This window comes from Nycticebus coucang, chromosome 3, assembly GCF_027406575.1.
Source record: "Nycticebus coucang isolate mNycCou1 chromosome 3, mNycCou1.pri, whole genome shotgun sequence".
NCBI lineage: Eukaryota > Metazoa > Chordata > Mammalia > Primates > Lorisidae > Nycticebus > Nycticebus coucang.
The window spans coordinates 64,646,431-64,748,908 of record NC_069782.1 but is presented as its reverse complement, the minus strand read 5'-3'; the positions used below and the strand labels follow the sequence as shown (position 1 = coordinate 64,748,908).

The 102,478-nt window shown below is 50.0% G+C and overlaps 5 protein-coding genes across 15 annotated transcripts; 2 read left to right on the top strand and 3 right to left on the bottom strand.

Annotated features, from left to right (window-relative positions):
- Positions 1-725: 725 nt before the first annotated feature.
- LOC128580840 (heterogeneous nuclear ribonucleoprotein A1-like) lies at positions 726-2,004 on the top strand. Its single transcript, XM_053583306.1, has one exon. It carries the CDS (start codon positions 803-805, stop codon positions 1,754-1,756), a length of 954 nt encoding a protein of 317 aa, XP_053439281.1. The 5' UTR covers positions 726-802; the 3' UTR covers positions 1,757-2,004.
- Positions 2,005-3,221: 1,217 nt separating this feature from the next.
- TIMM29 (translocase of inner mitochondrial membrane 29) lies at positions 3,222-7,418 on the bottom strand. 2 transcript variants are annotated; one of them, XM_053583315.1, is made up of 3 exons: positions 7,287-7,418; positions 6,474-7,210; positions 3,222-3,571 (listed from the first exon to the last, which is right to left on the bottom strand). In XM_053583315.1, exons 1-2 carry the CDS (start codon positions 7,378-7,380, stop codon positions 6,522-6,524), a joined length of 783 nt encoding a protein of 260 aa, XP_053439290.1. In that variant the 5' UTR covers positions 7,381-7,418; the 3' UTR covers positions 3,222-3,571; positions 6,474-6,521. The 2 variants fall into 2 exon arrangements, with proteins under 2 accessions (XP_053439290.1, XP_053439289.1); XM_053583314.1 differs by lacking the exon at positions 3,222-3,571 and having other exon boundaries at positions 6,062-7,210.
- Positions 7,419-7,540: 122 nt separating this feature from the next.
- On the top strand, positions 7,541-12,493 carry YIPF2 (Yip1 domain family member 2). Of its 3 annotated transcripts, XM_053583307.1 has the most exons (9): positions 7,542-7,804; positions 8,172-8,332; positions 8,423-8,506; positions 9,997-10,084; positions 10,657-10,773; positions 10,844-11,010; positions 11,095-11,277; positions 11,358-11,493; positions 11,581-12,493. In XM_053583307.1, the coding sequence occupies exons 1-8, from the start codon at positions 7,774-7,776 to the stop codon at positions 11,472-11,474; spliced, it is 948 nt and encodes a 315-aa protein (XP_053439282.1). In that variant the 5' UTR covers positions 7,542-7,773; the 3' UTR covers positions 11,475-11,493; positions 11,581-12,493. The 3 variants fall into 3 exon arrangements, with proteins under 3 accessions (XP_053439283.1, XP_053439282.1, XP_053439284.1); XM_053583308.1 differs by lacking the exon at positions 8,423-8,506 and having other exon boundaries at positions 7,541-7,804; XM_053583309.1 differs by lacking the exon at positions 8,172-8,332 and having other exon boundaries at positions 7,543-7,804; positions 8,377-8,506.
- On the bottom strand, positions 11,961-68,803 carry CARM1 (coactivator associated arginine methyltransferase 1). 8 transcript variants are annotated; one of them, XM_053583274.1, is made up of 16 exons: positions 68,416-68,797; positions 36,507-36,632; positions 33,453-33,559; positions 32,427-32,531; positions 28,832-28,942; positions 25,943-26,120; positions 24,164-24,254; positions 23,878-23,959; positions 15,001-15,086; positions 14,745-14,834; positions 14,142-14,279; positions 13,967-14,056; positions 13,771-13,883; positions 13,551-13,628; positions 13,247-13,315; positions 12,808-13,134 (listed from the first exon to the last, which is right to left on the bottom strand). In XM_053583274.1, the coding sequence occupies exons 1-16, from the start codon at positions 68,636-68,638 to the stop codon at positions 12,920-12,922; spliced, it is 1,902 nt and encodes a 633-aa protein (XP_053439249.1). In that variant the 5' UTR covers positions 68,639-68,797; the 3' UTR covers positions 12,808-12,919. The 8 variants fall into 8 exon arrangements, with proteins under 8 accessions (XP_053439245.1, XP_053439247.1, XP_053439246.1 ...); XM_053583275.1 differs by having other exon boundaries at positions 12,808-13,085; positions 68,416-68,793; XM_053583270.1 differs by having other exon boundaries at positions 11,961-13,134; positions 13,247-13,628; positions 68,416-68,799.
- A 1,319-nt stretch (positions 68,804-70,122) lies between these two features.
- Positions 70,123-86,940, bottom strand: C3H19orf38 (chromosome 3 C19orf38 homolog). The gene is made up of 7 exons (XM_053583316.1): positions 86,806-86,940; positions 85,125-85,433; positions 81,084-81,176; positions 78,633-78,660; positions 76,614-76,657; positions 74,986-75,029; positions 70,123-70,695 (listed from the first exon to the last, which is right to left on the bottom strand). Exons 1-7 carry the CDS (start codon positions 86,834-86,836, stop codon positions 70,546-70,548), a joined length of 699 nt encoding a protein of 232 aa, XP_053439291.1. The 5' UTR covers positions 86,837-86,940; the 3' UTR covers positions 70,123-70,545.
- Between the last annotated feature and the right edge of the window lie 15,538 nt (positions 86,941-102,478).

Sequence of the window (102,478 nt, the reverse complement as noted above, 5' to 3'; positions counted from 1 at the left end):
AATGCCTGGCTATTTTTTGGTTGTAGTTGTCATTGTTGTTTGGTGGGCCCAGGGTGGATTAGAACCCGCCAGCTCAGGTGTATGTGGCTGGTACCTTAGCTGCTTGAGCTACAGGCACTGAGCCCGTTTTTTTTTTTCTTCTTTTTGGCTGGGACTGGGTTTGAACATGTCACCTCCAGTATATAGGGCTAGTGCCCTACTCCTTTGAGCCACAGGCACCACCCAGACCTGTATTTTTTATAAAATAATTTTATTTTTTTTCTGGTTTTTTTTTTGGCCGGGGCTGGGTTTGAACCCACCATCTCCGGCATATGAGACCGGCGCCCTACTCCTTGAGCCACAGGCGCCACCCAATTTTATTTTTTTTAATACAGTAAAGGAATGGTCTGAGGAAAATGTTAACTACTATGGCAGGATTTTTCAACATGGAGTCACATTCCACAACTCAAATTAAGAACCAGTGAAGAAAAGAGCATCTAAATTTGTAAAAACAGAAATCCTAAGAAAATAATTCAGTGTGTTTTTCATTTTAATTATCTACTTAGCCTTAAAGAGTTAAAACATTTGTTAAAACACAATGTTTCTGATAATCTTTTTTTTTTTTTGGCTTTTGGCCGGGGCTAGGTTTGAACCCGCCACCTCCAGCAAATGGGACCGGCGCCCTACTCCTTGAGCCACAGGTGCCGCCCGTTTCTGATAATCTTTAAAAAAATAAAAGTAAGATACGTTCGTTAGCTTACTCCTTTCTGCCTGTGGACGCTGCCGAGGAAGCATCGTTAAAGTCTCTCTTCTCACTGCCGTCATGTCTAAGTCAGAGTCTCCTAAAGAGCCCGAACAGCTGCGGAAGCTCTTCATTGGAGGGTTGAGCTTTGAAACGACTGATGAGAGTCTGAGGAGCCATTTTGAGCAATGGGGAACGCTCACAGACTGCGTGGTAATGAGAGATCCGAACACCAAGCGCTCCAGGGGCTTTGGGTTTGTCACATACGCCACCGTGGAGGAGGTGGATGCAGCAATGAATGCAAGGCCACACAAAGTGGATGGAAGAGTTGTGGAACTGAAGAGAGCTGTTTCCAGAGAGGATTCTCAAAGACCAGGTGCCCACTTAACTGTGAAAAAGATCTTTGTTGGTGGCATTAAAGAAGATACTGAAGAACATCACTTAAGAGACTATTTTGAACAGTATGGGAAAATTGAAGTGATTGAAATCATGACTGACCGAGGCAGTGGCAAGAAGAGGGGCTTTGCTTTTGTTACGTTTGATGACCATGATTCTGTGGATAAGATTGTCATTCAGAAATACCATACTGTGAATGGCCACAACTGTGAAGTAAGGAAAGCCCTGTCAAAGCAAGAGATGGCTAGTGCTTCGTCCAGCCAAAGAGGTCGAAGTGGTTCTGGAAACTTTGGTGGGGGTCGTGGAGGTGGTTTTGGTGGAAACGACAACTTTGGCCGTGGAGGAAACTTCAGTGGTCATGGTGGCTTTGGTGGCAGCCGTGGTGGTGGTGGATATGGTGGCAGTGGGGATGGCTACAATGGATTTGGTAACGATGGAAGCAATTTTGGAGGTGGTGGAAGTTACAATGATTTTGGCAATTACAACAATCAGTCATCAAATTTTGGACCTATGAAGGGAGGAAATTTTGGAGGCAGAAGCTCTGGCCCTTATGGTGGTGGCGGCCAATACTTTACCAAACCACGAAACCAAGGTGGTTATGGTGGTTGCAGTAGCTATGGCAGTGGCAGAAGGTTTTAATTATTCCCAGGAAACAAAGCTTAGCAGGAGAGGAGAGCCAGAGAAGTGACAGGGAAGCTGCAGGTTACAACAGATTTGTGAACTCAGCCAAGCACAGTGGTGGCAGGGCCTAGCTGCTACAAAGAAGACATGTTTTAGACAATACTCATGTGTATGGGCAAAAAACTCGAGGACTGTATTTGTGACTAATTGTATAACAGGTTATTTTAGTTTCTGTTCTGTGGAAAGTGTAAAGCATTCCAACAAAGGGTTTTTTTTTTTTTTTTTTGTAGAGACAGGGTCTCACTTTATGGCCCTCGGTAGAGTGCCGTGGCCTCACACACCAACAAAGGGTTTTAATGTACATTTTTTTTTTTTTTTTGCACCCATGCTGTTGATTGCTAAATATAATAGCCTGATCATGACGCTGAATAAATGTGTCTTTTTTTTTTTTAAATAAATAAAAAAAATAAAAGTAAACCACTGGGGCGGCGCCTGTGGCTCAAGGAGTAGGGCGCCGGTCCCATATGCCGGGCCCCGGCCAAAAAAAAAAAAACTAAACCACTGTTCCTTAAATTCTTCTTTTCTGGTAATATTATAGTTTCTTACTGGCCAGACTTGTATTTTTTTTTAATAAGGGAAAACTTGAAAATGTTCGTATTAACGTGTCTTGTAGCCCTGTGAGACAAATACATGTTGGCTCTACTGTTCCCCACACAGCCACACAATGGACTGTGGACACTTTGTGGCAAGTGCTTTAGTATAGTTCCTAATTTTCCTAACAACCCCAATTATAGGTAAGAAACCTTGGGCGGCACTTGTGGCTCAAAGGAGTAGGGCACCGGCCCCATATACCGAGGGTGGCAGGTTCAAACAGGCACTGGCCAAAATGCAAAAAATAGCTGGGCTTTGTGGCGGGCGCCTATAATCCCAGCTACTGGGAGGCTGAGGCAAGATAATGGCTGAAGCCCAGGAGTCGGAGGTTGCTGTGAGGTATGACGCCATTGCATTCTACCCAGGGCGACAGCTTAAGGCTCTGTCTCAAAAACAAAAAAAAGAGTTTGAATCTTGGGTCTGCCATAGCCTTGAAAAAATAACAAACTTTCTGAATCTTTTTTTTTTTTTTTTTTGAGACAGAGTCTCACTTTGTCACCCTTGGTAGAGTGTGAGACGTCACAGCTGACAGCAACCTCCAGCTCTTAGGCTTAGGTGATTCTCTTGCCTCAGCCTCCAGAGTAGCTGGGACCACAGGCGCCCGCCACAACACCTGGCTATTTTTTGTTGCAGTTTGGCCAGGGCCGGGTTTGAACCCGCCACCCTCGGTAGATGGGGTTGGCGCCCTACTCACTGAGCCACAGGCGCCACCCAAACTTCCCGAATCTTAAGGTTTTTCCTCTGGTAAAATGGAAATGCTGACTTAAAAGACACTCCCCTGCTCTTTTAAGAAATAACAGTATAAAAATTAACATGTGTGCAATGCTTTCATATTATGAATGGAAGGTCCAAGTGCCAGAACTGAAAAATGACAAAACACACAAACAGTAACATCACAATAAAGATGGTTGTTTCAATGCCTACTTTTATTAACTAGCCATAGAACACCAAGGTGGCAGATACTTTCATTCCCTTAATATTTCAGCTTTAAAAGTATAATTATCATAACCTCTTTAAGTACCAGCCATATATAATAACTTATTACTTTTCTTGGACTTCTGTGTTTTAGGGCTACTGAAGTATTAACATACCCAGAATCCATGATTCCACATAGATTATCAGAAAATGCTTTATCTGGGTGGTGCTGGAGGTGGTGGGTTCAAACCCAGCCCCGGCCAAAAACTGCAAAAAAAAAAAAAAAAAGAAAGAAAGAAAATGCTTTATCTTTCCAAGCCACTTCCAATCATTGTCAATAGACATAGTAAAATCAGGTTGTTTTTGCACAAAATTTCCCTGTAACAACGAAATAGTCGTATCAATGTCAATTCCCTCATTTAGTATTAGTTATTTCAGCTGTTCCCACTAGGGAAGATGGATGAAGGGTACCCAAAATATCTCTATTATTTTTCCAGCTTTCTGTGAAATTATAATTATTTCAAAATTAAAAGTTTTTTTTTTTTTTTTTTTTTAGAGAGACAGTCTCACTTTGTCGCCCTTGGTAGAGTGCCCTGGCACCACAGCTCAGAGCAACCTCCAACTTCTGGGCTTAGGTAATTCTCTTGCCTCAGACTCCCAAGTAGCTGGGGCCACAACGTCCGGCTATTTTTGTTGCAGTTTGGCTGGGGCTAGTGCCCTACTGAGCCACAGGCGCCGCCCATTTTTTTTTTTTTGAGATAGAGCCTCAAGCTGTCCACCCTGGGTAAAGTGAGGTGGCATCACAGCTCACAGCAACCTCCAGCTCCTGGGCTTAAGTGATTCTCTTGCCTCCGCCTCCCAAGTAGCTGGGACTAAAGGCGCCGGCCACAACGCCACAACAGGCGCCGGCCACAACGCCCAGTTATTTTTTGGTTTGCAGTTCAGCCTGGGCTGGGTTTGAACCCACCACCCTCAGCATATGGGGCTGGCGCCCTACCGACTGAGCCACAGGCGCCACCCAGGAACCTCAAACTCTTAGCCTTAAGTGATTCTCTTGCCTCAGCCTCCCAAGTAGCTGGGACTAAAGGCACCCACCACAACGCCCAGTTAGTTTTAGACACAGGTCTTACTCTGGCTCAGGCCAGTCTGGAACCTGTGAACTCAGGCGATCTACCCACCTTGGCTTCCCAGAGCGCTAGGATTATAGGTTGAGCCACTGCGCCAGGCCTCAAAATTAAAAGTAAAAAAAAAAAAAAAATCTCATCCTGGGCAGCACCTGTGGCTCAGTGAGTAGGGCGCCGGCCCCATACACCAAGGGTGGCGGGTTCAAACCCAGCCCCGGCCAAACTGCAACAAAACAAATAGCTGGGTGTTGTGGCGGGTGCCTGTAGTCCCAGCTGCTCGGGAGGCTGAGGCAAGAGAAACGCGTAAGCCCAAGAGTTAAAGGTTGCTGTGAGCCGTGTGACGCCACGGCACTCTACCCGAGGGCGTTACAATGAGACTCTGTCTCTACCAAAAAAAAAAAAAACAACTCATCCTTGCATCAATCCAGAGGGAAAAAATAAATAAATAAATAAAAGGTTAAAAAAGGGGCGGCGCCTGTGGCTCAGTTGGTGGGGCGCCGGCCCCATATACCGAGGGTGGTGGGTTCAAACCCGGCCCCGGCCAAACTGCAACCAAAAAATAGCCGGGCGTTGTGGCAGGTGCCTGTAGTCCCAGCTGCTTGGGAGGCTGAGGCAGGAGAATCGCTTAAGCCCAGGAGCTGGAGGTTGCTGTGAGCTGTCTGATGCCATGGCACTCTACCAAGGGCGATAAGGTGAAACTCTGTCCCTACAAAAAAAAAAAAAAAAAGGTTAAAAAAGAAATTAATACAAAGGCGTTATTTATTGTATTTTTTTGAAACAGGGTTTCACTATGTTACCTAGGCTAGTTCCAAACTCCTGGATTCAAGCAATCCTTCAGCCACATACACCCAGGCTGGCAGTGTTGAACCCAGCCTGGGCCAGCCAAACAACAACAATAACTGCAACAAAAAAATAGTGGGGCATGGGCGGCACCTGTGGCTCAGTAAGTAGGGTGGCTGTAGTCTCAGCTACTCAGGAGACTGAGGCAAGAGAATCGCCTAAGCCCAAGAACTGGAAGTTGCTATGAGCTGTGACACCATAGCACTTGGAGTGCCACAGAGTGAGACTCTGTCTCAAAAAAAAAAAAGAAGGGCGGCGCCTGTGGCTCAAAGGAATAGGGAGCCGGCCCTACATGCAGGAGGTGGCGGGTTCGAACCCTGCCCCAGCCAAAAGAAACCCCCAAAATTGCAGGGCATTGTGGAGGGCACCTGTAATCCCTACTTGGGAGGCTGAGGTAAGAGGTTTATCACTTAAACCCAACAGTTTAAGGTTGCTGTGAATTGTGACACCATAGCACTCTACGGAGGGCGACATAGTGAGACTCTGTCTCAAAAAATAGAACATTTCGGGCGGCGCCTGTGGCTCAGTCAGTAAGGCGCCGGCCCCATATACCGAGGGTGGCAGGTTCAAACCCGGCCCCGGCCAAACTGCAACCAAAAAAAAAAATAGCCGGGCGTTGTGGTGGGCGCCTGTAGTCCCAGCTACTCGGGAGGCTGAGGCAGGAGAATCGCTTAAGCCCAGGAGTTGGAGGTTGCTGTGAGCTGTGTGAGGCCACGGCACTCTACCGAGGGCCGTAAAGTGAGACTCTGTTTCTACAAAAAAAAAAAAAAAAAAAGAATAGAACATTTCAGATCAAATTTTAAAATATATGAAAGATTGTAAGAGAGTTTGGGAGTCACCTGACCAATGTCACAGGCACTGTGAGGCCCAATGGGAAAAATAAGAGGCTATGTAAAACGCTTATTACTAGCTCTGGCTGTGATAAACATTACAAGGTCATTCTGTTCTAACTCCCAAACCAAGAAAGCTCTGAATTAACTCCAGCAAACGAGGAAGAAAGAGAAAGATAAAGGCTTCCCAAACTAATAAAAACCTTCTACAAGAACACTATTTCAGATATCTTTTTTTTTGTTTTGCAGTTTTTGGCCAGGGCCGGGTTTGAACCTGCCACCTCCGGTATACGGGGCTGGTGCCCTACTCCTTTGAGCCACAGGCGCCGCCCTCTTTCGGATATCTTAGTGATTCTGCACGTGGGGCTCACTTACAACAACTGCACAATTCCAGGCAGTCTCCCAGAAATGGGAGCCGTGAACTCATCTCGGGACCTCCGATTGCACCTGGAAGTAGGCCTGGCTCAGGGCGAGCCTGTCCTTCTTTTCCTTTTGCAAGAACTGCTCCTCCCATAGAGCCTGATCCACCTGATCATCAGTGAGCACGACAGGCTTGTACTTCTCATCGAATAGCCGCTCATTGGTCTCTGAGCGCAGCTGGTGGGGCCTGACGACGCGTAAATGTGCTGGCAGGTGAAGGAACTCTTCATCGTTGATGTCGCAGTCACGCATCCGGGCCTCCAGCACCCACCAGCGACCCACGAAGCCCACATCCAAGATCCGGCCCGGGAAGTCGGTCCAACGGGGCTGCAGATGGCTGCAGCGGGCCTGATAGAGACTGGCCTGGGGGTCAAAGGGCGCCTGGTACACAAGCGAGTAGAGCCCCAGGTTCACGTGGCGCAGGCAGCCACGGCCCCGCAGCCAGAGCAGCCGCTGCACGTAGGTTTCCGAGCTGCGGTTTCGCGTGGCCGGCACCAGCAGCAAAAGGGTCCCGGACGCGTCGAGCAACGCCTCCTCGAAGGCACTCTCGCTCGGTGCCAGGGCGCAGCAGACCGCACCCCCGCCCAGCAGCCCCACATACACAACGGCGCGTCCCGGCCGGGCTCGAGCCGCCGCCGCCGTGTCCACACAGGCTTCGGCGTAATCCCGGAGCAGCGCGCGGGCCCAGGCGCCTGAAGGGAGAAAAGCGCAGTGAGAGCAGCCCGACCTCTGCGGCCACCCACCCCTACGCATTCCGCCACTACTCACCCAACCGAGCCCAGACGCCCGCTTTCACTACTGCTACGTAGTCCGCCTCTACGCGGCCTCGGAACCAAAATCTCTTTAGAGCAGCCGCCGCCATCCTCTTCCGGCTTGGAGTCCTTTCTCCGAGAAGAAACTTGCTACACGAAGTAAAAGGCCCGGAAACTTTTTTCGCGCGAGGTAACGTTGCCGGAAGTGGCTTCCCATCGGAAGACCATAGGAAAGGGACCAGCGCCGGATGTTGCTGTCCTGCTCTGGAGAGGTCTCCTCTGTCCGATAGGCGGGCCGCGCAGGCGCAGAGAGTCCCAGCCAGCTGGCTGAGGACCACCCAGGCGAGGGGACCCGAGTGCACCTCTATGGTTGGGGCGGCGAGTGTAAGACCCTTTGAGTGCAGTTAGCTACCACGTAGGGCTCAAGGTAAAGGGACAGACGCCGGAAGGGGTGCTGACTAATCGGCCTCGGTCCTCAGAGATGCGGTGACGCCCAAGCCACCATGGCAGCGGCCAACGAACTGACCTTCCACCGTGAGTGCGGCCCCAACGTGGTCAGAACCTCCCATGCAGTTTCCGACTCCTCTAACCTGCACCCCAGTGGGCTATGAACCTAGGAGTGACATCTATCCCTAACTCGAACCCGTTCCCGCTCTGAACTCAGACTTCAGATCTTAGCCTCTGGTTCCCAGACCTTGATTCCATCCCAGGACCAATTCTAAATTGCAGTCCCATGTTAGGGGAAGAGAACAGACATCATGTTCCCAAACTGAGCAAGTTGGGCCCTGGCTGGGGTAGAGCACTGAAATTGTTACAGCATCCCACACAGCAGGAGCAGTGGGCCAAGCCAAATTGTTTCCACCTGCAAAACATGCCTAAGTCCCATATTCCCACTCTATAGAATTTGAGGAAGCCAATGATCTTCTGGGTGAGACCCCGGATGCAGCCACCCTAAGCAGAAGTGATCAGCTGACCCTACAAGGACACGTGGCTGTGGCTGTGGGCTCAGGTGGCAGCTATGGAGCTGAGGAGGAGGTGAAGGAGGAGAGTGACAAGGCAGTGGTGAGTCACTTAAATTCCCTTGCCCTGCCTTTGTCCATCCCCAGCTAACTCAGGCTATCAGGGCAGGTACTGAAAGCCTGTGCCATGCAGCTCCTACAGAAGAAGCAGAAGCATCAGCCTGGATTCTGGACCTTTGGCTACTATCAGAGCTTCTTTGACGTGGACACCTCACAGGTCAGCTCTGGAAGTAGGAAGGCTGGGGCTCAGAGTCATGCAATGGGGTTCAGCCACGATTCAGCTGGGCATGGCTAGGTGTGTTAAAAGAGCTTTCACCAAATGGATAGAAAGGACTGGGGCTATCGTGGATCCAGGGCTGTGGGAAAATTGGAGACAAACAGGATCTGGTTGGTCAGGGAATGCCCTCTTGGAGGTGTTTAACAATTTGCCAAGACCTAGAGGAGAAGGAAGGAAAGCCATAGAGGTGTGAGGGTCTACCTCCCACAAGATGAAACAGAGGTCAAGAGTCATCCTGCCCCAAGGTCATATCTGAGCAGAATAGGGGGACCAGAATTATGCTTCAGGCACAGAGAATAGCATATGCAGAAGACCAAAGGTGAGAGGAGGCATGTGAAGTTTGACATAAGCTGCCTGGCACTGGATTTGTCTGAGACAGGCAAGCAGAAGCCAGATCACAAAGGGCCTTGTGACCTGTGTTAAGCTAGGGTTTGGACTTGGTGCCTATAGCACAGTGGTTACGGCGCCAGCCACATATGCCAAAGGTGGCAGGTTCAAACCTGGCCCAGGCCAGCTAAACAACAATGACAGCTGCAACAAAAAATAGCCGGGCATTGTGGCGGGCATCTGTAGTCCCAGCTACTTGGGAGGCTGAGGTAAGAGAATCACTTAAGCCCAAGAGTTTGAAGTTGCTGTGAACTGTGATGCCATGGCACTCTACCGAGGGCAACATAGTGAGACTCTGTCTCAAAAAAAAAAAAGGCTCGGTGCCTGTGGCTCAAGCGGCTAAGGCCCCAGCCACATACACCTGAGCTGGCGGGTTCGAATCCAGCCCCAACCCGCCAAACGACGACGGCTGCAACCAAAAAAAAAAAATAGCCGGGCTTTGTGGCAGGTGCCTGTAGTCCCAGCTACTTGGGAGGCGGAGATAGGACAATCACTTGAGCCCAGGAGTTAGAGGTTGCTGTGCTGTGAGCTGAGATCCCATGGCACTCTACCCAGGGTGACAGGTTGAGCTCTGTCTCAAAAAAACAAAAAACAAACAAAAAAAAACAACAGGGTTTGGGTTTTATCTTGATGGTGACGGGGAGTCATGGAAGGGTTTGGAGCAGGAGAGGATAGAGTAGGAGCAGATGTGCATGCAGAATGTGGATGGGAGGCCCTACCTGAGGGAGATCATAACCAGGGCTGCAGACTAGGGGACATACTGGAGAGAGATGGAGGAAGGAGAATGCGCCATATTTGTTAACTGCATTGGGCCCAGGAGGGAAGGCTGCAAAGAGGTCAGTCCAGGCAGCCAAGCGGAGGGGGAGGCAAGGAGGCCTGGAGGAGACCTTTTAGCATGGTGGGACCCTAGGGGAAGGGATTCTAGTCATGGGACAGCCCATTGAGAGCTGAGAGGAGGCTGGAGAACAGCCGGGAAGAACCCTCAGGACCAGGGAGGATCCCTGAGTGGGCTTCTATTCTGGAGCTCAGCCTTGCCCCCCCAGGTCCTGGACCGGATCAAAGGTACACTGCTGCCCCGGCCTGGCCACAATTTTGTCCGGCATCATCTGCGGAATCAGCCGGATCTGTACGGTGAGGTTGTGCGTTTGGATTATTCACTTTACAAATGTTGGTTAAGTGCCAGGCTCCAGTTCTCAGCTGAGAACACAGAGACCATGACACCTAACTTCTGTTCAGGGAGAGGGAGACAGATTGCAGAGGTGGTGGGCTAGAGAGCAGCAGGGCAAGTCAAAGGACCCATGGCCTTGCTGTTTTGCATAGAAGCTTCAGAGCAGGCCTCCCTGAGAAGTAGCATGAGGCCCCAGGGTTGGAGGAGGTCACCCAGGAGTGAGCACACACATGGAGAGGGCCCAGTGCTTCCTGTGGGGAAAGAGGTCACAGTAGTGGGGAAATCATAGAAGTGAGGGTCTACCTCCGACGAGGTGAGACTGAGGCTAAGAGCATGCTGCCCCAAAGACATGTTGTGAGTGTTTCTAGGAGACGATGATCAGTGGAGACCTGGCACTAGATTTGGCCTCTGGGATGTCACCAGTGACTTGCAAAGAGGCTGTGGTCCTAGCATAGGTAAGACAGAACACGTCCACCTGTCCTTGGAGTGCTGGACCTGGGAACCTGACTGCACCCATCATTTCCCACCCTGGCAGGCCCCTTTTGGATCTGTGCCACACTGGCCTTCGTCCTGGCCATCACCGGCAACCTGACACTAGTGCTGGCCCAGAGGAGAGACCCTTCTATCCACTATAGCCCCCAGTTCCACAAGGGTAAGCACACGGCAGGGCTGGGGGTGCTGGGGGCTCCTGGAGACAGAAGTGACTGTCTGGTTGCCTCTAGTGACTGTGGCTGGCATCACCATCTACTGCTATGCGTGGCTGGTGCCACTGGCGTTGTGGGGCTTCCTAAGGTGGCGCAAGGGCATCCGGGAGCACATGGGGACCTACACTTTCCTGGAGACCGTGTGTGTCTATGGCTACTCCCTCTTCGTCTTTATTCCCATGGTGGTAAGTATGGCCCAGCAAGGAGTGGGTCCAGGTGCTGTGGGAAACCCCCAGCATGGTCACCAGGTGCCTGTGTCCATCCTTCAGGTCCTATGGCTCATTCCCGTGCCATGGTTGCAGTGGCTGTTAGGGGCCCTGGCGCTAACCCTGTCAGCCACCTGGCTGGTATTCACCCTGTGGCCTATTGTCCGTGAGGACACCAGGCTGGTGGCTGCAGCACTGCTGTCTACTGTAGTACTGCTCCACGCCCTGCTGGCCTTGGGCTGTAAGGTGTGTGTCTAGGGAATCACAGGTGGGCCATGGGCTGGGGTGGGTGGGGTGGCCCTGCTGAGCCTGCAGGGCTTGTCCAGTTGTACTTCTTCCAGTCACTGCCTCCAGAGCACTTGGTACCTTCATCCCAAGCCCCATCTCTGCCCCCAAATGTACCACTACCACCTACCCTACCAAGGTCCATGGCCACCTCCTAGGAAGACCCAGGTCCCACAGGTAAGGAGCCATTTCCACCTATGTGAGGACACTGCCCTTCCCACTCCCAAGGTCCTGTACCCCTTACTGGGAGTTTCTCTTTTCTAGGCAAAACGTAAGAGGACACATCTGCTTGTCAGCCCCACCTCAACCACAAGTGAAGGCTCCTTCAACACCTAAAGATCACTCTGTTACTTTCCAGATTTTTCTTACAAAGCAAACACATTTATTTTCTATGCAAAGGTGATTCAGAGAATTTATATAAAGGCGGGGGAAGGGCAGGGAGCTTCCAGCCAGAACAGGGCTGGGGGGACTCCCACAACCCTACTGCCTGCTGGGTCCCTACTCTCCCTGACATGACTCAACTCACTGGCCACAAGAGGGAGGGCCAGGGGCAGGTCTGGGTACACACATGGCAGGCTAGGGGGCCTGGCCTGAGCTCCAGCATCTGAGTTTGGGGGAGGAGAAGAAAACTGCCTGTGCTGAAACAATGTTTCCTTGTCTCTTTATTTTTTTGAAGAGAAAGGTTTCTGTTAGGTCCCTTCTCAGTCTGGGGGTAGGGCCAAAATACCATCATAGTAGTAGGGACTGGAGCGTCTACAAGTATGGAAGGGAAATACACAGGCCTAATGCTAGCTACAAGGAAAAGGATGCCTTCCCAGACAGATCTTTGAGGTGTGTCTGTGTCTGCCCCAAGTGGCGATGGTGGCCTTTGTTTCAGGCCCAGCACCTGGGGCCACCTCTCCTCTTGATATAGGGTACAAGGGGCTCAGGGACAGAACAGCAGCAAGAGGCAGAGGCCAAGGACGGAAGCCTTCCCAACAGTGGGGCAGGTTGTACATTCAAGTGTGAGGTGAACCCTTTGGTGGGGAGGGAGCCTCAGCAGGGCCACCCCTCACCACTGAGCCTCTGAATCTGGGGAGCAGGGCTGCTGGCTCGGCCCAGCCGGCCTGGCTTCTCAGAGGGTCTGTAGATTGACACTGGTTCTTTTCGTAAAAAAATAAAATTAAAAAAAGCAGCATGTCACACCTGTTGTGACCAAGGCCTGGCCGCTGAAGGGAAGGCCTCACCTGGTCAGGCTGACTTTCTCCTTTGGAGCTAGACCAGGGGCAGGTGCTGAGGGACACACAGGGCAGCTGTTCCCCCATGGTCTGTCACCCTGACAGCTGGGAGGCCCTGACATGCCTGTTACACCAGATGTCAAACCCAGGTCAGGGTGGAGAGGATGGGAAGCGGGGATGAAGGCTCCCACGACATGATCTTGTGTAAAACATGGCAGCTCAGGGCTGGGATGTGGGGTTGGGGCGGCAGCAACATGTGTAAAAAAATGTCCAAGTTCCCATAGTAAAGAGGGCTGTGATCAGGTGTTGGGGCTCCTCCAGTACAAAGGGGGCAGCCGCCCAGTGGGGCGGGGCAGACAGGGGCATCATTTGGTTTCCTGGTGCTGTCAGTCTGTGAGGGGCAAGGCCCCTAGCTCCCATAGTGCATGGTGTTGGTCGGGATGGACATGGGTGAAGCCATGGAGATAGCGGGGCCGCCCATGGTGAACTGGCTGTTGACTGCATAGTGTGCGCTCGAGCCGCCGCCGCCGCTGCCCTGGGCGCCGGAGGACCCTGTGGGGTGGGCATTGGCACTGAGGGGCCAGCGCTGCCCCTGGCCCGCCTGGCCCCCAGCAGAGTCAGAGAGAGAGAGAAATAGGGCAGGCGGGTGCCTGGACAGACAGCGACACACTAGCTCAGGCCCCAAGGGACCCACCCCTGCTACCCACTGTTACCTTGGACAATCCCTGTACTCATTATGGAGCCCATCCGGGAGTGGGTGTGATTGACAATCCCTGTGTTGGCTGTGCAGCGAGGAAGGAAGGAAGGGAGACGACGTCACCGCCCCCAGCCACCCAGACCACTGGTGTAGGCAGCAGAGCAAGGCAGAGGATCTGGGGGCCTCAGCAGAGAGCCCCAGGAAAAGGAAAAGGTGAAAGGACCAAGCACAGGCCAAGATGGCTGTCCGCTGGCCCTTCGAGGCACACAGCAGCCCTGGGCAAGCCCCCACCCCTGCTACCCCCTTGGAGGGCCACTCACCTAAAGGAATTAGGTTGTTGTGGCCCACGCTGGAGCCGCTGGCAATAACACTGCTCAGGTCATAGGCAGTTGGCATCCCTATACCAGACGAAGAGATGTTAGGCCCTGTGTGAGGGTGCCAAAGGCACACTCTAGGGCAGAGGGGTAAGCCTGTCACCAAGGGCTGCTAGCTGTGTCCACCCCTGGTGTAGGCCTGGTGTCATGGTTGGGGCCCACTCACCAGCCACAGCCATTCCACTGCTGAGGTTGTAGGTGCTGCCTGTGTTCCACATGTTCTCAGAGGGAGATGTGTAGTGGGAGCCGGGTGGGGGCGATGGCGTTGTGCCTGTATATCTGTGGCAGAGACAGACCCATGGGCAGGGCTGGTGGGGCTGGAGGTGGGAGCAACACCGACGTGGGCTGAAGGCCCCTCCTACCTGAAGAAGGGGTTTTTCAGATCCAGGAGGTTACTTGATTTAGACCCCGTTTGGTCCACTTGGGCCACAATACTGATGTCATAGCTCTGTCTGCAGAGAGGGTGGGGAGGATGATATGAGCTGGGGTTGGGGGGAAGGGACCCCTGACTCCCCAGCACCAGGCAGCAGCCTGCACCTTTTGTTGGCAATAAGCAGACATGTCCCTGAGAGCGTGTCCCCAGCCTTGGCGAACAGTGGTGACTGAAACAGGCACCGGACCTGGTACCAGTGGGTCAGGGGCTCCGTCGGGGCAGTGGACAACCACACAGTCATTCTGTCAAGCGAGGATAGGAAGCATGTACTTGACTGGGTCAGTGATACCACTTGGGCCACCCACCACCTTGTATATAACTTGAGTTCTCCCCAAGTGCCTGCCCCTGTGACAAGTTCCCCTGGGGCCCTGGAGCTGAGACAAGCTGGTTCCCAGGCAGTCCTGGGTACGTATGTGTGCACACATGTACACAGGAATCTGCAGCCATTAGGTGCCTACTCACCCTGATGCATTGTACTAAGAGACACAGACAAGATCCCACAAGGGACAGCCACTCAGAACACAGTGGACACACACCCATGCTCCACTCACATCAGTCATTTGCTCAAAGACAAGCTCTTGACCCCTTTTGGAAGGAACAGCATTGTTGGGAAAAGTCAATGTCCCACCCTCCTAACCTCCAGCCTAGCCCAGGTCACAGCAGCAGGAAGCTCCTGGGAGCAGCATGGCCTGCTCTGCTACACTTACATGGAGCCGATGAAAGCAACGTCAAACCAGAAGGCCAGGCCGTGGACCAGCCCTGAATGCAGCATGTGGAATTTGAATGGGATTTCTATCCTGTAAGGCAAGAGCAGTGGCTGCTGGGAAAGAAGAAGGGTGCCCAGTGCAGAGGCCTGGGACCCTCCTCTCCTGCCCTAGTATGGCAGGATGCCAGGGGGAGCCAGGTTGGCCTTGACCTTCAGCTCAAGCTGGGCCCAGGAGGATGGGGCTTGGGTGCTGGTACCTGTGCAAATCTCCTTCTTTGGCTTCTAAGAAGTTCACTGTGTACTTCACAGACTTGGCCATCAGGATCCGGATGTCAAATGTGTCCTGGGAGAGACCACAGGTGTGACCTGGATTCTGATGCAGAGGCCAACGTGAAAACGAGAGTCCTACCCCTTCCCCAAGGTCTGGGTCTGGCTGTTGGGCTAAAATCACATTGCCCTTCTCAGACCTGGCACAGGGGGAAGGTGACCTGTGGTAAGGCACTCAGGTGATGGCTCATTCATCCTCATCAGAGACTTGGCAGTTGCAATTTTGGGATATGGCTAGATACTCCTGCACATGTACACCTCACATGTATACTTGCTGACTGTTTGTAGTAGTCATACACTGGAAACCATCCAGCGAAACCAATGACAGCTCAATCATAAAAGACCATATATGAGAAAGAATGAAGAGACCCTTTGTGAACGGATGGGGAGAAATCTCCAAGATAAACCACAAGAAAGCTAATAAAGTTAAAGAAGTGGGTGTGAGCCACACAGTGACACATGATTATCATCTCAGCTACTTGAGAGGCTAAGGGAGGAGGATCCCTTGAGGCCAAGTGTTTGAATCCAGCTTGGGCGACCTCATCTCTTTTTCTTTCTTTAAGAAATGGAGTACTGGGCGGCGCCTGTGGCTCAGTTGGTAAGGCACTGGCCCCATATACCGAGGGTGGCGGGTTCAAACCCGGCCCTGGCCAAACTGCAACCAAAAAATAGCCGGGCGTTGTGGCGGGCGCCTGTAGTCCCAGCTACTTGGGAGGCTGAGGCAAGAGAATCGCTTAAGCCCAGGAGTTGGAGGTTGCTGTGAGCTGTGTGAGGTCACGGCACTCTACCGAGGGCCATAAAGTGAGACTCTATCTCTACAGAAAAAAAAAAAGAAATGGAGTACTTGGCTGGGCACCTGTAGCTCAGTGAGCAGGGCACCGGCCACATACACCAAGGTTGGCGGGTTCGAGCCCAGCCTGGGCCTGCTAAAACAACTGCAACCAAAAAATAGCTGGGCGTTGTGGTGGGTGCCTGTAGTCCTAGCTACTTGGGAGGCTGAGGCAAGAGAATCACTTAAGCCCAAGAGCTGGAGGTTGCTGTGAGCTGAGACGCCACAGCACTCTACTCAGACTCTGTCTCAAAAAAAAAGTTGCTGTGAGCTTTGATGTCACAGCACCCTACTGAGGTGACAACTTAAGACTCTGTCTCAAAAAAAATAAATAAAATTTAAAAAAGGAGTACTTCCTCTGTTGCCCCAGCTGGAGAATCTCTAACTCCTTCTGCCTCAATCTCCCAAATAGCTGGGATTACAAGGGAACTACTCTACCTAGTGAGGTATCATCTCTTTAAAATACCACAAACAAGTGCTGCCTACCATGAATTATGTGAACTAAATAAAATACAAAGAAAAAAATAAACCAGTTGTTGGAAGTATGAGGAGGAACCAGGGCAGCCAGGACTTTGGAGGCCAAGATCTTAAGAGAGAAGGAGAAATGCATTGAAGGGACCCTTTTTTGGCCTCTAGCCTTTCCTTGCAGGGCAGAAAACAGCCCTTGGCCTTTTAGGGACCTCCTTGTGGGAATGAAGCAAAATGGGAGCTTGGGGCTACCAAGGCAGTTAGGACTTGAGGGATCACAAAACTTAAAGGGAAAAGCAGAGAAATGAAGTGGGTGGTGTGCACACAACTGCACTTCCAGCATGAGCCAATCTCTGAGCTGCATGGGGATAGGAGGTTAGAGGTCCCTCCCACCCCCCAAAAAACAGAAGCTTCTAAAAGACTCAAAAGCTGAGGAGAGGATCAGGTAGCATATTGGTGCTGGAGGGCTAGAAGGAGGGCCTCTTTAATCAGCAGGCATATATTAAGATGCTGTGTCTTAAAGCAGTGGTTCACAAATTGTGGTCCCCACCAAAGTACCCTCAAAGTCAAAACTGTTATCATGATAATACCAAGACGTTCATGACTTTTGTACTCCTTTGCTCCCCAGTGGTATCATGACAGATTGAATGAAGCAGAATCCAGCCATCTTCTATCAAGCAGGCATTAAAGACATGTGTACATTAAAAATGTATTAAGGGGGCGGCGCCTATGGCTCAGTCGGTAGGGCGCCGGCCCCATATACCGAGGGTAGCGGGTTCAAACCTGGCCCCGGCCAAACTGCAACCAAAAAATAGCCGGGCGTTGTGGCAGGCGCCTGTAGTTGGCTGAGCCAAGATAATCGCTTAAGCCCAGGAGTTGGAGGTTGCTGTGAGCTGTGTGAGGCCACGGCACTCTACCGAGGGCCATAAAGCGAGACTCTGTCTCTACAAAAAAAAAAAAAAAATGTATTAAGGGCCAAGCGTGGTGGTTCAACCTGTAATCCTAGCACTCTAGGAGGCCAAAGCAGGTGGACTGCTTGAGCTCACCAGTTTGAGACCAGCCTAAGCAAAAGTGAGACCCCATTTCTACTAAAAAAAAATTAAAAATTGAGGCAAGAGGATCGCTTGACCCTGAGTTGGAGGTTGGTATGAGATATGACACCACAGCACTCTTTCCAGGATGACAGCTTGAGACTATTGTCTCAAAAAAAAAAAAAAAGTATTAACGGAGGGCAGGGGTGGTGGTTCAACCTATAATCTTAGCACTCTGGAAGGCTGAGGTAGGAGGATTGCTTGAGGCTAGGCTAAGAGTTTGAGGTTGCTGTGACGCCACAGCACTCTACCAAGGGTAACAAAGTGAGACTTTGTCTCAAAAAAAAAAAAAAAAAAAAAAGAACAAAGAACAAAGCTACTATTTTCACTAAATTTTTTAAAATAAAAATGACAGTGTCCTGGCTTGGTGCCTATAGCTCAAGCAGCTAGGGCGCCAGCCACATACACTAGAGCTGGTGGGTTAGAATCCAGCCCAGGCCCACCAAACAATGACAACTACAACCAAAAAATAGGCATTGTGAAGGGCGCCTGTAGTCCCAGCTAATTGGGAGACTGAGGCAAGAGACTTGCTTAAACCCAAGAGTTTGAGGTTGCTGTGACACCATGGCACTCTACCCAGGGTGACTCTACAGCTTGAGTCTCTGTCTCAAAAAAAAAAAAACAGTGTCCCATATTAGCAGATACATGTAAACAAAAGCTCATTAGCATTTTCAAAAAAAATTTTTTTCAGACAAAGTCTCACTCTGTCACTCTTCAGTAGAATGCAGTGGCATCACCATAGCTCACTGGAACTTCAAACCCTTGGGGTCAAGACATTTTCCTGTTTCAGCCTCCCAAGTAGCTAGGACCCACCACAACACCCTGCTAGTTTTTCTGCTTTTAGCAGAGATGGGGTCTCTGCTCTCGCTCAGGCTGTTCTAAAACTCTTGACCTCAAGCAATCTTGATACCTAGGCCACTCAAGAGTATTAGGATTATGGGTGTGAACCACCACACCTGGCCAAGATCAAGGTTGTTTTGTTTTTGAGACAGAGTCTCACTGTGTTGCCCTTGGTAGAATGCTGTGGCATCATAGCTCACAGCAACCTCAAACTCCTGGGCTTAAGCGATTCTCTTGCCTAAGCCTCCCAAGTAGCTGGGACTACAGGTGCTCACCACAACACCAGCTATTTTTATGTTGCAGTTGTCATTGTTGTTTAGCTGGCCTGGGGCGGGTTCGAACCCACCAGCCTGGGTATCTGGGGCCAGCACCCCCTACCCACTTGAGCTATGGGTCCTGTCTTGCTCAGCTATTTTTGGAGATGGGATCTTGCTCTTGCTCAGGCTGTTCTCGAACCTGTGAGCTCAGGCAATCCACCAGCCTCAGCCTCCCAAACTGCTAGGATTACCTCGCCCAGCCCTAAGATCAATTTTCAAGACGGCAAAGGGGTCCTGAGAGCAAAATGTTAGAGAACTGCCACCCTATAGGGAAGCCAAGAAGTAGGCCAGCCAATCAGTCTGCAAAGCCACCTCTAAATATCTCAAATGCCTGACTGGTCCAAGGTGATCTGTCCATATGACTATGTGCCTGGGAAAAACAAATCCTTACAAGAAAAAACATAATCCAGACCCTCTGGAATTTTTCAATGTGGCATTCAATGACCAAGCATACCAAAAGATAAGACCAAAGGACCAGGACCCAAAACCAACACAATAAACAAACACAGAGTGGGTGGTACCTGTGGCTCAGTGGGCAGGGCACCAGCCCCATATGCCAAGGGTGATGGGTTCAAACCCGGCCCCGGCTGGGACTACAGGCACCTGGGTGTTCTGGCAGGTGCCTGTAGTCCCAGCTACTCAGGAGAATCACCTATGCCCAGGAGTTGGAGGTTGCTGTGAGCTGTGATGCCACCGCACCCTACCAAGAGCAACAAAGTGAGACTCTGTCTCTAAAAAAACAAAAAACAAAAACACAGGGTGGACATAAAGTTCATGTGCGATTTTAAAATAGCTCAACATAGTAAATTGTACACAAACTTTATGTCCACCCTGTACAAACACACCTACCACTTTTTTAGATACTGAAAGCTATCAGATACTTATAATTAATATTTACTAAAAAATGAAAAAAAAGTTAAAAAAAAAAAGAAGAATTTCAGAGAGAACTGGGATAACTAAACCTGGAAAATTATAGTAACCAAAATTAAGAGGTAGAAAAGCAGGCTGGGCCCAGTGGCTCATGCCTATAATCCTAGCACTCTGGGAGACTGAGGTGAGTGGATCCCTTGAGTTTAGGAGTTCGAGGCCAACCTGAGCAAGAGTGAGACCTTGTATCTACCAAAAATAGAAAAATTAGGAGGCATCATGGTAGGTGCTTGTAGTCCCAGCTACTCAGGAAGCTGAAGCAAAGAGAATCACCTGAGCCCAGAGTATAAAGTTGTCATGAGCTATGATGACCCACTGCACTCTATCCAAGATGACAGAGTGAGACTCCATCTCAAAGCAAGTAGCATATTAGATTCAAGATGGAACTGGACTGGAAGATGGAACAGTAAAAATATGATGGAAAATATGTGCAAGATCATATAAGATCTTTATAAGATCATAAAAATACCTTTTTTTTGCAGTTTTTGCTGGGGCTGGGTTTAAACCCACCACCTCCGGCATATGGGGCCGGCACCCTACCCCTTTGAGCCATAGGCACCGCCCACACTGCACTATCTTAAGACAAAAAAAACAATCATCTGAGACATGGTGAAAAGATCTACTATATATGTAATCAGAATTCCAGAAGGAGATATAGGATGGGGCAAAGATAGTATTTAAAGTTGCCCAAAACTAGTGAAAAATACGGTGTGAAGAGGGGGTGATAAAATAATAAAACATAAGTTATTTTTAAATAGGAAGGCAAGAAAAACATAAAGAACAGTCTGAGTAAATAGAAAAATAGTAAGATTATAGACTCATACAGATTAGTAATTAAATATAAATTGTCTAAATATTCTTTTTTTTTTTGGAGACTCAAGCTATCGCCCTGGGTATCACAACCATCTCAAACTCTAGGCTTAAGTGATTCTCTTGCCTCAGCCCTCCAAGTAGCTGGGACTACAGGCACCTGCCATAAGTCCCAGCTATATTTTAGTTGTAGTTGTCGTTGTTTGGCAGGTCTGGGATGGATTCAAACCTGCCAGCTCTGATGTATGTGGCTACCACTTTAGCCGCTGAGCTACAGGCATGGAGCCATTGGTCCGAATATTCTAATTAAAATATTTTAGTCTTAGCCGGGCGCAGTGGCTCACACCTGTAATCCCAGCACTGTGGGAGGCAGAAGAGGGAGGATTGCTTGAGCTCAGGAGTTGGAGGCTTGTCTGAGCGAGAGTGAGACCCTGACTCATGGAAAAAAAAAAAAAATGGAAAAACTCAGCTGGGCGCCGCGGCGAGGGCCTGTAATCCCAGTGGCTTCAGAGGCTGAGGCAGCAGGATGCCCACAGCCCAAGTCTGAGGTTGCAGTGAGCTACGATGCCACTGCCCTCTGATCAGGGCATAGGGTAGAACTCTGTCTCGACAAAAAAAAAAAAAAAAAAAATTTTAATCTTGGGCGGCGCTATGGCTCGGTGAGTAGGGCGCTGGCCCCATATACTGAGGGTGGAGGGTTTGAACCCAGACCCGGCTAAACTACAACAAAAAAATAGCCGGGCGTAGTGGCAGGCACCTGTAGTCCCAGCTACTCGGGAGGCTGACGCAAGAGAATCTCCTAAGCCCAGGAGTTGGAGGTTGCTGTGAGCTGTGACGCCATGGTACTCTACCGAGGGTGATAAAATGAGACTCTGTCTCTTAAAAAAAAAAAATAGGGAGGTGCCTGTGGCTCAGAGAGTAGGGTGCCAGCCCCATATACCAAGGGTGACAGGTACAAATCCAGCCCTAGCCAAACTACAACAAAAAAATAGCCGGGCGTTATAGTGGGCACCTGTAGTCCCAGCTACTCAGGAGGCTGAGGCAAGAGAATCACCTAAGCCCAGGAGTTGGGAGGTTGCTGTGAACTGTGACGCCATGGCACTCTACTGAGGGTGATAAAGTGAGACTCTGTTTCTATAGAAAAAAATAAATAAATAAATAAAAAATATAATAATAAATAAAATATTTCAGTCTGATTGATAAAACAAAACCCAATTTTGTATTGCTTACAAGAAATGTTTCTTGTGGCTCGGCGCCTGTAGCTCAAACGGCTAAGGCACCAGCCACATACACCTGAGCTGGTGCGTTCAAATCCAGTCCAGGCTTGCCAAACAACAATGACAACTACAACCAAAAATAGCTGGGCATGGACGGCGCCTGTGGCTCAGTCGGTAAGGCACCGGCCCCATATACCGAGGGTGGCAGGTTCAAGGCCCCATATACCGAGGGTGGCAGGTTCAAACCCAGCCTCGGCTGAACTGCAACCAAAAAATAGCTGGGCGTTGTGGCGGTCGCCTGTAGTCCCAGCTACTCGGGAGGCTGAGGCAAGAGAATCGCTTACGCCCAGGAGTTGGAGGTTGCTGTGAGCTGTGTGATGCCACGGCACTCTACCGAGGGCCATAAAGTGACACTCTGTCTCTACAAAAAAAAAAAAAAAAAAATAGCTGGGCATTACGGCAGGCACCAGTAATCCCAGCTACTTGGGAGACCGAGGCAAGAGAATTGCTTAAGCCCAAGAGTTGGAGGTTGCTCTGAGCTGTGACACCGCCACACTCTATCAAGGGCAACAAAGTGAGACTCTGTTTCAAAATAAATAAATAAAATGAAAAATTGATCTATCTAAGAGGATTAGTTGATACCAAGAGCTTGAAGCTGCTGTGAGCTATGACACTAGAGCACTCTCCCCAGGGCTATAAAGTGAGACTCTATATCCAAAAACAAACAAACAAACAAAAAAAAAAATTGTCATAATGGTAAGTCTATAATCGGTAATAGGAAAAACAGATTTAAAAAGGTAGAGATAGAGAAGATGTAACCAATGTGATTAACACACATAACCTAATTATTATACTCTCTGTTTAGTATATTTTTTTCAAGTACACACCACAGAACGTTAACCAAAAGAAAACACATACTAAACTTAAAGAAAAACTCATATAATCTTATATGAGTTTTATATATGCTGCATGACCACAAAGAAATTAAGACAGAATATTGTGCTGATTATGCTATATGTTGTGAGCAAACAAAAGGTTAACAGATTACATGTTTGAGCCAGGCACAGTGGCTCACACCTATAATCCTAGCATTCTGGAAGGCCAAGGCAAGTAGATTGTTTAAGCTCAGGAGTTCGAGACCAGCCTGAGCTACAGTGAGACCCTGTCTCTAAAAAACTGCCAAGCATTGTGGCTGGCACCTGTAGTCCCAACTACTCAAAACAAGACTTGAGCCCAACCTTTTGAGGTTGCTATAAGCTGTGGCGCCACTGCACTCTACTGAGGGGAACAAAGACTCTGTCTCAAAAAACAAAACAAAACATGTTTGTATATGTACGTTTCAATGTTAAGCCTCTATAAAGATAAATAATGTCTGCCTACAGGAAGGGAATCAGCAGGTGGGAACAGAAGTGGGAAGGCTTTTCTCTTTTATATATATATATTTGTTTTTTTGAGACAGAGCCTCAAGCTTTTGCCCTGGGTAGAGTGGCATCACAGCTCACAGCAACCTCTAACTCCTGAGCTGAAGCAATTCTTCTGCCTCCACCTCTGAAGTAGCTGGGACTACAGGCGCCTGCCACAAACCCGGCTATTTTTGGTTGCAGCCATCATTGTTGTTTGGTGGGCCAGGCTGGATTTGAACCCGCCAGCTCAGGTGTATGTGGCTGCCGCCTTAGCTGCTTGAGCCACAGGTGCCGAGCCACTCTTTTATATTCTTGATTTTTTTTTTTTTTTTTTTTGAGACAGAGTCTCTCTTGGTCACCCTCGGTAGAGTGGCATGGCGTCACAACTCACAGCAACCTCCAGCTCCTGGGCCCAGGCAATTCTCTTGCCTCAGCCTCCCGAGCAGCTGGGACTACAGGCGTGCGCCACAATGCCCGGCCATTCTTTTACTGCAGTTTGGCTGGGGCTAGGTTTGAACCCACCACCCTCGGCATATGGGGCCGGCACCCCACCCACTGAGCCACAGGCACCGCCTTATGTTCTTCATTTTTGAACTATGGATCTACATATCAATTAAAAAAAAAAATCTCAAGTAAAACTGATCAGCAAATTAGCTCACCAAGTTCATCTGTAATAGCTGTCAGACACTGTGTGCTGCGTGCTAAGCACTCTACATGCATTCCCAGTATCTTTGTGAGAGAGCACTGCACAGAGCAGAAGGGAGGTCTGAGAGGGGCAGTGGCTTCCCCAGGGCTGCACAGGTTAGACAACGCCTCAGCACCAATCAAGCCCATGTCTCCCTCCTGTCACGCAGGGCAGCCATGTTCAGTGAGAACTGTGATAGTGCCCTGGGTGCCCAACTCACCACCACAGGCTGCCGGAAATACTCGTCCACTGCAGCACCTCGTAGGGCCGACAAGTCCACTCCATGGAAGGATGGTTGGTACCTGCAGAAGTCCCCACCCCAATGGCAAGGTCACTAGCAGCAGGAGAGGCGGGCAGGGTAGCTCTGCCTTCTTTCCCAACTAGCCCTCATGCAGCCTAAGTTCTTTAGTCCTACTAAGGTTGAGAGAGTGGGAGAAGTAGGTGCTAGGGCAGTCCCCAAGAAGGTAGGCCAAGGGGCCAAGGCAGGACACCCAGGTCACACTCACCAGAAGTTGGCTTTGGTGAACTGCTCCATGTAGAGCTGTTCATCCGTGAAGGGTGCAAGGTGGACGTCACCAATGGTAGGGAACATGTTTCCTGGGAGCGGGGGGCAGGGAGGGGTGCTGGTGTCAGGTGGCACATCCTGCAGGGCCCGGCAGGGCTTAAAAAGGGCCCCAAGACCTCCAGTCCTAGGCTTCCCAGTCATTCACTCATTCGTTCATGCAATCACATGACACAGGGTGCTGAGTGTCACATCTGCCCTGATCCACACTCAAACTGTGCCACCTCAGTGAATCCCGCCAAGGTTTGGAGAGGTTGGTGGGATCATCTTATGTTGTATTACTAGGTCTGGGAGGCAAGAAAGGGACTTGCCAGGGCTTCCTGGATAAGCAAGTGTTGCCTCTCAGGTGCTATCACTCTGGCACATGCAGCTGGAGAGAGCAAAATTGCTCTGTATGGGGGGTAAGGGGCTGACCCCAGGATACACCATCACTGTTGGGGGCCGCAGTTGAGGCCATAGGCTGGGTGGAGGAAGCTGAATCCCCACCACTAGGATTGCCTGGGTTCTTACACAGACACCAGACCAGCAGGGTGGGCCACGTGACCACCCTTACGTGGGAACATGGCCTAAAAGGGGAGGAGGAACAGGGTCCTCCATCTGTGATTCAATAAGCAGAGAGATGAGTCAGGGCTCCAAGGCCCTGCCTGCCCCTGGGGAACATCTGGCCTCCAGATGAGGGCCTCCTCCTATCCTTCTGAGCTGGTGGAGGAAGGCCCTGAGGAGCCAGCGATGCTTTGCCTACACCTCGCTGCCTCCAGGCTGCAGCAGAGGCTAGAAATGCTCAGCTGTACATCTACACGCTGGGCTCTGGAGGCCCATGGGAACAGTGGGAAAGCATCTCTGGCCCAGAGACATGCAGCTGAGGGAAGGGCTGCCTTCAATCCTCAAAAGAGCTTCCCAGGTTGCACAGAAGTCACACCAATAGGGCAGATGGGAAGAGAGTGAGGCCCACAACCCCCAGCATGGCCCACACTCACACCTGGGACACAGGACACAGCTGTGAGATGTGGCAGCAACCACCCACCTCTGAGAGTGGAGCCCATGGCAGGTCCCTGAGGCCTGGATTGAGAAATAGCCAGAGGACCCAGTAAGAACTTCCCTCCAGACCAAGTGAGCTACTGCCTGCTGGAGCCCACCAGCCTGCTGCTATGCCCCACAGCTGTGGCCCTGGCTAGGGAACTCCTATGCCCATACAGAAACACTTGGACACAGACACACACTAGAACCAAGAAGAGAAACACATACTGAAAATGTTCAGGGCTGAGGATAGAGCCCCAGTGACAGATGGGCAGATGTAGGCAGTTATCCAGTGACTCACAGAGGCATGGACAGGAAGTGACAGATGGGCTCACCAGACAGCTGCTCCCAGCACTCACGTACACCTACACATATGGCACCATGCACACCCACCTCCCAGACTCTGAGAGCCAGGCCTGTCAGGAAACCACTTGCCACAGAAACTGTCCCAACCCCCACTCTCAGCCAGAGGCTGTTGGTGGCACCAGGATATGGGATATTGCCTCCCGGAGGCTCCCTGGGAGCCAAGCCACCACCAGCCTGGCTGAGCAGCAGCCTGAGGGCTTGGCCACGGGGCCCTGACCAGGCAGGGACAGAAAGACCCCCCCACTTGGCAGTGCCTCAGCCTGTCTTCTGAGAAGCTCAACCCCTACTGGCCCCTGGCCCAGAGGTCTCCCCGGCCCCACATGCCAGCAGGGACACTCACCGCTAGGCTTCAGGTACTTCTTGGCGTGGAGGTAGCTCTCAAGCATGCGCTCATTGAAAAGCATGTAGCCCATGGGCTCCGAGATGATGATGTCCACTTGCTCAGGGAGGGAGACCTCTTCCACCTTGCCAGGGATAACCACGATGCGGTCTGTCAGGTTGTTACTCTTCACCAAGACCTGTGGATGGGCCGGAGGGTCATATGGGCTCCCTGTGCCTACCTGCCACAGGGCCTTCTCCAGGCCCGCCTCTCAAGGGAGGGTCCTGTTCCCACCAAGTGCTCCTCTGCCTCCTTCACAAGTGTCCCAACCACAGGATCAGCAACAGCCTGTTCAGAGCTCACTGCGGCCCAGGTCTTAGAGCTGCCCCATGGTGGCATCCCAGGTCCCCCAAGACAAGGATACCTGCTGATGGCCACAGAGAGAGGATGAGCAGATCTGCAACAGCTACTGAAGCCACAGCCAGATGCACCCCAAGCAAATAGTCCCAGGGCTGATTTATCCTATAGATAGGACCGCACAAGGGATAGGGACAGAGCAAAGAGCAGAATGGACATGCCTCCACCACAGGGACAGAGGCACACTCACTTCTACAGACACAGGAAAGCTCTAGAATAGTGATTTTCAACCGGTGTGCCATGGCATATGGGTGTGCTGTGAGAAAATCTAGGCATGCTGCAAAAATTTTTAAAAATCATCAACTATTTGGGCGGCGCCTGTGGCTCAAGGAGTAGGGCGCCAGTCCCATATGCCAGAGGTGGCGGGTTCAAACCCAGCCCCGGCCATAAACACACACACACACACAAAAAAAAGTCAACTATTTTTGAAAGAAATTTAAGGTACAGCAAGTATCTCCTTTTTTTTCAGTCTTTGTTTTTTTTTTGAATTGAAGTGTGCCACAGTAGTTTAACTACAGCAGTGGTTCTCAACCTTCCTAATGCTGGGAGCCTTTAATACAACAGTTCCTCATGTTGTGGTGACCTCCAACATAAAACCATAAAACTATTTTTGTTGCTACTACATAACTGTAATTTTTCTACTGTTATGAATCGTAATGTAAATATCTGATATGCAGGATGTATTTTCTTTTCTTTTTGTAGAGACAGTGTCTCACTGTACGGCCCTCGGGTAGAGTGCCGTGGCGTCACAAGGCTCACCGCAACCTCTAATTCTTGGGCTTACGCGATTCTCTTGCCTCAGCCTCCCGAGCAGCTGGGACTACAGGCGCCCGCCACAACCCCCGGCTGGGTTTGAACCCGCCACCCTTGGCATATGGGGCCAGCGCCCTACTCACTGAGCCACAGGCGCCGCCTGCAGGATGTATTTTCATTGCTACAAAGGAGTCACGACCCACATGTTGAGAACCACTGAACTACAAGTTCAAATCGGTAAGGCACCAGCCCCATATACTGAGGGTGGCGGATTCAAACCCGGCCCCGGCCAAACTGCAACCAAAAAATAGCCGGGCGTTGTGGCGGGTGCCTGTAGTCCCAGCTGCTCGGGAGGCTGAGGCAAGAGAATCGCTTAAGCCCAGGAGTTGGAGGTTGCTGCGAGCTGTACGAGGCGACGGCACTCTACAGAGGGCCATAAAGTGAGACTCTGTCTCTACAAAAACAACAAAAAAAAAGTTGAAAAACAGGGAGGTGCCTGTGGCTCAGTGGGTAGGGCACCAACCCCATATACTGAGGATGGTGTGTTTGAACCCGCCCCGGCCAAACTGCAACAAAAAAATAGCCTGGGGCGGCGCCTGTGGCTCAAAGGAGTAGGGCGCTGGCCCCATATGCTGGAGGTGAGGGTTCAAACCCAGCCTTGGCAAAAACTGAAAAAAAAAAAAAAAAAAATAGCTGGGCATTGTGGTGGGCGCCTGTAGTCCCAGCTACTAGGGAGACTGAGGCAAGAGAATCACCTAAGCCCAGGAGTCGGAGGTTGCTGTGAACTGTGACACTAGGGCACTCTACCAAGGGTGATAAAAAAAAAAAAAAAAAAGTTGAAAAACAGGGGCTGGTGGCTCATACCTGTAATCCCAGCACTTGGGAGGCCCAGGTGAGTAGATTGCCTGAGCTCACAGGTTCAAGACCAGCCTGACCAAGAGAGAGACCTCCTCTCTAAAAAAGTCAGGCACTATGGCAAGCACCTGTAGTCCCAGCTACTTGGGAAGCTGACGCAAGGGAATCGCTTGAGCCCAAGAGTTGGAAGTTGCTGTGAGCTATGATGGCACAGCACTCTACAGAGGTTGACAAAGTGAGACGCTGTCACAAAAAAAAAAAAAAAAAGGCTCAGTGCCCATAGCTCAGTGAATAGGGTGCTGGCCACGTACACTAAGGCTGGCAGGTCTGAGCCTGGCCCAGACCTGCTAAACAACAATGACAACTGCAACCAAAAAACAGCCAGGTGTGGCGGGCGCCTGTAGTCCCAGCTACTTGGGAAGCTGAGGCAAGAGAATCGCTTAAGCCCAAGAGTTTGAGGTTGCTGTGAGCTGTGACACCACGACACTCTACTGAGGGTGACATAATGAGACTCTGTGTCTCAAAGAAAAAAAAGGTTGAAAAACAATATCCATAAGGATTTCTTGAATGTAGTTCTCACGGTGGGAGGTAGGGTACAGGGGAGCTCAGGTGGAGGAGGGGACCAGTTTTACTGTTTGCACACCTGTAGCTTTTATATTTAGAACCTTGAGAATGAAGGTTTCAGTGCAAAAAAAGGAAAAATGGAAAATGACAATTGCCCTGACCTCAAGGGTGACCAGCCAGCCACAGAGGGGACTCAAGCCCCATGAGTCCCTCCTTTCTTCGACTGATTGTTGGGACAGAAGAGGGAATAAAGCACAGAAGTGACTTCCTCAGGCCTCCCAGGGCCTAGCTAGGCTGGGGGTGGGCAAAGTGGACACTGACCTCAGCATGCTGGGCCATAGTGCTGGCCTCCACTGCATAGATCTTCCTTGCTCCAGCTTGGGCAGCGAAAAATGACAGGATCCCAGAGCCACAGCCAACATCAAGAACAATCTGAGGGAGGTAGAGCAAGATACTAGAAGGTGACCGTGATCATAAGGGATGTACATGTCATCAGGTGTCATAGCCAAGTTTGTCTTCAAACTTTCCAGGTCAAAATAATGGGAGAACTAAAGACAACTGAGCCATGGGCCAGTCTTCTGAGCTCCCACTCAGCTGGCAGCTGAGAGGTATCCTTGGGGGTATCTGTGGATCACCCAGAACTGCCAGGGGGCATGACCCAGGCACTAGACAAGGCAGATCCATGCAGACCCATGTAGAACGCCCCCAAGACATAATAAACACAAGCTCCCAAGAGATTCAAAAGGGAAAACTATACAATGTGCCAAGAAGGGAATCAATTTCTACTTTTGTACTGTTCTTTCTTTCTCCTTTTCTGTAATCATGAGTATGCATTATCTGGCAATATTAAAATGCCTTTATAAAAGAAACAAGGGAAATGAGGAGCTAGATTACAGTATATCCACATGACTTAATAGCATGTCCCAAGATATTCTGGGGACCTAATGTTCAGCATGGTGACTAGACGTAATATTACTATACTGTACTGTACACAGTCATGCATCTGTAACAACAGCATGAGGTTCTCAGAAAAGCATCTTTGGTGGTGGTGTCACTGAGCAATCGTCAGATTGTGCTATGCAAACCTACCACACACCTAGGCTGCATGATAAGGCCTATTGCTACTGGGCTGCAAAGCTGTAGAGCAGGTCAGCATACTGAATTGTGAGGGCAAACGTGATACAGTAGGAAGCATATTATCTAAACATATCTAAACATAGAAAAAGTACAATAGAAATATGGCGTTATGAGACTACAGGACCAACTGTTATAAATGCGGTCCACTGTTAACCAATGCTGTTAAGCAGTGCTTGGCTATACTTGAAATTCACTAAGAGAGAAGATCTTAAGTGTTCTCACCCCATACAGAAAAAGGAAACTATGTGAGGTAATGGAGGTTAACTTAACTGTGGTAATCATTTCACAAATATATATATGTGTGTGTACATATATATATATATATCTCCAAACATCACCACTGTCCACTTTAAATATGGACATTAGTTATTTGCTAATCATACCTCCTTAGGTCTGGGGAGGAAAAAAGTAGTATGTACTAGGATAATGCCCGTGGGAGATATAATATTATTTTTTCTGGTTGGGCTTGGTGGCTCACACCTATAATCCTAGCACTCTGGGAGGTTGAGGTGGGAGGATGGCTTGAGGTCAGAAGTTTGAGACCAGCCTGAAAAAGAATGAGACTCCGGGCGGTGCCCATAGCTCAGAGGGTAGGGTACCAGCCACATATACCGAGGCTGGTGGGTTGGAATCCACCTCGGGCCAGCTAAAACACAATGACAACTGCAACCAAAAATAGCTGGGTGTTGTGGCAGGCGCCAAAAATAACTAGGCATTGTGGTGGGTGCCTGTAGTCCCAGCTACTTGAGAGACTGAGGCAAGAGAATCGCTTAAGCCCAAGAGTTTGAGGTTGCTGTGAGCTGTGATGCTACAGCACTCTACCCAGGGCAACAGCTTGAGACTCTGTCTAAGAAAAAAAAAAAAAAAGAATGAGACTCCACTCTATTAAAAATAGAAAAACTGGCCAGGAGTGGTGGCTCACGCCTGTAGTCCCAGCGCTGTGGGAGGCCGAGGTGGGGGGATTGCCTGAGCTCAGAGGTTCAAGACCCATATGAGCAGCAGTGAGCCAGAGTAAGACCCCGTCTCTACTAAAAACATCAAAAACAGCCAGCACTGCAGGAGAAAGAAGAAAATCAACAAAAAAGGAGTACTTCAAACAAAGAAGAATGAAAAAGCACACTGAAATTAAAAATAAAAAATTAAAAAAATTAAAAAAAAAAAAAGTAGAAAAATTAGCCAGGTGTGTGGTGTGTTCCTGTAGTCCTACCTCCTCAGGGAGGCTGAGGCAGGAGGATCATTTGAGCTCAGGAGTTTGAGGTTGTAGCGAGCTATGATGCCCAGGAGACCGAGCAAGATTCTTGTCCAAAAAAAAAAAAAAAAGGTGGCTCCCAGAAGAGTATGTAAAATAAAATCGAATTTCATTTTGTAAATAAAAAGACTTAATAATAAAATTCTAAAATTTATGCTCATGTCTACATCAGGAAATCTGCAAGAGATCTCATACTGTGGGCAGTGGTTATCTTAAAAGGAAATGACAGAAGCTAGAGGCCTCTCATGTCTCTGTTGTACACGTGTTGTACACGATGTGTTGAATTTAAATGTTAAGTAGGTTTTACTTTTATAATCCATAAAAATTAAAGCTAAAATCAAATCAAAAATAAAATAAGACAGGCTCAGCGCCGATAGCACAGTGGTTACAGCGCCAGCCACATACACCCAGACTGGCGGGTTCAAACCCAACCTGGGCAGGCTAAACAACAATGACAACTGTAACAAAAAATAGCCGGGTGTTATGGCAGGTGCCTGTAGTCCCAGCTACTTGGGAGGCTAAGACAAGAGAATTGCTTGAGCCCAGGAGTTTGCTGAGTTTGAGGTTGCTACCAAGGGCAACATTGTGAGACTCTGTCTCAAAATAAATAAATTAATAAATTAAATTAAATTAAATTAAAAAATAAAATAGGCTCAGTGCCTGTACCTCAGCGGCTAGGGTGCCAGCCACATACAGCGGGGCTGGTGGGCTTGAACCTGGCCTGGGCCTGCCAAACAACAACAAAATAGCTAGGTATTGTGGCAGGCACTTGTAGTCCCAGCTACTTGGGAGGCTGAGGCAAGAGAATCGCTTAAACCCAAGAGTTTGAGGTTGCTGTGAGCTGTGACGCCACAGCACTCTACCCAGGGTGACACAATGAGACTCTGTCTAAAAATAAAATAAAATAGTTGGGTGTAGTGTCTCATGCCTGTAGAGGGAGGATTACTTGAGGCCAGAAGTTTGAGACCAGGCTTGGCAACAGAGCCACAGTTTGTCTCCACAAAAAAATTTAAAAATTAGCTGGGCTGATGGCCTACACCTGTAGTCCCAGCTACTTGTGAGGCCAAGGCAGGAGGATCGCTTGAGCCCTGATCTGTGATTATGCTCCAGCCTGGATGACATAGCAAGATACTGTCTCTTCAAAAAAAGGAAAAGAGGCCAGGCATAGTGGCTCACACCTGTAATCCTAGCACTCTGGGAGGCTGAGGCAGGTTCATTGCTCGAGCTCATAGGTTTGAGATCAGCCTGAGCAAAAGTCAGACCCCATCTCTACTAAAATTAGAAAAAGTGAGGCAAGAGGATTGCTTGAACCTAAGAGTTTGAGGTTGCTGTGAGCTATGACACCACGGCATTCTACCCAGGGCAACAGTTTGAGACTGTCTCAAAAAAAAAAAAAAAAAGGAAAAGGATAAAGAGGTACAGAAATAGGGAGGTTGAGTGTGGAGCTGGTCCCCCAGGCTCTCCAAGATCTCTGGTGGCCTCAGGCTCCTCCTCCTGCACATGCCACAGTGGGTTATAGGTGCCACTTACCTTGTCCTTGAAGTCAGTGTGGTTCTGCAGGATTGCACGCTGGTAGGTGCCTGTTCGCACGTAGTCCTGCATCATGTTCTGCTGCTGGGACAGGTAGCCGTAAAACTGGAACAGAGACATACCAATGGCACAGAGCACAAGGCAGGACAGGTGGCTGAGGTCCTGGCCAGCCCTGTGAGAGAGCACAAACCTCCCTTGGGAGGCCAAGTACCCTCTGCCTGGGCCCTGCTGGCACCTCTGGAAGATGGAGCAGGAAGCTGAAGGGCAGCTCCCATTGGGGATACCACCACCATCACCGCCACTGAAGGACACAGCTGGATGCTGCCTGGACATGGAAGCTGTCCAGGAGAACTCAACATTCGCCACAGGCGAGGTTCCTGCATCAGGGCCACCTGCCCCATCCTGAGGGCCCCAAAGCAGCGGAGGAGCAGATCAAACACAACCCTAGAACTCAGAGTGCCAGGGAGGTGAGGTGCAGGGTCTCTCTGTAAGACAACGGGCGACCAGGAGGCAGCGTGGCACCCAGGCAGGGGCACAGGCTTTGACATCAGCAGACCTGGCTTCCCATCTTGGCTCTGTTGCATAATAGCTGTGTGACTTGGAGCAAGTCACTTAACCTCTCTGAGCCTCAGTTTTCTCATCTGTAAAATGGGGACAATAATAGCACTTACCTCCTAGAGTTGTTGGGAGGGTCCGAGCACTTCTGTGCAAGTGAGAGCACTCAGACCAAGGCCTGGCATGCAGGGACATTGTTCTACTGTCATTCAAAAGGCCTGTGGCCCTGAGCTCTGCCGGTGCTCAGCTCCTCCCAGCAACCCTCTTAACCAAGCACCTGCATCTCTGCTTCACAGATGAGGAAACTGAGGCCTGGCAAGTAGAGGAAACCTGCCCAAGGCTATGTGGCTAGTAGGGGGCAGAGCCGGGCAGGAACCCTGGTGGGCCTGCCCTGTGCTGCACAGCCTCCTGTGGGTGGGTGGGAAGAGGGCCACCAAGGGCCGCAGCCTGGCTGAGGGCAGCGCAACCCACCTGGAAGTACTGCACCGCAGAGGACTCTTCCGTGCGCTCACTGAACACAGACCGCTCCAGGGTGTGGCCCCGGCAAGTTTTCAGGATGTTGTAGAATGAACAAAAATCTGGAATGGGGAAGCCAGGTCACCAAGGGGTGGTCATCAATCTGCCCAGGAGGCCCATGCATGTGGCCATTTGGGAGTGAGGGTTCTAGATGCTGGGGCTACCCTTCTATCTGGCTACATTATCCTGATTTTCCTACCTTGAACATGTGTTGCTGCTGATTTCTCTCCCCAAAAATCAACGTTCAAATTTCAAAGAAGAGAAGGGCAGCCACAGCTGCTCCTATTGACTATCAGGAGGTATGGCAAGCGACCCTGCATATATCATGCTCTGTCAGTGGGAATGGGCCTGGGGTGTTTCCTCACCAAACTGGCCTGGGTGTCAAACCTCTGCCAAATAAGCCCAAGTCCACCCAGAAGCTCAGGGCAGCATCTACTAAAAAGCGACTGGATGAGGCCTGTGGACACAGAGGAACACAGTAGGACACTGCCTAGCCCCAGGATGTGATGCGACCCCGCCCTTTAAAATGAGGTACATTGCTGGGTGTAGTGGCTCACTCCTAGCACTCCTGGAGGCTGAGGCAAGAGGATCCCTTGAGCTCAGGAGTTTGGGATTACCCTGAGCAAAAACAAGACCCTAATCTCTACTCAAAAAATAAAAATAAAAAAATTAGTTGGGTATAGTGGTGGGCACTTGTAGACCCAGCTACTTGGAAGGCTGAGGCAGTAAGATTGCTTGAACTCAGGAGTGACAGCTCAGAGTGACAGTCTGTTTCAAAAAACAAAAACTAAGTTAAAAAAATAAAATGACCATGATCGCATTAATGTACACAGCTATGATTTAATAATAAAAAAAGAAAAATAAATAAAATAAAATGAGCTACATTTATTAACATAAACTGATGGCTGCTAAAAACTACCTAGTACCACAGCATTTATAAGATAATCTCTTAAAAATTAAACCAGTCAGTGTGTTGGCTTGAGTTTATAGTCTCAGCTACATGGGAAGCTGAGTCAGGTGGATCCTTTGAGCCCAGGAATTCACAACAAGCCTGAGCAACACAGTGCAACAGAACAATAAAAAAATTAAAAATTAGGGCAGCGCCTGTGGCTCAAAGGAGTGGGACGCTGGCCCCATATGCCGGAGGTGGCGGGTTCAAACCCAAGACCCGCCCAAAAAAAACTGCACACACACACACAAAATTAAAAATTGAATAATTTTTTTCTTTTTACCTTTTTTTTTTTGAGAGATATGATTTCATGGTTGCTCAGGGTAGTCTCAATCACTTGAGTTCAAGAGATCCTCCAGCCTCACAAAAATAAAATAATTTAAATACACGGTTTGGGAAGATGAAAACGTTCTGGAGGTAGAGGGTGGTGACAGCCTCACAGCACTGTGAGTAGACTTAACGCCACTGAGCTGCATACTCAAAAAGGATCGAAATGGTCAATTTCTGGTTATACAGATATTAGCATAATTTCAAAAACCTAATAGAACAGAAAGAAAAATATTAAAATATAGGCAAAGAGTAAAAAAACCCTGAGATTTATATAGCACTGTCCAGGTTATCCCTGGTTGGTTCGGCACCCATAGCTCAGTGAATAGGGTGCCAGCCACATACACCAAGGCTGGCGGGTTCAAGCCCGGCCTGGGCTTGCTAAACAATGACAATTGCAACCAAAAAATAATAGCCGGGTGTTGTGGCAGATGCCTGTAGTCCCAGCTACTTGGGAAGCTGAGGCAAGAGAATAGCTTAAGCCCAAGAGCTTGCGGTTGCTATGAGCTGTGACACTCTACTGAGGGCGACATAATCAGACTCTGTCTCAACAACAACAACAACAACAACAACAAAAAGGTTATCCCTGGTGACGGTATTTTTTTTGTAAACTATGAATTGGGATTATGTAAAGTAAAAATGGAATGTGGAGCATAAGAATGCTCTGGCCATGGGAGGCGCGTGTGGCTCAGTGAGTAGGGCGCCGGCCCCACATACTGAGGGTGGCAGGTTCAAACCCAGCCCTGGCCAAACTGCAACCAAAAAATAGACGGGCATTGTGGCGGGCACCTGTAGTCCCAGCTACTCAGAAGGCTGAGGCAAGAGAATCGCCTAAGCCCAGGATTTGGAGGTTGCTGTGAGCTGTGACACCATGGGACTAGATCGAGGGCGACAAAGTGAGACTGTCTCAAAAAAAAAAAGAATGTTCTGGCCAGAAGTGGACAGCCCATCTGGCCACTGTCACCCCACCCCAGCCTTCTCTGCACTGCCTCCACCCCAGGGGCAACTTCACATAAGCAGCCTAGAGGGCTCCAGCTACCTGAAGGTTGTCTGGGCTGTTCCACAGATTCCCTTGAGACAAGATTAGTAGCTCCAAGGGAGGCTGGCAGTGGCTGTGTGCAGGCGACCACTGCACCTCAGCTCTCCCACCCCAGCCCCTGCCCTACCACTAGGCTCAATTCAGCAGTCCAACGACAAAGCCTTCAGTGGGACCTTCTAGCCCTGGACACTGCTCACCACCTCCACTGGCACACTGCCCCAAGACCCCAGCTGTGCTCACCTGGGTTCTCCAAGCCCTCCTTTGGAACTCATGTGTCCAACTGTGCCCCCCAGTTAGGTCTCCTGAGGCCCCTCCAGCAGTTTCTCTGAGCCCACAGCAGGCTCTGCCCACCCTAGGACCTCTTTGTTCCAACCCTTATACTCCAGCCATAACCGTTCAAGTATTGGCAGCTGTTGGGAGGGCCGGGCTCAGATGGTCAGGACAGGCTACTTAGAGAAGAGGAGATAAAAGCCAAGCCCTGAAGGACCTGAAGGAGCAGCGAGGGCAGGTCTGGGGCCCAGCATTTGCTCCAGGCAGTGAGAACGGATTCTGCACATGTGAGTCTGATTTTGGACAGCAGTGGAGCGCTCACTGGGATGGAGCAGCCACCATCTGCCCAGATCCCATGTGGCTGCCTATCAGGGCTCTGAGCATCCAGGCTGCACATCCCCAGGATTGCTTAAGGGCCACGTACCATTGGGAGTGGCAAACTGGATGAGGACACTGTTGCAGCCCAGGGTGATGATGAAGGACTGCTTGCCCACACGGCTACACTCTGTCTCACGAGACACTGAGCACTTGAACACACACACATCTTCATCTGTGAGAGGAGAGAAGCTAATGTGAGTGGCAACACCCATGGCTGCCCTCCTTTGAGTCCATGTCCCTGCCAACCTTCCCTTCCCTCCTCTCAGCATGCCATGAGTCTTCCTCAGTGCCACTAAACTGTCCTGAAAGTGCCACCAAGTGTCCTGCCTTCCCAGCACACACTGAGGATGAGGGGGTAGCCATAGGCAACCAGGATGTAGCCTGTGTCCCCAAGGAGCTCAGCATTCAGTGGGGGCAGGACTATGTTCATAGGGTGACCATGACTGAGATGGGGATATGGCGAAGGCATCTGGCCTCACGCAGGCTGAGGTAGGTGGACAGGGCCACTGTGTAGTGCTAAGTAGGTGGGAAAAGGGGGCCTACAGCAGAAAGAAGAGAATCACTGGTTGCCCTAAGCTTAGCTGGGAAGGCACCTCTGTTCCCTTCAGCTAAGTCTTTTCTGCTTGGATTAGTGTGGTGTAGTGACTTCAAAGTGGCCATTGGAGCCAGATGGCCTGGGCTCAGGCCCCACCTGCACCCCCTCCTCAGGCAGGTGACATGCCTTCTCTAAGCCTCAAGTTTCTCACCATCAGACAGGGCTGGCCACAGGACAGGAATTGAGTGAGTTATGACACCTCTCAGGGCCTAGCACATGGGAACCCTGGCAACCTGAGGCCCTCACTGTGACTGTGACTAATCATTCACTCCACAAGCAGGCAGCCCACCCCACTGCCTCCACCACCAAATGAATGAACTGAGTATCACCAGGAGCAGAACCTCCAAGGCAACACAGTACCCCTTCCATGCTGCAGAGCATGAACAGAGTCTGTGCTGTCTCTAGGCAAAGATGCTTACCCTAGTCTAATCATAAGGGGACAAAAACAGAGAAGGGCAGCTTGTGGGGGAGTCTGCAAGGTGACTAGCCTACTCTCCTCAAAATAGCCAGTCAGGAAAGACAAACACTGCTGCGAAGTATTCCAGAGAGTAAGAGGCGACAGAGAAGCATCCATCAAATGCAAAGTGGGACCCTGGAGCCCGCTGAAAAATGCTTTTGAAAAGCTATAAAGGGGGCAGCGCCTATGGCTCAGTCAGTAGGGCGCCGGCCCCATATACCGAGGGTGGCGGGTTCAAACCCGGCCCCGGCCAAACTGCAACCAAAAAATAGCCGGGCGTTGTGGCGGGTGCCTGTAGTCCCAGCTACTCGGGAGGCTGAGGCGAGAGAATCGCCTTAAGCCCAGGAGTTGGAGGTTGCTGTGAGCTGTGTGAGGCCATGGCACTCTACTGAGGGCCATAAAGTGAGACTCTGTCTCTACAAAAAAAAAAAAAAAAGAAAGAAAAGCTATAAAGGAGGCGGCACCTGTGGCTCAGTGAGCAGGCCGTGGGCCCCATATACCAAGGGTGGCGGGTTTCAACCCAGCCCCAACCAAACTGCAAGAAAAAAATAGCCGGGTGTTGTGGCAGACACCTATAGTCTCAGCTACTTGGGAGGCTGAGGCAAGAGAATCACCTAAGCCCAAGAGCTAGAGGTTGCTGTGAGCTGTGATGCCATGGCACTCTACCAAGGGCGACAAAGTGAAACTCTGTCTCTAAAAAAAAAAAAAAAGCTATAAAGGACAAATGCGGGGCTGGGTGCAGTGGCAGGAGCCTAATCCCAGCTACTCAGGAGGCTGAGGTGGGAGGATGGCTCAAGCTTAGGAGGTGGAGGCTGCAGTGGCCTATGATCATACCACTGCACTCCAACTCGAGGAATGTGAGTTCGGAGTGTTTATGCAATAATTTTAAACTATCTAGCTGTGATAGTGCATTTAGAGTGAATTCTTGTGATGTCTGTAGCTTATTTTCAAATGTCCTCATAAAATAAAAAAGCAGTATCAATGTACCGAGAGAAGTATGATTGCAAATGTGGCAAACAATGTTCCCCTTCTCCCAAAAGAGCTGACACAATCTTGAAAAAGGACAAAGCAGATAAAAAAAAAAAAAAAGGGCAGCACCTGTGGCTTAGTAGGTAGGGCGCCAGCCCTGGCCAAACGGCAGCAACAACAACAAAAATAGCCGGGCACTGTGGTGGGCAAATCGCCTAAGCCTAGGAGTTGGAGGTTGCTGTGAGCTGTGTCACGCCACAGCACTCTACTGAGGGCGAGAAAGTAAGAAAAAAAAAAAAAAAAGGACAAAGCTGGGCGGCGCCTGTGGCTCAAAGAAGTTGGGCACTGGCCCCATTATGCCAGAGGTGGCAGGTTCAAACCCAGCCCCGGCCAAAAACTACAAAAAAAAAGAAAGAAAGAAAAGGACAAAGCTAGGAGGATTCACACATCTGAATTTCAAAATTTACTACAAATCAAAACAGGGCAGCTGTGCTACCAAAAGGACAGACATGTGGACCGATGGAGCAGAAGTGAGTCCAGAACCAACCCTCACAGGTAGGGTCAAGTGCTTTTCCACAAGGGGGACAAGAACATTCAATAGGGAAAGACAGTCCCTTTAACAAATGCTGCCGACACAGGACAGCCAGCCAAATGTGCAAGAATGGAGTTGAACCCTACCTCACAACATACACAGATGAAAATTCACAGTGGGTCCCCAACAACCCAAATGTAAGCAGTAAAACTATAAAACTCTTAGAAAAACTCAAGGGGCAAATCTTTGCAACCTTAGATTTGGCAGTGGATTTTCAGACATGACACCAAGAGCATAACAAACAAAAGAAAAACATAAACTGGGGCTGGGCAGAGCGGCTCACACCTGTGATCCCAGCACTTTGGGATGCCAAGGTGCGAGATCTTGAACCCAGGAACTTCACATCATCTTGGGCAACACAGCAAGACTGTTTCCTTGTACACACACACAAAAACAAGCCAGGCATGGTGGCATGTGCTGGAGTCCCAGTTACTCAGGAAGCTAGAGCAGGAGGATCACTTGAGCTTAGGAGTTGGAGTTTGCAATGAGCTGTGATCACACCACAGCACTCCAATGTAAGTGAAAGAGTGAGACCCTAGCTCTAAAAAACAAATCAGCAAAAAAGCAAGGACTCAAGCAAATACTTCTACTCAAACATTCATAGTAGTACTTATTCACAATAGCCCAAGATTTTGTAAAAATACAACCAAAATAACTGACATTCATCAACTAAGAAATGGATAAAAAGATACGGTGTATCTAGAAAATGAAAATTTTTTTTTTTTTTGTAGAGACAGAGTCTCACTTTATGGCCCTCAGTAGAGTGCCATGGCATCACACAGCTCACAGCAACCTCCAACTCCTGGGCTTAAGCGATTCTCTCGCCTCAGCCTCCCGAGTAGCTGGGACTACAGGCACCCATCACAACGCCCAGCTATTTTTTTTTTTTGGTTGCAGTTAAGCCGGGGCCGGGTTTGAACCCGCTGCCCTCGGTATATGGGGCCGGCACCTTACCGACTGAGCCACAGGCGCCGCCCTAATATGAAAATATTATTCAGCCATAAGGAGCAATGAAGCACTGATATGTGCTGGTAACATGGATGAATCTCTGAAAACACCACGCTCAACAAAAAAGCCAAACAGAAAACATCCTTATGATATGAGTCTGTTTATATGTGAATTTTACCTCAACAGAGAAAGTAAAATGTTCCCAGTTAACGAGTCCAGATACATGAGGGGCCCACAGGTATTCACTGGGCCAAGCCCTGAAAGGCAGGTCCCCAGCCACAACCTGGGGTACCGCCAGACTCCCTCCCATGGCAGGAGCCAGGTGTCACCCTCCTGAGCGGCATTGCCTAGAAGACCCTCCTGACCCCAGGCAGGAGGAAGAGGGTATTCGCTGGCCACTGTGCTAGGCTCAGAGCCACAGTGCACCCTCAGGGGACCCAATACGTGGTGCCCAAAGTCCATAAAGAAAGATAGCCTTGGCATGGTACCCATACCCTCCTAGAGCAGGAGATAAAGCTGACCTGTTGGCTAGATCTGGCATTAGCAAGGAAACCCAGGGAGGGCCTGTTTACCAAGTAGCCTGGCGCCAGGCAGGCAACCACAGAGCATGTGGCCAAGTGAAGCCTGTCGGAGTCCTGCAGGGGCTGGGCTTGGGCCAGGGGAGCTGAGCTGCATGGTCACAGGAGCTGGTGCTTTCTGACAGTCACAGCTACACCCCTAAGCCAGTCCCTGGCACATACCTGGGAAATATGCAACAAACCGAAAAGAAAAAAAAAGGAAGAAAGAAAAAAAACAACAGGATCCTATTCTTCCCTGGTTTTATTTTTTTTTCTTTGGTAGAGACAGAGTTTCACTTTATGGCCCTTGGTAGAGTGCCATGGCATCAGACAGCTCACAGCAACCTCCAACTCCTGGGCTTAAGCGATTCTCTTGCCTCAGCCTCCCGAGGAGCTGGGACTACAGGCGCTTGCCACAACGCCCGGCTATTTTTTGGTTGCAGTTCAGCCGGGGCCGGGTTTGAACCCGCCACCCTCGGTATATGGGGCCGGCACCTTACCGACTGAGCCACAGGCGCCGCCCCGTCTTCCCTGGTTTTAAAAACCTCCGCCCAGGAGATGTCCAAGGTGCCAAGCCCTGGGATTCACAGCCAAGGCCCTGTATAACCTTTCCTCACTGCCATCCTCAATCTCCCAGGCCCTAAACACACCAGAAGTGGGCCTCTGGACATGCTGTTCCTATTTCCCCCATCCTCCTCCCTTCCCTCACTAGGATGGACCCAGGGGACACCTGTACACCCGGCAGAAGGTCACCTGTGGCCAGGTGGAGAAAGCACACCCTGCCTCTTGACTCCAGGATGGTACCCCAGGAGGAGGGCAGGAGGAAGCCTTAGGCCCAAGACCCACAAGGGTCTGGACCGGGCATTGGCCATTCGGTGCGCTCCACAGACGCAGCCCTGCCTGGCAGGAAATCTCCTGGTGCCTTCCAAGGATAGCAACCATTCTCTAAAGGTGTCTCTTTATTCAGCCAGGAATGGGTGAGCCTCATAAGGAGACAGTACCTCAAGGGCCCCAAGATTCAAAAAGGCCCTCTGTGTTGACCTCTAGAAACCCATCTACACTCGCACCATATGCAGGTCTCAGGCTGTGTGCACATGGTCCGGCAGGGTGGGGGCTGCAACTGGGCCAGAGGTGAGATTTCCTCCCTTCCACCCGCCCGCAGTAAAAGAATGAAACTGTAAACAAGCCAGTCTGGGGTGGCTTTTCCAGAGAGACTCTCAAGACAAGGAGTGACCAGTGGCCATCCTGGGCCCAGATTGGCATCACTGGCTTGACTGCCACATTGCAGTCAGTCCTGCTGACATGCTAAGGCCAAAGGAGGACAACTCCACAGGGTAAGTGGCACACAGGCAGATCCCTGGTGGGATATGAAAACTGCCACACCTTTGAAGTAGGTCCCCCACCCCACCACCCAGTCCCTGCCCATACCGTGCAGGGGCTGAGATATCACATGACCTACAAGTGACAACACTGTCTAGGGCCCACACTCTTCTAGCACTTTATGTGGACCCCCATCCCCTCCTCACATCACCCATCACTACCCTCATTTGCTTAGAGAGGTTAAGTATCTTGCTCAAGGTCACACAACGAGGGAGGGTCTCTGCTCCTCACCAAGGTGCCACACAACTCTGTGCTTCCCAAAGCAAGTTCAGCTAACTTCCTCCATAACGTTCTACCAGTGACTATTTTCAGCTTTGTGGGCAATCTGATCTCCACTACAATGACTTGGTCCTGCCTTGCATCATGTAATATGTAAATGACTGACAATGGCTGTGCCCTAATAAAACTTTATTTGCGGGCGGCGCCTGTGGCTCAAGGAGTAGGGCGCCGGTCCCATATGCCAGAGGTGGCGGGTTCAAACCCAGCCCCGGCCAAAAAAAAAAAAACAAAAAAAAAAACTTTATTTGCAAAGCCTCGCAGGGGCACAGGTGCAGAGCTGGGCCCTCCACATGCTCACTGCCCACTTCCTTATTTGCTTAAGGGACACTGGGCAGTGGAACCACATGCTCTCCCTCTCAGAGGTGGTAGGAGAACTGGGTGGCAGAATGACAAGGATCCTCAGATGTGCACTATGGCATCTGACCCAGCCTGGAGAGAAGACTGGGAACAAATCTGCCAGTAAAGGAAAGAGTACAGGGACGGAAGGGGGGCAAGGGCAACCTAGTGATTGCGATAGCCCGGAGGCTGCTGGGAGGAGGTCCCAGAGGGACCACATGCTGGGAAAGATACCAGGTAGGGGATGGAGCTGGAGCAGAGGATGATTCTGGAAGGCAGGGAGTGATGGGGGTAGGAATAGGATAGCTTTTCAGGGACAGGCTGCCTGTTCCCCACCTACCACAGGTTCCCCTGCATGCACAACCCTTGTTGGCTCCTAAGGGCAGCAGAATAGGGGGCCCCTGAAACACAGGGACTCCCTGGTCCTGGGCTTAAAGAAAACATCAAAGAAAGAGGCAGGTGTGGGTGGTTCACCATTGCACCCCTAGGCCCCTAGGGTTGGGCCTGCAGAAGGGCCTCACAAAGCAGGGGGGCCTATTTCAGAAGACTGGAACCTCAGTCTTCTCTCAGTACCCCTGTGAGTTACACATATCTGAAGCAGTCTGTTGTGGCCTCTCACCTGAACATTCCACCATGGTTTCCTAGGACCTTCCAGGACAAGTCCAAATCTCTAATGGGGGCATAAGTCCCCACCAGTGTCCACAGTCCAGCGAGAGCCCCATCACCACCCCAGCCAAGCCCCACTGGTCTCCATCACTCCCTTCCTGCCAAGACCATGGCATGGGTTCTTTCTGCTTTCAGCAGCTTCTTAGAACCCTCCCCTCCTCTACTGTTGCTGTGTCACCTCCTAGAGGTCCCCCACACTTCCCAGACAAGCTCCCACAGTTAGAAGGCTGCTGTTTGACACCTGCCTGACCAGGTGCTGAGTAACTTCCAGTAGCACAGAAGGCAGCAGGTGCCCAAGTTGTTTAAATGCTGGCCTGCTGCTGATCATGAGCATGGCCTTGCTAAGCGCCTCTGCTGGGCAGGGTAGTATTCACAACCCTTGTTGTTACTGCAGTCCTCCTTCCTTGCCCCCTTGCTTCCAGAAAGCAATGGAAGAAGAGTATCCTCAGGCCCCTCAGGCTGGGCAGACTTGAGTCAGGAGGACCTAAAAGTAAACTCTGTCCTCCTGTAGAACCTTCCATCCCAGTTCATGGTAAAGGACATTCTCTGGCAGATGGAGAACAAGGAGGTGGAGGGCAACATGGGAAGTCACCTCAGGGGGGAAATGGCCACATTTCAAGCTTTTGCCTCTCCAGCAAGAAAACTATTACAGTCACTGAAAGAGAAATAATTAAAGCTATTTATCTTAGCAGACAGTAAAGGGAGGGAGACAGGGGCTGTAGAAACCCTTGTCCAAATGTTGGGACTCTCATTAAACCACCTCCTACTGCCAAATAAAACACGGGCTGTTCACCCTCCAGAGGAAAATATCCCATGGTGAAAAAGAGGAAATTAAGGCTGGGAGTAGTGGCTCATGTCTGTAATCCTAATACTTTGGGAGGCCAAGGCAGGTGGATCAGCTAAGCTCAGGGGTTCCAGACCAACCTTAGCAAAAGTGAGACGCTGTATCTAAAAAATAGCTGGGCGTTGTAAAGGGTGCCTATAGTCCCAGCTACTCAGGGGGCTGAGGCAAGATAATCGCTTGAGCCCAAGAGTTTGAGGCTGCTGTGACCTGTGAAACCATGGCACTCTACTTAGGGTGACAGAGACTCTGTCTCAACAAAAAAAAAAAAAAAAAGGAGAGAGAGAAAGAGCACGCAGTAGGTAAAAAGAAGAAATAGGGTGGCGCTTGTGGCTCAGTGGGTAGGGTACCAGCCCCATATACCAAGGGGTGGTGGGTTCAAACCTGGCCCTGGTCAGCTAAAACAGCAGTGACAACTGCAACAGAAAAACAACTGGGTGTTGTGGTGGGCGCCTATAGTCCCAGCTACTTACTTGGGAGGCTGAGGCAAGAGAATTGCTTAAGTCCAAGAGTTTGAGGTTGCTGTGAGATGTGACGCCACAGTACTCTACAGAGGGCGAAAGAGAGAGACTCTGTCTCAAAAAAAATAAATAAGGGTGGTGCCTGTGGCTCAAAGGGGTGGGGCAGCAGCCCCATATGCCGGTGGTGGCGGGTTCAAGCCTAACCCTGGCCAAAAACTGCAAAAAAAAGAAAAAAAAAAAATAATAATAGGGGACCTGGGAGTGCCTGAGAGAGCCAGGCCCTGGCTTCCCACACTCAGAGTCGACGGTGGAAGGCAGATAGCACTCAGCAGAGCAGTGAAGAGACAGGATTACAGGAGCTGGGGGAAATGCAAAGAAACCAGGGAAGCTGACACATAGGGATCAGGGTGCTTATTCAGAGAAACTGACATACAAGCCAGGCCACACTGCCCTGGTGCTGGTGGTGATAAACTTGTTTCCCGACTGTAGGCACTAGAAACTTCCCCTCTACCCCTGTGTGCCTAAGAGAGTGAGGGGATGACTCTGAGATTCCCTAATAGGGAGGTCAAGAGATGGGATTTGACAAGGACTTGGCTTCAGGGCCAAACTCGCCCTTCTCCAGCCTTGGCCTTAGTTTTCTCATCTGTTCAATGGCAATGGTGACATATCCCAAAGGGTGAAATGACCAGAGCCTGGCAGCTGCCTCCAAGGCACCCCTCTGGACTGCCGCTAGGTCAGAAACCTATCTGTAAAATGGTCATGAGGATTGAAGCAATATCAGTGTAGTTAAGAACTTATTAACAGGGCGGCGCCTGTGGCTCAAGGAGTAGGGCGCCGGTCCCATATGCCGGAGGTGGCGGGTTCAAACCTAGCCCCGGCCAAAAAAAAAAAAAAAAAGAACTTATTAACAGGGGCAGCCAGCATCACCATTGTTGTTGACAGAGCAAGGTCAGCAATCCTAGCCCAGTCAGACTCCCTTCTCTTGCTGTAACCTAAGATGGATACTCCAGTGGTGTCCCCATAGAAGCTCCAGAGCTACTGACGCCACATTCTGCCCAGTCCCAGGGTATCTGAGGACCAGAAGGTCACCCTGGGCTCCTCCGGTCCAGCCCTGCCCTCCTGGAGCACCACACCCGGGAGCCTGGGAGCTCACCATGGCTGTGTGGCAACACCATGGCTGTGTCTAGGCAACACTTTAAAGACTGTGTATGCGATAAATTCTACAACAGGGGTTCTCAACCTCCCTAATGCTGCAACCCTTTAATACAGTTCCTGTGGGTCACGACCCACAGGTTGAGACTGCTGATGTACAAATACCTGCAAAGATACACCTAGATACATCCCAAGAAGCAGAAAGCCGAAATCTCCATCGAATGAATGGATCAATGAATGTGCAGCCAATTAAAACAGATTTTGACCTGTACACATTGTAAGTTGCCTTTTTTTTTTTTTTTTGAGACAGAGTCCCACCCTATGCCCTGAGCAGGATGCAGTGGCGTCATAGCTCACTGCACCCAACCCCTGGCTGGGCTTTTCATTTTTTTAATGAGTCAGGGTCTCACTCTCACTCAGACAATTCTCTTGAACTCCTGAGCTCAAGCAATCTTCCCACCTCAGCCTTCCACAGTGCTGGGATTACGGGATGAGCCACCTTGCTGGCTGTACACACTATAAGGATGGGGGAGGGGAGTGTACGTGCCTCCTCAGGACCCAAAACACAATAATATGACTTCAGCACTGCCTCAGGGAAGGGAGTGATACTTTTCAGTCTGCACCCCTCTTCCTCCTCCATTGTGTGAATGTGCATAACTTGGAGACCCATGGGTCAGGGAGAGTTATGTACTCATGCCTGAGTGTGCCTGGAAAACCAAAGGTTGCAAGTAGGCAGCATGGAGGCAAGAGACAGACTTCATGTTTCACACTCTCGAGTGGTTTGAATTTCTACCCTGCCCAGGAAAGAACCAGACAGAAGGTTGGGGAGTGGGTGGGAGGCTGTCTGGGACCCTCCCTGGAGTGGGCAGGCCAATGAACCCCCCCGACACACACACCTTTCAGACCTGGCAGTGGGACCTGCCCTGAGCTCTGCTGGGGAGCTGGGGGCTGAGGTCAGCAGTCCAAGCAGCAGTCACCTGGGAAAGCCCTCTCCCCTTCCCCTACCACCCCAAAAAAGCCACCTGACCAACCAGGTGCAGGTCCCAGAAGCCCAGCTCTGGAGTCAATCACTCCCAGGTTTGAACTCAGGCTCTGCCACCTGCCAGCAAGGCACCTTCACCTCCCTTGTCTAGAAAAATAATGCATGACTCAAAGTGTTGTCATAAGGATGAACACAGCCTGGGCAGAGCTTAAGATCCTGGGCACATAGTAGGGTGGTGTTGGCACAAAACACCAGTATAGACCCTCATGTCCCTAGGATGCTATGGCCTCAGTAGCCCCAGAGAACATTCTGGACCCAAGGCCATGTTTAAACCCAGGCCAGGCATCAGGCCCTGTCCTTCAGGTGGCCACCCCTGTGACCCAGCCCCCTGAGAGGCCCCTCGGGTATTTAGCCCCAGGCTGAGCACACACCTCTTGCCATCTCAGTGAGTGGTTGCCAGAAGCATCAGCTTCATGCTTTGCTTGGAACATTCTTCATTTTAAGCTTCACAGGTCACAGGTTAGGTTTTCAGGCCATTTTGGGCTGACCACCAGTCAGTGTATGGTGACCTGTGGGCAGGGCAATCTGATAGGCAGGACCTGTCATTCACTTAAAAAGGAGGTGAGACAGGGCAGCACCTCTGGCTCAAAGGGGTAGGGTGCTGGCCCCATATGCCGGAGGTGGTAGGTTCAAATTCAGCCCCAGCCAAAAACTGCAAAAAAAAAAAAGGGAGGTAAGACTTTGGTGTATTCACCTTTATTCCTTTGAATATATCTCATAAAGAGGGCGATGCCTGTGGCTCAGTGGATACAGCACCAGCCCCATATACCGAGGGTGGCGGGTTCAAACTCAGCCCTGGCTGAACTGCTACAAAAAAAAGTGGGGCATTGTGGTGGGCGTCTGTAGTCCCAGCTACTGGGGAGGCTGAGGCAAGAGAATCGCCTAAGCCCAAGAGCTGGAGATTGCTGTGAGCTGTGTGACACCATAGCACTTTACCGAGGGCGACAAAATGAGACTCTGTCTCTACAAAAAAAGAAAAAATCTCATAAGAACAGACAGCCACCCTTGCAAGCCCAAAGCCTAGTTTTGCCCTCTGAGGTTGGCAGTTTAGAAGGGCAAATCACAAAGTCAAAAACTTAAATCTACTTTGGGAGTTACAAGAATAGCGTTCCAGGACACAGAAAACAACTGTGAAGTCACACAGTGACAGGATGCTGGGAGGTTGTGGCTGGGCCAGAGAAGGGGCCACCCGGGTAGGGGATAGTAACATCCTTCAGGTTTACTGCTGGTACCTTGGGAAGGCCAAGACCAGCCTCCAACCCCCCATGGCAGGATCTGGCCATTCAATGCTAGCCCAGAAGGGTGGCCTCTGGGTTGACCTTGGGCTGCAGAAAGCCCCCTGAACTGGGGATACCCAAACCTCACAAATCATCCAATAGCATCAGCCAGAGAGGCTTGGGGAGCTCAGCAGGAGACTCCCCTCAAAAAAGCTGGCCCCAATGTTGGAAGGAGGCCAGCTCTGCTTTCAAAGGTGGAAGGCCTCCCCACAAGACTGGGTGTGGGGTGTGTCAAGGGGCAACCCCAAGAAAAGGCGGCCAAGACAAAGGGTCTGGCTTTTCTGGAAAGAACACTTGGGGCCTCAATCAGGAGCTATTACATGCAAATATCTCCTGCATCTATGCTAATCAGCTGCCACTGTCTGCCTGGGGCTTTGTGAGCTACAAAAGGGACAGCAGATGTGAGCTGGGGTCCCACAGCCCCTGACAGCCAGAGCTTAATGGTTAATTATGGAAAGGGGGCTAAGCGGGCACACAGTCCCCCTGCTCCACACGCTGAGCCAGCTCTCCTGGCCTTTTTTCTCTGCTGAGACTTTGAAGCTGTGATTTATTGAACACCAGCAACAGACACCTTTAGTGCTTGTTGTGCAGAGTCTTGGTTAACACTCCCAGCCACCCTCTGAGTTGCTCTTAGTCCCATTTTCAAGAGGCAAACTAAGGTACAGGGCAATGACATGCACTGAGTTGCTGGGCCAGGGGACTCAGCTCCCAGTCCAAAGGCAGCCAAACCCCATTGTCCTCAGACTCCAAGGCAAAGGAGAGTCTACCTGGGAAGGCTGTAAGAGGTCACCAAAGGTCTTCACTGCCTGTGACACACAGCAGGAGCTAGAGTGGCAGCACCCTAAAGGACTAGGCAGGGAGGCCCTTTGCAGAGGGAAGGCCAGGTTAGAATGACGAGTGCCAAGTAGCAGCAGGAGGAACCCAGGCTGCTGGCACCCAAGCCAGCTGGTATCCTCTGGGCTGAGCTGGGGGCTACTCTCAGCCAGGGCTAGGCTCCAGAGAAGCCAAACTGGAAGAAACAGGAGGCTGGGGCCGCAGGGAGGAGACTATGGCTGGCATGGGGAGACACTGCCTAGCAGCTGCAGCCCAAGTGGTGTCCCTACTTAAAACCACTTTGAAAAGAGGTTATGACCCAAAGGACAGAACAGGAAGGGCCTCTCCAAGTCCCCAAGGGCTCAGAGAACAGGATGTTTGGGTTAGGAGGGAAACCCCTGCTCCAGCAAGGGAGCTGCAGCACCAGAGGTGACTCCAGTTGGGTATATGAAGGGGCAGACTCTGCCTGACAGCCAGATGAAACTGACAATAAGGGAAGAATGAGGGGAGAGGGACATAGGTTACAGCGAATTCTAGAAGAGGCCACCATGGCTAATGTGGTAAGAAAAGATCAGAGGGGCAAGAGGGAGGGGCCGGGGTAGGTGACTCCTCCACCCCAGGTGCTTAATCTGCTTCCACCATGCTGACCTTGGGAGGAGCCTGTGGCTGGGAAAAGTGGCAGGACTAGCTGCAGGGCCTGGTGGCTGAGTGGGGCCCCAGGGCCAAACCTGGGTTTGAAATCCTCACTCTGCCACCAATCTTTCAGTGCCTCGGTTTCCCTGTTTATAAAAATGAAGGGGTATGCTGGAGCTGCTCATAGTGCCTCCAGGCCCACCTTCTGATGGTATACCAGTCAATAAACATAAAGCACTTGGAACAGGGCCTACCCAGCATATCACTCATCCCCAGCAAACACTAACCATGGTAGGGCCTGATAGCACCAACAGGAGATGGGGAGAGCATAAGAGACAGGCACCCTGTCACCCCGAACATGGGAGTGCAAGGCTCAGACGCAGGAAGGTCTCTCAAAAGCAAATGACAAAAATCTGAAAATTCTTGCCTGTCTTTGCCTTCTCTTACAGCTCAAGGAAAAATGTAGCAGATTTTCCAGAGTGTGTCCCTCTTGGGTCTATAAGAGAACACTGGATCTGTCTTTGATTATTTATTCCCTTTCCCCCAGGGAGGATGACAAGAACACCCCATTCTCATTAGAGCAGTGAATGGCCAGAGGCCTTTTGGTGGCCCTGAGGTGCTCCCCAGGGGTTGCATTGTCCAGTCACCAGGCAGGTTTCTATACATAAAGCTGCCTGCCTGCTCTTACTGTGTAAGGCATCCAGCAAGAAGGAGCAAACCCCAGCCTAGGAACATAATTAGTGAGAGAAAAGACTTGCCAACAAACTCAAAGAAAAACGGTTCAGACCCACTCCTGCCAAGGCTGTGGGTAATGAATCACTTTAAAGAGACAAAAACAAGAATAAAAGGGGTTTCTCCAGCAGGGATGGGGACAGAGCCCCCCTAAAACAAGTCTGGACCTGTTTTCAAGACTGCCCTGTCAGGCAGCAGGGGACCAGCAGACAGGAAAGAAGGGGCTGCTTGGCTGAACAAAAATGACCTAGAGAAGGCCAGACACAGTGGCTCATGACTGTAATCTCAGCACTCTGGGAGGCCAAGGCAGGTGGATCTCCTGAGCTCACAGGTTTGAGACCAGCCTGAGTAAGAGTGAGACCCTGTCTCTAAAATTAGCCAGGGGGGTTGTGGTGGATGCCTGTCGTCCCAGCCACTTGGGAGGCTGAGGCAAGAGATGCACTTGAGCCCAACAGCTTGAGGTTGCTGTGAGCTGTGACACCATAGCACTCTACCGAGGGCAACAAAGTGAAATCCTGTCTCAAAAAAACAAACAACAACAACAAAAAAAACTGACCTGGAAGGAGGATAAGGTCTGTGGCTGGCTTTGGATGGTGGTGACAAGGGAATCCACAACTGTCCAACACATCAAATAGAACACCCTGGGCCTAGGCACCTGTGTGTGTTAACTAAATAATAATTGCAACAAATAATAAAAAGAATTTCTGCTAGAGCAGACATATGGGGGAAATCTCTGAACACAACTCCTTCAGGCCAGGAGTTAGGCCTGGTCTCAATTTCCTTCATATATCTGGTTTTCAGGGACCAAAGGTGACGGGGCTGGGGGTCGGAGGTGGGGGGTGGGAGTGGCATAGGGAACTCCAGATTCTGAAGTCAAGATACGTGCTGCCAGGCTCAGAGCCCATGGCTCAAGCAGCTAAGGCGCCAGCCACATATACATGAGCTGGTGGGTTTGAATCCAGCCCAGGCCCACCAAACAACAATGATGGCTGCAACCAAAAAATAGATGGGTGTTATGGCAGGTGCCTGTAGTCCTAGCTACTTGGAAGGCTGAGGCAAGAGAATCGCTTAAACCCAGAAGTTCAAGCTTGCTGTGAGCTGTAATGCCACGGCACTCTACCCAGGGTGACAACTTGAGGCTCTGTCTCAAAAAAAAAAAAAGATATGTGCTGCTAACAGCGACAGTGCATGTACCATGGTTTCTCTGGGCAGATCAGTTCCTGTCCTGTACTACTCCTGAGACTGAATCCTGAGGCTCCCCAAGCAGGTCCCCAAACTGAGATACCCAGAGCAGGACAGAGAAACTACACAAAGGGGAAGGAGCTCTCTCTCTGGAGTAACTGGGGACAAGGAGGGCATAGCGGGGATTACCAAGGCCTCTTCTGGCTCTACCTGTCTTCTTGGGGTTTCATGAGCTGCTCCCATGCCTGGCATCCAGGGACAATCATCTTTTCCAAGCTACAGAGGAGATTAAGGAAACTAATGATTCCCCTCCCCTGAGTATGACCCGATTGGCAAAACCCCCTCCACCGACAGAAGGAAACTGAAGAGAGTAATTAGGGTCCCTTGGCCAAAGTCATAAGGTCAAGCCAAGGGAAGGCTCTACAATACCTATAGATCAGAACCACCACAGCTTCCATCTCAGAGGGGGCTGCCGCAGTCCAGTAGGGGAAGATCACGCCTACCAGAGAAGACCAAGCAGGCCTGGCCTGGCCCTGCCAGAGAGACAGAGCGCAGAAGAGCAGCAGGGCTAAAAACAGAGACCCCAAAGATGAACCACCAGCCCTCCCAGCTCTTTAGACGCCATTTCCCTAGCAGGTGGAAGATGGAGTTCCTTGTCTGTGTTTTCTCTGCTCCCGAAGACTGGGAGTGTACTAGGGGTGGGGACATGTGAGGGGCTGTGTCCAAGGTCCAGGCCTGGATGTCACCCTGGCCAAGGCTACCTTCTACCAGCAAAGCCCCTCAATGAATCCTCATCACCAAAAAGGAAGCTGAGATTTGGGGAGACTGATCGTCTCATCTCAGGTGTCACTTCTTGCACTGCTCCTTGTTGGAGTTGCTCCTCCCCCCTGTCCTTGGCCACAAGTTAACTCCTAGAGCAAGACTTCCCTCCCAATGTGCCAGACACTATCTTAAATTTCTTTCTATCAGCTCATCACTCACAACAACCTTGTAAGGTAGAAGCCATCAAAATCCCCATTCGACAGCCAAGATAGCTAAGGAAACTGAGGTACACAGTAGTCATGTGGATGATGGGGAGCAGGGATGTGAAGTTGTTTAGCACTTAGCCTTGAGCCCTACTGTGCATTTTTTTTTTTAAAGAGATAGAGTCTCGAGCGGCACCTGTGGCTCAATGGAGTAGGGTGCCGGCCCCATACGCCAGAGGTGGCAGGTTTAAACCTAGCCCCGGCCAAAAAAAAAAGAGATAGAGTCTCACTTTGTTGCCCTCGGTAGAGTGCCATAGTGTCACAGCTCACAGCAACCTCCAGCTCTTGGGCTTAAGCAATTCTCTTGCCTCAACCTCCTAAGTAGCTGGGACCACAGGGTCCCGCCACAACGCCTGGCTATTTTTTGTTGCAGTTTGTTCAGGGTCAGGTTTGAACCCGCCACCCTCGGTATATGGGCCAGTGCCCTACTCACTAAGCCACAGGCGCCGCCCTTCTCAGTGTCTTTAATACCCTCACCCAGGAGGTAAGCCTTACCTAACCATCACCCCAGTCCCCAGTAGAGCCCCTCCCTCCCATAGTTTTACAGTTCTGTTTTCCCTGGGCATCAATCACTATTGCCAACTAACCAGTTTAAGTCATTGCTGATGTAGCACCTGTTGCACAATGTCTCCAGCCCCACAAATGTGGAACCCTGTGTTTATGTCAGGTGTCACCCTATTCCTGGCTCCTAAAACAGTAACTGACACTGAGCAGACAGGTGCATTTTTGCTGATTGTTTAAAGCTGAATGGTAGCTCCTGAACTAAAGAAACTGTGCCACTTGCCTGTGGCTCTCTGAATGAATGAAAGGAAGGGTCTTGGCGGGCTGAAAAAGGTAGGCTTACCCACTTCTCCCTCTGCAGCTCCACCATCGTCCCACCTCAGACCTGTCATCTGCCTGTGCCTCCTCCCCCACCCAAGACCTCCAAGCTGCTCCCTGAGGTCGCTTGTGCCCTCCCGATAAGAAATCCAGTGACTGCCTCAGTTCTCACCCTGACCTCTGCTGCATCTGCTTCTCTTTCCTACCTGTTCAAGGCTTCTGCCCCACCCCTGGAGGGGCATCCAGCCTCACACAGATACCCCCAAATCCCACTCCTATCACAGCACCCAGATCTCTCACCAGCTAGGGGCAGCTGCTTCACTTCCCAATCTGGTCCTCCAGGGGCTGTCACCCTTTTGGGGTCACAGATCCCTCTGAGAAGCTGAATGAGATCAGGCTGTGCCCAGAAAGATGTTCAGAGAACCCACCAAAACACTGTGGCCAGTTTATAGGGCGCCTGCTTGAAGCCAGACATACAGGGAGGGCAAGGCATTTTGCCTCTCTCACTCCCTGACAGCCTCCAGGCAGGTGCCACTTTACCCTGTTTGAAGGAGGAAAAGTGAAGCTTGGAAACTCATCTGAGGTCACAGCCAATGACTCTTGTCCTTCTACCTTCATGCAACTGTGTTCAATTTTGAAGGGCTCATGGGAGCCCCCGAGGCCATCCACAGACCAGATTAAGAATCGTAGCTCGGGGTGGCGCCTGTGGCTCAAGTAGGGCGCCAGTCCCATATGCCGGAGGTGGCGGGGTCAAACCCAGCCCCGGCCAAAAACCACACACACACACACACACACACACAAAGAATCGTAGTTCGGCCAGGCATGATAGCTGATGCCTATAATCCCCTAGCATTTGGAAGGCTGAGGCAAGAGAACTGCTGGAGAATAGAAGTTTGAAACCAGTCTGAACAACAAACCAAGACCTCATCTCTAAGAAAAATGCAAAAATTAGGCAAGCTCATGGGGCATGCCTGTCGTCCCAGCTACCTGAGTGGCACAGGCAGGAGAATCACTTGAACCCAGGAATTAAAGGTTACAGTGAACTATGAACATACTACTACACTCCAGCCTGTGCAATAGAGTGAGGTCTTACCTCTAAAGAAAAAAAGAAAGAAAGAATCTCTCTTAGCCGACTGAAGCCCCTACTGAACTCAATTCTCCACCTAGAGCAGACAGATGTGGTCAAGGTGACTATTTCTTGGGATGTCCTGGCAAACTCTCTGCAGATCCTAGATGCAGACCTTGTTTCTTCAGAAAGAAAACACACCTGGTCCGGAGGGTCTCCTGAGCCTGCTCTCCTGCTAAATCCAACTTAGTCAGAGGTCTCTGAAGCCTGGCATCTCAGAGTCAATGGCAAGTTTGCACTACACTCCTGCTTCGGTTGAAAGTCCCTATTCACCCACCTTGTCTAGACTCCCATGTGGAACGCCAGCACTTGGTGACCAGGGGCTGCTGGCCACTTTGCATCACAATCTCACACAAGGGCCCCAAACACCCTGGCAGGGGGACCCAGTCCCTTATCTGAAACATGTGGGACACAGTGTGTTTCAAATTACAAACTTTTCAAGTTTTATAAAGGTAACAAAGTACAGATAACATATGTTATCCCAGGAGCCTCATGAACATCTGTAACCAAGCAGGTCTTTCCAGCAAAATGGGTGACTAGTCAAACCAAATTTGGGACACAGAGCCCCACAAGACAGCTTGGGTCACATTTTGCCAACATATGAGTTTAAGTCAGGTCTAATCCTGCTATCAAATGAGTAGCAAGGGTGGCGCCTGTGGCTCAGTCAGTAAGACGCCGGCCCCATATACCAAGGGTGGCGGGTTCAAACCCGGCCCCGGCTGAACTGCAAACCAAAAAATAGCCGGGCGTTGTGGCGGGCACCTGTAGTCCCAGCTACTCGGGAGGCTGAGGCAAGAGAATCGCTTAAGCCCAGGAGTTGGAGGCTGCTGTGAGCTGCGTGATGCCATGGCACTCTACAGAGGGTGATAAAGTGAGACTCTGTCTCTACAAAAAAAAAAAAAAAAAAATGAGTAGCAAAAATAAGTTAGGTTTTCAGAACTTCTGGATTTCCCAATTGCAGATGAAGGACGAAGGGCCTGGATAGGGTCACATAGAAGTGAGAAAGGGGTGGAGCCAGGGACAGGCACTGCAGGAATGTGTGGGGCCTAGGATGGGTCACCAGGCTTCCTACCAGCAAGGGGCTCAAACTCAGCTTCCTGGAGGAAGTAGCTGGGTTTCACATTTTCACACCTGATAGAAACCTGAGTTTGGAAAAATGCTTCTCTTTGGCTAACCACCTGTAGCAGTGGTTATGGTGCAGGCCACATACACTGAGGCTGGCAGGTTCAAACCCAGCCTGGGCCAGCTAAACAACAATGACAACTGTGGGCGCGAGCGCCAATGGCTCAATGAGTAGGGCACCGGCCCCACCTACCGAGGGTGGAGGGTTCAAACCTGGCCCTGGCCAAACTGCAAAAGAACCAAACAAACAAAATAGCCAGGCATTGTGGTGGGCGCCTGTAGTCCCAACTGCTCAGGAGGCTGAAGCAAGAGAATCCCCTAAGCCCAGGAGTTGGTGGTTACTGTGAGCTGTGTGACACCACAGCACTCTACCAAGGGCGACATAGTGAGACTCTGTCTCAAAAGAAAGGCTCAGCGCCCATAGCTCAATGATTAGGGAACCGTCCACATATATCAGGGCTGGTGGGTTTGAACCCAGCCTGGGTCTGCTAAACAACAACTGCAACAAAAATATAGCCAGGCACTGTGGCAGGCGCCTGTAGTCCCAGCTACTTGGGAGGCTGAGGCAAGAGAATCGCTTAAGCCTGGGGGACAGTGCCTGTGGCTCAAAGGAGAAGGGCGCCAGCCCATATGCCGGAGGTGGCGGGTTCAAACCCAGCCCTGGCCAAAAAACACACACAAAAAAAGAATCACTTGGGCAGCGCCTGTGGCTCAGTGAGTAGGGCGCTGGCCCCATATGCCGAGGGTGGCGGGTTCAAACCCAGCCCCAGCCAAACTGCAACAAAAAAATAGTCAGGCGTTGTGGCGGGGGCCTGTAGTCCCAGCTGCTCGGGAGGCTGAGGCAAGAGAATTGCGTAAGCCCAAGAGTTAGAGGTTGCTGTGAGCCGTGTGATGCCACGGCACTCTACCCAAGGGCGGTACAGTGAGACTCTGTCTCTACAAAAAAAAAAAATAATAATAATCGCTTAAGGCCAAGAGTTTGAAGTTGCTGTGTGAGCTGTGACGCTACAGCACTCTACAGAGGGTGATAAAGTGAGACTCTGTCTCTACTAAAAAAAGAAAAAAATAATAAAAAAGGAAAAGAAAAAAATGCTTCTCTCTTTGGAGAAGCAAACCAGGACCAACCATGGGGGCTCACGCCTATAATCCTAGCACTTTCAGAAGTCAAGGAGGGTAAACTGCTTGAGCTCACAAGTTCGAGACCAACTGAGCAAGAGCAAGACCCCGTCTCTGAAAATAGCTGGGTGCTGTGGCAGGCACCTATAGTCCCACCTACATGGGAGGCTGAGGCAACAGAATCACTTGAGCCTGAGAGTTTGAGGTTGCTGTGAGCAATGATGCCACACTCTACTGAGGCAAGAAAGTGAGACTATGTCTCAAAAAAAAAAAAAAAGCAGCAGCAAACCAGTACACATGAGCAGGGAGGTAACTATGGCTGCCAGGGTGGCATAACCATCTGGCTCAGACTCGGGACACAGAGGTCCAGGGTTGCTGACCTTTCCAATTTTTCAGATGGCCAAAGTCAGATTTTGACGTGAAATCACTCAGTTTTGAAAATACTACAATTTTTATACTACAATCGGCTCGGCACCTGTGGCTCAAGCAGCTAAGGCGCCAGCCACATATACTTGAGCTGGTGGGTTCAAATCGAGCCCGGGCCCACCAAACAACAATGATGGCTCCAAGCAAAAAATAGCCAGGCGTTCTGGCGGGCGCCTGTAGTCCCAGCTACTTGGGAGGCAGAAACAGGAGAATCACTTGAGCCCACGAGTTAGAGATTGCTGTGAGCTATGATGCCATGGCACTCTACCCAGGGCGACAGCTTGAGGCTCTGTGTCAAAAAAACAAACAAGGGGAGCGCCTATGGCTCAAAGGAGTAGGGTGCTGGCCCCATATACTGGAGGTGGTGGGTTCAAACCCAGCCTCGGCCAAAAAAACAAACAAACAAACAACAAAAAAAGAAAATACTACAATCTTGGCTCGGCACCTGTAGTTCAGCAGCTAGGGCACCAGCCACATACACCGGAGCTGGCGGGTTCAAATCCAGCCCGGGCCTGCCAAACAACAATGACAATTACAACCAAAAAATAGCCGGGCGTTATGGCAGGCGCCTGCAGTCCCAGCTACTTGGGAGTTTGAGGCAAGAGAATCACTTAAGCCCAGGAGTCAGAGGTTGCTGTGATCTGTGACACCATGGCATTCTACCCAGGGTGACAGCTTGAGAGTTTGTCTCAAAAAAAAGAAAAGAAAAGAAGAGAAAATACTACAATCCAGGGTGGCCCCTGTGGCTCAAGGAGTAGGGCGCCAGTCCCATATGCCAGAGGTGGTGGGTTCAAACCCAGCCCTGGCCAAAAAACAAACAAACAAAAAAATACTGGGCGGCACCTGTGGCTCAAGGAGTAGGGCGCCGGTCCCATATGCAGGAGGTGGTGGGTTCAAACCCAGCCCCGGCCAAAAACCACAAAAAAAAAAAAAAAAAAAAAAAAAAAAATACTACAGTCCACTGCAATTTGAACTGCAATGAACCCTACAGGCAAGTCACCTACCACCCCAGCCCTGGTCTTTGCCCTTTCTCCCTGACACCACAGTCGGAATTCACCTTTTGTTCCAGAACATGACTTCTGAGCTCTGACCTGCTCTGGAGCAAGCTAAGGTGAAACTCTTCTATTGCATTCCTGCTGCACTGGTGGTCTGCAAGCTCCCAGGTCTGCAGACTCTCCAGCTGTCTCTCTCCCACCTCTGGCAGACCCAGGGGTTTTGTTGACTGTGCATCTCCTCACCAAGTATAGGGAAAAGGCCTTGTTGCTTGTAAAATTTGATCAGATCCAACCTCGTTTCCCCATTTAGCACCTGCATTCCTCCAAGGGGACATTTTGCTCCAAGCCAGGTGGCTGTCCCCAGTCCCTATCCACTTGAGAACCACTGCGTTGGGCCGTTCCTATGGCTCAAAGGAGTAGGGCACCGGCCCCACATGCCAGAGGTGGCAGGTTCAAACCCAGCCCTGGCCAGAAACTGCAAAAAAAAGAGAGAGAACCACTGGGTTCTCTATAACCCAGAACTGTCCTTCCCAACACTCTAACCAAGTCCACACCCTATACCCACTGTAGCCAATGTGACTCTCCCAGTATGTTTACCCTTTCTCCCACAGAAATAGAAGCCTTGGGCAGGGCGCGGTGGCTCATGCCTATAATCCTAGCACTCTGGGAGGCCAAGACTGGTGGATCTCCTGAGCTTACAGGTTCAAAACCAGTCTGAGCAAGAGCAAGACCCTGTCTCTAAAAACAGGTGGGCACTGTGGTGGGCACCTACAGTCCCAGCTACTTGGGAGGCTGAGTAAAATGAATCACTTGAACCCAAGTCTTAGAGGTTGCTGTGAGCCACGTCATTCTGCTGAGGTGGATAAAGTAATACTCTGCCTGAGAAAAAAAGAAAAGAAAAGAAATAGAAGCCTTGAAAATAGAAAAAAAAAGAAAAAAGAAATAGAAGCCTTGAATTTAGCTAAGTGTTTGGCTCTCCAGCCTGAGCATTGTATTTCCCAGGCTCCCTTGCAGGTGGGAGTAGACATATGATTAAATTCTAGCCAGCTTCCAGGAACCCTCCTTGTGATCTTTGCATTCTTTCTCCTTAATCCTGCTGTCTGTGAACCAAGGTGCAATGTCTGGATTCTAGGAGCCATGCTGAACCATGAAGATAAGCCCTCACCATAGTGAAAAGAGGGGTCCAAAGACTTCCAAGAGTACCCACACTCAAGAGAGCATGAAAAATAAAATGCCATCATGTTAAAGCCTCCGCTACTTTGCATTTCTGTTATACACAGATAAACTGAATCCTGATAAGCTTTCCGTGGCTGAACCACCCACATAGTCAAGGCAGGCATCCAACTGACATGAATGCCAAAGCCAGCCCTGCTGCCAGGTGGCCAGGTCATTTTGGCTAAGTCCTTTCTCCTCTGTTTTTCTATCAGTAAAATGGGACTGGTATCTGACCTCTGAGGACAGTTTTAGAACCAGTGGTAGCTATAACAAAGGATACAACTGGCATACCAATGGGCTCACACTATCCAGACAGTGTACTCTATTTGGCCTGAGCAAGCAGGACATTTCACTGTTGAAAAAGAAAGGATTCTGGTTTCTCTTAAAGTGGAGCCATTATTTCCCACAGGCCGTGTCCACCTGCCTGCCTCATTCATTTATTGCAGGGGTTCTCAAACCTTTTCTGTCAAGAACCAACAGATATGGAGACTGAGGCAAGAGAATCACTTAAGCCCACGAGTTTGAAGTTGCTGTGAGCTGTGACACCACAGCACTCTACTGAGGGAGACATAGTGAGACTCTGTCTCAAAAAAAAAAAAAGAACCAGTGGGTAAATATTTAAGGGTTTTTTTTTCCTTTCTTTTTTGAGACAGAGTCTCACTTTGTCACCCTCAGTAGAGTGCTATGGCGTCATAGCTCACAGCAACCTCCAGCTCTTGGGCTTAGGCAATTCTCTTGCCTCAGCCTCCTGAGTAGCTGGGACTTACAGGCATCTGCCACAACACCCAGCTATTTTTTTGTTGCAGTTTGGCTGGGGCCGGGTTAGAACCTGCCACCCTCAGTATAAAGGGCTTGGCGCCCTACTCACTGAGCCACAGGCGCCACCAATATTTAAGGTTTTATAGGACACTATAGTCTCAGTTGAATATTCTTACTAGATTTTTTTTTCCCTAAACAAACCCTCAAAAATATGAAAGTGGCTCGGTGCCTACAGCTCAGTGGCTAGGGTGCCAGCCACATACACCAGAGCTGGCAGGTTGAAACCCACCCTGGGCCTGCCAAACAACAACAACAACAACAACAACAACATATAGCCAGGCATTGTGGCAGGTGCCTGTAGTCCCAGCTACCTGGGAACCTGAGATAAGAGAATAGCTTAAACCCAAGCGTCTGAGGTTGTTGTGAACTGCGATGCCACAGCACTCTACCGAGGGCAACACAGTAAAACTCTCTTTCAAAAAAAAAAAAAAAAAAAAAAATATATATATATATATACATATGAAAGCCTCTCTTAGCTCTGACTATATAAAAATAGGCATGTGTGGGCGGTGCCTGTGGCTCAGTGGGTTAAGGCGCCAGCCCCATATACTGAGGGTGGTGGGTTCAAACCCAGCCCCAGCCAAACTGCAACAAAAAAATAGCTGGGCGTTGTGGTGGGCACCTGTAGTCCCAGTTACTTGGGAGGCTGAGGCAAGAGAATCACCTAAGCCCAAGGATTTGGAGGTTGCTGTGAGCTGTGACACCACAGCACTCTACCAAGGGTTAATAAATGAGACTCTGTCTCAAAAAAAAAAAAAGGCCATGTGGCCAGGCACATTAACTCATACCTGTAATCCTGACACTATGGAAGGCCAAGGTGGGAAGATCACTGAGCTTAGTTCAATACCAACCTGGGCAACACAGCAAGATCCCACATGAAACTTTTATTTTTTTTTTGTAATTAGCTGGGTGTAGTAGCATGTGCCGGTAGTCCTAACTACTTAGGAGGCTTTGGTTTTTGGGGGGTTTTTTGCAGTTTTTGGCCAGGGCTGGGTTTGAACCTGCCACCTCCAGCATATGGGGCCGGTGCCCTACCCCTTTGAGCCACAGGTGCCGCCCACTTAGGAGGCTTTGGAAGGAGGACTTCTTGAGCCTGGGAGTTGGAGGCTGAAGTAAGCTGTGATCATGTTGGTCACTGTACTCCAGTCTGGGTGACACAGCAAGACTCTGTCTCTGAAGAAAAAAAAAAAAGACTGCAGGCTCCATTTGGCCCACATGCTCTGATTTAAACCACTACCCTTCCCCTAGCTACCCCCAAGGTGAAGCACTTCAGTCCTCCAACACAAGTTTACCCAAAGCCAATAACCACAGTAACCGCTCAATAAATGACAGCAGCCATTAGCAACTTGGAGGTGCCACTGAAACACAAATGCTCTTCTGGTATTAACTTTCTCAAATGTCACAGCTTGAGACTGAAATGTTCTAAAGGGAGCACATGAATTCTCCCGTACCCTTCCCCATAGCCAGCTATCAGAGGGATCCCAGGAAGTGACTGAAGGAGTCTCAAGGCCCCCAGTTCTGTGGCAGCGGGCTGGATTTTGCCTTCTTTGCACAAGGGGTTTTTCTCCGGGCTTTCCACCCCCTAGGACGCCTTCCTCAGACTGAAATTGAGCCCCTGACAGAGCCCACCCTGCCGTGCGGCTCTTCTTAGCCAATAGGGTGGGAGAGTCTAGAGAAACAGCCAAATTGACAGGTGCTGACCAATAAAGAAAAGTGACAGTCATCTCCAGAAAGGATGCCACCAGGCTGAGGAACTGAGAGTTTGCTCTGCTCTCTTCCATGGCAGCGTCACAGCGGGTTTCCCCAAGAAGCTGCCTCCTTGTAAGGGGAGGGCAGCTCATGTCCAAGAACTCCAGAGGCTGTGCCAGGCTTCCTCAGGGCCAAAAAGCCCACGCCAAAGGGCCCTGCCCCTGCCCAGGAAAATGCTTGATTTAGGTAATTGTCATTTGGCTAATCCCACCAAGATAGGGCAGGATGACTTTATTTTGTTTGTTTGTTTGTTTTTGGATAGAGACGGGGTCCCCGTGTTGCTTGTCCTTGGCCTTGAGCTCCTGGCCTCCTTTGATCCTCCCACCGCTGCCTCCCAAAGTGCTAGGATGATGAGGCCTGAGCCACCATGTCCAGCTCCACTGTCCCCACCGTGTGATGGACCGTGGGGCAGGATGACTTTAAATGGCAAGAAGGGGTAGGGAAGGTTACTATTTACTGAGACAGGGCCTTCTACAGCTGTCATCATTCCCACGGGAGGGTACTGACATCAAGGACCAGAATTGTAAGTCCTGCTTCCTACATTCCTCTCCCAGCCCTGCAATATCTGGAACAGATCATGGCCCCAGAGCCCCTCTCCCATCTCCAGGGGTATAAGACAGCTGGACAGCCCCACAGATAAGGGGTTCCCCGTAGAAACACCAGCTCATCTCTGTGTCATACCAATAATATTGCTCTCCCTAGCATTTGTAAAAATATTTACTATTTTCTGAATGACAGCTATATGCTGGACACACTAGTCCATGTTACCCAATTGACTTCACCCACCTTCCTGGGCCCCAGGTGACATTGGCCATCACAAAGGAGGAAATTGAGGCTGTGTGCAGGTAAGTGTGAGGAAACAGACTCAGGCAAGTGGAATGGCTAGTTTAAGGCCACAGAGCTGGTGACCAAACTACCCATTCATGGCCCTCACCAGCACCCAAGAAAACTTGGGTCTGCCTCACATAGACAAGGCTCAGGAAGACTTGTGCAGGTATCCTGGCCCATCCTTTCTATGTACCACATTCACACAGAGATTCAAATCCTGGAAGTCTAGAAACACAAACGGCTTACAACACCCAATCTCACAATGGACAGGTGGGTTGCTCTTCACATCCTGTTTGGCCAAAACATTCAGTTCCCAGAGGGTCCAGGTGGGAAAGTGAGGAAGCCGGAGAGGAAGTTCATCCCAAGAGAAAGCATGAAGTCCCCAGCATACTCCTGAGTTGTAAAAAGCATCTCCTTTCAACTCCACATCCCCCAATGGCTGGACCATCCTCAGCCACTGGAACATTTTAGACCTCTTCCAGGAGACTGTCTGTGAGCACCATGTGCCCAGCAGCCCAGCCCAGCCCTCAAATCTGGGCCCATGCATCCCCACAGCCCAGTGCTGGGACTTTGTATCCACCTAGCACATTTCTAAGCAATTCCTTCCTCTGTCCCTGCTCTGTCTGGCCTACTCCTGAACAAATGCTGCTGGGCCCTGTGCAGTAACCCAGCCAACTATGAGGCCATCACCATTACAGGAGCAGGTGCTATCTCCAGAGAGGTTTTTCATTTTTTGAGCAAATGTGTCCTGCCACATGATCCTGACATTACCCCCATTCTACCAATGAGGAAACTAAGAGGTAAAAGTTCAAGACTAGCCCCTAGAGTGTAACCCAAGAAAGTTATGTCCAAGTTGTGACCCCTAGAATCTGTGTGGGTGACCTTATTTGCAAAGAGGATCTATGTAGATATAGTTAAGGATCTCAGGATGAAGTCACCTAGATACAGAGTAAGTCATGCCTGGTGTCCTTATAAGAAAAGACACAGAGACACAAGGGTGAGACAGTATGAGGACAGGGGCAGAGATCAGCACTTTGCTACCATAAGCCAAGAAAAAGCTGAAACCTGGAAGAGGCATAAAAAGATTCTCCCTTGGACCTCTGGAAGGAATGTGGCCCTGTCAGTAGCTTGATTTCAGACTTCTGCCCACAAACTGAGAAAATGTATAAGACAACATTGCTGTTGTTTTAAGCCATGAAGTTTGTGGCAATGTGTTATGGCAGCCCTAGGAAACTAATACATCCAGCTCTGGTCATTTCCGGAAACCACACTCTTAACCCCAAGCCAATGTTACTTAAGCATAAAGGAAAAAAAAAAATTCGACCCCTGAAAATATATCATCAGAGACTAAGGATTTTTTTTTTTTTTTTGTAGAGACAGAGTCTCACTGTACCGCCCTCGGGTAGAGTGCCTGGCGTCACAGGGCTCACAGCAACCTCTAACTCCTAGGCTTCCGCGATTCTCTTGCCTCAGCCTCCCTAGTAGCTGGGACTACAGGCGCCCGCCACAACGCCCGGCTATTTTTTTTTGTTGTTGCAGTTTGACCGGGGCTGGGTTTGAACCCGCCACCCTCGGCATACGGGGCCAGTGCCCTACTCGCTGAGCCACAGGCGCCGCCCGAGACTAAGGATTTTTTTTTTTTTTTTTTTTTGTAAAGACAGAGTCTCACTTATCGCCCTCAGTAGAGTGCTGTGGCGTCACACAGCTCACAGCAACCTCTAACTCCCGGACTTAGGTGATTCTCTTGCCTCAGCCTCTGGAGTAGCTGGGACTACAGGCGTCCACCACAACGCCCAGCTATTTTTTTTTTTAATAGATTTTATTTTATTTATTTATTTTGTGTGTGTGTGTGTGCGGTTTTTTTTTTTTTTTTGGCCGGGGCTGGGTTTGAACCCGCCACCTCCAGCATATGGGTCTGGTGCCCTTCCCCTTTGAGCCACAGGCGCCACCCTATTTTTTTTTTTTTTTTAAGAGACAAAGTCTCACTTTATCACCCTCAGTAGAGTGCTATGGCATCACAGCTCACAGCAACCTCCAACTCCTGGGCTTAGGTGATTCTCTTACCTCAGCCTCTGTGACTACAGGCACCTGCCACAACACCCAGCTATTTTTTTGTTGCAGTTTGGCCAGGGCTGGGTTTGAACCCACCACCCTGAGTATATGGGGCCGGCGCCCTACTCACTGAGACACAGGCGCCACCCGAGACTAAGGATCTTCATTTGAGAAATGTCGACTTTTTCCTCTTTAATAATATTTCAGGGCTGGATGGCTCAGCTCCTGTGGCTCAAGCAGCTAAGATGCCAGCCACATATACCTGAGCTGGTGGGTTCGAATCCAGCCAGGTCCACCAAACAACAATGAAGACCGAGTGAGTAGGGCGCCGGCCCCATATACCGAGGGTGGTGGGTTCAAACCCAGCCCCGGCTGAACTGCAACCAAAAAATAGCCAGGCATTGTGGCGGGCGCCTGTAGTCCCAGCTGTTTGGGAGGTTGAGGCAGGAGAATCGCGGAAGCCCAAGAGCTAGAGGTTGCTATAAGTCCTGTGACATTATGGCACTCTACTGAAGGTGGTAAAGTGAGACTCTGTCTCTACAAAAAAAAAAAAAAAAAATGAAGGCTACAACCAAAAAAAAAAAATAGCCAGGCGTTGTGGTGGGTGCCTGTAGTCCCAGCTACTTGGGAGGCAGAGGCAGGAGAATCACTTGAGGCCAGGAGTTGGAGGTTGCAGTGAGATGTGAAGCCACAGCACTCTACCCAGGGTGACAGCTTGAGGCTCTGTCTCCAAAAAAACAAAAAAAAATATTTCAGGGCCAAGCATGGTGGCTCATACCTGCCTGGTGGCTCATACCTGTAATCCTAGCACTCTGGGAGGCCAAGGTGGATGGATTGCCTGAGCTCACAGGTTTGAGACCAGCCTGAGCAAGAGCAAGATCCTATCTCTAAAAATAGCTGGGCATTGTGGCGAGCACCTTTAGTCCCAGCTACTTGGGATGCTGAGGCAAGAGAATCACTTGAGCCCAAGAGTTTGAGGTTGCTGTGAGCTATGATGTCAAGGCACTATACTCAGGGCAACAAAGGAAGACTCTGTCTCAAAAAAAAAAAAAAAAAAAAAAGAATGGGGCGGCGCCTGTGGCTCAGTGAGTAGGGTGCCGGCCCCATATGCCGAGGGTGGCGGGTTCAAACCCAGTCCCGGCCAAATTGCAACAAAAAAATAGCCGGGCGTTGTGGCGGGCGCCTGTAGTCCCAGCTACTCGGGAGGCTGAGGCAGGAGAATCGCCTAAGCCCAGGAGTTGGAGGTTGCTGTGAGCTGTGTGACGCCACGGTATGCTACCGAGGGCCATAAAGTGAGACTCTGTCTCTACAAAAAAAAAAAAGAATGTTTCAGTTATAAATTACCTAAGAGAAGTGCTCTCTTTATAACATTTTCAGGATTATTAACAAAACAAAAACATCTCCAAGAAAAAGATAATAAGAACATGTGGAGGCTTGGTGCCTGTAGCTCATACAGAGGGGCTGGCGGATTTGAACCTGGCCTGCTAAACAACAATGGCAACTACAACAAGAAAATAGATGGGCATTGTGGCGGGCACCTGTAGTCCCAGCTACTTGGGAGGCTGAGGCAAGAGAATCACTTAAGTCAGTGGTTCTCAACCTTCCTAATGCTGCAACCCTCTAATACAGTTCCTGTGGGTTGCAACCCACAGGTTGAGAACCGCTGACTTAAACCCAAGAGTTTGAGATTGCTGTGAGCTGTGATGCCAAGACACTCTACCGAGGGCAACATAGTGAGACTTTGTCTCAAAAAAAAAAAAAAAAAAAAGGGCTCAGCGCCTGTGGCTAAAGCAGCTAAGGCACCAGCTACATACACTTGAGCTGGCGGGTTCGAATCCAGCCCAGGCCAAACAATGATGGCTGAAACCAAAAAAAAGCGGGGTGTTGTGGCGGGCGCCTTTAGTCCCAGCTATCTGGGAGGCAGAGGCAGCAGAATCACTTGAGGCCAGGAGTTGGAGGTTGCTGTGAGCTGTGATGCCATAGCACTCTACCCAGGGCAACAGCTTGAGGCTCTGTCTCAAAAAAAAAAAAACAAAAAAACACATGGGGTATATGGGAACTCTCTGTACTGTTCCCTAAAAATCTAGGGATTTAAAACTGTTCTAAAGCCTATTCTTCAAAGTTTTTTTTGTTTGCTTTTTTGAGACAGAGTCTCAAGCTGTTGCCCTGGGTAGAGTGCTGTGGCATCATAGCTCATGGAAACCTACAAATTGGGCTCAAGCAATCCTCTTGCTTCAGGTCTCACTTTTGCTCAGGCTGGTCTCAATCTTGTGAGCTCAATTTACTCACTTTGGTCTCCCAAAGTGCTAGGATTACAGGCGTGAGTCACCCCTCATGGTCTCTTCAAAGTTTTTTTTTTTCCTAAAGATAACCCATCTTACATCCAGCTCAAGTTAAAAAAAAACAAAACGAAACAACTCTCCTGTAATTCCTTTGAAGCCTGGAACCCCAGTTTGAGAAACACTGCCTTACTTTGTCCTATTCTGCTTCTCAAATAAATGGGCTTGCTTAGCATATGGGATCCTGCTGAGCCTAACTGTCCTGAACTGTAAAACCCACCTCAGATCCCCTTCTGTCCCCTCATCTGATCCATTTAGACCCCAGCTCTGCCCCAGGAAAAAGAATTATCACTCTCTGGTGGCAAACCACAACTCCTTTAGTCCATGTTTTCAAAGTCAAGGTGCCAGGAGAACCCCCATGTGAACCTACTGGTTCCCCATGCTTCCCTTTGCATTATCAAAGTGGCAAAAATTCACACAGAGCCAGCAAAAGCCTCCTGAGTGGTTCACTAGAGCATCAGCGCAAGAAACCCTGTGAGACAAAGCCAAATGAAACAGAATAGCAAAATGTGAACAAGGAATCTGAGAGTGGAGATAAGAAAGAGTAACAAGAGAAAGAAAAAGGATGAACTACAAAGACTCAAAAGGGGCCTTGGCAAGCACATTTGTGATTTTTTCCCCTCCACGAAAATGTCAATTTTGAATAGCAGCTTTGAAAAATGTAACCAGCTTCTCACATGCCCATAAAGAAGATTCAGGAGGAGCGTGGCCAGGGAGAAGCCTGTGTTACCTCTTACTTTGGAACCTGGCACCAAGGAAGGGCCTACCCTTCCATGTTTCCACCGGGAGCACTCCCTGTGGCTTGCACCGTCCCCGAACCGCCCGATTCCCCAGATCCAGAAGTTTCCCACTCGGGGATCCTGCACACCAAGCCCTGCAGAGGGGTGGAACCCGGTCCTCCCGGGCGCTCCAAACTAGGAATCTCTTTCTAAGTGTCCTTAGCCGTCCAGAGGGTCCCCAGAGATGGCCACGGGCCGCCCACACCCTCCCTCTTCCCAGCCCAGGCGGCCACACCCGCCCCCAGAGTCACACTTCTCCCGCACCCCGGCTCATCTCCCCTCCCACCGGTCCCCGCGCCCGTCTCCCTCCGATTTCCCCTTCAACTCTAGGCCCCTCATTTCCTTACCTACCCTTCCCCCATCTCAGGCCCCTTACTCCCCATTTCCCGCTTCCCTCCCCAGAACTGTCGTCTTGCACCTCCAGCCACCACGCACGCCCTCATTCCTTTCTGTCCCTTGACACTGTCCCTCCGCACCCCTCACTCCGAGCCCTCGGCTCAGCCTCAAGAACCCCACACCAGGGCCCCACGACTCGAGGCCCCTCCCCCGCCGGACCCCAGCCCCGGGCCGGCCTCGTGCGCAGCCCCAGCACGCGGCGCGGCCCTCAGCCGGGCCCCGGGGCCCCGCACTCACGGCTGTAGAGGGCGATGCCCGCCGCGTCCGGGCCGGCGCGCACCTCTAGGCGCAGCGCCTGCTGCTCCGTGTGCCGCTGGATCTCGCCATTCGCGTCGCCGATAGTGAGGAGGCGGGCGCCAGGAAACACCGACACGGCCGCGCAGGGCCCCGCGACGCCCGGCCCCGCTGCTCCCGCGCCGCCCGCGCCCGGCCCCACCGCCGCCGCCGCCGCCGCTGCCATCTTAGATCCGGCTCTAGGCCCCGCCGCCGCGCCCGGGCCCAGGCCTCTGCCGCCGCCGCGCAAGCCGAGGCCGAGCCGGGCAGCGCCGCCTGCCGGCCTCGCGTCGCCTCGCCGCCACCGCCGCGACCCGGCCCCGTGGCGCAGCGCCCCCTGCCGCCCACCCTGGGCGAGGGGAGGGAGCGAGCGCGACTGGGCCAGGGCCGGCCCCGCCCCACGCGAAGGGTCGCTGCTTTGTGAGGTGGCTCCAACGCTCCGGAACGACAGGGCGGGGCCGTGCGTCCGGGGCGGGGCCTGGCCCCGCGCTGCGGGAGCCGCAGGGTTTTGCGAATCAAGGAAAGATAAACTTGCTGTGGCCTAGGGAGGACGGAGGCGGTGTTCGGCCCGGTGGACACGTCCTGAGCCCCGCCCTGTATAATCGTCAGCGCTTTGAGGCCGCCTCGGGGCCTCCCGGAGTCTCGGACACGCCCCGGGCCCGCCCAGCTTTGTGAGGCTGCCTGAGGAGAGGCGGGGCCCAGCCCGACTAGGCAACATCCCCTACACCTGTCGTGCGCTCTACCTCCAGGACTCACTTTGCTCAGTGCGCGGCTCCAGGGACAGAGAAGAGTGGGACCAGAGAAGCGCGAGGCCTCTTCAGCGCTGTCCCCTGACATGCAACTGTCCCTCTTCATCACCTCCTTCCTGCGCCCCTCTCATCCCCTTTACCCTTTTCTTCAGCATAAAAATTCCTCAGCCTCTCTCCTCTGAACGCCTCCTTTCCCTCCTACGCCCAACTTCTGTTCCTAGACCTAACCCCAAAGATGTCTGGGCAGCGAGTTCATTCAAGCCCACCCAAGTGCACCTTTAGCCAACACGCGCAAAGACATCCGACTTCCCTCCGAGTCCCCCCTCCGCTGTTCAAAGGCCCCATCCCTTTGGGGGGTCCCAAAGGGACCCTCGGCCACTTCCAACTATCCAGCTGTCACTTCCCGAGATGTCATTTACTTCTAACTCCATAATGTCCCTGTGCCCTCATCATTCTACCTCTGCAAGGGCCCTGCCAGGGACTCCACGGGGCACTGCCCCGCCCTCCAGGCCTCCTTAAGCTTCCCCAAACTCCTCCCTAACTGGAGGGAGGGCAGCGAGGGATACCACAAACCCAGTGTATTCGCGAACACGCCCTCCAGCCATCCAATTGGCCTCTCAGAGGTGGTAGTGTTTTTTTTTTTTTTTGAGACAGTCTCACTTTATCGCCTACGAGTGCTGTGGCGTCACAGCTCACAGCAACCTCCAGCTCTTGGGCTTAGGTGATTCTCTTACTAGCCTCCCAAGTAGCTGGGACTACAGGCGCCTGCCACAACGCCCGACTATTTTTTTGTTGCAGTTTGGCCAGGAACGGGTTTGAACCCGCCACCCTAGGTATATGGGGCCAGTGCCCTACTCACTGAGCCAGGCGCCGCCCCAGAGGTGGTAGTCTTGAAAGATTACACTCTACAGAGGCCTTGGGAATACCTCAACACGTGTTAGAATGAATGACTTAGGCACATCAGCAGGGTAACACACAGAACACAACCCAGTACCCTATGCTCAGAACACCCAGGAGGGAAGAGGTGGGTGCCCAATTCTGTGCAGCTGGGGAGATGGGGGAATCCTTATGTTATGAATGGGGGCCAGACGGGATCCTGTCATCTCCTTGTCCAGTGATCCTTAGAAGCTGAAAATCCAAAGTGGGGCTTCCTGCTTTTAGTTCAGTCTCCAGACCAATGCCTGTATCTCCTCTCCCACTCCTCTGTGACAAAAGGCCAGGGGTCTCCTTCACCGCCTCTGTTCATTTCCCTGAAAAAGTGGCACCTGGAGCCCCCCAGAAGTAGCTGGTGGGGATCTTAGGTCCTAAAAGGCCGGGAGACAGAGGGTACCCCCAATCCTCAGCCTCACTGACAGGCCCGGAAAGTGGTGAACTCGGGTGGCTCAGGTGAGGATGATGTGGAGGTGGGCCTCTTCCGGGCTCCAAAGTTGTCAGGGATGACAGTGGTTCCTGAGCCAGCATCCAGGGTAGCTGCGTCTTCCTCTGAAGTCATTTTCTTTGTACACCAAGAAAAGAGAGAGAACCACGTGATGTGGGGTTTTAGGATGTAGAGTTTCCCCATTTTCTAAGCTTGAGACTCTCCTAGCCCAACAGGTCTCATTTTGTATTCTGTCCCCTTTCATACTCACAAACACCTGCCCGGCCTTTCATTCTGCCTGTCTCTGCGCTGAGTGGGGACAGAGAGCCTGGGTTCAAATCCTAGTTCCATCTCTTCCAGGCAGTGTGAGCTCAGCTGAGTGCCTTAACCCCTCTGTGCCTCAGTTTCCCCTTCTGCAAAATAGAGATAATCTTAGTACTCACCTACTAGGGTTGCTATGAGACTTAAAGTTGTAAAAACAGACAAAGCAACTGGTACATCAGAAGTTATATGTTAGGCCAGACGCAGTGGCTCACGCCTGTAATGCTAGCACTCTGGGAGGCTGAGGCGGGTGGATTGTCTGAGCTCTGAAGTTTGAGACCAGCCTGAGGTAGAGTGAAACCCCATCTCTAAAAATAGCCAGGTGTTGTGGCAGGCACCTGTATTCCCAGCTACTCGGGAGGCTGAGGCAACAGGATCTTGACCCCAAGAGTTTGAGGTTGCTCTTAGCTATGACACCAGGGCAACAAAGTGAAATTCTGTCTCAAAAAACAAAAAAATTAAATTAGGCTTGGTGCCCATAGCACAGTGGTTACAGCACCAGCCACATGCACTGAGACTGGCAGGTTTGAGCCCTGCCTGGGCTAGCTAAACAACAATGACAATTGCAACAACAACAATAAAAATAGCCGAGCGTTGTGGCAGGCACCTGTAGTCCCAGCTACTTCGGAGGCTGAAGCAAGAGAATCGTTTAAGTCCAAAAGTTGGACTCTGCTGTGGGCTGTGATGCCATGGCATTCTACCGATGGTAACATAATGAGACTCTGTCTCAAAAAAAATTTTTTTTTAATTAAATTTAATTTAAATTAAAAAAAGAAAAAGCTGGGCGGCACCTGTGGCTCAGAGGGGTAGGGCGCCGGCCCCATATGCTGGAGATGGCGGGTTCAAACCCAGCCCCGGCCAAAAACCACAAAAAAAAAAAACAAAACAAAAACTACCCCTTTGCTGGGTGAGGTGGCTCATGCCCGTAATCTTAACACATTGGGAGGCCAAGGCAGGAAGTTTGCTTTAGTCCAGAAGTTCAAGACCAGCCCAGGCAATATAGTGAGACTCCATCTCTTTTTTTGTTTGTTTATTTTATTTATTTTTTTTGAGACAGAGTCTCATTTTGTCACCCCTGGTAGAGTGCCACAGCATCATAGCTCACAGCAACCTCAGACTCTTGGGCTCAAGCAATTCTCTTACCTTAGCCTCTGGAGTGGCTGGGAGCCTAGCTATATTTTTTTTTAGAGATGGGGTCTCATTCTTGCTCAGGCTGGTCTGGAACCTGTGACCTCAACCAATTCACCTGTCTCGGCCTCCCAGAGTGCTTAGGATTATTGGCGTAAGCCATCACACCTGGCCTGAGACCCCATCTCTTAAAAACAAAAATAAGAAAAACTATCCAGGTGCTGTGGTACACACCTGTAGTCCCAGCTACTCAGGAGTCTGAGGAAGAAGGATCACTTGAGCATAGGAGTTTGAGGGTGTAGTGAGCTATGATCACACCAGTATACTCTGGACTAGGCAACAGAGCAAATCCCTGCCTAAGGAAAAAAAAATACAAAGTCTACCCTGTCCTCTGAGAGGCTTCTGATCTAAACACTAGTCAAAAAGAGATGAACTAGCTGAAGCCAAGTAGTCGAGAGAAGCAGGGGTGCCACTCACAATACTAATTCTCCTTAGCTGGGTGACTGTTCTAAGGCCAATTTACTATCCTCAGTATTCTACTTTTTTTTTTTTTTTCGGTTTTTGGCTGGGGCTGGTTTTGAACCCTCCACTTCCGGCATATGGGACTGGCGCCTTACTCCTTTGAGCCACAGGCACCACCCGTCAGTGTTCTACTTTATAGAAAGAAAATAGTCAATCCCACCTCATAGGATGTTATAAAGTTGAATATCAGACCCTTACCAGGGTAATTGTAAAAATTAGAGACATGTTATCTGCTTTGTTATTAACCAACAGCACAGCTTGTTTAATGCTTCAAAGAGAAACTAGAAGTGAAAGCAGGGGGCGGTGCCTGTGGCTCAGTGAGTAGGGCGCCGGCCCCATATGCTGAGGGTGGCGGGTTCAAACCCAGTCCCGGCCAAACTGCAACAAAAAATAGCCGGGCGTTGTGGCGGGCGCCTGTAGCCCCAGCTGCTTGGGAGGCTGAGGCAAGAGAATCGCGTAAGCCCAAGAGTTAGAGGTTGCTGTAAGCCGTGTGACGCTACGGCACTCTACCCGAGGGCAGTATAGTGAGACTCTGTCTCTACAAAAAAAAAAAAAAAAAAAAAAGAAGTGAAAGCAGGGACTCGAGTGGACATTTGGACACCCATGTTCACTGCAGTACTATTCACACAAGACAAAAAGTGAGAGCAACCCAAGTGTCCATCAACAGATGAATGAATAAACAAAATGTGGCACTATTCATACAGTGGAACATTATTCAGCCTTTAAGAGGAAGGAAATTCTAACACACACATGTCACAACATGGGTGAATGGTGAAGACACTTTTTGCTAAGTGAAGTAGGCCAGTCAGAAAAGGACAAATATTGTGTGACTCCATTCATATGAAATGTGCAGAATAGCTGGGTGCAGTAGCTCATGCCTATAATCCCAGCACTTGGGAGGCAGAGGGATTACCTGAGCTCACAGGTTCAAGACCAGCCTGAGCCAGAGTGAGACCTCGTCTCTAAAAATAGCTGGGTGGGCATCTGTAGTCCCAGCTACTTGGGAGGCTGAGGCAAGATAATTAAGCCCAGGAGTTGGAGATTTGAGGTTGAGGTGAGCTATGATGCTACGGCACTCTACCAAGGGTGACCAAGTTAGACCAAAAAAAAAGTTAAAAATAAAAAATGAAGGGCAGCGCCTGTGGCTCAAAGGAGTAGGGTACTGGCCCCATATGTTGGAAGTGGCAGGTTCAAACTCAGCCCCGGACAAAAACTGCAAAATAATAATAATAATAAATAAATAAATAAAAATAAAATAAAAAGTGAAAACAAATAGGGTGGCGCCTGTGACTCAAAGGGGTAGGGTGGCGGCCCCATATGCCGGAGGTGATGGGTTCAAACCCAGCCCCGGCCAAAAAAAAAAACTGCAAAAAAAAAAAAAAAAAAGAATAGTTATTCATAGGCATTTCAGAAAACTTGAAAAAAAATGAAACAAATAAAATGTCTTAAAATGGGGCGGCAGAATGGGAATCACCAGGTTGGTGTCCTGAGCCCTGCAGATACTCATGGAAAGTCTTGCTGGGTTTTTCTTTCCCACTTGGGATCTGTTCAGTAAGCTGAGATTTCTGAGGGCTGACCGGGTGTTCGCCAAACCCCCTTCCTTCCCAGCATCTGTATTCCAGTGATTCTGAGTTTTTGTCTCTAGAACTGATCTCTTTCTGGAGCTCCAGACCCATGTCACTATCTGCTCACTCGCACCACCATCTGTGGTGGCAGTCTCTGCTCTCTTGTGCCTCCAAGCCTATCCCTCTCCCAGGTCTTGCTCTTCCCCCTTGTCCCGTTTATTGATTCAGAAGCAGGGCTGCATTTGCCATTCTCTGATCTACCCTGACTTGCATCTGTTTGCTTCCTCTACCTTCCCAGCCAATATGCAAACCAAACCACCTCACCATGGGTGCGTTTCTGTCCCCTTTGGCCTCCGTCTGTTCTCCTCGCAAAAGTCACCAGAGGGCGCCTGTGAGCACCTGAATTGGGTCGCCTAAAACCCTCCAGGGCCCCCATCTCCATTGCCCTGATGCTGTGTGATTGCAGGGACAATACCTCTCAAAAAAGGGAGGCAGTTCTTTAAGACTCTTCCCCAGATGGAACACACAGTGGGACAGTTAAATGAAGTCCCTGAGACTGAACACAAAACTAGACTTTGCTTTATAACCAGGAGAGGATCACTGCGTGCATCAGATTGTCACAAGCCTCTAAAAATAAGCTCAGAGGCCACTAGGTCACCTTGAATCCTCTGTAATCATTCAGAGGACTTGGTCCCACCCAGTCGAAAGGCAGTGCTGACTACTAAAGCAAGCACCCCCAGGGACCTGCCTATTGCCAACTTCAATCCTCTGACCCCAGGCAGTTTTCAGAGGAGTCCCTCCTAGCCCCCTTGGAAGCTCAGTGACAGCAGATTGATCGGCATGGTGGTGGCCCCACCTTCCCACAGTTAGCACAAGAAAAGGAACCACTCACCGAGGAGATGGCAAACAGGGAGTTATGGAAGGACATGTCTGACACTGAAAGAGAAAGAAAATCGAGGGTCCAGGACTAGTTGTAACTTCCCTACTCCCCACCCACAGGCCACATGGGAAGGGGATCCATTCTGCAGTGTGGACAGTTTACAGATACAAATAGAACCAAGTCTTTCTCCTAAGCAAAGCCCCCTTTGTGTGTCCCTCCCTGCCCTCAGGCAACTAGGTGCCTGAACTCTTCTCCTCCTAGGGTTCTTACTAATTGCTATTCTTGCTGCCTCTCCTGTCTGTCTCTGCTTAAACATCACTTTCTCTGGGGGACCACCAGCCTTGTCTCAGGCAGGGTCTGGTGGCACCATTGGCTGTTTCTGGGTGGAGACCACGCCTTTCTTGGTGTTTTTTGTTTTTGTTTTTGAGACAGAGCCTCAAGCTGTCGTGGCAGCACGGCTCACAGCAACCTCCAACTCCTGGGCTCAAGCAATTCTCCTGCCTCTGTCTCCCAAATAGCTGAGACTACAGGCACCTGCCAAATGCCTGGCTATTTTTTTGTTGCAGTCATCATTGTTGTTTGGTGGGCCCAGGCTGAATTCGAACCTGCCAGCTCAGTTGTATGTGGCTGGCGCCATAGCCACTTGAGCCACAGGCACCAAGCCTTGGTGTCTTGATCATCCCAGGACCTTCCCAGATTTTTTTTTTTTTTGCACTTTTTGGCTGGGGCTGGGTTTGAACCCACCACCTCCAGCATATGGGGCCGGTGCCCCACTCTGTTGAGCCACAGGCGCCGCCCCCCAGATTTTTTTTTTTGGACAGAATCTCACTTTGTCATCCCTGGTAAAGTGCTGTGGCATCATAGCTCACAGCAACCTCTAACTCTTGGACTCAGTGATTCTCTTGCCTCAGTCTACTGAGTAGCTGGGACTACAGGTGCCTGCCACAATGCTGAGCTAGTTTTTCTATTTTTAATAGAGTTGGGGTCTCGCTCTTCCTCAGGCTGGTCTCAAACTCCTGAGCTCAAGCAATCCACCCACCTCAGCCTTCCAGAGTACTGTGATTACAGGTGTGAGCCATCTTACCCGGCCCATTTCCAGATATTAGCAAAACAGTAGGCGCTCAATAAATGTGTAGTACAGACAATTGACTTTATCTTCTGGAAGCCCCTTCAGGAGAGCATCCCATATCCCGGACTGGCTGCCTGGCACCCCCTAGTGGAATCCGCCAGAATGACACATCCGGAGGGCAGGTCGGGCCCTGGATGCACTAAATACACACCTTGGAGGGGGTTTCTCTGTCCAGAGGCGAGGCGATATTAAACATAGGCACCCATAAAAATTTGCTGCTCAAAACTGTGTTTCCACTGAGGCGTAAGAAGAATGAGAGGGTGCTGGGGGCACGTAATTAAGTAGCAAGCACGAACCCTGCCTAGGGAGTCAGGGAAGACTCCTGGAGGAGCTGACCTTCACACCGGAGCAAGGAGAGAAGGTGGGAACCCCAGGGGAAGCAATGGAGAGGATGTATTTTGACCCTAAGGGGAACAAGCAGCCTCAGAAAAGGTTCAAGTAGTGGGTGATGAGGTTTTGAGGTGGCGATCTTGCCTGGGTGTGGTCAGGAACCAGGAGAGAAAGCACAGACCTGTGGTGGCGAAGTTAATCTGGGCCCAGCAGGATTCTTGATCTCTGCAAAGGGATTCAGGAGAAAGTGTTTTAGGGTGCCCCTGGAGACAGGAGGCTTGTTCTGGAAACTCTTGATCTCAAACCAGACTCAATATACTCGGCCTTCAGTCCCCATATACCTACCTATGAATCCTCCTCAAAATGTGCCTGCACAGGGGAAAGCAACAGGAAGAGAAAGAAACAGATTCCCAGAGGTGTCACACTGCATGACAGCCCCTCGTCCAAGTGGAAGAAAAAACTAAGAAATAGAGGCTCAGTGCCTGTGGCTCAAGCTGCTAAAGCGCCAGCCACATACATCTGACCTGGCAGGTTCGAATCCAGCCCAGCCCGCCAAACAACAATGATGGCTGCAACCAAAAAATAGCCGGGCGTTGTGCTGGGCGCCTATAGTCCCAGCTACTTGGGAGGCGGAGACAGGAGACTCGCTTGAGCCCAGGAGTTTGAGGTTGCTGTGAGCTATGATGCCATAGCACTCTAATCAGGGCAACAGCTTGAGGCTCTGTCTCAAAAAAAAAAAACTAGGAGATAGAAATAAGAGAATTATAGAAATAAGAGAAATATTTCTTATTTCTTATAGAAAAAAGAGAATTGCCTAAGCCCAGGAGTTTGAGGTTGCTGTGAGCTGTGATGCCTCAGCACTCTACAGAGGGTGATAGAATAAGACTCTGTCTCAAAAAAAAAAAAAGAAAAGAAATTCTCTTTTTTGTTTTTTTTCTTTTTTGAAACAGAGTCTCAAGCTTTTGCCAGATAGAGTGCTGTGGTGTCAAAGCTCACAGCAACCACCAACTCTTGGGCTCAAGCAACCCTCTTGCCTCAGTTTTTCTATTATTTATTTATTTATTTTATTTATTTATTTTTATTTAGGGCCTCAAGCTGTCGCCCTGGGTAGAGTGCTGTGACATCACTGCTCACAGCAACCTCAAACTCTTGGGCTTAAGCGATTCTCTTGCCTCCTCCAAGTAGCTGAGATTACAGGAGCCCACCACAATGCCCTGCTGTTTTTGGTTATAGTTGTCATGGTTGTTTGGCAGGCCAGGCCTGGATTTGGACCACCAGCTCTGGTGTATGTGGCTGGCGCCTTAGCTGCTCTAGCCACAGGAGCCGAGCCAGTTTTTCTATTTTTAGTAGAGACGAGGTCTCGCTTTTGCTCAGGCTAATCTTGAACTCCTGAGCTCAAGCAGTCCAGCCGCCTCAGCCTCCCAGAGTGCTAGGGTTACAGGCATGAGCTACCGCCCCTGGCTGAGATAGAAATTCTCTTACAGGAGCCCTAAAGCCAGGTGAAGCTGGGATTTGATCGCCAGAGGGGATTTTCACCACCAGGCAGCAGGGGAGGAGAGAAACTAAGGCCAGGACCAACTGGGACATTCTGGTGCCCCCAGAGTACTGGCTATGGTATAAGTTGAACATTGTACAACCTCAGGAGCATCCACAGAAACTCACCATGGATATCTTATTTTATTTATTTATTTTTTTAGAGACAGAGTCTCACTTTGTCGCCCTCAGTAGAGTGTCATGGCGTCACAGCTCACAGCAACCTCCAGCTCTTGGGCTTAGGTGATTCTCTTGCCTCAGCCTGCCGAGTAGCTGGAACTACAGGCACCCGCCACAACGCCCGGCTATTACCATGGATATCTATTAATGGAATGATTGGGACAAGTTTTGGCAGCCAGTGGCAAAGGGATTCAAGAAAGTCTCAGCCACTCAGTGTGTGACAGCCCTGAGCCTCCCCTTATGTGTAAAATAGGATTATTCACAGTTCCTGCTTCCAGGGCTGTTGTGAGGATAAAATGAGGTTGGACATCAGGGTATCCTAGCACAGTACTCAGCACACAGTAGGCATTTCATAAATGGTAGCACCTGTTTCTATTGTATGACCCTCCCACCATGGGGTACTGTTTCGGGTGGACTGTCCATCAGGCAGGAAAGTGTCCTGCTGTCCCCAAACCACCCTCTAAAATTCTCCAGGCAAGGGTCTCACCTTTTCTTCTGTAAATTTTTGACTTTAACTGGAACAAAAAAAATAAACAAGCACTTGTTAGATTTTGGTCCTGGTTGCATCTGACAACTTTCTAAAGTCAAAAGCTTAAAAGCCCCTAAAAGACCTCAGACTTGTAAGCCCCCTCTCAATATCTACAAACCAGCCTCACCACTCTCTGGGAAAATTTGCTGCTCAACACCAGAGCTACCATGAACATTTCTTTTTCTTTTTTTTTTGTAGAGACAAAGTTTCACTTTATAGCCCTTAGGTAGAGTGCCATGGCATCACACAGCTCACAGCAACCTCCAACTCCTGGGCTTAAGCGATTCTTTTGCCTCAGCCTCCTGAGTAGCTGGGACTACAGGCGCCCACCACAACACCTGGTTATTTTGTTGTTGTTGTAGTTCAGCCGGGGCCGGGTTTGAACCCGCCACCCTCGGTATATGGGGCCGGCGCCTTACTGACTGAGCCACAGGTGCCGCCCGGAACATTTCTTTTTCAGTTACAGGAGTAATGTGTGTTGGTAAAAACTTCAAACAAGGTGCAATCATGTAAAATTGTTTTTTTTTTTTCTTTTTATTTTTTGGGGACAGAGTCTCAGTTTGTTGCCCTTGATAGAGTGCTATAGCATCACAGCTCACAGCAACCTCAAACTCTTGGGCTCAAGTGATCCTCTTGCCTCAGCCTCCCAAGTAGCTGGGACTATAGGTGCCCACCACAACACCCAGCTATTTTTTAGAGATAGCGTCTCATTCTTGCTTAGGCTGGTCTCCAACCCATAAGTTCAGGCAATCCACCTGCCTTGGCCTCCCAAGTGCTAGGATTACAGGTGTGAGCCACTGCACCTAACCCTAATTGTTTTCCTTTAAAAATCTTTTTTTTTTTTTTTTTTTTGAGACAGAGCCTCAAGATGTCGCCCTGGGTAGAGTACAATGACATTGCAGCTCACAGCAACCTCCAACTCCTGGGCTGAAGCGATTCTCCTGCCTCTACCTCCCAAATAGCTGGGACTACAGGCGCCTGCCACAACGCCCGGCTATTTTTTGGTTGCAGCCATCATTGTTGTTTGGCCGGCCCAGGCTGGATTCAAACCCACCAGCTCAGGTGTATGTGGCTGGCGCCTTAGCTGCTTGAGCCATAGGTGCCAAGCCGCCTTTAAAATCTTAAGTTCAGCGGCACCTAAGGCTCAAAGGAGTAGGGCACCGGCCCCATATGCCGGAGGTAGTGGGTTCAAACCCAGCCCTGCCCAAAAATGGCAAAAAAAAAAAAAACTTAAGTTCAAGGGCTGTCTGGGGCTGGTGAAAAGTGTGGAAAGGAAGTCGGTGTTTCATGGGCACAGAGCTTCTCTTCACTATGGGAAGATGGGAAAGTTCTGGAGATGGTTGGTGGTGATGGTTGCATGACAATGTGACTGTACATAATGCAACGAGCTGTGTACTTCAAGATGGTTAAAGTGGTAAGTTTTATGTTATGTACATTTTACCACAATAAAAAAATAGTTCTGGGCAGCGCCTGTGGCTCAGTGGGTAGGGTGCAGGCCCCATATGCTGAGGGTGGTGGGTTTGAACCCAGCCCCAGCCAAACTGCAACAAAAAAAATAGCCGGACAGTGTGGCAGGCACTTGCAGTCTCAGCTACTCTGGAGGCCGAGGCCTCAGCCCAGGAGCTGGAGGTTGCTGTGAGCTGTGATGCCATAGCACTCTACCAAAGGTGATAAAGTGAGACTCTGTCTCTTAAAAAAAAATTAGCTCTAGGGCGGCACCTGTGGCTCAGTGAGCAGGGCGCTGGCCCCATATACCGAGGGTGGTGGGTCAAACCCGGCCCCGGCCAAACTGCAACCAAAAAATAGCCGGGCGTTGTGGCGGGCGCCTGTAGTCCCAGCTACTCGGGAGGCTGAGGCAGGAGAATCGCCTAAGCCCAGGAGTTGGAGGTTGCTGTGAGCTGTGTGAGGCCACGGCACTCTACCGAGGGCAATAAAGTGAAACTCTGTCTCTACAAAAAAAAAAAAAAAAATTAGCTCTATTGACTAGGCACAGTGACCTGTTATCCTAGCACTCTGGGAGACCGAGTTGGGTGGATAGCTTGAGCTTACAAGTTCAAGACCAGCCTGAGCAAAAGCAAGACCCCCGTCTCTACTAAAAATAGAAAAATTAGGCAAGAGGATCACTAGAGCTGGAGTTGGAGGTTGCTGTGAGCTATGATGGCACAGCACTCTACCTAGGGTGATAGCTTGTGACTCTGTCTCAAAAAAAAAACAACATAGCTCAAATTTTCCTCCCTAACACCATCTTTTCTCTTCGGAAGGGTGTTTTTGCTGCTAAGTTTTAGAGTAAGAGCTCCCCAAACTGTCTGCCTCTGTGATTCTAAAAAATGGCTATGTGAGCACATTTGCATGTTCTGGGAGTTACAAACCAGAAGGTCAGGGCCCATGCTTTTTTGTGTGTGCTGTTACCTTTCCTGACTACCACAACCACGGTCACCAGCCCAGCAAGGAGGAGGAAGGTTCCAACCAGGCTCAGGGAGAGCATCAGGATCCAAGTGGGCACTAGGGAAATGGGAAAAGAGAGAGTGGTCAGATCATGAAGCTGAGGAGGACAGAGAAGGGTAGGACACCTGTCTTCTCTCTAGGTTACCTTTAAGGAGCCAGGTCTTCCTCCATAAACCCCAACCTTGTGACTTGGGTGTAGCTGAATCCTGGGGATTTAGCAAGCTTTCTGTCTGGCCAGTTAGCATATTCCCTCCCCCTGGCTATTGTGTTTGGTTTGGGGATGAGCATGTAGTCCAAGTGCAGTCAATGAAAGCTAATTCTGAGACTTTAGCTGGACCACTGGAATAAGAGGTTTAGTCTTTTGCCTAGCATTGCAGAGTTGGTAAGATATATCTGAAGCTGCTGGGCACAATTTTATTAACATGAAGGGGAGGGACTGCCTGAGAATAAGACAGGAGAAAGTAGAGCTGAGAAGTGGGCAAAGGATTCCTGATATCTTTGAGCATGTGGATCCAATGAACTGACTTCATGACTTCAGTTCAGTAAACTAACAAATCCCAATTTGTTGATGAAGCCACTTTGGACTCAAAGTGGCTTTTCTTTTCTTTTTTTTTTTTTTTTGAGACAGAGTCTTACTATTGGGCTTAAGCGATTCTCTTGCCTCAGCCTCCCAAGTAGCTGGAACTACAGGTGCCCGCCACAACACCTAGCTGTATTTTTTTTTTGTAGTTGTCGTTGTTTAGTTGGTCCAGGCCGAGTTCAAACCTACCAACCTCAGTGCATGTGGCCAGTGCTGTAACCACTGTGCTATGGGCGCTGAGCCCAAGTTTTAGTTTCTTTTTTTTTTTTTTGTAGAGACAGAGTCTCACTTTATGGCCCTCGGTAGAGTGCCATGGCATCACACAGCTCACGGCAACCTCCAACTCCTGGGCTTAAGCGATTCTCTTGCCTCAGCCTCCCGAGTAGCTGGGACTACAGGCGCCCACCACAACGCCCGGCTATTTTTTGGTTGCAGTTTGGCCGGGGCCGGGTTTGAACCCACCACCCTCGGTATATGGGGCCGGCGCCTTACCGACTGAGCCACAGGCGCCGCCCACAAGTTTTAGTTTCTTGCAGCCTGGGTGCCAGGTGGTCAGTTGGCTTCCACCCCAAACCAAATGGTGGACCCTGATATCTATGCAGAGGTTAGATACAGAGGTGTGGCCATGACACTGCCAGAGTTTCATTCTCTGCAAAGTACTCAGCTTTCCCTCACTGCAGAGAGAGGAGATGATTTCACCTGAGTAAAGGTCAGGAGCTAAATCAGGAGGGAGAAAGAGAAGACAGACATTTAGCATTCTCACAACGTTAGGCCTTGTCCATTCATTCATTTGAGGCTGGAGTGGTGTTGTCACCTCCCCACTTTAAAACCACAAGGTCAAGGTGAGAGAAGGGGGCCTTCGACAGCGGAACTTGAGGCCTGGAAGGACACAGAACTGTTCTGTCATCACTGCTTGCAAACCTCAGATGGCAACAAGGTTCTCTTTGCATAGGGAAAGTTCCGATTTGGCTCCTGCAGCTCAGCGGCTAAGGCACCAGCCACATACACCAGAACTGGTGGGTTCAAATCCAGCCTGGGTCTGCCAAACAACAATGACAACTACAACCAAAAAATAGCTGGGCGTTGTGGTGGGCACCTGTAGTCCCAGCTACTCAGGAGGCTGAGGCAAGAGAATCGCCTAATCCCAAGAGCTGGAGGTTGCTGTAAGCCAGGGGTCCTCAAACTACGGCCCATGGGCCTCAGGCAGCGGTGTGATTCTATTTGTTCCTGTTTTATTTTTTTACTTCAAAATAAGATATGTGCAGTGTGCATAGGAATTTGTTCATAGTTGTTTTTAAAAACTATAGTCTGGCCCTCCAAAGGTCTGAGGGACAGTGAACTGGCCCCCTGTTTAAAAAGTTTGAGGACTGGGCGGCGCCTGTGGCTCAAGGAGTAGGGTGCCGGTCCCATATGCTGGAGGTGGTGGGTTCAAACCCAGCCCCAGCCAAAAAAAAAAGTTTGAGGACTGAGGACCCCTGCTGTAAGCTGTGATGCCACAGCACTCTACTGAGGACGACAAAGTGAGACTCTGTCTCTAAAATATAAAAAAAGAAAAAGAAAAGTGAAAGTCCTTGCTGCAACCCACAGGGCCCCACACAATCCTCTGTGTTACCACCCTGCCTTTGCCTCCCCCCATTTGCCTCCTTGTTCACTATACTTGAGCCACACTGGGCTCTTCTGTGACACATCAGGGAAGCTTCCACCTCAGGACCTTTGCACAACCTGTTTCCTCTGCTCTCAACACTTTTGCCCCAGTACTCCCAGTGCTGCCTTCTCCCCATCATTCCATTCTTCTTCTTCTTTGTAGAGACAGTGTCTCTGTCACCCAGACTGGGGTGCAGTGGCTGATCATAGCTCACTATAACTTGGAACTACTGGGCTTCAGTGAGTCTCCTCTCAAAGCATCTCAAAGTGCTGGGATTACAAGCCTGAGCCACCATACCTGGCTAAGTTTTAAAACATTTGTGTAGACTGAGTGCAATGGCTTACACCTATAATCCAAGTATTCTGAGAGGCTAAAGTGGATGGATTGCCTGAGTTCAGGAGTTGAAGACTCCGTACTCAGGAGTTGAGCAAGAGTGAGACCCCATCTCTACTAAAAATAGGAAAGCTATCCAGGCATTGTGTCAGGCACCTGTAGTCCCAGCTACACAGGAGGCTGAGGCAAGGGGATTGCCTGAGCCCAAGAGTTTGAGGTTGGCGGCGCCTGTGGCTCAGCAAGTAGGGTGCTGGCCCCATATGCCGAGGGTGGCGGGTTCAAACCCAGCCCCGGCCAAACTGCAACAAAAAAATAGCCGGGCATTGTGGCGGGCGCCTGTAGTCCCAGCTACTCGGGAGGCTGAGGCAAGAGAATCGCGGAAGCCCAGGAGTTAGAGGTTGCTGTGAGCTGTGTGACACCACGGCACTCTACCCGAGGGCGGTACAGTGAGACTCTGTCTCTACAGAAAAAAAAAAAAAAAAAAGAGTTTGAGGTTGCTGTGAGCTATGATGCCATGGCACTCTACCAAAGGCACAGAGTGAGACTCTGTCTCAAAAAAATAAAATAAAATAAAACATTTTTTTAAATATAGGGTCTTGCTATATTGCCCAGGCTGGTCTTATACTCCTGGCCTCAAACAATCCTCTCACCTCAGCCTCCCAAAGTGCTGGGGTTACAGGTGTGAGCCACTACATCTAGCTGTAGGTGCTCAAAAATTTTATGAGGCTTGGGCAGCGCCTCTGGCTCAAGGAGTAGGGCGCTGGTCCCATATGCCAGAGGTGGCGGGTTTAAACCCAGCCCCGGCCAAAAACCACACACACAAAAAAAAAATTTATGAGGCTGATGGGGAAGCGTGCAGTATATTTGTAGTGTGGAGGCTCAATGCCTGGTCTTTGGCAGCCAATAGTGTCTCAGCTCATTTACCTGTTATCTGGATGATTTGGGGAAGTGCCTAACTTTTTGTGCCTCAGTTTCCTCATGTGCAAAATGGGGACAACCACAGCTCCTATTTTATCACCATGAGGGAGAGGGCCTGCCTGAGAATAAGACACAGAAAAGTGGCAAAGTTGGGCGGTGCCTGTGGCTCAAGGAGTAGGGTGCCGGTCCCATATGCCAGAGGTGGTGGGTTCAAACCTAGCCCTGGTCAAAAACCACACACACACAAAAAAAAAGAAAAGTGGCAAAGCTGAAGGTGGCTGATGATTCCTGACATCTTTGAGTACCTGGATTCATCCATACCTGAAGGGAGCCATCTGAACTGATTTAAGTTCGGTGAACCAACAAATCCCCTTTTGGGCTGGCTATGAGGATGGGAAAAGGAAAGGCAAGTAAGTTTCGGCAGGTTGAAACCCTGACTCTTCCATCTAAGAGGAGGGAACAGCACATGCAAAGCCTCAGGATCAGAAAATAGAGCCTCTGGCAGTGATGGCTCACGTGAGGGCCTTACCTGGGAAGGAGACATGTACAGGCTCACTGAGGTCTGAGAGCTGTGGCTGGCTGTGCTCACCCATCACGCCATACTGGCAGTGGAATGGTCCTCCTGGAGCCTCACTGCTGCTGCCACTCAGGTTGAAAATGACCCCATGCTGGTCTGCGGGGGCCTCCAGGAGCTGGACCATATGTCCCCCTTGGTACAGCGTAAAATTTGCCCCCAGGAAGCCCCTGGGAGCCACACATGAGATGTGGATGGGGTCCTCTTGGCTGCTTGGGTGTGGGGGCACCAGTAGGATAGATGGTGCTGGGATTGCCAAGGAACCTGCAATGCAGAATAGGGGAGACTGTCTGGCTGCATGGCCTTGGGTAAGTAGATCACCCTCTCTCTGAGCCTTGCATTTCATGTGCATCAGGATCTTTTCCCCACTGCAATGTAGAAAGACATTGCGTGCCTGGCACATGGTGAGGAGTTCCTGTGATTGCATCATTTTGTAATAGTAACAATGATTATTATATAGCAACCTCACTACAGTCTTATTACTTTTTTTTTTTTTTTGTAGAGACAGAGTCTCACTTTATGGTCCTCGGTAGAGTGCCGTGGCATCACACAGCTCACAGCAACCTCCAACTCCTGGGCTTAAGCGATTCTCTTGCCTCAGCCTCACGAGTAGCTGGGACTACAGGCGCCCGCCACAACGCCCAGCTATTTTCTGGTTGCAGTTCAGCCAGGGCTGGGTTTGAACCCGCCACCCTTGGTATATGGGGCCGGTGCCTTACCGACTGAGCCACAGGCGCCGCCCTACAGTCTTATTACTTTAATCAACAACAAAGACTATATGCCAGGCACGGTTCTAATAGTAACAGGGACAAACAGACAAACACACATGTCCCATGGAGATTATGTCTTCTCAAACAGACAAGAAGTTCTGGGTGATGGGAAGCCTGCGTTAGCGGAGGTGGCCGCAGAGGGCTTACCCGAAAAGATGGCATCTAAACTGAGTATGAGTGGCAAGGAAGGACCCACATGAAGAGCTGGAGAATAGCATTCTAGACAGAGGGATAAGCACAGGCAAAGGCCCAGAGGATGGAAGGGGTGAGGGTGTGCTCGGGAGCAGTGAGGAGGAGGCCAGAGTGGCTGGAGGTAGGGAAGCGATAGGAAACCTAGAGAAGGAAGTGCAGAGGGATTCTACCTTCTTTCCCAGCCTGTGGTGAGAATATGGATTTTGGACCACAGCTTCCCGCAGGAGGAAGCTTTTCCTGGGGTCTAGTCTCTCTCTCCAGCTGCCCACATGCTCCTGAGCAGTGTCCCACCTAACCACCAGGTTAGGTCTATACAAACCTTCCCTTGTCCAGCCACCACCCCCAGGCAAACCCTTCTGCTGCAGAGGCCAGGCAGGGGCTGAGTCACTGGGCGAGGGCATAGCTGTCTCCAGCCCCACCATGATATTTTTGATACTCTTGATTGGAGAGGGGAGTGAAGAGCCCAACAAGAAAAAGCGACACTCCTGGGGAGTTTCCAAGGCTCACAGTCAAATCCGTCTGTCTGCCTGTCCAAGCTCAGCTTCCTCCATGACCTGAGAGGGCAACTCCCACCCCCACCCCTAACACGGGTTTCAGCCCTGAAGGAAGCGAGGTGGATGGGCAGGAGATGGGCGGTGCCCAGTGAGGATCCTGAAGTGGGGTGTCAGACTCACCAGCTGCAAAGAGCAGGACCGGCCAAGGCATCTCTCCTGTGCTTGGCTGGGAAATCCGGGTGAGGCCAGAGGGGCCCACGGCTGCCTGCCAATTCCTCCTGTGAGGCCAGATGGGGAAAGGAGAACCAGTGCTGATCTGAGCTGAGAGTTTCCTCACTGGCAGGAAGTTGCACACACACACACACACACACACACTTGGGCACTGAAAAGGACTCTCTCCTCTCTCCACCCCTTCCCCAAATGCACATTAGACCCAGGCACTTCTCTGTATCCTACTGGCTGTTGTTCTACAGAGTGAAGGGAAGAAAATGGATGGAGGATGAAATGATTGGGTGTTTGTTTTTTCTCTTCACCTAAGAGAACTCCTGGGCATGGGGAGAGCTGACAACAGTGGGCTGTCTGGGAAACCAACACCCAAGTTACAAACCACACAGCCCAACTAGTGCCCAAACTGAAAGAAATGTGGGGCAGAGAGTGGGAGGGTATGGAGGTTAGGTTTGGCCTCTGCGACCTCAGACAAAGCTTTCCTTTTTAAAAGGCTCAGCTCAGCCGGGCACGGTGGCTCATGCCTGTAATCTTAGCAGTCTGGGAGGCCAAGCAAGATGGGTGAATTGCCTGAGATCACAGGTTCAGGACCAGTCTGAGCCAGGGAGAGACCCCATTTCTAAAAATAGCCAGGTGTTGTGGTGGATGCCTGTAGTCCCAGCTACTCGGGAGGATGAGACAAGAGAATTGCTTAAGCCTAAGAGTTTGAGCTTGCTGTGAGCTATGATGCCACAGCACTCCCCTGAGGGCAAAAAAGTGAGACTCTGTCTCAAAAAAAAAAAAAAAAATAGAAGGCTCAACTTGCTACTCCAAAGAATGGGGCTAGTAGATGAACATTAGAGCCAAAGAATTCATGGTATGAAGCCCAGAAGTTCAAGGTTTCAGTGAGCTATTATCACACCACTGCACTCCATCCTGGGCAACAGGAGTCAGTACCTACATCTAAAACAAATTAAAATAAGAACTCAAGGCTTGGTGAAGTAGTTCACATTTGTAATCCTAGCACTCTGGGAGGCTGAGGTGGGAGGATCCCTTCAGCCTGGGCAAGAGCGAGAGACTTGAGAACAGCCTGGGCAAGAGCGAGAGACTTCATCTTTTCTAAAAATAAAAAATTAGTTAGGTGTCGTGGTAGGTGTCTATAGTGTCAGTTACTTGGGAAGCTGAGGCATGAGGATTCCTTGAACCCAGGAGTTTGAGGGTGCTATGAGTGAGGCTAATGCCACGACACTCTAGTCTGGGAAACTGGAACTCTGTCTCAAAAAATAAGAAAGAAGGAAAAGGAAACAAAGAAAAGAAAAAAAGAGAGAGAGAGAGAAAATAAATAAGGAAGGAAGGAAAGAAAGAGGAGGGAAGGAGGGAGGAAGGAAGAGAGAACTCATGGTATGAAATCCAATGCAATGAGGGGGCGGCATCTGTGGCTCAAGGAGTAGGGAACTGGCCCCATATACCGGAGGTGGCAAGTTCAAACCCGGCCCCAGCCAAAAACTGCAACCAAAAAAACAAACAAGAAAAAGAAATCTAATGCAATGCCTAGTGGACTGTGAAAACTCCTAAATGAGGATACAGGAATTTCTACCTTCATAATAAACCATAACATATGAAAATGTGTGCATGCAGTTAAAGAAGTGATTTGAAGGAAATATGTTTCCTACACTAGCTCTGGAATTGAGAAAATGACATAGTTTACACAATAAATTATACCCTGTTTACAGTCCAGAAACTTCCATGGTTCTGTCTTACCAGTAAATTTGCTTTGTTCTTTCTAAACTTTTTTTTTTTTTTTGAGACAGAGTCTCAAGCTGTCGCCCTGGGTAGAGTGCTGTAGTGTCACAGCTCACAACTTCCAACTCTTGGGCTTAAGCAATTCTCTTGCCTCAGCCTCCCGAGTAGCTGGGGCCACAGGCGCCTGCCACAGAGCCCGGCTATTTTGTTGTTGCAGTTTGGCCGGGGCTAGGTTCGAACCTGCCACCCGCAGTATATGGGGCCAGCGCCCTACTCACTGAGCCACAGGCGCCTCCCTACTGACTATTTTTGTTGTTGCAGTTGACATTGTTTTTAGCTGGTCAGGGCTAGATTTGAACTGCCAGCCTCTGTGTATGTGGCTGGAGTCCTACCCACTTACCTACGTATACCGTCTGTTTCTAAACATTTTTTGTTCAAGCCATGGAGGTTGACCTGGATGTTTACAGCCAGAAAGGATATAGCATATATTTACCAAACATGAGAAAGAGTCATTAGAGTGGACTTCATTCTTTGGACACAAAATACTCATTTCAACTTCTAAATCTTCGCACATGCTATTTCTCTTGCCTAGGACAAAATTTTACCAACCTGGACAATTACCACTTCTCTGACAGGTCTCAACTTAAATTTCACTTCTGGGGTCAGGTATGGTGGCTCATGCCTCTAATCCTAGCACTCTGGCAAGCTGAGACAGGATTGCTTGACCTGAGGAGTTCATGACCAGCCTAAGTGGTGGCACAAACCTGTTGTCCCGGCTACTCAGGAGAATGAGGAAAGAAGATCACGTGACCCAGGAATTTGAGGTTGCTGATGCCACAGCACTGTAGCCTGGGTGATGGTGCTAGACTGTTTCAAAGAAAAGAAATTACTTCTGGAAGCCTTTCCTGGTCCCTTTATACTTAGAGAAATCCCCCTTGGAGAATTCTCCTATAGTGCCTCATAATTTTCCTTTCTTGCAATTAGCATGCATGTGTTTTCTTTTTGAGACAGAGTCTCACTCAGTTGCTCTGGGGTTGAGTGCCATGGCATCATAGCTCACAGCAATCTCAAACACTTGGGCTTGGGTGATCCTCTTGTCTCAGCCTCTGAGTAGCTGGGACTACAGGCCCCTGACACAATGCCTTTTTTTTTTTTTTTTGAGACAGAGTCTCACTATGTCACCTTCAGTAGAGTGCCATGGCATCACAGCAACCTCAAACTCTTGGGCTTAAGCGATTCTCTTACCTCACCTCCCAAGTAGCTGAGATTACAGGTGCCTGCCACAATGCCCAGCTACTTTTTGTTGTCATTTCATTGTTGTTTAGCAGGCCCAGGCCTGTTTGAACCCACCAGTCCCAGTGTACGTGGCTGGCACTGGAACCACTGAGCTATGGGTGCCAAGCCTACTTTTTTTTTTGAGACAGAGTCTTACTATGTGCCCTTGGTAGGGTGCTGTGACATCATAGCTCACGGCAACCTCAAACTCTTGGGCTCAAGTGATTCTCTGGTCTCAGCCTCTCAAGTAGCTAGGACTATAGGCACCTGCCACAACGCTTGGCTATTTTTTTTTTTTTTTGTAGAGACAAGAGTCTCATTTTACTGCCCTCGGTAGAGTGCTGTGGCGTCACACGGCTCACAGCAACCTCCAGCTCTTGGGCTTTCGCGATTCTCTTGCCTCAGCCTCCCGAGCAGCTGGGAATACAGGCACCCGCCACAACGCCTGGCTATTTTTTTGTTGCAGTTTGGCCAGGGCTGGGTTTGAACCCGCCACCCTCGGTATATGTGGCCAGCGCCCTACTCACTGAGCCACAGACGCCGCCCAACGCTTGGCTATTTTTAAGATGGGGTCTGGATCTTGCTAAGGCTGATCTCGAACTCCTGAGCTCAAGCTATCTGCTCACCTTGGCATCCCAAAGTGCCAGAATTATCTGCGTGAGCCACTGCACCTGGCCTCTATCAATTATTTAAAGAATACCACCGCAAGGTCTCTGGTTTGCTCAGGCTTGTCTTAAACTCCCTAGCTCAAGTAATCCACCCTCCTCAGCCTCCCAGAGTGCTGGGATTACAGATGTGAGGCCAAATTTGTTTATTTCATCTAAGTTGTTGAATTTATTGGTATATACTAATATAAGCAGGACGATTAAAAAAATAAATGAATAGGGCAGTGCCTGTGGCTCAAAGGAGTAGGGTGCTGGCCCCCTATGCCAGAGGTGGCGGGTTCAAACCCAGCCCCAGCCAAAAACTTCAAAAAAAAAAAAAGGAATAAAATAATTTATTGGTATAAGATTGTTCATATTCTGGGCAGTGCCTGTGGCTCATAGGAGTAGGGCACCAGCCCCATATACCGGAGGTGGTGGGTTAAAACCTGGCCCTGGCCAAAAACTGCAAAAAAAAAAAAAAAGATTGTTCATATTCCTTTAATATCCTTTTAATGTCTGTAGATCTGTAATGATGTTCCTTCTTTCCCTTTTTTTTTTTTTGAGACAGAGTCTCACCTTATTGCCCTCAGTAGAGTGCCATGGCGTCATAGCTCACAGCAACCTCCAACTCCTGGGCTTAGGTGATTCTCTTGCCTCATCCTCCTGAGTAGCTGGGACTACAGGCGCCCGCCACAAGCCCCAGCTAATTTTTTTTGTTGCATTTTGGCTGAGGCCACCCTGTGCCCTACCCATTGAGCCAAAGGCGCTGCCTCCTTCTTTCACTTCTGACAATGGCAACTTGTGTATTCTTTTTTCCTTATTAAGTATTGCTAGAGGTTCATCAGTTTTATTAATCTTTTCTTTCTTTTTTTTTTTTGAGACAGAGTCTCACTATGTTGCCCTTGGTAGAGTGCTGTGGTGTTACAGCTCACAGCAACCTCAAAGTCTTAGGCTTAAATTATGCTCTTGCCTCAGCCTCCCAAGTAGCTGGGACTCCCAAGTGCCCACCACAACACCCAGCTACTTTTTTTGTTGTAGTTGTCGTTGTTTGGCAGGCCCCGGAAGTGTTGGAACCCACCAGCCCCTATGTGTGTGGCTGGCACCCTAGAGGCTGAGCTACAGGTACTGAGCGTTATTAATCTTTTCAAAGTGCCAGATTTTGGCTTTGGTGTTTTCCCTGTTTTCTTTTTTTTTTTTTTTGTAGAGACAGAGTCTCACTGTACCGCCCTCGGGTAGAGTGCCGTGGCATCACACGGCTCACAGCAACCTCCAACTCTTGGGCTTACGCGATTCTCCTGCCTCAGCCTCCAGAGCAGCTGGGACTACAGGCGTGCGCCACAACGCCCGGCTATTTTTCTGGCCGGGGTTAGGTCCGAACCCGCCACCCTCAGCATATGGGGCCGGTGCCCTACTCACTGAGCCACAGGTGCCGCCCATCTCTGTTTTCTATTTCATTGCTTTTTTATTCTTAATTTATTATTCTCTATTAGTTACCTGTGTTTAACTGGCCCTTCTTGGCTCAGTGCCTGTGGCTCAAGCGGCTAAGGCACCACACCTGAGCTGGCGGTTCGAGTCCAGCCCAGGCCTACCAAACCACAACAGCTGCAACCAAAAAATAGCTGGGCGTTGTGGAGGGTGCCTGTGGTCCCAGCTACTTGGGAGGCAGAAGCAGGAGAATTGCTTGAGCCTAGGATTTGGAAGTTTCTGTGAGCTGTGATGCCACAGCACTTTACCCAGGATGACAGCTTGAGACTCTGTCTCAAAAAAAAAAATTGGCCCTTCTTGGGGCAGCGCCTGTGGCTCAAGGAGTAGGGCGCCGGTCCCATATGCTGGAGGTGGCGGGTTCAAACCTAGCCCCGGCCAAAAACCACAAAATAAATAAATAAATAAATAAATAAATAAAATAATTGGCCCTTCTTTTCACAGCTTCTCAAGATGGAAACTTAGGGTGGTGCCTGTGGCTCAGTAGGTAGGGCACTGGCCTCATATACCGAGGGTGGCGGGTTCAAACTTGGCCCTGGGCAAATTGCAACAAAAAATAGCTGGGCGTTGTGGCGGGCACCTGTGGTCCCAGCTACTTGGGAGGCTGAGGCAAGAGAATCGCCTAAGCCTAGGATTGGAAGTTGCTGTGAGCTGTGTGATGCCATGGCACTCTACCGAGAGCAATAAAGTGGGACTCTGTCTCTACAAAAAAAAAAAAAAAAAGATGGAAACTTAGAGTATTGATTTTAAGCCTTTATACATTTCCCTCAAAACACTTTTTTTTTTAGACAGAATTTTACTATGTCACCCTTGGTAGAGTTCTGTGGCATCATATCTCACAGCAACCTCAAACTCTTGGGCTCAAGAGATTCTCTAGCCTCAGCCTCCCAAGTAGCTGGGACTACAGGCGCCTGCCACAACACCTGGCTATTTTTTGGTTGCAGTTGTCATTGTTGTTTAGCAGGCTCTGGCTTGGACCCAACATCTTTGGTGTATGTGGCCAGGGCCCTACTAACTGAGCTATGGGTACCAAGCCAAAGCACTTTTTTTTTTTTTTTTTTGTAGAGACAGAGTCTCACTGTACCGCCCTTGGTAGAGTGCCGTGGCGTCACACGGCTCACAGCAACCTCTAAGTCTTGGGCTTACGCGATTCTCTTGCCTCAGCTTCCCGAGCAGCCGGGACTACAGGCGCCCGCCACAACGCCCGGCTATTTTTTGGTTGCAGTTTGGCCGGGGCTGGGTTTGAACCCGCCACCCTCGGTATATGGGGCCGGCGCCCTACTCACTGAGCCACAGGCGCCGCCCCGTTTTTTTTTTTTTTTGAGAGTCTCAGTTTGTCACCCTTGGTAGAGTGCCGTAGCATCATAGCTCACAGCAACTTCAAACTCCTGGGCTGAAGCAATTTTCTTGCCTTAGTCTACAGAGTAACTGGGACTACAGGTGCACACCACAATGCTGAACTATTTTTAGAGACAGGACCTCGATCTTGCTCATAATGGTCTCAAATCCATGAACTCAAGCAATCCACCTGCCTCGACTTCCCAGAATGCTAGGATCACAGGTATGAGCCACCTGCCACTGCTGATCCTCAAGGCACTTTTTTTTTTTTCTTTCTTTCTATTTTTTTTTTTTTTTGTAGAGACAGAGTCTCACTTTATGGCCCTCGGTAGAGTGCCGTGGCCTCACACAGCTCATAGCAACCTCCAACTCCTGGGCTTAAGCCATTCTCTTGCCTCAGCCTCCCGAGTAGCTGGGACTACAGGCGCCCGCCACAACGCCCAGCTATTTTTTGGTTGCAGTTCAGCCGGGGCCGGGTTTGAACCCGCCACCCTCGGCATATGGGGCCGGCGCCCTACCGACTGAGCCACAGGCACCGCCCAGCACTTTTTTTTTTTTTAATAGTTTTTGGTCAGGGGCAGGTTTGATCCCACCACCTCCAGTATATGGGGCCGGCGCCCCATTCCTGAGCTACAGGCACCACCCCTCAAAGCATTCTTTAACTGCATGCTACACATTTAATATATTATAGTTCATTATTAAGCCAGAAATATTTTATTTTTCCCTTGTGAACTTTTACTATGACCCAATAATTATTTAGTAGTATGTTGTTTAGTGTGCAAGTATTGGGCTTGTTTGGTAACTAATTTTTTTTTTTGTAGAGACAGAGTCTCACGGTACCGCCCTCGGGTAGAGTGCCGTGGCGTCACACGGCTCACAGCAACCTCTTAACTCTTGGGCTTACGCGATTCTCTTGCCTCAGCCTCCTGAGCAGCTGGGACTACAGGTGCCCGCCACAACACCCGGCTATTTTTCTGTTGCAGTTTGGCCAGGGCTGGGTCTGAACCCGCCACCCTCGGCATATGGGGCCGGCGCCCTACTCACTGAGCTACAGGCGCCGCCCGGTAACTAATTTTTTTAAATATATTTTATTATTTTTTTAGAGACAGAGTCTCACATTGTTGCCCTCGGTAGAATGCTGTGGCGTCACAGCTCACAGCAACCTCCAGCTCTTGGGCTTAGGTGATTCTCTTGCCTCAGCCTCCCTAATAGCTGGGACTACAGGTGCCTGCCACAATGCCCAGCTATTTTTTGTTGCAGTTTGGCTGAGGCCATATTTGAACCTGCCACCCTCGTTATATGGGGCTGGAGCCCTACTCACTGAGCCACAGGCGCTGCCCTTGGTAACTAATTGTTAATGATTTTGGGACTGTGTGGATGTCTCACACCATTAATCCTAGCACTCTGGGAGGCTGAGGCAGGTGGATTGCCTGAGCTCAAGGATTCAAGACCAGCCTGAAGCAGAGTGAGACCTCACCTCTAAAAATAGCCAGGGCTGGCTTGGCACCCATAGCACAGTGGTTATAGCACCAGACACATGTACTGACACTGGCGGGTTCCGGCCCGGCCAGGGACAGCTAAACAACAATGACAAGTGCAACCAAAAAATAGCCAGGCGTTGTGGCGGGCACTTATAGTCCCAGCTACTTGGAAGGCTGAGGCAAGAGAATCGCTTAAGCCCAAGAGTTTGAGGTTGCTGTGAGCTGTGATGCCACAGCACTCTGAGGGTGACATAGTGAGACTCTGTCTCAAAAAAAAAATTAAAAATAAAAATAATATAGAAATAGCCAGGCATGGTGGGTGCTTGTACTCCTAGCTACTTGGGTGGCTGAAGTAAAAGAATCACTTGAGCTCAAGAGTTTGAGGTTGCTGTGAGCTATGACACCACGCACTCTACCGAGGGTGAAAAAGTGAATCTGTCTCAAAAAAAAGAAATGATTTTTAACCTTTTTCCATACAGAGAAAATACTACATACCATTTCAATCCTTGAAAAAAAAATTTTTTTTGAGACAAAGCCTCAAGCCATCCCCCTGGGTAGAGTGCTGTGGCATCACAGCTCACAGCAACTGCCAACTCCTGGGCTCAAGCGATTCTCCTACCTCTGCTTCCCAAGTAGCTGAGACTACAGGCACCCGCCACAACGCCTGGCTACTTTTTGGTTGCAGCCTGGCTATTTTTTGGTTGCAGCTGTCATTGTTTGGCGGGCCTGGGGTGGATTTGAACCCACCAGTTCAGGTGTACGTGGCTGGCGCTTTAGCCGCTTAATCCACAGGCGCCGAGCCTCAATCCTTGAAATTTATTGCCATTTATGGGCCAGTGTATTTATTTATTTGTTTCTTTGTTTTTTTTTTTTTTTTTTTTTGTAGAGACAGAGTCTCACTTTATTGCCTTCAGTAGAGTGCCATGATGTCACAGGACTCACAGCAACCTCTAGCTCTTGGGCTTCAGCGATTCTCCTGCCTCAGCCTCCCGAGCAGCTGGGACTATAGGCGCCCGCTACAACGCCCGGCTATTTTTTGGTTGCAGTTCAGCCGGGGCTGGGTTTGAACCCGCCACCCTCGGTATATGGGGCTGGTGCCCTAGAGTCTCACTATGTTGCCCTTGGTAGAATGTAGTGGCGTCACATTTCACAACAACCTCAAACTCTTGGCTTAAGTGATTCTCTTGCCTCCCAAGTAGTTGGGTCTACAGGTGCCCACCATAATGACCGGCTATTGTTTGTTTGTTTGTTTAAAGAGACAGGAACTTGCTCTGTTGCTCAAAGGAGGCTGATTTTTTATTATTGTTTGAGATTCATTGAGGGTACAAAGAATTAGGTTACACTGATTGCATTTGTTAGAGAAAGTTCCTCTTATAATTGTGTCCTGTCTCAAGACCCTCACCTCCTCCTCTCTCCCCACTTGCTTATTCCCCTACCACTCCCTGTATTAGCTCACCTGCTGCCTTCATATTAGAATATAGAACAATTGGATTCTTGCTTCCCCATTCTTGTGATGCTTTACTAAGAAGAACGTGTTCCACCTCCAGCCAGGTTAATATAAAAGATATAAAGTTTCCATCTTTTTTTTTTTGTAGAGACAGAGTCTCACTTTACCTACCGCCCTTGGTAGAGTGCCATGACATCACAGGACTCACAACAACCTCTAGCTCTTGGGCTTATGCGATTCTCTTGCCTCAGCCTCCCGAGCAGCTGGGACTACAGGCGCCCGCCACAGTGCCCGGCTATTTTTCTTTTTGGTTGCAGTTTGGCCGGGGCTGGGTTTGAACCCACCACCCTCAGTATATGGGGCCGGCACCCTACTCACTGAGCCACAGGCGCCGCCCAAGTTTCCATCTTTTTTAATGGCTGAATAGTATTCCATGGTCTACATATACCACAGCTTGTTAATCCATTCCTGCCTTGGGGGGCATTTAGGCTGTTTCCACATTTTGGCAATTGTAAATTGAGCTGCGATAAACAGTCTAGTGCATAAAATTTTTTATGATAAAAGAATTTTTTTTCTTCTTGGTAGATGCCTAGTAATGTGATGCAGGATCAAATGGGAGGTCTAATTTGAGTTCTTTGCGGATTCTCCATACTTCCTTCCAAAAAGATTGTATTAGTTTGCAGTCCCACCAGCAGTGAAAAAGTGTTCCCTTCTCTCCATATACCCACCCCAGCATCTGCAGCTTTGAGACTTTGTGATGTGGGCTAGTCTCCCTGGGGGATGTAATATCTCAGGGTAGTTTTGGGTTTTTTTGTTTGTTTGTTTTTTACAGAGACAGGGAGAGGGGAGCCGGGAAGCTGAGCCTTAGGCCATTTTGGAGTAGAGTCCTATCAATGGTAGTTTTTTTTTTTTTCTTGTGGGGGACAGAGTCTCACTACGTTGCCCTCAGTAGAGTGCAGTGGGTTCACGGATCACAGCAACCTCAAACTCTTGGGCTTAAGTGATTCTCTTCCCTCAGCCTCCCAAGTAGCTGGGAGTACAGGCACCCACCACAATGCCCAGCTATTTTTTGTTGCAGTTGTCATTGTTGTTTAGCTGGCGCGGACTGGTTTCGAACCCACCAGCCTCGGTATGTGGCTGGCAGCACCCTAACCACTGTATGGGTGCCAAGCCTCAAGGTGGGTTTTTTTTTTGTAGAGACAGTTTCACTTTATTGCCCTTGGTAGAGTGCCGTGGCATCAGACAGCTCACAGAAACCTCCAACTAACTCCTGGGCTTAAGCGATTCTCTCGCCTCAGCCTCCTGAGCTGGGACTACAGGTGCCCGTCACAACGCCCGGCTATTTTTTGTTGCAGTTTGGCCAGAGTCAGGTTTGAATCCGCCACTCTCGGTATATGGGGCCAGTGCCTTACCGACTGAGCCACAGGTGCCGCCCTCTCAAGGTAGTTTTGATTTGCATTTCTCTGATGATCAGGGATGATGAGAATTTTTTTATGTGTTTGTTAGCCATTTGTCTGTTTTTTTTTTTAAGAGACAGAGTCTCACTTTTATCACTCTCACTCTCAGTGGAGTACTGTGGCATCACAGCTCACAGCAACCTCCAGCTCCTGGGCTTAGGCGATTCTCTTGCCTCAGCCTCACAAGTAGCTGGGACTATAGGCGCCTGCCACAATGCCCGGCTATTTTTTTTTTTTTGTAGTTTGGCTGGGACCGGGTTCGAAACGCCACCCTCAGCATATGGGGCCTGCGCTCTACCCACTAAGGCACAAGTGCCGCCTTTTTTCTTTTTCTTTTTTTTTTTGAGACAGAGTCTCAAGCTTTCTTGCTGGGTAGAGTGCCATAGCATCAGAGCTCACAGCAACTTCCAGATCTTGGGCTGAAGCATCCTATTGCCTCAGTTTTTCTATTTTTTTTTTTTTGTAGAGACAGAGTCTTACTTTATGGCCCTCGGTAGAGTGTCATGGCATCACACAGCTCACAGCAACCTCCAACTTCTGGGCTTAAGCGGTTCTCTTGCCTCAGCCTCCTGAGTAGCTGGGACTACAGGCGCCCGCCACAACGCCCAGCTATTTTTTGGTTGCAGTTCAGCTGGGGCCGGGTTTGAACCCGCCACCCTCGGTCTATGGGGCCGGTGCCTTACCGACTGAGCCACAGGCACCGCCCTAGTTTTTCTATTTTTAGTTGAGACAGGGTCTCGCTCTTGCTCAAGCTGGTCTTGGTTTTTTTTTTTTTTTTGAGATAGAGTCTCAAGCTATCACTTTGGTTAGAGTGCCATGGCATCACAGTTCACAGCAACCTTCAACTCCTGGGCTTGAGCGATTCTCTTGCCTCAGCATCCCAAGTAGCTGGGACTACAGATGCTTGCCACAATGCCCGGCTATTTTTCTGTTGCAGTTCTCATTGTTGTTTTAGCTGGCCTGGGCCGGGTTCGAACCCGCCAGCCTTGGTGTATGTGGTCGGCACCCTACCCACTGAGCCACCCCATTGCTGTATTTTTTTTTTTTTGTAGAGACAGAGTCTCACTTTATGGCCCTCGGTAGAGTGCCATGGCATCACACAGCTCACAGCAACCTCCAACTCCTGGGCTTAAGCGATTCTCTTGCCTCAGCCTCCTGAGTAGCTGGGACTACAGGCGCCCGCCACAACGCCCAGCTATTTTTTGGTTGCAGTTCAGCCGGGGCCAGGTTTGAACCCGCCACCCTCAGTATATGGGGCCAGCGCCCTACTGACTGAGCCACAGGCGCCGCCTGTATTTTTTTTTTTGAGACAAAGCCTCAAGCTGTCACCCTGTGTAGAGTGCAGTGCTGTGGCATCACAGCTCACAGCAACCTCCAACTCCTGGGCTCAAGTGATTCTCCTGCCTCCGCCTCCCAAGTAGCTGGGATTATAGGCACCCGCCACAACGCCCAGCTATTTTTTGGTTGCAGCCGTCATTGTTGTTTGGCAGGCCAGGCTGGATTCAAACCTGCCAGATCACATGTATGTGGCTGGTGCTTTAGCTGCTTGAGGCACAAGCGCCGAGCCCACTGCTGTATTTTTTGATCACTTCCAGGAATCTAGTGGTTAATTCTTTGGGCCTCTGTAAGTTTAAGATCATATCATTGGCAAAGAGGGAGTTTGACCTCCTCTGCACTCATTTGGATGCTCTTATTTCCTTCTCTTGCCTAACTGTATTGGCTAGAACTTCTAGCACTATATCGAACAGTAATGGCGATAGAGAACAGCCTTGTCTGGTTCCAGTTCTAAGTGGAAAAGCTTTCAATTTTACTGCATTCAGTATATTAGCTGTGGGTTTGGCATAGATGGCTTTGATCAGATTAAGAAACGTGCCACCAGGAGGCGCCTGTGGCTCAGTTGGTAGGGCGCTGGCCCCATAGACCGAGGGTGGTGGGTTCAAACCTGGCCCCTGCTGAACTGCAACCAAAAGGTGGCTGGGCGTTGTGGCCGGCGCCTGTAGTCCCAGCTACTTGGGAGGCTGGGGCAAGTGAATCGCTTGGGCCCAGGAGTTGGAAGTTGCTGTGAGCTGTGTGATGCCATGGCACTCTACCGAGGGCCATAAAGTGAGACTCTGTCTCTACAAAAAAAAAAAAAAGAAAAAGAAACGTGCCACCTACGCCTAAATTCTTAAATGTTCTAATTAGAAAAGGATGCTGAATTTTATTGAATGCTTTTTCTGCATCTACTGAGAAGATCACATGGTCTTTGTTTTTGCTTCTGTTGATATGGGGAATGACGTTTATGCAATTGTGTATTGTAAACCAGCCTTGCATCACTGGCTTGAAACCTACTTGATCATGATCAATGATTTTTTTTTTTTTTTGTACAGAGTCTCACTGTACAATCCTTGGGTAGAGTGCCATGACGTCACACGGCTCACAGCAACCTCTAACTCTAGGGCTTACGTGATTCTCTTGCCTCAGCCTCCCAAGCAACACCTGGCTATTTTTTTGTTGCAGTTTGGCCAGGGCTGGGTTTGAACCTGCCACCCTCGGCATATGGGGCTGGCGCCCTACTCACTGAGCCACAGGCACCACCCCAATGATTTTTTTAATGTGTAGCTGTAATGTATTGACTAGGATTTTATTGAAAATTTTTGCATGTATATTCATTAGTGAAATTGGTCTGAAGTTCTTTTTTTTTTTTTTATTTGGGTCTTTTACTTGTTTGGGTATCAGGGTGATACTTGCTTTGTATAACGTGTTGGGGGAAGATTCCTTCCTTCTCAATTTTTTTTTTATAGTTTTTTGAAATAGTTTTTGGTTGGGGCTGGGCTTGAACCTGCCACCTCTAGCATATGGGGCCAGTGCCCTATTCCTTTGAGGCACAGGTGCTGCCCCTTCTCAATTTTTTGGAATAATTTCTGTAATATGGGTATAAGCTCTTTTTTTTTTTTTTTTGTGGTTTTTGGCCGAGGCTGGGTTTGAACCCACCACCTCCAGCATATGGGGCTGGCGCCCTATCCCCTTGAGCCACAGACGCTGCCCAAGTATAAGCTCTTCTTTGACAGAATTCAGGTGTGAAGCCATCGGGACCAGTGCTTTTTTTTTATGTTGGGAGATTTTTTTTTTTTTTTTGTAGAGACAGAGTCTCACTTTACTGCCTTTGGTAGAGTGCCATGATGTCACAGGACTCACAGCAACCTCTAGCTCTTGGGCTTCCGAGATTCTCCTGCCTCAGCCTCCCGAGCAGCTGGGACTACAGGCGCCCGCCACAACACCCGGCTATTTTTTGGTTGCAGTTCAGCCAGGGCTGGGTTTGAACCCGCCACCCTCAGTATATGGGGCCGGCGCCCTACTCACTGAGCCACAGGCGCCACCTGGGAGATTTTTTTATTGTTTCTTCAATCTCAGTTCTTGTGTGTTCAAGAGATCTATGCCCAGACGGGTCTTGAATCCTGGGCTCAAGAAATCCTCTCACTTCAGCTTTACAAAATGCTATGATTATAGGCATTAGCCATCACACCCAGCCCTTTCATGATTTGGGGGGTTTAAGACAGGATCTCCGGGCGGCTCCTGTGGCTCAAAGGAGTAGGGTGCCAAGCCCATATGCCGGAGGTGGCGGGTTCAAACTCAGCCCTGGCCAAAAACTGCACAAAAAAAAAAAAAAAAAAAAAGACAGGATCTCACTGTTGCCCAAGGCTGGAGTGCACTAGCACCAACCTAACTCATAGGAACCTCAAATTCCTGGGCTCAAGTGATCCTCGTGCCTCTGCCTCCAAAATAGCTGGAACCACAGGCGCACACCACCACACCCAGCGAATTATAAACTTTTTTTTAAAAGATGGATTCTCGCTCTGTTGTCCAGGCCTGTCTTGAACTCCTAGCCTCAAACAATCCTCCCCTCTCAGCCTCCCAAAGTTGTGGGATTATAGGCATTAACTCTTGGGCCTGGCCCCTTCATGATTTTTTTTTTTTCTGTCCCTTCATGATTCTTAAAATAGGTTTCATCCTGGCTGGGTGCCTGTAGTTCAGTGGTTAGGGAACCGGCCACATCCATAAGGGCTGGTGGACTCGAACCCCGTCTGGGCCTGCTAGAACAAACAAAAATTAGCCAGGCCTTGTGGCAGGCACCTGTAGTCCCAGACTAGGGAGGCTGAGGCAAGAGCATCATGTAAGCCCAAGAGTTTGAGGTTGCTGTGAGCTGTGACATTACAGCACTCTACTGAGGGCAACAAAGTGAAACTGTCTCAATAAAAAACAAAACCGGTTTCGTCCTTTTGTAGCACAGGGATGGGGTCTGTGTTGTCAACTTTAGTGTCCTCAGTGCTTGGCACATCAATGTTTCTCTAGTGTCTGACAGGAAAGCCAAAAAAACATCCATTCAGACAATTTTTGTGGCTGTTTGGTATGTAGGAAATGGAATTAAAAAAGATTCCTGGCTTTTTTTTTTTTTCTTTGCTTTGGCTGTTTAATCACTTTCTCCTTCTTCTTCTTTTTTTTTTTAGAGAGACTCACTTTGTCACCCTTGGTAGAGTGCCATGGCATCACAGTGCACAGCAATCTGGGCTCTTGGGTTCAGGCGATTCTCTTGCCTCAGCCTCCCAAGTAGCAGGGACTACGGGCTCCCACCACAAGGCCTGGCTATTTTTTTTGTTGTTGCTGTTTGGCCAGGGCCAGGTTTGAACCCACCACCCTCGGTACATGGGACCAGTGCCCAACTCGCTGAGCCACAGGCGCTGTCCATGTTTACTCAGGTTCACAAAGGGCCCAGAATGTGTTAAATGCCAGGTGAATCATGAT

Coding starts and splice junctions, on each gene's coding strand:
- LOC128580840 (XM_053583306.1), top strand. CDS start 803: ATGTCTAAGTCAGAGTCTCCTAAAGAGCCCGAACAGCTGCGGAAGCTC.
- TIMM29 (XM_053583315.1), bottom strand. CDS start 7,380: ATGGCGGCGGCTGCTCTAAAGAGATTTTGGTTCCGAGGCCGCGTAGAG. Junction 7,211..7,286: donor GGGCGTCTGGGCTCGGTTGG/GTGAGTAGTGGC, acceptor TTCTCCCTTCAG/GCGCCTGGGCCCGCGCGCTG.
- YIPF2 (XM_053583307.1), top strand. CDS start 7,774: ATGGCAGCGGCCAACGAACTGACCTTCCACC. Junction 8,507..9,996: donor TTGACGTGGACACCTCACAG/GTCAGCTCTGGA, acceptor TTGCCCCCCCAG/GTCCTGGACCGGATCAAAGG. Junction 10,774..10,843: donor TAGCCCCCAGTTCCACAAGG/GTAAGCACACGG, acceptor GGTTGCCTCTAG/TGACTGTGGCTGGCATCACC.
- CARM1 (XM_053583270.1), bottom strand. CDS start 68,638: ATGGCAGCGGCGGCGGCGGCGGCGGTGGGGCCGGGCGCGGGCGGCGCG. Junction 15,087..23,877: donor ATTTCCGGCAGCCTGTGGTG/GTGAGTTGGGCA, acceptor GGTCTCTCCCAG/GACACATTTGACATCCGGAT. Junction 13,629..13,770: donor CAGTGGAATGGCTGTGGCTG/GTGAGTGGGCCC, acceptor CGTCTGGTATAG/GGATGCCAACTGCCTATGAC.
- C3H19orf38 (XM_053583316.1), bottom strand. CDS start 86,836: ATGCCTTGGCCGGTCCTGCTCTTTGCAGCTG. Junction 78,661..81,083: donor GGTTGTGGTAGTCAGGAAAG/GTAACAGCACAC, acceptor TTTTTGTTCCAG/TTAAAGTCAAAAATTTACAG. Junction 75,030..76,613: donor GATTAACTTCGCCACCACAG/GTCTGTGCTTTC, acceptor TTTCTCTTTCAG/TGTCAGACATGTCCTTCCAT.